Here is a 121,896-nt window from a genome sequence, read left to right on the forward strand (position 1 = left end):
TGACTAAGCATTAAAAACAGACAATGTTCCACCCCTCTGGCAGACAAGGACAGAGAGAGGTGAAGGCGAAGACACTCACCTGTAGACGTCATGCTTGGTTTCTGACACCCTGTCCTTCTCGATGATGCTCTCCGGCGGCAGGTAGGCAATGGTGCCACAGAACCCGTCACGGCTGATTTCATCAACCCTAGAGAGGCCGTTCCATCGTGCCAGACCAAAATCTGATATCTGAAGGGGGAGATGGGAGATACAGAACAGAACACAGCTTGTTAGGACAAGACCAACATCCGATTTCTAAGGGGGGAGATGAGGGTATACAGAACATATCTTATTAAGACAAGAACCCACTGGAACTCTCAGCCTTTCCCATTGTTCTTATGGTCATGGCTACCTATGACTACCGTACCCTCAAGCTGATGGCTGAGCCCTCATTGTATTCTATGCATCCAGAGCCATGATGAGGTCAGAGGCAGTCACGTCCTGTTCTAGCCTGAGGGTGCCTCCCAGCCATGTCCTGTCCTAGCCTGACGGAGCCTCCCAGCCATGTCCTGTCCTAGCCTGACGGTGCCTCCCAGCCATGTCCTGTCCTAGACTGAGGGTGCCTCCCAGCCATGTCCTGTCCTAGCCTGACGGTGCCTCCCAGCCATGTCCTGTCCTAGACTGAAGGTGCCTCCCAGCCATGTCCTGTCCTAGCCTGACGGAGCCTCCCAGCCATGTCCTGTCCTAGCCTGACGGTGCCTCCCAGCCATGTCCTGTCCTAGCCTGACGGTGCCTCCCAGACATGTCCTGTCCTAGCCTGACCGTGCCTCCCAGCCATGTCCTGTCCTAGCCTAACGGTGCCTCCCAGCCATGTCCTGTCCTAGCCTGAGGGTGCTTCCCAGCCATGTCCTGTCCTAGCCTGAGGGTGCCTCCCAGCCATGTCCTGTCCTAGCCTGAGGGTGCCTCGCAGCCATGTCCTGTCCTAGCCTGACGGAGCCTCCCAGCCATGTCCTGTCCTAGCCTGACGGAGCCTCCCAGCCATGTCCTGTCCTAGCCTGAGGGTGCCTCCCAGCCATGTCCTGTCCTAGCCTGAGGGTGCCTCCCAGCCATGTCCTGTCCTAGCCTGAGGGTGCCTCCCAGCCATGGCCTGTCCTAGCCTGAGGGTGCCTCCCAGCCATGTCCTGTCCTAGCCATGTCCTGTCCTAGCCTCAGGGTGCTTTCCTTACCCCTTGTGTCAGAAGTTGAGACCCTGTTTGACTGTTTGAGTTACATGTGTGGGCGAGTAGCCGAACACAAACTCAGTCAGTGTTGGCAGAGTACCTCAGCCTGTTAAGACAGGCCCAGGCTACGTGTTTACATGGAGGTATTAAAACAGACAGGTTGAAGGAAGGTTCCCACCCATTTCTCCTCCACCTCCAACCATTAGTCATGCAGGGGGAGGTTGGAGATCAGGTGGGATGAAGGCTGGGCGGGAGACACCTTTCTGCCCGTAGCATATGTGTCCAACAGGACAGCCATTTAAAGCAAAATTCAAGTGAATAACAGATTCCCTCCATACCTGTCAGCTGAAATTCATCCTTGAGCAAATCCTATTAAAATATTGTGTTTGGGCTGTTGTTTTAAAGAGTCATGATACATCATTTGGGCTAAGGTTTAGTAAATACTCACTATAAGGTCAAATCTGACTTTTCTAACATTAGACAGTGTATTGATTTGATATACTTGGGTTGTTCCATGAAATAAGTGCCTTTTGTGTCTCTGATATATTAAGTAGAAATTGTGCACCAATATTGAAATGTAAAATCCTGTTATATTAAATGAAGTGCCCTTTAGTATAGATCACATGGAAAATTCAATAAATCAGATGTTTAATATACAGTAAAGACTTGCTGAAGTGCCTAAATTCAGACGTTTAAACCCAACAAGTTTTCACCGTCATTGTAAAGCCCTAGTTACTTTGTTGCTTTGACAAAGTCATTTCTGAAGATTAAAAAATAACAATGTGATTAGTGATTCATTTTAAAGGTACATTTTTTTTCATAAAAACTGTCACACATTTTAAGGTACTGTAAATCCTGTTACTTGACCTAAACTGTCATTTTAATATGGTGAAACTATTCCTTTTAAAATATTTTTTCTAGAAAAACATTGAACATCTAATAGTCAAATCATAGTTTAGAAGCAGATGAGCTGGTTCTACTGTTTTTGGCAATTTTCTGTGTACCACCAATCTTCTGAACCTGTAGCAGTAGTAACAGTAACAGAAGCAGTAGCAATACTGTAGGAGTGTTTGGTTGAGTTTGCCCGCCGCACCAGGGAGGCAGAATCCCAATTTAGAACCAATGCAATGTGTATTTCAGAAACAAATTGTTTCAAATGTGCAAGCTCTTCCCACACAGCGCCCTGTGCGAACTCAAATGAACAAACCAAGTAAGTCGTCTCTCACCTTGACGTGGTAGTGTGCGTCCAGTAGGATGTTGGCAGGTTTTAGGTCCAGGTGCAGGAGGGGTGGGCTCATGCAGTGCAGGAAGTTCATGCCCACCGCCGTCTCGTGGATGATCCTGAAGCGCAGCTCCCAGGGCAGAGGCTCAGCAGCCAGCAGGGTCTCCAGGGAGCCTGTCTCCATGTACTCCATCACCAGGCCCTGGGGGTCCCCACAGATCCCATACACTGGCAGGATGTAGCGAAACTTAGCCGCCTCCATCTTCTTAGCCTCTTCCAGCAGCTCTGCTCGCTCCCTACAGAGGACATAGCGGTCTGTTAACTTACTTACCTACTTACTTATCCTTCATTACGCCAAGTGGTGCAGAAAGGCCTTGAATACCTGTCTGTTCAGATTGAACTACATACTGTAACTCATACTGTACAGAGTAAAGGGAATTTAGGTTTAGCTGTCCTATAAACCTGCCCATCCATCTACATCCCTCGATTCACACCAAATTCATAAAATGCTGTTCTCTTATCTTACTAAGACAGGTATTCTAAGCCTTGTTAAAACAGCACCATCTGGAATGCCTTTTACCATTGGCCCAAATTCAAACTTTGTTACACAGTAGAATACAAGGAGACAACAAACTGAGATGCATGATTTTCCCCATGCATTAACCGGTCTCTCTGACATGCTAGGCCTTAATGACATTCCTCAGAGAGAGCCAGGCCAAAGCAGAGGTCTGTGTGGAGTTGTGAACACAACAAACCTCTTGTTCTCTGTGCACGTTGTTCAACCTTTGCACAATTTCCTATTACCTTTATCAGTGTTAGCCTGGCTAGGCTAGCAGATGCAAACAGAGCAGTGTAGCCTATCACTACTGACCTCAATAGAGAGATCTCAAGGAAAGGTCCCTTTGAAAACAAACTCAGATAAACTGCTTAATCATCATGAATAATGAGTGTGTACGGGAATGTCTTCACTACAAATGAGCAATGACTTGGGTTTACAAAGGATTCATTAATGTCAAAACAGCATGCTGATGAGAACACCTTAAAAAGTAGTAGAAGCAGATCAAATTATGAAGTATAGTCTGTCTCTAAGGCAGCCATTTCTTCATGTTTGGAGGTGTCAATTATGAAATCATTCAAGTTCAATAAAAGTGCAAGCTTTCTCATCAAATAAATCTGACAAGAATTAAAAATCAGTGCAAATGTGTGGATTTAGGAGATTTGGGGGGAAAGAGAGGGGCTGACAGTCATAATCACCTGGCATTACCCAGAAAACTCCTCAGCTCAGAAACCTTTCAAAACCAAACAATGACCCTTTTTATAAGGGAGAGGAGCCCAGCAAGACCGGTTCTGCAACTTCTCTTATTGTTTCCACCAAACATCGTCTGCATAGAAGGGAGTTGGGACCCAGTCAGACAAAGCTGGCTTTGAGTCAGAGGAGTGTGTGGATGCAGGGTGAAGGCAGGCAAATTACAGTTCATGTACTTTTCAGATGTTCAGAGCAGATAGCATCTTTAGTTCAGGTTTAGTGGGTGCCATGAGTCTAGCTACCACGGATTGGAGATGGATGTCAATGCTTGTCATTGGTAAAGCTGAAGAACTTCCTCCTTGTGCTGTGTATCTGACATTTTCCTTTGTAAATGTTTTGCAAAAACAGTAGGGTAGAAGTGAAATAAATGGTCATAGGAAGTAACATAATAAAACAATTTAAAGGAGGCAACAAATTCATGTGTGTGAGTGTCTGCTAAAGGGTGATTCAGTACAAGTTAACCTGAGCATTCACACTTAAAAGGTTAGTCATTTCCAAATGAAATCACATTCATAATTATCCTTTAGGTCTACATGTTGGAGTTCAGGCATTATATGACAAGTTTACGGAGGTGAAAGCATGAATTTTCACCATTGAAGAGTAGAAAAATGGTCTAATTCACGCATTTATCAAGAGAACATCCCTGGTCATCCCTACTGCCTCTGATCTGGAGGACTCACTAAACACAAATGCTTTGTTTGTAAATTATGCCTGCACGTTGTAGTGTGCCCCTGGCTATCCATAAATTAAAAAACAAGAAACTTGTGCCGTCTGGTTTGCTTAATATAAGCAATTTGAAATGATTTATACTTCTACTTTTGATACTTAAGTATATTTCTGCAATTACATTTACTTTTGATACCTAAGTATAAATCCAAATACTTTTAGACTTTTACTCAAGTGGTATTTTATGGGGTGACTTTCACTTCATTTTCTTGGTATCTTTACTCATACTCAAGTATGAAAATTGGGTAATTTTCCACCAATGGATGTATCATACCATAGCTTCAGAAGCTTGTGCATTCAACACATTTTGTTTGCTTTTTCTGGGATGTATTCTTCAGACTTTTACTGAAACAATTGTTGATATATTCTTGAAAATGATGTGTTGGAAAATATATGCTGAAATGCATTTCTCATACATGGCAGTACTGTTTTTGTTGTGATGATTGGCAGTATATGGACATGTACATTGTTTTATTTGACATTTTGCTGCAATATATATATATTTTTTAATGGCAATTCAACCAGTACCATTCAAAAGTTTGTGGAAAAACAAGCTTTGTGAGCCCCTTCTAAAAGCCATGAAATATGAGACTTGGCCATCTACTCTTCAATGGTAAAAATTCATGCTTTCACCTCCGTAAGAAGGACAGTTTTATGCTTCTTTTTCAGCTGTGCTAACATAACTGAAAAAGGGATTTTCTAATGATCAATTAGCCTTTTAAAATGATAAACTTTGATTACCTAACACAGGAGTGATGGTTGCTGATAATGGGCCTCTGTACCCCTATGTAGATATTCCATGAGAAATCTGCCATTTCTAGCTGTCGGAAGTCGGAAGTTTACGTACACCTTAGCCAAATATATTTAAACTCAGTTTTTCACAATTCCTGACATTTAATCAAAGTAAAAACTCCTTATCTTAGGTCAGTTAGGATCACCACTTTATTTTAAGAATGTGAAATGTCAGAATAATAGTAGAGAGAATGATTTATTTCAGCTTTTATTTCTTTCATCACATTCCCAGTGGGTCAGAAGTTTACATACACTCAATTAGTATTTGGTAGCATTGCCTTTAAATTGTTTAACTTGGCTCAAACGGGTCGGGTTGCCTTCCACGAGCTTCCCACAATAAGTTGGGTGAATTTTGGCCCATTCCTCCTGTAAGAGCTGGTGTAACTGAGTCAGGTTTGTAGGCCTCCTTGCTCACACACGCTTTTTCAGTTCTGCCCACAAATTTTTGGCAGGTCAATACCTTGACTTTTTTGTCCTTAAGCCATTTTGCCACAACTTTGGGAGCATGCTTGGGGTCATTGTCCATTTGGAAGATAGACTTTTGAACAAGCTTTAATTTCCTGACATGTTGCTTCAATACATCCACTTCATTTTCGTTCCTCATGATGCCATCTATTTTGTGAAGTGCACCAGTCCCTCCTGCAGCAAAGCACCCCCACAACATGATGCTGCCACGCCGTTCTTCACGGGTGGGTTGGTGTTCTTCAGCTTGCAAGCCTCCCCCTTTTTCCTCCAAACATAACGATGGTCATTATGGCCAAACAGTTTCATCAGACCAGAGGACAATTCCCCAAAAAGTACGATCTTTGTCCCAATTTGCAGTTGCAAACCGTAGTCTGGCTTTATTTATGGCGGTTTTGGAGCAGTGACTTCTTCCTTGCTGAGCGGCCTTTCGGGTTATGTCGATATAGGACTTGTTGTACTGTGGATATAGATACTTTTGTACCTGTTTCCTCCAGCATCTTCACAGGGTCCTTTGTTGTTGTTCTGGGATTGATCTGCACTTTTCACACCAAAGTACATTCATTTCTAGGAGACAGAACGTGGTGGTATGACGGCTGCGTTGTCCCATGGTGTTTATACTTGCGTACTATTGTTTGTATAGATGAACGTGGTACCTTCAGGCGTTTGGAAATTCCTCCCAAGGATGAACCAGACTTTTGGAGGTCTACAAAAAAAAATCTGAGGTCTTGGCTGATTTCTTTTGATTTCCCCATGATGTCAAGCAAAGAGGCACTGAGTTTGAAGGTAGGCCTTGAAATACATCCACAGGTACACCTCCAATTGATTCAAATGATGTCAATTAGCCTATCAGAAGCTTCTAAAGCCATGACATAATTTTATGGAATTTTCCAAGCTGTTTAAAGGCACAGTCAACTTAGTGTATGTAAACTTCTGACCCACTGGAATTGTGATACAGTGAATTATAAGTTAAATAATCTGTCTGTAAACAATTGTTGGAAAAATTACTTGTTTCATGCACAAAGTAGATGTCCTAACTGACTTGCCAAAACTAGTTTGTTAGAAAGCACCCCCAGAAATTTGGAGTGGTTGAAAAACGAGTTTATGACTCCAACCTAAGTGTATGTAAACTTCCGACTTCAACTGTATGTGTATGACAAAAAAATGACATATTAGGGTATGGTGCATGGCTTGTATACTATTCAGGCTACGTGTAATTATGCAATCCTAAGGTACTATGCCTTTTGCTGACATTTTAAAAACATTCTAAATGGCATGTGTTTATGATAGACATTTATCAAGAAATCTAAGATTTGAATGTGTATTTCAGACTAATATCTATAACAGTTGTTTTTACACTAAAAAGTAATAATGTACATATCAATATGTTTTAAAGTTTTAGTATGTGTTCAGCCATGCCTTTCCTTCAAAAAAGCAGTCCATGTTTTGACCTAAGACTTACAAACGCAGACTTTTGCTAATACAGTACGTTCAGTCTCCCCAAAAAGCTTGTCCATTTCACGTAACATTCATAACGCTTCTTATTTGCTTTACTTTGCCAAAATGTACATATTTACAAGTCTGATTTTTGGGGTATACACTCCCCCCAAGGAGTACTGTAGACACACATTAACATTTGTATTTATATTTATTCCATTCTGTGAGACATTTAAGTTCTGATTCTGTGTGCAAATGTAATGCCAATAACACTGTAATCACCTTCAATTATTAAAATGTCATTTAAAAGTGCCTGTGACAGTGAACGAATCCTTCAACAAGTTCTCAACGGCAGAAAGTTCAGCATTCGGTCTGTGGATATATAGCCTCAAGTGAAATTAAGTTTAGCCGCAACCTGATCCAATCATTGTCTTCAAAGCTGTAAAAGCTCTCAAATGACAGATGGTCATTATGGTTAAAGTGTTCTACATTATAAGCCTATTGAACAATCTTCCCAACCTCTTACACCTTTAGAAACATTAACTTGATATGACACCAAAAATGTACAAATGCACTAACATTCTCCACTGCTGATGAATGTAAAGCCACCATTTCATAAGCAACAACTTTTGTGCCAAAGGAATGAAAGAACATTGTACAGATTTTTTAAACACATCCACTCCGGTTAATTTTTAAATCAAGTAGAAAGTAGGAAACTAATAATGAGAGTAAAAGAATAGCTGATAGTCCTCTGAGGCTCCAGGGGGGGCTCAGGTGTATACTACATCCAAGATGGTGGAGTGGAAACATCCGTTAAGAAGAGGGTAGGGTGACAGGATGGGGACAGGATGTTCTTCTGACGGGGACAGCTGAGCTAGGCCTCTCGTGTTTCCTCCTGCTGTTGGCATACATGTGAAAGGTCATTGGTCACCCACGCAAGAGGGCATGCCTTCAAAGCAGTCTCAATTCGTTTGGGGCATGGATTACATGGTGTTGAAAGCATTCTCCAGGGATGCTGGCCCATGTTGACTCCAATGCTTCCCACAGTTTGTTGTTTTATTTAAATTTAGCTTTTTTTTTACATTATTGAAAAATTCTGTATTTCTGGCCTTCTAAACCACGACAAAACTACTGGCGGCCAATCTGGACCCTCGTCTATTCAGAGGGTAGCAAGGGCAACCTGATGGGGTCTGATGGAAGGTGGACCAAAGGAGAGAAGTGTGGTGTTGACATAATTTGCACATCTCTAAATACATTTTCTAGGTTGTACACTCAAGTTTTTTAAGTGCAATGACAAGAACTGCTCGTGAGAGACGTTAGCTACGCTTAGTATACCAAACATTAATTACACCTTCCTAATATTGAGTTGCCCCCCCCCCCCCCCCCCCCCCCCCCCCCCCCCCTCCTTGCCTCAGAACAGCCTCAATTCGTTGGGACATGGACTCTACAAGGTGTCAAAAGCGTTCCACAGGGATGCTGGCCCATGTTGACTCCAATGCTTCCCACAGTTGTCAAGTTGGCTGGATGTCCTTTGTGTGGTGGACCATTTTTGATACAAACGTGAAACTGTTGAGTGTGAAAAACCCAGCAGCGTCACAGTTCTTGACACAAACCGGTGCCTGGCACCTACCACAATACTCTGTTTAAAGGCACTTCAAACTTTTGTTTTTCCCATTAACTCTCTGAATGGCACACATACACAATCCATGTCTATTGTTTCAAGACTTAAAAATCCTTCTTTAACCTGTCTCCTCCCCTTCATCTTCACTGATTTTAAGTGGATTTAACAAGTGACATCAATAAGGGATCATAGCTTTCACCTCGTCAGTCTGTAATGGAAGGAGCAGGTGTTCTTAATGTTTTGTACACTCAGTGTATGTCCACTCAGTGTACACTCAGTGTATGTCCACTCAATGTACACTCAGTGTATGTCCATGTACACTCAGTGTATGTCCATGAGTCCGTGACATAAGGCTGAATAAGCATGCTGCCCAGTTCACAGTGTACCTCACACCCTTAGATAGAGGATCAAACTCATAATCACATAGAAGTACAACTTCTTACTCTGAAGCCCACAGATGATATCAACCAGATATCATGGAGTCTAGGCTTAAATACTTGAAACAACATTCTTCATACCCCCACACACAATGAATCCCAGAATAACAGCTGTCCCACTCACTTGTCATCTACATGAAGGCAGGGAGGGCACTTGATAGCCAGCCATGTTTTCCACTGTACATGCCGGACTTTGTATACTTGTCCAAATCCGCCCGAGCCTATCTTCTCCCAGCTCCCAAACTCAGAGGAGTCAAAGGTTCTCAGTAGCCCCATATTCCCATGGGAAGGGTCCGGAACATCCATATCCATCTTTAGAAAGGCTTTAATAGTGTTGAAATCCCCAAATCCTTATTTTTTCCTCTAACAAACATTCAGAAGAACTAAACATACACACACATGCCAACTGAGAGCTTCCTTCCTTGTTTTTTTCCACCCTCTTGCCTGACTCAGTCTGGCCCCTCCTTCTTTTCAGGTGAAAGCAGGGGAAGGGCCAGTAGATGTGACATCATTTCCTGGGTCTGGCCAGACAGACCAAACACCAGCCTTTCCAGGGAGCATTCAACACTGAACCAGTTTGTCAAAGAGCTCAAGTCCCAACTCTCCTATTTCTGCCCAGAAAAACAATAAGCATATTTGTAAATTAGATGGAATTCAAGAACAGTGGAATGTTGGCATATCACCCAACACCTTTCTCCCTCTGATAACCATAACACTAGCAAAGACCCTGTAAATATCCTGAGGAGACATGGGATATATCCTTAAAAAATTGTGTTACATGACATCGCCCATATGGCTCTGGTTTGGAATGTGTGGGTTCATATGAGAAGTATACTAACCTATTCATGAGGTATCCAAAACCACAAGCCTTGTCATAAACCTGCCTGATTCCTTTCCTGTCCACACTGTGTGAGACATGCCAATGATTCAGCAGGTGTCATATACAGTACCAGTCAAACATTTGGACACCCCTACTCATTGTAAGGTTCTTCTTTATTTTTCTTTATCTTCTATATTGTAAAATAATAGTGAAGACATCAAAACTAGTAAATTACACATATGGAATCATGTAATAACCAAGTTTATTTTAATTTTGTATATTTTATATTATTCAAAGTAGCTACCCTTTGCTTTGATGACACCTTTGCACACTCTTGGCATTCTCTCAACCAGCTTCATCTGGAATGCTTTCCAACAGTCTTGAAGTAGTTCCCACATGTGCTGATCACTTGTTGGCTGCTTTTCCTTCAATCTGCGGTCCAACTCATCCCAAACAATCTCAAATAGGTTGAGGTCGGGTGATTGTGGAGGCCAGGTCATCTGATGCAGCACTCCAATACTCTTCTTCTTGGTCAAATAGCCCTTACACAACCTGGAGGTGTGTTGGGTCATTGCCCTGTTGAAAAATATATAGTTCCACTATGCCCAAACCAAATTGGATGACGTATCGCTGCAGAATGCTGTGATATCCAGGCTGGTTGAATTCTAAATAAATCACTGACAGTGTCACCAGCAAAGCACCCCCACACCTCCTTCTCCATGCTTCACGGTGGGAACCACACACACGGAGATTATCCGTTCACCTACTCTGCGTCTCACAAATACATGGCAGTTGGAACCAAAAATCACAAATTTGACTCATCAGACCAAAGGACAGATTTCCGCCGGTCTAAGGTCCATTGCCCGTGTTTCTCGGCCCAAGCAAGTCACTTCTTATTATTGGTGTCCTTAAGTAGTGGTTTCTTCGCACCAATTCGACCATGAAGGCATGCTTCACGCAGTCTCCTCTGAACAGTTGATGTTGAGATGTGTCTGTTACTGAACTCGGTGAAGCATTTATTTGGGCTGCAATTTCTGAGGCTGGTAACTCCAACGAATGTATCCTCTGCAGCAAAGGTAACTCTGGGTCTTCCTATCCTGTGGCGGTCCTCAGGAGAGCCAGTTTCATCATACCGCTTGATGGCTTTTGCGACTGCACTTGAAGAAACTTTCAAAGTTCTTCAAATTTTCCATTTTGACTGACCTTCATGTCTTTAAGTAATGATGGACTGCCATTTCTCTTTTCTTATTTGAGCTGTTCTTGCCATAATATGGACTTGGTATTTTACCAAATAGGGCTATATTCTGTATACCACCCCTACCTTGTCACAACACAACTGACTGGCTCAAATGCATTAAAGGAAAGAAATTCAACAAATTAACTTTTAACAAGGCACACCTGTTAATTTAAATGCATTCCAGGTGACTACCTAATGAAACTGGTTGAGAGAATGCCAAGTGTGTGCAGAGGTCATCAAGGCAAAGGGCGGCTACTTTGAAGAATCTAAAATCTATTTTGATTTGTTGAACACTTTTTTGTTTACTACGTGATTCCTTATGTGTTATTTACTAGTTTTGATGTCTTCACTATTATTCTACAATGTAGAAAATAGTAAAAAATAAAGAAAAAAAACCCTGGAATGAGTAGGTGTGTCCAAACTGTTGACTGGTACTGTATATCAGCAAACTTGATGAACAATAACAATTTTAGTAGAGAAGAATTGTTTCTCAAAAGTATCACGTTTATAGAAGCTCCTCCATGAATATAAAATTATTATCTATCATGGGAATGGGTTAAAAATGTTTTATTTTATTCTGGGGGAAATCCCCAAAACATCTATGATTTTTCTTACAATATTATCCCTTTTCAATCCGAGTTTCCACAGACCCGCCTCGATCGACAGAACAACTTCTTATCCTGATTTATATTAACATAGAGGGGTGACCAGATGTAAATGGGCCATGTGGGAAATAATAATGAGATCTTAGTCGTTTATGAGGGACCCTACTTCACACCATAGTGATGCACATCACCACTGAGACAGAGCTAATTGTTTAATGCCTGGGGCTAATAGACAACAAACACTTCACATATCTCATAGGTACATCAACAACATTTGAAGGTGTGAACCCTGAGAATGAGGGTCGTTTCAGATGATGGTCTATCTAGTCCACACCTCATGTTAACCCACCTTATTGTGGGTTTTGACACACCTTGTTCCATGACTGTGGAAAGAGACAATAGCTAGATCCATACAGACTGAAGCCCTATGATCCTTTAAACACCTTTCTTAGACAGAATATTTTTGCATAATCTAATGCTGATGTCAAGCGCTCTGTTCGGGGTCTCTCAGACAAATCACATTTGTGAAGATAGCACTCCCTTCTGGTTGATCCAGGTTCTGACTCCTGGTGGGAAGCTATAGGTGTAAAACAGGTGGAAAGACTGACTGGTTCTTTTGATAAACATACAGTTCCAGTCAAAAGTTTGGACACACCAACTCATTCAAGTGTTTTTCTTAATTTTTTGCAAATGTTCTACATTGTAGAACAGTAGTGAATACACCAAAACAATGAAATAACACATGTGGTAACCAAAAAAGTGTTAAACAAATGAAAATATATTTTAGATTCTTCAAAGTAGCCACCCTTTGCCTTGATGACAGCTTTGCACACTCTTGGAATTCTCTCAACTATCTTCACCTGGAATGCTTTTCCAACAGTCTTGAAGGAGTTCCCGCATATGCTGAGCACTTGTTGGCTGCTTTTCCTTCAATCTGCGGTCCAACTCATCCCAAACCATCTCAATTGGGTTGAGGTCAGGTGATTGTGGATGCCAGGTCATCTGATGCAGCACTCCATTACTCTCCTTTTTGGTCAAATAGCCCTTACACAGCCTGGAGGTGTGTTTTAGGTCATTGTCCTGTTGAAAAACAAATGATATCCCATCTGTTTTTTGCATAGTGGGACTGGTGTATCGCTGCAGAATGCTGTGGTAGACATTCTGGTTAAGTGTGCCTTGAATTCTAAATAAATCACGACAGTGTCACCAGCAAAGCACCCCCAAACCATCACACCTCCTCCATGGTGGGAACCACACACGCGGAGATCATCCGTTCACCTATTCTGTGTCTCACAAAGACACGGTGGTTGGAACCAAAATAAATCTCCAATTTGGACTCAACAGATCAAAGGACAGATTTCCACCGGTCTAATGTCCATTGCTCATGTTTCTTGGCCCAAGCAAGTCTCTTCTTATTGGTGTCTTTTAGTAGTGGTTTCTTTGCAGCAATTCAACCATGAAAGCCTGATTCACGCAGTCTCCTCTGAACAGTTGATGTTGAGATGTGTCTGTTACTTGAACACTGTGAAGCATTTATTTGGGCTGCAATTTCTGAGGCTGGTAACTCTAATGACCTTATCCTCTGCAGCAGAGGTACCTCTGGGTTTTCCTATCCTGTGGCGGTCCTCATGGGAGCCAGTCATCATAGAGCTTGATGGTTTTTGCGACTGCACTTGAAGAAACTTTAAAAGTTATCATCAACATTTTCCGGATTGACTGACCTTCATGTCATAAAGTAATGATGGACTGTCGTTTCTGCCTTGTAACAAGACACACCTGTTAATTGAAATGCTTTCCAGGCAGTGGTGGAAAAAGTACTCAATTGTCATACTTGAGTAAAAGTAAAAATACCTTAATAGAAAATGACTCAAGTAAAAGTGAAAATCACCCAGTAAAATACAAGTAAAAGTCTAAAAGTATTTGGTTTTAAATATACTTAATTATTAAAAGTAAATGGTATTGCTAAAATGTACTTAAGTATCAAAAGTAAAAGTATAAACCATTTCAAATTCCTTATATTAAGCAAACCAGACAGCACCATTTTTTTTTTTTTTTGACGGATAGCCAGGGGTACACTTCAACACTCAGACATAATTTACAAACAAATAATTTGTGTTTAGTGAGTCCGCCAGATCAGAGGCAATAGGGATGACCAGGGATGTTCTCTTGATAGGTGTGTGAATTGGTCCATTTTCCTGTCAAAATGTAATGAGTACTTTTGGGTGTCAGAGAAAATGTATGGAGTAAAAAGTACATTATTTTCTTTAGGAATGTAGTGAAGTAAAAGTTGGAAAAATATATAAATAGTAAAGTACAGAAACCCCAAAAAACTACTTATGTAGTATTTTATACAACTGATTCCAGGTGACCTCATGGAGCTGGTTGAGAAAATGCCAAGAGTGTGCAAAGCTGTCATCAAGACAAAGGGTGGCTACTTCAAAGAATTTCAAATACAAAATATCTTTTGATTTGTTTAATACTTTCTTGGTTACTACATGATTCCATATGGGTTATTTAATAGTTTTCATGTCTTCACTATTATTCTACAATGTAGAAAAAAGAAAAACCCTTGAATGAGTAGGTGTCCAAACTTTTTACTGGTACTGTACATTACAGACATTTGAGATGAAGGGAGTTATTGGAGCCTTGGGCAGTGCTGTGGGAAGATGACCCCCATTCAGTAAGTGGATTAACACATCAATCTGATTACAATGATACCAGCCAGCCAGCCGAGTTTGCCAGTTGGGTAAATCAGAACCCAGGCTAGAAATAGTCTAGAAAACAAGTACATTTGCAGTGCACTATATTTTCACATTTATACTCCATCTAATAAACATTGATATTTAGACACGAACAGAAATGAGCTAAACACATTTCTTTTTTGAGACACAGTGCCACGTCACTGAGCTCTTTAGTAAAGCCATTCTACTGCCAATGTTTGTCTATGGAGATTGCATGGCGGTGTGCTCAATTTTATACACCTGTCAGCAAAGGGTGTGACTGAAATAGCTGAATCCACCAATTTGAAGTGGTGTCCACATACTTTTGTATATATAGTATGTAAATATTGTGAGACATGCATGTTTAAAATTCACAAATGATTCAATAGCATACTTTTGTTTATGTTGATAAGTCAACCTGTGCAGTTTTGACCAAAGAAACAATGCAGCAAAATAATTTTAACTGTACATCCATTTCTGTAAACAGCTTCCTCTATGTTTTGTTTTTTTACAATAAAAGAAAGGAACAACTAATGTTGACGTAAGACAAAGTGGCTCTTGGTTCTTGTAAATGCTATCATCCTCCATCAATGTGCTCTTGTTCCAGGGATGTATTTTGGGGGGGAATGTAACATAGGCATTTCGGTGACAGCGTTCAAGGTCTCTAGTCCACATAGGCCTTCATAATAAGAATCGGCATACCATGTGTGTAGACTATCCACTATTCTTCACCTTCACCAGGACTGTGAGGTGACCAGCACCTCCCCTCTCCAGTCTAGTAGCTGAACATATGCTGTGTTGTGTTGGCCTGCTGCTGCGCTGCATGGGATTGTCTAGCCTGCACTGGGGTTTGGGTCTCAGAGTCCTGGGCATCACCTGGAGCCCTCTCCACCACAGGGGTGACCTGGAACCCCTCAGCCTGCGTGACGGGCCTCCAGGCCAAGGTGGGGGCCTCCAGGAGTTGGCCCTGGATTGGGTTGACGAAGGTGGTCAGGTTGATGAAGTGGGCGACAGACTGTAGCCCAGTTCCGTCACCACCTGGCTCCACCGTCTCGGCTGTGAGCTCGGTGGGCCGGTTGTGTAGCATTGTTGAGCCAGTGACTGCGTCAAAGGTGACAGTGAGGATGGAGCTGTCTAGGGTGAGGGGCCGGTGGTCACTTGCCGTCAGGTGGCCCACGGCTACGGGCTAGAGGCTGGTGAACTGGGAAGGGGCATGGGAGGTGATGAGGGTCACTGTGATGTTGGTACAGGAGGCTGAGGACGCGTGGGGGTTGGCTTGCAGCACCACCTATAACAACAGCACCAGTCACATTGGGTCAGATCATACACTACTAACAGTATGATAGGCTCACACAATCTACACATGATGTTATTGATAACATGGAAAATTCAAAAACTCCACTTATCCACGACCAAAATACTATTTAAAGACATCACAGACAGGTGGACCCAATTGTAATGAGTAGAATCTCTGACCTCATATAACTGCTAACATTGATGATCAGAATAACACATGTCCAGTGTGGCCCACCCACCTGTTGGATACTCCGCACAGCAGAGCTGGTCTCATCTCCAACTATGGTGGTGGTGTACTCTACTCTTTTGCCTGTGAAGTCAGCGTACTCGTCAGAATCAGGCAGCTCCGGGTCCTCCAGCTGTTTCTGCGTCTTCCTGGGCAGTCTGCTGGGGCCTCTCCCCAGAAAGTGCCTCCTTCTCTAGGGTTAGAGTGGGCTGCAAAGGAGGGTATGAGAACCAAAAGTATTGAAGGTTCAATGCAGCCGTTTGTATCGCAATGTCAAATCATTACTGGGTAACAATGAAGTACCTTACTGTGATTGTTTTCAACTAAAAGTGTCAAAAGGGGTAGATCAGCTTTAATAGTGCAGATAGATTGTAGTTTCCGTCAATATAATTGTCTGCATCAATATATATATACAGTGCCTTGCGAAAGTATTCGGCCCCCATGAACTTTGTGACCTTTTGCCACATTTCAGGCTTCAAACATAAAGATATAAAACTGTATTTTTTTGTGAAGAATCAACAACAAGTGGGACACAATCATGAAGTGGAACGACATTTATTGGATATTTCAAACTTTTTTAACAAATCAAAAACTGAAGAATTGGGCGTGCAAAATTATTCAGCCCCCTTAAATTAATACTTTGTAGCGCCACCTTTTGCTGCGATTACAGCTGTAAGTCGCTTGGGGTATGTCTCTATCAGTTTTGCACATCGAGAGACTGACATTTTTTCCCATTCCTCCTTGCAAAACAGCTCGAGCTCAGTGAGGTTGGATGGAGAGCATTTGTGAACAGCAGTTTTCAGTTCTTTCCACAGATTCTCGATTGGATTCAGGTCTGGACTTTGACTTGGCCATTCTAACACCTGGATATGTTTATTTTTGAACCATTCCATTGTAGATTTTGCTTTATGTTTTGGATCATTGTCTTGTTGGAAGACAAATCTCCGTCCCAGTCTCAGGTCTTTTGCAGACTCCATCAGGTTTTCTTCCAGAATGGTCCTGTATTTGGCTCCATCCATCTTCCCATCAATTTGAACCATCTTCCCTGTCCCCGCTGAAGAAAAGCAGGCCCAAACCATGATGCTGCCACCACCATGTTTGACAGTGGGGATGGTGTGTTCAGCTGTGTTGCTTTTACGCCAAACATAACGTTTTGCATTGTTGCCAAAAAGTTCAATTTTGGTTTCATCTGACCAGAGCACCTTCTTCCACATGTTTGGTGTGTCTCCCAGGTGGCTTGTGGCAAACTTTAAACAACACTTTTTATGGATATCTTTAAGAAATGGCTTTCTTCTTGCCACTCTTCCATAAAGGCCAGATTTGTGCAATATACGACTGATTGTTGTCCTATGGACAGAGTCTCCCACCTCAGCTGTAGATCTCTGCAGTTCATCCAGAGTGATCATGGGCCTCTTGGCTGCATCTCTGATCAGTCTTCTCCTTGTATGAGCTGAAAGTTTAGAGGGACGGCCAGGTCTTGGTAGATTTGCAGTGGTCTGATACTCCTTCCATTTCAATATTATCGCTTGCACAGTGCTCCTTGGGATGTTTAAAGCTTGGGAAATCTTTTTGTATCCAAATCCGTCTTTAAACTTCTTCACAACAGTATCTCGGACCTGCCTGGTGTGTTCCTTGTTCTTCATGATGCTCTCTGCGCTTTTAACGGACCTCTGAGACTATCACAGTGCAGGTGCATTTATACGGAGACTTGATTACACACAGGTGGATTGTATTTATCATCATTAGTCATTTAGGTCAACATTGGATCATTCAGAGATCCTCACTGAACTTCTGGAGAGAGTATGCTGCACTGAGGGTAAAGGGGCTGAATTTTTGCACGCCCAATTTTTTAATTTTTGATTTGTTAAAAAAGTTTGAAATATCCAATAAATGTCGTTCCACTTCATGATTGTGTCCCACTTGTTGTTGATTCTTCACAAAAAAATAGTTTTATATCTTTATGTTTGAAGCCTGAAATGTGGCAAAAGGTCGCAAAGTTCAAGGGGGCCGAATACTTTCGCAAGGCACTGTACATATATATATATATATTACACACTGCTCAAAAAAATAAAGGGAACACTAAAATAACACATCCTAGATCTGAATGAATGAAATATTCTTATTAAATACTTTTTTCTTTACATAGTTGAATGTGCTGACAACAAAAATCACACAAATTATCAATGGAAATCAAATATCAACCCATGGAGGTCTGGAATTGGAGTCACACTCAAAAAAATACCTAATGGCAGTCGGGCTACCTCTGGCGAGCACATGGAGGAATGCCACCCCACACCATGACTGACCCACCGCCAAACCGGTCATGCTGGAGGATGTTGCAGGCAGCAGAACGTTCTCCACGGCGTCTCCAGACTGTCACGTCTGTCACATGTGCTCAGTGTGAACCTGCTTTCATCTGTGAAGAGCACAGGGCGCCTGTGGCGAATTTGACAATCTTGGTGTTCTCTGGCAAATGAAAAACGTCCTGCACCGTGTTGGGCTGTAAGCCCAACCCCCACCTGTGGACGTTGGGCCCTCATGGAGTCTGTTTCTGGGTTGTAGACTCCGTCTCATGCTACCACTAGAGTGAAAGCACCGGCAGCATTCTAAAGTGACCAAAACATCAGCCGGGAAGCATAGGAACTGAGAAGTGGTCTGTGGTCACCACCTGCAGAACCACTCCTTTATTGGGGGTGTCTTGCTAATTGCAAATAATTTCCACCTGTTGTCTATTCCATTTACACAACAGCATGTGAAATGTATTGTCAATCAGTGTTTCTTCCTAAGTGGACAGTTTGATTTAACAGAAGTGTGATTGACTTGGAGTTACATTGTGTTGTTTAAGTGTTCCCTTTATTTTTTTGAGTAATATATATATATATATATATATATATATATATACATACATACATACATACACACACACACACACACACACAGTTGAAGTCATACGTTTACAAACACTTAGGTTGGTGTCATTAAAACTCATTTTTCAACCACTCCACAAATTTCTTGTTATCAAATTATAGTTTTGGCAAGTCGGTTAGAACATCTACTTTGTGCACAAGACACAAGTAATTTTTCCAACAATTGTTTATAGACAGATTATTTCACTGATAATTCACTGTATCACAATTCCAATGGGTCAGAGGTTTACATACACTAAGTTGACTGTGCCTTTAAACAGCTTGGAAATTCCAGAAAATGATGTCATGGCTTTAGAAGCTTGTGATAGGCTAATTGACATAATTTGAGTCAATTGGAGGTGTACCTGTGAATATATTTCAAGGCCTACCTTCAAACTCAGTGCCTCTTTGCTTGACATCATGGGAAAATCGAAAGAAATCAGCCAAGACCTCAGATTTTTTTTGTAGACCTCCACAAGTCTGGTTCAACCTTGGGAGCAATTTCGAAACGCCTGATGGTACCACGTTCATCTGTACAAACAATAGTACGCAAGTATAAACACCATGGGACCACGCAGCCGTCATACCGCTCAGGAAGGAGACGCATTCTGTCTCCTAGAGATGAACGTACTTTGGTGCGAAAAGTGCAATTCAATCCCAGAACAAGAGCAAAGGACCTTGTGAAGATGCTGGAGGAAACAGGTACAAAAGTATCTATATCCACAGTAAAAACGAGTCCTATATCGACATAACCTGAAAGGCCGCTCAGCAAGGAAGAAGCCACTGCTCCAAAACTGCCATAAAAAAGCCAGATTACGGTTTGCAACTGCACATGGGGACAAAGATCGTACTTTTTGGAGAAATGTCCTCTGGTCTGATGAAACAAAAATAGAACTGTTTGGCCATAATGACCATCGTTATGTTTGGAGGAAAAGGGGGAGACTTGCAAGCCGAAGAACACCATCCCACCCGTGAAGAACGGGGTGGCAGCATCATGTTGTGGGGGTGCTTTGCTGCAGGAGGGACTGGTGCACTTCAAAAAATAGATGGCAACATGAGGAATGAAAATGACGTGGATATATTGAAGCAACACCTCAAGACATCAGTCTTAAAGTTTGGTCTCAAGTGGGTCTTCCAAATGGACAATGACCCCAAGCATACTTCCAAAGTTGTGGCAAAATGGCTTAAGTACAACAAAGTCAAGGTATTGGAGTGGCCATCACAAAGCCCTAACCTCAATCCTATAGAACATTTGTGGGCAGAACTGAAAAAGCGTGTGCGAGCAAGGAGGCCTACAAACCTGACTCAGTTACTCCAGCTCTGTCATGAGGAAGGACCAAAATTCACCCAACTTATTGTGGGAAGCTCGTGGAAGGCTACCCAAAACGTTTGACCCAAGTTAAACAATTTAAAGGCAATGCTACCAAATACTAATTGAGTGTATGTACACTTCTGACCCACTGGGAATGTGATGAAAGAAATAAAAGCTGAAAGAAATAATTCTCTCTACTATTATCCTGACATTTCACATTCTTAAAATAAACTGACCTAAGACAGGGAATTGTTACTAGGATTAAATGTCAGGAATTGTGAAAAACTGAGTTTAAATGTAGTTGGCTAAGGTGTATGTAAACTTCGACTTCAACTGTAGATGTGATCTCCATATAAAACACTGCATTACATTAATATTTAATTGCATAAAATAGGTGTGGCCTCAACTTTAATACATAGCCATATTAAATCAGAAAAGGTTAACAAGCATTTTTTCACAGATTGAAAGAGAACAGCACACTTCGGTGGTTATTCAGACAATATTTATTGCTCAAGATGATAAACCTGATATGTCAATAATTAATTAGTCATAATCCCTGCATGGCATTGACTGACATTCAATATAAGCAGTCAACCAGGTTCTGTGCATTTCACAGAGCCAATGCCAATATTAAATGGCAGGAAGCAGTTTGATCAAACACAGGCCCACTGCCTAGTGAAATGCATAATCTTGCACTTGTCAGTAGCCATGTTATAGGCTGAGAAACAAGTTAGCATGGTTAAAACTTCCCACATTCTTTTTTACATGGTTTTTAGATTACTTCGGGCATCAGCAAATGCCTCAATCTGCAAGATCGCTCTAAAAGGGCTCTTATTTACTAAAACAGGGAGCAGTCAGGCCATTGGAAACTCTACCAGCAGCCCATGTCAATATTTGACCCACAACTTTTCAAACAGCAAGAGATTGGTACCAGACATCAGCCTAGGCATTTAACACACCTGCCCATTTGGTTCAATGCCCATGCTGGGCAATTTCTTTCCTCAAGGCCCTCATTACTAGCTAACTAACAATTTTGCACTACATTTTGACAGGCCCAATTGGCAAAAAAACAGACCAGGCCATCTGGCATTTGCCCAAACTGCCCACCACTTCAAATATAACCCATACAGTACATGCAGGAGATAACTTCATTAATGTGGTTGTTCTAGATCAACATAAATGGCATGCATTTTTTTCCAGCAACCAGATGCCCCAGTGTAATCAGTCAGTCATACCTGGATATGATTATTTTTAAATCAGGGCTCCTTGATTATTCCGTTTTCATATGGGTTGTTGAGAGGGAGAAATCGAACTGGCCCCTCTCTCATCTCAAAGCCTTTCAAGCCATATAGCAACATTCACAAGTCCTCTGAAAACACCAGCTGATAGGCATAGAAAGCACAGCCAGGGACAGCAAGGCCAGGGTCACACAGGCCCCATGTCATTTTAAGACTGTTCATACCTGAAAAATTTACAATTTCCAAGAGGTAAACCCTACCACTACAATTTGTCACTACTACACTAGTAGAGGAACTGTTCTCCTGTCTTTTCAAAAGTATTTTAAACAGTAGGGCATCTGACTACTACGTCCATCTTGAGTACTGCCATCATGTCGGGAAGAGTATAGCAGTCCTCTCATGAGGTTCATTTGCTGAGAAGAAAAACAGTAGTTAACACAAAGGGAATTCATCTCAAAAGACAACATTCATTTAATTTACCTGTTTAAGAAAAATAACAGTACAATCATTAGCTAAGTAAAAGCCCAAAGCAGTGAAACCATTCAGATTTCCCAAACTTTCCTCATCACCCTTTCAGTTAAGATAATGTTTAAAGCTCCGATACATGTCATTTTTAAAACAAAAAACAGCAAAAACACAAGTAATTCAGTGGAAATGCATGTGTGCATCAACACTGCATTTTAGTGAACACTGCAATAAGTATGCCTTGGGGTAGTATCACTTTCTTTCCCTCGCTCAGCATATGAGATCATTGGGGTTCTAGTTACCACTTCACCAACCCCAGACAGAGTTGTAGTGTAAAGAGGGCATCTTTAGGTCAGAAGACCACAGGAAACGGCATATCATTTTAAAAACACTGCAATAGCTTATAAAAGAAAAGTGATAATACAAAAAATTCAAAAATGTTAATATATAAAAAATAAATTCATCTTATCCATGATGTCGCTGCACTGTTTTGAAATAGTGTTTATAGTGGACAATACAAAACTCAATGAATTATATATTAAAAACTACTTTTGGTCTTCCCAAAATTGTTTCAGTGTCAGATAACGGATGAATGACATTTACCTCTTTCGATGTGTTATTTACAGAACTGTCATAACTGTTATGTCTGAAATATTTAGTCTAGCATATGATTTTCACAGTAGCTCTGAGGTTTGTATGTGAATTTATTTTAGATAAGATGTATTACAATGTTAGGCTTTATCATCTCCCACTAGTATCAACCTTACAGTGGAACAGACTGGTTCCCTTGACAACACAACCAAACACCTATCTCAATCACATAGGGCCTACAGTACACAAGCTGCTTCTATACACTGACTGAAGAAACAATAGGAATATGCTCTTTCCATGACAGACTGACCAGTTGAAAAGCTATGAAGTTGAAAGCTATGAACCCTTATTTCTATCACTTGTTAAATCTAATTCAATCAGTTAAGACGAAGAAGCAGAGACCAGTTAAATAATGATTTTTAAGCTTTGAGACATGCATTGTGTATGTGTGCCATTCAGAAGGTGAATGGGCAAGACGAAACACTTAAGTGCCTTTGAACGGGGTTTTGTAGTAGGTGCCATACGCACCGGTTTGTGTCTGGAACTGCAACGCTGCTGGGTGTTTCTTGTTCAAAAGTTTCCTGTGTGTATCAAGAATGCTCAACCACCCAAAGAACATCCAGCCAACTTGACAACTGTGGGAAGCAATGGAGTAAACACGGGCCAGCATCCCTGTGGAACGCTTTCGACACCTTGCAGAGTCCATGTCCCGATGAATTGAGGCTGTTCCGAGGGCAAAAAATATGATATTGGTGGAGTTGTCAACACCATTCACTCCTTTGGTCCACCTTCCATTAGATCCCATCAGGTTGCCCTTACTACCCTCTGATTGGACAAGGGTCCAGGTTGGCCACCAGTAGTTCTTCTCATGGTTTAGAAGGCCATACATACAGAATGTTTCAATAATGATGCAAAAAAACTGTAAACTTAAATCAAACAAAAAAATGATCTCATGAAATGGCATGAAGGTGAAAGTTATTCAAATTAGCTCCACCCAAACAGATATACTCCCTGTCAAATATTTCTGCTTCAAAAAAAGGTGAGGGTGAAGGAAGAGCAGGAGGAAGGGAGATAAAGACAAAGTTTTCCCAACCAGTAGTGTATGATTCACGGATCGGGAAGTGGGATCTCTCAGTCAGTGCAAGGTGGTAGGGGTGGAGGCGGCATGGGGAGCTGGAGGACTAGAGGGGAAGAAGCGAGTGGTAGGGGTGGTGGAGTGGGGGGCTGGAGGACTAGAGGAGGGGAAGAAGCGAGTGGTAGGGGTGGTGGAGTGGGGAGTTGGAGGACTAGAGGGGAAGAAGCGAGTGGTAGGGGTGGTGAAGTGGGGAGCTGGAGGACTAGAGGGGAAGAAGCGAGTGGTAGGGGTGGTGAAGTGGGGGGCTGGAGGACTAGAGGGGAAGAAGCGAGTGGTAGGGGTGGTGGAGTGGGGGGCTGGAGGACTAGAGGAGGGGAAGAAGTGAGTGGTAGGGGTGGTGGAGTGGGGGGCTGGAGGACTAGAGGAGGGGAAGAAGTGAGTGGTAGGGGTGGTGGAGTGGGGGGCTGGAGGACTAGAGGAGGGGAAGAAGTGAGTGGTAGGGGTGTTGGAGTGGGGGGCTGGAGGACTAGAGGAGGGGAAGAAGCGGGTGGTAGGGGTGGTGGAGTGGGGGGCTGGAGGACTAGAGGAGGGGAAGAAGCGGGTGGTTGGGATGGTGGAGTGGGGGGCTGGAGGACTAGAGGAGGGGAAGAAGCAGGTGGATGGGATGGTGGAGTGGGGGGCTGGAGGACTAGAGGAGAGGAAGAAGCAGGTGGATGGGATGGTGGAGTGGGGGGCTGGAGGACTAGAGGAGGGGAAGAAGCGGGTGGTAAGGGTGTTGGAGTGGGGGGCTGGAGGACTAGAGGAGGGAAAGAAGCGGGTGGTAGGGGTGGTGGAGTGGGGGGCTGGAGGACTAGAGGAGGAGAAGAAGCAGGTTGTAGGGGTGGTGGAGTGGGGTGCTGGAGGACTAGAGGAGGGGAAGAAGCAGGTGGTAAGGGTGGTGGAGTGGGGGACTGGAGGACTAGAGGAGGGGAAGAAGCAGGTGGTAAGGGTGGTGGAGTGGCGGACTGGAGGACTAGAGGAGGGGAAGAAGCAGGTGGTAGGGGTGGTGGAGTGGGGGGCTGGAAGACTAGAGGAGGGGAAGAAGCGGGTGGTCGGGGTGGTGGAGTGGGGGGCTGGAGGACTAAAGAAGGGGTTAGAGGTGGTAGGAGTGGTGGCGTGGGGGGCTGGAGGACTAAAGAAGGGGTTAGAGGTGGTAGGAGTGGCGGCGTGGGGGGCTGGAGGACTAAAGAAGGGGTTAGAGGTGGTAGGAGTGGCGGCGTAGGGGGCTCCAGAACTATTGGAGGGAGAGTCAGGCTGCGTGTTGTTCCTCCAGGGTGGGAGTGGATGTCTGGGTTGTGGAGCCGTTGGCTTTGCTCTTGCTCTTGGGCAGCAGCTTGCGGTTCAACATCCGGCTGAAAGTGGCTGTGCGTTTCTCTCGGTCCACCGTCACAGGTTGCTCCAAGTACACCAGGTCGTTGTGCGACTGGCTCATACCCGGGTCCTTGCACTGGCGGCGCCGGCGGAAGAACAGCTTGGCACTCTTTTGCAGGAAGCCGCCTCCTGGTGGGAGGAAGAGGATAAAACAAGACGAGGTTGTCGTAAATTAATATAATTCAACAATAACTGAAATTGTGTCATCTACATAGCCGCAGGAAGTAGTTTGGTGATGGGGTTGCTGTGTTTTGGGGGTGGCAGTGGTGTCAGTTCGGCTAAACCTTGGGTATGGCAAAGTGGGGTGTAGAAATACATCCACCAGTTGAAGCTCATTTACTGTACTTCACCAAATAGCATTTTAGAGTTTTAAATTGTGTAGAAGAGCAAAAACAAAATGTCTCTCAGACATTACCACCCCTATATGAGCTTTATATTTGGTTTCAAGGTCTGCGGAATAGCCTGTACAACGTCCTACTCAAACTCATCATACATACTGTAGGCTACATTGACTCATTTATCCTACTTGTGGAGCAGTGCATTCACTGCAGAATGACAGATGCAAAATACACGCTATCAATGCCCACTAAATACCGACATCAATGTGAAAGTAACCAGAGCATAAAACAGCTGACGCGAATGCAAACTATGCCAGATAAATTCTATACATGCACTGAAATAAAAGGCACACATAGGAATGACTTAGCCTACAACCGGGAAGGACACACAGACAAACAAATTCGACCAAGGAATGAAGAAAAATCTACACATTAAGGACGTGCCTGTGATTCAGCACCGCTTAATGGACAGCGCCTCGGTACAGATAGGCATAGTGGAGATCCATGGGGTGTGGCTGAACGGACAGCGTCTCTGTCTAGTAGCCAGCTAGAATAAGGCTATTCAGTTTGTGGGCAGTTAGACATTAACTGGGCACAGTCGAGTAGCCTACAATGCTTATATGAAAACCATCAGAGTGACAGGTGGAAATGCATTATACCAGAGGCAGGCAGGCTAAAGGTAGGGATGCAGGCAGAGGATGATGATGTTGGTCTACATCAAGAAGTTAAAAAAGCCCAACTAGGTAATCATTAATTATTTACAATTCCTCAATTATCGTTCTGTCACTGCAAGACAATGCACATTTGTTATAGCCTACAAGTGTTAATGTCTTTGAAGCCAAAAAGACATATACAGTGCATTCGGAAAGTATTCAGACCGCTTGACTTTTTACACATTTTGTTATGTTACAACCTTCTTCTAAAATGTATTAAAACGGTTGATTCCCCCTTCATAAATCTACAAACAATACCCCATAATTACAAAGCAAAAACTGGTATAAACATTTTTGGAAATGTATTAATAAAAAATTTAAATATCACATTTACATAAGTATTCAGACCCTTTACTCAGTACTTTGTTGAAGCACCTTTGGAGGCAATTACCGCCTCTATTCTTCTTGGGTATAACTCTACAAGCTTGGCACACCTGTATTTGGAGAATTTCTCCCAATCTTCTCTGCAGATCCTCTCAAGCTCTGTCAGGTTGGATGGGGAGCATCGCTTCACAGCTATTTCCAGGTCTCTCCAGAGATGTTTGATCAGGTTCAAGTCCGGGCTCTGGCTGGGCCACTCATGGACATTCAGAGACTTGTCCCGAATCCACTCCTGCACGGTCTTGGCTGTGTGCTTAGGGTTGTTGTCTTTTTGGAAGGCGAACCTTCGTCTCAGTCTGAGGTCCTGAGCAGGTTTCCAAGGATTTCTTTGTACTTTGCTCTGTTCATCTTTCGCTCGATCCTGACTCGTCTCCCAGTCCTTGAAAAACATCCCCACAGCAAGTTGCTGCCACCATCATGCTTCACCGTAGGGATGGTGCCACATTTCCTCCAGACGTGCCGCTTAGCATTCAGGACAAAGAGTTCAATCTTGGTTTCATCAGACCAGAGAATCTTGTTTTCATGGTCTGAGAGTCTTTAGGTGACTTTTGGCAAACTCCAAGCAGGCGGTCACGGGCCTTTTCCTGAGTAGTTGCTTCCGTCTGGCCACTCTACCATAAAGGCCTGATTGGTGGAGTGCTGCAGAGATGGGAGAACCTTCCAGAAGGACAACTATCTCCACAGAGGAACTCTGGAGCTCTGTCAGAGGGACCATCTGATTCTTGGCCACCTCCCTGACCAAGGCCCTTGTCCCCCGATTGCTCAGTTTGGCCGGGTGGCCAGCTCTAGGAAGAGTCTCATCGTCACTCAATGCCCAAGTTAACCTCCACTGTACTCACATCCTACCATACCCTTGTCTGTATATTAGGACTTGAATCTATTCTTCCACGCCCAGAAACCTTCTCCTTTTACTCTCTGTTCCGAACGCACTAGACGACCAGTTCTTATAGCATTTAGCCTTCAGCCGTACCCGTATCCTACTCTGTTCCTCTGGTTATGTAGAGGTTAACCCAGGCCCTGCAGCACCTAGCTCCACTCCCATTCCCCAGGTGATCTCATTTGTTGACTTCTGTAACCGTAAAAGCATTAGTATCATGCATGTTAACACTATAAGCCTCCTCCCTAAGTTTGTTTTATTCACTGCTTTAGCACTCTCTGCCAACCCAGATGTCCTAGGCATGCTTGAATCCTGGCTTAGGAAGGCCACGAAAAATCCTGACATTTCCATTCCCAACAATAACATTTTCCAACAAGATAGAACTGCCAAATGGGGCGGAGTTGCAATCTACTGCAGAGATAGCTTGCAGAGTTCTGTCATACTATCCAGGTCTATGCCCAAACAATTCGAGCTTCTACTTTAAAAAAATTCACCTTTCCAGAAACAAATCTCTCACCGTTGCCGCTTGTTATAGACCACCTTCAGCCCTCAGCTTTGCCCTGGACACCATATGTGAATTGACTGCCCCCCATCCATCTTCAGAGTTCGTACTGTGATGAGACCTAAACTGGGACATGCTTAACACCCCGGCCGACCTACAATCTAAGCTAGATGCCCTCATTCTCACACACATTATCAAGGAACCTACCAGGTACAACCTTAAATCCGTAACCATGGGCACCCTGTTTGATATCATCCTGACCAACTTGCCTTCTAAATACACCTCTGCTGTCTTCAACCAGGATCTTAGTGATCACTGCCTCATTGCCTGTGTGTGTAATGGGTCCGCGGTCAAACAACCACCCCTCATCACTGTCAAACACTCCCTAAAACACTTCAGCAAACAGGCCTTTCTAATCGACCTGGCCTATGTATCCTGGAAGGATACTGACCTCATCCTGTCAGTAGAGGATGCCTGGTTGCTTTTTAAAAGTGATTTCCTCTCCATCTTAAATAAGCATGCCCCATTCAAAAAATGTAGAACTAACAGATATAGCCCTTGGTTCACCCCAGACTTGACAGCCCTTGACCAGCACAATATCATCCTGTGGTGTTCTGCATTAGCATCGAATAGCACACGCAATATGCAACTTTTCAGGGAAGTCAGGAACCAGTATACTCAGTCAGTTAGGAAAGCTAAGGCTAGCTTTTTCTAACAGAAATATTCATCCTGTAGCACAAATTTCAAAAGGTTTTGGGACACTAAAGTCCATGGAGAATAAGAGCACCTCCTCCCAGCTGCCCACTGCACTGAGGATAGGAAACATTGTCACCACCAATAAATCTACAATAATTGATAATTTCAATAAGCATTTTTCTACGTATGGCTACCCATACCTCGGCCAACATCTCAGCACCCCCTGTAGCAACTTGCACACTAAAGTTGTTACTAAAGCCCCATATACTACCCACCACTGCGACCTGTACGCTCTCGTTGGCTGGCCCTCACTACATATTCGTCGCAAAACTCACTGGCTCCAGGCCATCTATAGGTCTATGCTAGGTAATGCCCCGCCTTATCTCAGCTCACTGGTCACCATAGCAACACCCACCCGTAGTACGAGCTCCAGCAGGTATATTTCACTGGTCATCCCCAAAGCCAACACTTCCTTTGGCCGCCTTTCCTTCCAGTTCTCTGCTGCCAATGACTGGAACAAATTGCAAAAATCACTGAAGCAGGAGTCTTATATCTCCCTTTCTAACTTTAAGCATCAGCTGTCAGCTTACTGATCACTGTACACAGCCAATCTGTAATTAGCACACCCAACTACCTCATCCCCATATTATTACTCACCCTGTTGTGGGGGAGGAGCCGTAAGTTACTGTGAGCGAGTGAAACGGGAAGCAGTGAGGAGGGAGAGACAGCAACCAACCAAGCAAGCCAACTTGTGTTATTGTAGACTAATTGCTACCATAGCGAGGTTATTTATCATAAAATATGATTACATAGTACCCGTCTTGACTGCATCATACCGGGAGATGCTAATTAAGCTCCCTCTCTCTCCTTTTTCAACATTTTGTTACGATACAGACTTATTCTAAAATTGATTAAAAAAAAATGTAAAAAATGGTCATCAATCTACACACAATATCCCATAATGACAAAGTGAAAAAAGGTTTAGTAATGTTGCTAATTGATTAAAAAATAAAAATACCTTATGAAAATAAGTATTTAGACCCTTTGCTATGAGAGTCTAAATTGAGCTCAGGTGCATCCTATTTCCATTAATCATCCTTGAGATGTTTCTACAACTTGATTGGAGTCCACCTGTGGTACAATCAATTGATTGGACATGATATGGAAAGGCACACACCGGTCTATATAAGTCCCACATGCATGTCAGAGCGAAAACCAAGCAATGAGGCCGAAGGAATTGTCTGTTGAGCTCCGAGACAGGATTGTGTCAAGGCACAGATCTGGAGAAGGGTATCCAAAATGTCTGCAGCATTGAAGGTCCCCAAGAATACAGTGGCCTCCATCATTCTTAAATGGAAGTTTGGAACCACCAAGACTCTTCCTAGAGCTGGCCACCCAGCAAAACTGAGCAATCAGGGAAGAAGGGCCTTGGTCAGGTCAGGGAGGTGACCAAGAACCTGATGGTCACTCTGACAGAGCGCCAGAGTTCCTCTGTAGATATGGGAGAACCTTCCAGAAGGACAACCATCTCTGCATCACTCCACCAAACAGCCATTTATTGTATAGTGGCCAGACAGAAGCCACTCCTCAGGAAAAGGCACATGACAGCCCACTTGGAGTTTGCCAAAAGGCACCTAAAGGACTCTCAGACCATGAGAAATAAGATTCTCTGGTCTGATGAAACCAAGGTTGAACTCTTTGGCCTGAATGCCAAGTGTCACATCTGGAGGAAACCTGGCACCCTCCCTACAGTAAAGCATGGTGGTGGCAGCATCAAACTGTGGAGATCTTTTTCCGTGGCAAGAACTGGAAGACTAGTCAGGATCGAGGGAAAGATGAACAAAGCAAAGTACAGAGAGATCCTTGATGAAAACCTTAGACTGGGGTGAAGTTTCACCTTCCAACAGGACAGCAATCCTAACCACATAGCCAAGACAACGCAGGAGTGGCTTTGGGACAAGTCTCTGAATGTCCATGAGTGGCCCAGCCAGAGCACGGACTTGAACCTGATCTAATATCTCTGGAGTGACCTGAAAATAGTTGTGCAGCGATGCTCCCCATCAAACCTGACAGTTTGAGAGGATCTGCAGAGAATGGGAGTAACTTCCCAAATACAGGTTTGCCAAGCTTGTAGTGTCATACCCAAGAAGAATCGAGGCTATATTGCTACCAAAAGGTCTGAGTAAAGGGTCTGAATACTTACACAAATGTGATATTTTATTTATTTACTTTGTATTTATTTACTTTTGTATGCTTTGTCATTATGGGTATTGTGTGTAGATTTATGAAAGAAAAAACTTTTTATGGCTGCAGGGGCAGTATTGAGTAGCTTGGATGAAAAGGTGCCCATTGTAAACGGCCAGCTCCTCAGTCTCAGTTGCTAATATATGCATATTATTATTAGTATTGGATAGAAAACACTGAAGTTTCTAAAACTGAATTATGTCTGAGTATAACATAACTCATATTGCAGGCAAAAACCTGAGAAATTCCACTTCCTGTTTGTATTTTTTCTGGGGGTGGCAGATTTTCTACCAAGCTCTCATTGAAATTACAGCGAGATATTGATGAGTTTTCACTTCCTACGCCTTCCACTAGATGTCAACAGTCAATAGAACTTTGTCTGATGACTAATGTGAAGGGGGGGGGGGTCGAATGAGACAGGAAATAGTCACCACTGCCACGAGTTGACCAAGCTTTCACCATGCGCGTTCACAGGGAAAGGACCTGCGTTCCACCGGTCATCTGAAGTCATTCTAACTCTCCGGTTGGAATGTTATTCAAGATATATGTAAACAACATTCTAAAGATTGATTCAGTACACCGTTTGACATGTTTCTACTGACTGTTACGGAACTTTTGGACATGGTATTTTCTGGTTTCTGTTGACTCCAACATGGCGGCTAATTTGGCTGTTCTGAGCTCCGTCTCAGATTATTGCATGGGTTGCTTTTTCCATAAACCTTTTTTGAAATCTGACACAGCAGTTGCATTAAGGAGAGGTATATCTATAATTTCATGTTTCTAACTTGTATTATCATCTACATTTATGATGAGTATTTCTGTTGAAACGATGTGGCTATGCAAAATCACTTGACGTTTTTGGAACTAGTGAATCTAATACACCAATGTAAACTCAGATTTTTCGATATAAATATTAACTTTATCAAACAAAACATGCATGTATTGTGTAACATGAAGTCCTATGAGTGTCATTTGATGAAGATAATTCAAGTTCAGTGATTCATTTTCTCTCTATTTCTGCTTTTTGTGAATGCTATATTTCGCTGGAAAATGGCTGTGCTTATTGTGGTTTGGTGGAGACCTAACATAATCGTTTGTAGTGCTTTTGCTGAAAAGCATATTTGAAATCAGACACTTTGGTGGGATTAACAACAAGATGAACTTTAAAATGATATAAGACACATGTATGTTTTAGGAATTGTAATTATGAGATTTCTGTGGTTTGAATTTGGCGCCCTCTATTTTCACTGGTAGTTGTCATATCGATCCCGTTAGCGGGATTGCAGCCATAACAAGTTAATACATTTTTAAATAAAGCTGTAACGTAACAAAATGTGGAAAAGGTCAAGGGGTCTGAATACTTTCCGAATGCACTGTAGTTCCAAGTTGGCTAGACTTGAAATATAAATATGAGCGGGCTACTCACCAGCATGTGGACTTGCTTGAAAGATTGTTTATGAAACCTGTGTTAATTTTCTGTTATGCCTGCTACAAGAAGTTAGTCATTATTAGTGAATGTGCATTATGCACGGTTCTAGTTAAATTTGTAACAAAAAACACATTTTAATAGACAGACTTGAAAGCCAGATCAGTGATTATTGCAAAAAAGGATATCATTTCACAAACCGGAAATTCTTTAGATCATTGAAAATGCAGTGTATTTGACCTTTAATTGTACAACAAAGCTTATTTAGAGAAAACATTATTTTTTTAAGTGTGATATTGTGATTCGTTAAGATATGAATTTTAGTCCATATTGCCCAGCCCCAACTCTGGTCTTGACAAATAGCACCGACCTTGATAGAAGTGCACCTAAAACTGCTCCTACAACGCAGCTTGGAGCTTTTGCAGCCTAAAAGATGTTATACCATCTGGAGGAAAATGTGAATGTCACATTTCATAGATGGATAGCATGCTAGTCTAGTCACTACTGTACCAAGCTACTAACAGCTGCTTGTGAGGTAACTTACTCTTCAGGAAAACATTTCTGGTTAGCAATGGTATCCTCTTTAAGATGGCAAAGAATAAAGAGACAAGGGAAGGGTGGAGATAGGAGGAAGGAAAAATGAGAAGACTGGAGTGGTGACCAGGATCATAAGGACTTGAGTTGAGTAAGAGCGTTACCAAAGTGATATGCCCGGTAGAATATTGTAGGAGAGAATAAGGCTAAAAATAGACAACAATAAGATCTTAAAGATTTGCCACAGTGCCGGCATAGGGCACCATCCCATAAACTCTCACCCCTGCTCTTTTTGGAGCCCGACTCTGAGATGCAGAGGGACATGGAGGTTTTATCTGCATTTCTGTCTGGGTCCTCTTCTGCTTGGCTTGCCTGCTGGGCTTGAGCCTGGACAACTCCACTGGGGCCCTCCTGGGGTTCTGACCACGCCTCCGGGAGGTTGCTACTGGCTCCTACTACTGAAGCAGTCGCCAGAGAAATCTCCTGAGAACCCTGCTCCGACATGGAGGCATCCATCGCAGCAGCGTAGCCCACCATCAATGCCATCTCATCATCCTGAGAAAGAGGGGTCTAAGAAATGGAGTACAGAATAGAAAACCCACTCTTAACATTTAAAAAAGAAGAGCTGAAAAGCCTCTAAGAGGTAGAGAATAGCCTAGCGGTTAGAAAAAAAAACTGTTGCTCTGCCCTCGAGCAAGGCACTTAACTCTAATTGCTCCAGGGTCGCCATCAATAATGGCTGATCCCTGATTGTGACCACAATCTTTGTGGGTGTGGATATGCAAAAAACATTTGCATTCCACACTTGTGCAGGTTACCCACTTGCTAATGCAGTGAAAATGGGCAAATATAAGCATCCCCTATTTGACCTTTGGAGTGTACTGCCGAGCTGCTCCATATGGTATGCCTTTGAGTTCAAGTGTCTTTGGGTTTCAGAAAATCCCTAACCAAATCTTACGTATTATTATGGTACCTTGGCCACTCCTGAGATGATGATGGTGCTCTTCTTGACCGGGGACTTGAGCTTCTGCTTGGCTGACTCGTGGAGCTGGCGGATGGCGGCCTCTGCCACAGGATCGGACCCATTGAGCATAAGCAGCTCTGTGTCGGAAGAGGACAGGGCCTTACTCCCCATCGTCCCCAGCATGGATGGCTGCTCTGACACCCTCCGAGACGACAGCTTGGACTTGGTGCCGCTGGGAGGCTTCAAGGGGGTCTCTGAAAACATACAAGATCTCTTGGATAAGATCCTCATCATTTTATTGACATTAATACCGGTAACTGCATTCTATACATTTTATTTAAAATAAGCTGAGCTCATCTCCTGTAAGCAACATCTCATAGTAATGCCTAGACAAGAGGCAGTCGTCATGTGTTGAAAAAAAGTCCAAAAGCCTCAACATCAAAGCCCAAGAGAATAGTTGTCGATAGTATGTGGACAAGGACTATATTACCTCCAAATTATTGCCTTATATTTACATTTTAGTCATTTAGCAGACAGAGCGACTTACAGGAGCAATTCAGGTTAAGTGCCTTGCTCAAGGGCACATTAACATATTTTCCATCTAATTGCCCAGGATTCGAACCAGCGACCTTTCGGTAATTGGCCCAAAGCTCTTAACCTCTAGGCTACCTGCTGTCATACTTTTGGGGTTCCATCTTAAACGTTAATTGTATTGTTAAAGACTCAATACGTACGCTGGGTGGGATTTTTGCTCAGTCCAGGCAGTAGTGGTCGAGCTGGTTTACTCTTCACTGCAGTGATTGTGGTGACCACAGTACCGCAGGGCATGACCGTGCGGTCCATTTCCACTCTCTTAGTGAGGGCTGGAGTAGGGGGCTGCCACGACCGCACCTCGCTAGGTTCCAAGTAGGTAAACTTGGGGACGAGAGAAAGGATGGAATGACATGATTCATTGTGTAAAACGGTAAGGTACTGGATATGAATTTGATATGTATTAAGAAGTTAAAATGTCCAAAGCAGATATTTTTATTTCTATATCAAATCATTTCTGGGTAACAATTAAGTAACTTACTATGAATCTTTTCAATAAAATGGCCAAAAAGAAACAAAAATAGCTTCTTAGCTAAGAACAATTTGACAAGCAAGAATTTTGCTAAGACGGCCTGGGAGTGAGGAGCGGAAAACTAGCTGTTACTGGCAGAGAGGTTTGGAACTCTTTCTTATTGGTCTGTTAACCAACTTACCACCTGGTGATGTCACCAGGCAGGTCAAAACTCCATCCTACCAAAACAGGCTGACATTTCAGGTGGTCTTTTTTCACAGCTCTTACAGTAAAAGGGCATTATCATAATGTTCACAATATTATTCCCACCTCAGAGTGGAAATATATATAAAAAACACACTGGGCCTTAAAAAAGGCAGTTATCTTGCCTCAGCAGTAAGTGACCCAGTCACTTGGTCTTTGTCTTTGGATATGAGGGCAAATGTTTGCTGTCCTTTGGGTTGCTTCTTCACCAGATGAAAAGGCACAGACACTTGACCCATTAAGGAGTCTGTCAGGAAGACAACACATGCCAATCAGTTTGCTATAACAAGACTTCATACATACAGTTGAAGTCGGAAGTTTACATACACTTAGGTTGGAGTCATAAACTCGTTTTTCAACCACTCCAAATTTCTTGTTAACAAACTATAGTTTTGGCAAGTCGTTTAGGACATCTACTTTGTGCATGAAACAAGTAATTTTTCCAACAATTGTTTACAGACAGATTATTTCACTTATAATTCACTGTATCACAATTCCAGTGGGTCAGAAGTTTACATACACTAAGTTGACTGTGCCTTTAAACAGCTTGGAAAATTCCAGAAAATTATGTCATGGCTTTAGAAGCTTCTGATAGGCAAATTGACATCAATTGAGTCATTTGGAGGTGTACCCGTGGATGTATTTCAAGGTCTACCTTCAAACTCAGTGCCTCTTTGTTTGACATCATAGGAAAATCAAAAGAACAGCCAAGACCTCAGAAAAAAAATGGTAGACCTCCACAAGTCTGGTTCATCCTTGGGAGCAATTTCCAAACACCTGAAGGTACCACGTTCATCTGTACAAACAATAGTACGCAAGTATAAACACCATGGGACCACGCAGCTGTCATACCACTCAGGAAGGAGACGCAGTCGGTCTCCTAGAGATGAACATACTTTGGTACGAAAAGTGTAAATCAATCCCAGAACAGCAGTAAAGGACCTTGTGAAGATGCTGGAGGAAACAGGTACAAAAGTATCTATATCCACAGTAAAACGAGTCCTATATCGACATAACCTGAAAGGCCACTAAGCAAGGAAGAAGCCACTGCTCCAAAACGGCCATAAAAAAGCCAGACTACAGTTTGCAACTGCACATGGGGACAAAGACAGTACTTTTTGGAGAAATGTCCTCTGGTCCGATGAAACAAAAATAGAACTGTTTGGCCATAATGACCATCGTTATGTTGGGAGGGAAAAGGGGGAGGCTTGCAAGCTGAAGAACACCATCCGAATCGTGAAGCATGGGGGTGGCAGCATCATGTTGTGGGGGTGCTTTGCTGCAGGAGGGACTAGTGCACTTCACAAAATAGATAGCATACTTCCAAAGTTGTGGCAAAATGGCTTAAGTACAACAAAGTCAAGGTATTGGAGTGGCCATCACAAAGCCCTGACCTCAATTCTATAGAAAATTTGTGGAAGGAACTGAAAATGCTACCAAATATTAATTGAGCGTATGTAAACTTCTGACCCAGTGGGAATGTGATGAAATAAATAAAAACTGAAATAAATAATTCTCTCTACTATTATTCTGACATTTCACATTCTTAAAATAAAGTGGTGATCTAACTGACCTAAGACAGGGAATTTTTACTAGGATTAAATGTCAGTAATTGTGAAAAACAGAGTTTAAATGTATGTAAACTTCCGACTTTAACTGTATAATTTTGCTCACAAACAACAATTAAGTCAGTGTATGAGTAAAATGACAACATTAAGGCTATCAGACATATTTTAAGGGTGATAAAAAGCTTCAATTGTTCTTAAATTCAAATATTGTGGGTGTGCATCAGATATACTATTAGTATCCTTACCTCTCCCTGTGACTAAATTTAGAGATACAAAACAAATATATACTTACTCTCCTGAGGTTTCCCATCATCCAGCAGCTGAATATTGAGCTCTTTTGATCGTCCATTCAGCTCACTTGGTGAGAAAAAGAGGAACATTTACAAAACTGAGGACGAGCAACAGGAAGACTGAGGGAGCGAGAGGGACTGTGGGTTGGATATTATGCGACTGAGTGGCAAGTGTTTACTAAGAGATTGATCTCACATGTCACTATAATGTCTACTAGCTTCATTTTTTATTTCCATATAAAAAGGGCTCTGTAAAGACTCTCTGGCAGCAGCAGTAGCAGTGGATCTCGAGTCTGGACTCACAAGATGAAGGGCTGGTCCCAGGCTGGGCTGGCTGTGTTTTGTAGGACTGAAGTGGAGAGTTTCTGTGGAGGGTCGTCTAGCTGCAGCACACACAGGGGATTCATTCTGCCTGCGAAGTGCAAACAACAGAAGAGGAGTTCAACAGAAATGCACAGCCCCATACAAATCAAACATTGGGGTTGATTGGTACAGTACACTGACAACCCAAGTCATGAGCATTATAATGTTTGAACATTAGATTAAGTCGACGTTCAAGTAATTGTTGGAAAACTAAATAAAATGGTTTATTTTACCTTTATTTAACTAGGCAAGTCAGTTAAGAACAAATTCTTATTTTCAATGACGGCCTGGGAACAGTGGGTGAACGGCCTTGTTCAGGGGGAGAACGACAGATTTGTACGTTGTCAGCTAGGGTATTTGAACTTGCAACCTTTCGATTACTAGTCCAACACTAACACTCTAACCACTAGGCAATGCTGCCGCCTCGTTGTAATTGACGTTGGATGTCTGAACCTACAGTATTAGAATGAGTTCATTCTATTTCTATGGTCTGAACACCTTAGTTTAGGCATAAACATTTTTTGGGGCATTACTGCTATTAGCCTATAGAAATGCATGGAATAAAAGATTCACTACATGGAACATATTTTAGATTCTTCAAAGTAGCCACCTTTTGCCTTGATGACAGCTTTGCACACTCTTGGCATTCTCTAAACCAGCTTCATTAGGAATGCTTTTCCAACAGTCTTGAAGGAGTTCCCACATATGCTGAATACTTGTTGGCTGCTTTTCCTTTACTCCGCGGTCCAACTCATCCCAAATCATCTCAGTTGGGTTGAGGTCGGGGTGATTGTGGAGGTCAGGTCATCTGATGCAGCACTCCATCACTCTCTTCTTGGCCAAATAGCCCTTACACAGCCTGGAGGTGTGTTTTAGGTCATTGTCCTGTTGAAAAACAAATTATATCCCATCTGTTTTTTGCGTAGTGGGACTAGTGTATCGCTGCAGAATGCTGTGGTAGACATTCTGGTTATGTGTGCCTTGAATTCTAAATAAATCACGACAGTGTCACCAGCAAAGCACCCCCAAACCATCACACCTCCTCCATGGTGGGAACCACACACGCGGAGATCATCCGTTCACCTATTCTGTGTCTCACAAAGACACGGTGGTTGGAACCAAAATAAATCTCCAATTTGGACTCATCAGATCAAAGGACAGATTTCCACCACTCTAATGTCCATTGCTCGTGTTTCTTGGCCCAAGCAAGTATCTTCTTACTGGTGTCTTTTAGTAGTGGTTTCTTTGCAGCAATTCAACCATGAAAGCCTGATTCACGCAGTCTCCTCTGAACAGTTGATGTTGAGATGTGTCTGTTACTTGAACACTGTGAAGCATTTATTTGGGCTGCAATTTCTGAGGCTGGTAACTCTAATGACCTTATCCTCTGCAGCAGAGGTACCTCTGGGTTTTCCTATCCTGTGGCGGTCCTCATGGGAGCCAGTCATCATAGAGTTTGATGGTTTTTGCGATTGCACTTGAAGAAACTTTAAAAGTTATCAACATTTTCCGGATTGACTGACCTTCATGTCATAAAGTAATGATGGACTGTCATTTCTCTTTGCTTATTTGCACTGTTCTTGCCATAATATGGACTTGGTCTTTTACCAAATAGGGCTATCTTCTGTATACCACCCATAGAGTACCTTGTCACAACCCAACTGATTGGCTCAAATGCACTGAGGAAAGAAATTCCACCAATTAAGTTAAGGCACACCTGTTAATTGAAATGCCTTCCAGGTCACTACATCATGAAGCGGGTTGAGAGAATGCCAAGACTGTGCAAAGCTGTCATCAAGACAAAGGGTGGCTACTTTGAAGAATCTGTCATATAAAATATATTTTGATTTCTTTAACACTTTTTTGGTTACAACATTATTCCATAGTGTTGAGGTCTTCACTATTATTCTACAATGTAGAAAATTGTACAAATAAAGAAAAACCCTTGAATGAGTAGGTGTGTCCAAACTTTTGACTGGTACTGTATATATTTTGGGACATGTATTCAACCCCATATTTTAGGCACTAAACTATATCCATACATATACACTTCCATTAATTTGTTTAACTGGTCTTGTTCCCAGTCGTGAAAATTTCCAAAGGGTCATAATGGTTTGTAAGCCAAACCGTATGGACGCTACAGATGTTTTCGTGAGAAGACCGATTTTCGGGATGTCTCATGGTCTGAAAAACAGATTTAGCTCTGCCACCTATCACTGCAGATGCGGAAGGGAGATATTGGCGGGTGAGGTAGATTGAGAAGCACCAAAAAACAGATCTCTCTGGCTGAAACAGATGGACTGATGTTTTTTATTGTTATGTAAATTAGATTTTCTCAGGGCTGCCAGAAATTGCAGAAGGGTTAATAGCAAGATAGTTACTTGTAGTGACAGTACATTTACATTGAGTGTACAAAACATTAGGAACACTTTCTCTTTCCATGACAGACTGGCCAGGTGAATCCAGGTGAAAGCTAAGATACCTTATTGATGTCACTTATTAAATTCACTTCAAATCAATCAATTAAAGAGGAGACAAGTTAGAGGGATTTTTAAACCTGGAAACAATTGAAACATGGATTGCGTATATGTGCCATTCAGAGGGTGAATGGGCATGACAAAATATTTAAGTGCCTTTGAACAGGGTATGGTAGTAGGTACCAGGCAGGTTTGAATGCATCAAGAACTGCAACGCTGCTGGGTTTATCCAGCCAACTTGACACAACTGTGGGAAGAATTCAAATCAACATCGGCCAGCATCCACGTGGAACGCTTTTGACACCTTGTAGAGTCCATGCACGAACGAATTGAGGCTGTTCTAAGGAAAAAGGGGGGTGAAACTCAATATTAGAAATATCAGTGTACATGTCAATGGCTGAGATAAAGTCAGTCTGGCTATCAGGCTTGTAACAATGAATAATGTATCAACTGGTGGAGACACAAGTTGCCCTGGCTATTGCATAGCTGCTGCCTCCTTGGCTTTATGCCACACTGCACATTTCAACAATAAACCCTATCAGCATAGTTGTCCTCTTAGCTTTAATGAAAAAGAAGCAACAGGGGAGAGAAGTGCTGAACACTACACATCTAATTATCAACAGTAATGTATACAGGGAGAGATGCTCTTCTCTCTCCCTGCTGTGGATGATGATCTGCAGCTCTGACAGCCCTGCTACTGTAGGCGAGTTTGGAACCACATTGAGTAGGCTTCAATGGGTTCAACTGATGTCAGAAAATAACAAGTCTCAGCAGCTTCTTGGGGTTCATGCTACTGTTATCTCTGCTGGCAGCCACCTCAACATGAGGCACATGTGGCGCTGTAGCAACACTTCATTGTTTTGCCCATGTTTTCATGGTTGAACCAGGTTATGATCCAGTTACCTGCAGCACCGTCCTCCTGCTCCTTACATGTCACTCGGATATTCTTCACCAGCAGCTTCCAGTCGTGAGCGCGGGGGGGCTTGGGTGGTGATGTCACCTGCTTACAGGCCTCCTAGAGAAGCGGACAGAGAACATGCCGATATTAGGTACTACCATATATTATATAGTGGAGAGAAGTGTAGAGCTACAGGGTGTGCATGCTTTTGTTCCAGCCCAGCATTAACACACCTGACTCAGGAACGCGTGGTGTGGAGACTAAGCAACCTAACTATGTTGATATACAGCACTGCTGCATATCAGGCAATCTATCAATAGAGAGGTATAGAAATGGCCAACAGGTGACAGGAGCACAATGTGCTGACAGGGTGCATTTGTTGTTGTATGTCTTCGACAGGTTGACACAGGAGGGAAAATGTATTCATGTCCAGTCTTGTCAAAATATTCCCGTACTGTCCTGATTCTGCAAAAGTTCTATAAACCCGGAACTTTCCTGTCCCGTCCCGATAAAATCCCTCCCGTCCCGAACTTGTTCTCAACTGGCCTACCTGGTTAAATAAAGGTGAAATAAAAAAAAGGGTCTTCCAAATGGACGATGACCCCAAGCATACTTCCAATGCTGTGGCAAAATGGCATAAGGACAACAAAGTCAAGGTATTGGAGTGGCAATCACAAAGCCCTGACCTCAATCCCATAGAAAATGTGTGGTTTGCGAGCAAGGAGGCATACAAACCTGACTCCGAAACACCAGCTCTGTCAGAAGGAATGGGCCAAAATTCACCCAACTTATTGTGGGAAGCTTGTGGAAGGCTACCTGAAACATTTGACCCAAGTTAAACAATTTAAAGGCCATGCTTCCATACACTAATTTAGTGTATGTAAACTTCTGACCCACTGGGAATGTGATGAAAGAAATAAAAGCTTAAATAAATCACTCTCTACTATTATTGACATTTCACATTCTTAAAAGAAAGTGCTGATCCTGCCTGACTGACCCAAAACAGAGAATTTTTACTAGAACTAAATGTCAAGAATTGTGAAAAACTGTGTGTAAACTTTCGACTTCAACTGTACATAGACATGGAACATTAGTCACTTTAATAATGTTTACTCATTTCATATGTATATACTGTATTATATTCTACTGTATTTTAGTCAATGCCACTCCGACATTGCTGGCTACAACTGGAATGGGTTGATGGAAGGGGAAAATGACCATATATTTTACATTTCATTTTTATTAAGTAAACTATAATCGTTTTTTTTTTCCATTTTCACACATTGCATATTTCTATCTCCCCCCAAAAAAACAGTTTATAACTATTCCTGTACTGCCTGTTCCTTTGGTCTGTCGATCCTGTCCTGACCCACGGGAGTCCTGTTCCAGTGTCAAACTGTAATGTCTTCCTCTCACCTTGACCTCTGTGGCCTGAGCAGGCCTGCAACTCAGCATCACGGAGGGACGCGCCGCACACAGCAGCTGTCTCAGCACGTCCTTTACTGCAGCCACACTTGGGCCTGTGGCATTGTCCTGACAGACAAATGGATCAACACTCCACCATCACATCACTAGCAATCATCTCCATTACAGTTTGACTTGTCAGGACTGATGATTTTTGGAAACATCATAAAAAAATAAAACATGTTGAGGTTTGCAGTTTACCCTCAGGAAGTATTGAAGAACTTAGTTTTTCAAATGTTTGCCTTATATATATTTTATACCACAGACTGTGGGTTATGGGCCATACCTGTGTGAAGCTGGGGCTGAGCTGCAGGTCCCATGTCTCCAGATGGGACACCCCCCAGCCCACCCAGACCTCTCCTTCAGCCTCCCTTATCTGCAAGTCCAACTGGGGAACAGAGGGCAACAGAAAGGCCATGAGCAACAACACAGTTGTTATATTATCCCAAATACAAGCTTCACCCCTGCAGAGTGCAAGCCAACACAATGAGCTGTAATTGAGCAGTCCACCATAGAGAGAAAAAGAGCGTAAGTGAGAGAGAAGGAGAGTGAACGAGTGTGGGAGAGAGACAGACAGAGGGCTATGTGCTAGTGGGAGAGAGGACTGTGTGCTAGTGACTGGGCCATCCTGTCCCAGCATGCGTAGAATCCACTCTGACTGTACAGCCAACTATGTCATACTGGAAAAAGTGTAGGCCTTAGTGTTACATAAAGCACAGTACAAATGGAGTCAAGTAATGGTGAGTAAAGTACAGCAACCATATTTTGCCAGAAGCACTACTATTTCCATGGGAGACGTATCATCCATGTGTGGGAAAATGTTAACAAACACGGTATCATTATAGTCATGGGGAATGAATATAGCCTAGTGTCTTATGGTTTAGGAAAAAATACCTGAGAACAAAAGGATTCCATTTATAGTAGCCCATCACGTCAGTCACATGAAATGCCCCACTGCAATGATACTACAGTTGTGTTACAACTGTGTGGTTACACATGGCCAAAGTACACTAAGCTGCAAAAACCACAGAGCGTGTGAGTGAGGCAGAAAGAGAAACACACTGGCTCAATATACTGTTCAAATACATCTTTCACAATCACTCATAACAAGAACCATTCTAGTGTCAGTCAGTCGCAATGTGAAAAAGGATGAACATATTTCAAAAGGCCTGCCCCCAGGACTTTTCCAGAACAAACTGAAGGAGGGGAGGGAGTATGAAAAAAAAATAACAATAGCCTCCTTCTACCCCTCCCAAATACAACAACCAATCCAAAACCCTAACAAAAGGTGTCCTGACCAAACCAAACCTAGTCCTGGCTTTAGATTTTTTTTTACCTCTCACCGGACTTGTATTTATGACAGGATCAGGCCCACAACGAGGCCACCAGATTTATTTTAAAAAATAGCTTTAATTTAATTGGGTTAACTTCAACAGCCACTTACTAGCCGTGCATTTGCAACCGCTTAACAACTAGCTCAATAACTTAGACGGGATGGAAGCTTACAGAGCTTTATGTAATATACCCACAACACACACTCCGGCTGTCTTTCTCACTTTCATGATGTTCAATATGAAACCACAAGTAGTACTAGGCCACAGCAAGCAACCTAGAGGGAAAAACCAGCAGAGGGAAAGGCTAAATTGCTAAACATTACGGTTGAGCCCGAGTCAGAGATTTGACTTTAAATGGTGCCCAGTTACGGGCGATGCTAATAAAATGGATGTATCAAGCCATTTCTACCTTGTTTAACATGAAAGAGGGAACATTTCTCAACATCACTTTTTAGGTGAGAAATTATTCTTACTTTCTCTCTTCTCCAATGACAAAAGTGGAGGTAGTAGGAAAAATGGGGCACCTTTACCAAGAAGGGGCTCCTATACCTCCTCCGGTATTTTACATTAGACAGACAGTGATTTAAATAAGATTTCCAGGACATCTTCCAACCTCTAGGCCCTCGCCTTTTAATCCGATTCTCATAGCAGGAGCAAAGCTACGCTGAAGTGTGTCATGTTCAATAAATCACAGAGCTTCCTCCATTAAGACAACACAGGGAGAGAACCAGGAGCCCCCCCTCTCTCTTCCTCACTCTACCTTTGTTTGTCTAAAGCATCGCTCCAATAGAGATGGGATGGGAAAGATGTTAGCTGCAGATGTAGTGAACATAACTGTTGTGTTCCTTTACCTGCACTTCAAGTGGCGATATCTTCATGCTGTACCTACAGGGCTCTCCTGGAGACATAGCTGATGGTGATGCACTGAGGGAGAACTGAAGCCTGTCCCCGACAACCTTGCATTGTGCCACCTTGGGGAAGACAAGACAGCATACAGTTACAATAGTACCGTACAATAATCAAGGTTACACAAAAAAAATACTATTTGAGGTAAAAAGGTGCTTGATGCTAAACATGCCCAACCATAATTGTGGTATTCTTGCAAAGTACATACATGGTTCACATTCAGACTTGTTTACCTGGTTTTCCTCAATGTGTGTGTGTTAATGTTGTATTACTAGTTCAGTGTGTGACAACAATCAACTTGAAAGCTCCAAACATGAAGTATGTCATCATACTGCCCATTTCTCCTAGCAGGACCATCCTCATCATCACTTCCCTCATCTCCTTAGTGTTGATTAGTACTGGGCTGGCTATAAGGAGACAGCAACTAAGCTTCTTACTGCACACTCACTAATGCAGGCAGGTCAAGGATAAGCCTTTGTTTACCAAAGTCTCTAAAAACAAAGAAGCAGCATCTGGATCTTGCATATTACAGAAAATCCTAAACAAAAAAAATTGAGCAGGCATTTAAAAGGTGCAATGTGTAGAACTCACTTCAACATTTCCTGGTTGCTAAAATTCTAATAGCTCTCCGAATTTCAGTTTTTGACAAAACAAACAAGTGCAGAGAATGATTGTACCATCTAAACCGCTGTGAAATGTGTTTTCAATAACCAAAAATATTGTATTTTCAGTCGTTTGATACTGGTGTACAAAACCGAAAATGTAAAAGATGCAAAAACAAAACTTAACAATGGTAATCATAGAAATAGCACACACAGAACAGATATACTGCATTTTAGACTTGCTTTCAATGAAAAGGACAGATCTATAACTCACGTCTAGGTGAATTTGGTCAGGTCGCCAAAAAAGTTACATATTGCAGCTTAAATAACAGACTAGTCCATCTGAAAAACCCTGCTTTGCTTTTCTTTCCATACAAAATCTGCTAATGCTATTGGTGAAAATATTATTGATTTACTGAGAATGTATAAAAACAGTGAGAATTCTCTTCACCTTTTTAGAAGAGGCGCTGGTTATATGAGGATCCCATAAACTTGGAGCTGGAGAGGAGGTCGTAAAAATGTGCTATTGGCTCTGGCCAGACAATTTAAGGCGAGGAGGAAAATGTTTGGAAGTGCCAGTGAAGCTAATGGACATTGTGTGAATCAGAATATTGGCCACTGCGGACCTGAAATTAAGTTAAAAGGCTGCAGCACCAATAGAGCACTGCCATTGACATTGAATTACAGTGGAAGATTCGATTGACTATAGAGGCTGGTTATGACATTAGGGCACATTGATTAGGAAATGGCAACAGCATAAATGCTTTCTTTACTAACTGTAGTTAGTGTTTAAGAGGCCTCCACTGTCAAACTAAAAACAACTGCAAAACTATTTCAGTGGCTGTAGGCGGAGGACGACGCTGCACTGGGTTCAACAATGACCCAATTGATCCAGATTCCTCCTCTTACCTCAAACTTGATTTTAATCAGGAAAATAAGCATTTAGAAACAACAATGAACATATCTGAACTATACGGAATCATGTACTGAGCTTTTCATTCTGTGTGCAATTTGTTGCTAGCCATTCGATGAGAGCCAGTCTGAGACATGGATTTTATCTTACCTTCTGACCAGCAGATTTTTTAAAGCTGGACACTTGGCCAACCACCAGCTCTGATGACTGAAGGCTCTCCTCTTCAAATGTTAGTTGCACTGGGCTCTGTGTGAGTTAGGAGTACCTGGGTCAGGTGGTGGTCAGCAAAAAGCTATACCCCAACAACTGACATTATCTCAACATTAAAAGAGTCACAGAACAGGTTACAAATGGATCATGTTTACAATTTGGTATGAGATGAAAAGGTTACAAGGAACAGTAGCAAGGTACAGGAATCAAGATTGTTGACACTGGATTCTGTGAAGGTGATTTCTTCTACTACGAGGCTCATCTGTGTGCTCAGGTCTTGTTTCATTTAATACAGATCCTGTATTCATATGTTGTTTGTTCTGGTATAGAGGATTCTTTCTAACGTCTGTCACTGCCTTTCTTATTCATTTATTTAGCTACAGGCAACTTGTGTAAATCCATAGTAATTTGGAAAGTTAAATAAACTAGTGTATGGGTCATGGGACTCACCCCAGACTTCCTCGATTCGTCATTCAACGCTCTGCACCAAGCAACTCTCCATTGACTTTTCCAGCTTTTCAGTGACAGCGCCCATCCCAACAGAGCGTCCGCTTCCTCCGAAACCGCATTGTTTTGCTCAGGCTTCTGTATCCGTAGATCGTCGTAAAAATACTGTATTAGATACAGTATCAATGTAATGCTGGATGCAATGAACAGTGTTACCATGCAAAGCCACTGCAAGTCTCCCAAAACAGAATTTGAAAGGGGACTTTCTGGGTCAGTCATCCTCAGCAACTGACTTAAATAGCTGGCTAGCTATTTATTTAACTAATGACAATTGTCTCTTGACAGTAAGACCAGCACAAAAACATGGTCTGATGCGCTTTTGAATTAAGTCCCCGTCATTCAAGACAATGAAGTTAGCTAACGTTTGCCATCTAACTGAGTTATGGATCCAGCTATATTAGCAATGAGAGCAAGTCTTGTCAACAAGTTCAACCACTGAACAAGTAACTCTATGCAATGTTAGCCTTTTATCTGGTCAATAATATCGTGGTTACTGATGGAGGCTCAACATCCAACTAAAATATCCCAAGATAAGTAACTATAGACTTAAAGGAAGTCTATAAAACTGCAGTAGAAAGCTAGGTAGCTAACAAGCAAGCAATATAAATGGTTTCCTTAAAGTTAATGCAAGTAACTTAGCTACCTACTAAATAACGGAGCATTGAGTAAGTTAGACCAAGCAAGTTCGAGCAAGCTCCACTCATCTCTAACGTTAGCTGCACACCATTGTATGTCTGTGTTTGCTAGCTAGCCCCTAGCATTGCTAGCCAACAACAGTAAGTCAGCTAACTACACATAACGACGAGCTTTTCATAAAAATTGGCTAGGTAGGATCAGACCTTTCTCTCATTTAGATTACAAGTCAACGGTAGCTAATTTAGCAAGTTATCTAGCTAGCTAATATCACGTAGTCCAAAATGTAATGTCAATGAATCGTTTTTGCCGTCCATGGCGTAAAGCCAAGTGAAAGTTATTCGTGGCTTCAAACGACGAAACAAATGTATTATTTTGTGAAGTCCTTATCTATAAAGCCCCATCACACGCTTGAAGACCATCTCCGATACCGTCGATGACCGAAATCGAAAAATTGCAAATGTCATGTGATGTGGCATGAACTGCTATTCCCAGAGTGCATAGCGATACCTTAAAGTGTCCATGTGCGCATTGCTTTCATCTATACTCTAGTGGGTTTTACCAAACTTTAAATTCTATCTTCAAATACATTTTAATTTCTAAGAAAAATCAGCGTTTTTGTGTAGAAAAATTGCAAATGTCATGTGATGTGGCATGAACTGCTATTCCCAGAGTGCATAGCGATACCTTAAAGTGTCCATGTGTGCATTGCTTTCATCTATACTCTAGTGGGTTTTCCCAAACTTTCAATTCTATCTTCAAATACATTTTAATTTCTAAGAAAAATCAGCGTTTTTGTGTAGAAATAACTGCAATTACATAGCTTTTATTGATAGTTTCTGACTTATAGCTACTTGTATCTTATACACGTGTTGTTACATTGCTGGGGTATAAGAAGGGATACACGGTTCGGATTGGTCCACAGTTTTCCCAAGGTGTTTACAGAAGTAGTTCCTCCCCTTTTTAGTAGGACAACGAAATTGCAGTTTGTGTGTCAGCATGTTGTTATTAATAAATACTTATAAAGAACATAGCTAGCAACAACACATTTTCTACACATGTTGCAATATTCAACAAGTCAGTCTAAAAGTAACGTGTTCTCTTGATCACCATCGAGCTTGCCACAGGAAACTAACGTTTGCTGCGTTAGTAGCTAGTTAGCTACTTACAATAACTAGCACTAACGTTAGCTAGCTAGCTTGTGTTGATGTTTAGCCCAGTTTTATGGAACGTGAACAGTTGAAGGGTGTGCTGGAATAGCGAATTCCCCCATATATTCCATCTGCCTCTGTGGGGAAGCAGATCACCATGAACTGCCGTTCGGAGGCTCTAGAAGTGTCGGTGGAGGGAAGACAGGTGGACGAGGCCATGTTGGCTCTGTTGCACACTATCTTACTGCATCGCAGCACTGGGAAATTTCACTACAAGAAAGAGGGCACCTACTCCATTGGTACTGTTGGCACACAGGACATTGACTGCGATTTTATTGATTTCAGTTTTGTTCGTGTTTCTTCCGATGAGCTTGACAGGGCCATCAGGAAAGCAGTAGGAGAATTCAAGGTAGGCCTATATGATGACGGATTGTTTGTTGAAATGTATAGATATTATCCACTAAAACGTATAGCTAGATATTATATGAGTTATGTTATGTATAACTATACTTGTAATTTATTGGCATTCATTGACCTCTGGAATCTATATTATGCTTTACAGGATGCCATGGGCAATGGGACAGATGGAATGGGACAAATCTCACTGGAGTTCTACCAGAAAAAAAAGTCCCGCTGGCCTTTCTCTGATGAGTGTATTCCCTGGGAGGTCTGGAGCATCAAGGTCAATGTCGTCAACCTGGCCAACGAGCAGGAGAGACAGATCTGCCGGGAGAAAGTGGGTGAGAAGCTGGGTGAGAAGGTGATCAACATCGTGGAGGTGATCAACCGGCATGAGTACCTACCCAAGATGCCCACCCAGTCGGAAGCTGACAATGTGTTTGACACCAGCCTCAAAGATGTCCAGCCTTACCTGTACAAAATCACTTTTCAGATCACTGATACGCTGGGCACCTCAGTGAGCACCACCATGAGAAGGCTAATAAAAGACACCTTAGCACTGTGAAGTCACCTCAAAATGATGTGCATCTTAAAACATGGCTGTGGGTAGCCTGGTTCCAAATCGTTTGGGCTGCCGTGTCAACTCTTATGGTTGTGACCATAGGATGACCATAGAAGTTGGCAAGAAAACACAAACAGATCTGGGACCAGGCTAAATTGTGGGCTTTATTGACTATGGGATGTAATTGCTTCATTGACATGGGCATTTGCAGGCCCGTGGGTCTTAACTATTAGTTAGTACGCTAGAAGTACAACCACCCAATGTCTAATCAGAAAGTAAAATCAGTTTATTTTTTATTATTTTTTTATTTGACCTTTATTTAACCAGGTAGGCTAGTTGAGAACAAATTCTCATTTACAACTGTGACCTGGCCAAGATAAAGCAAAGCAGTGCGACAGAAACAACACAGAGTTACACATGGAATAAACAAACACAGTCAATAACACAATAGAAAAAGTATATATACAGTGTGTGCAAATGAGGTAAGCAGTGTGTGCACATTTGTAAGCAGTCATTTTACAATCCTGGTTATCAATGCCTACCCTTTCTCTAAATGCCTTTGTCAACACTGAAACATGACCTTTCACATCTGATAGTACAGAGTATAACATTGTCAAGTACCATTTTTGCTTTTAGGTTTTTTGTATGAACAAAGTGCTACAAGTAACATGTCTGTCTGAAACAGGTTTTCATTTAATAACTGCTTCATGGAAGTTTTAATTATCTTTTCAAGTAATTGTAAAGTAATTTTCTGATTTATGTTTGACATTTGCTCCTAAGAAAATGATGTGAAGAAAGATGTTTCACTTTTGAAAATAAAATGTATCACCTGAATTAATTTCACATTCTTAATTGTTATTTTAGAAAACCACCTGCTACTGTGCTTGCTGATGTTAAGGACAAGACAGACCAACACGAACATCGGTCGTTCGTGGTGGGTTGCCATCCTATTGCCTCTGACCACAGAACCTCGTTAATCATTTGATGTAAATTTCCTGACTACACGTTGAATCGCCACACTTTATTGACACCCAGCAGGTGATTTTAAACACATACCAACTTCTCCTGAAAACCTTCACATGATTCAAGGGTGTTAGTTTCTTATTAACGCAATCCAAACAGTATACACACTCAATACCAAGGCAGCTACCGCAATATCACTCTTTATTACAGAAAGAATTCAAGCACAAAAACTGTAGAAAAAACACAAAATGGCTGCCTTTTATGTAAAGCAACAATAATGCAACCCATACAAATATGCATTATTGCAGAAATAGCAGAATAATACTAAAGATATGTATTTTTATAAACAAACTAATTATAGAAACAAAATTAAAGGTTATACAAACACTGCCATATACACAAAATTATATTCAATTTCTTTGAACTCAATTTCTTTAAGATCTTCCAGAAAAATTCAGAGCACAAATATAAATAGATTGTTTTAACCTAACCACAGAAGTTAAACATCAAAAAGTTACATCTTTCAAATCTGAATATCAATATCTGTGGTTATTACAGTATCAGTGTACAACTGATAAAAACATTTATCATCAATAATTAAATCCTCTTTTCCAGATGTACTGTAATTAACAAGCCATCACGATCACAGCAACCCAAAAACATTGGACTGTTATAAAGGAACTATTTTCCAAATCCCACTTTTCCCCTAGGGCAAGTCTTGCTTTCACGTTCTTACATTTTTTAAACCTTTATTGGCTCTTGGTTGTAAATCATTCAAAATATCCATGTAAAAAAAAGTAGTTAATCTGCAACGATTTATTGTGCTTAGTTTTAACAGAACATTTGTCAATTGTCTCAGGATGCATATGCTAAGACCATGCTATCAATTCACACGATTACTTATGTAATTATCATACAAACTATTTCACACTTCATCATACTGGTATTGAGCTGTCACAGAGCAGTGATACAATACCCATGTCTTTGGTCATTCAAATTCATTCTTCTGTATGTATTACTATACAAGTTTCTTTTGTATTTTTGTACCAAATTAATCATGAAAAAAACGACAACAAAATCTATCATACACCACGCCCAGAAGGTAAACAAAACTCCTTTCCCAATAAAGTACATATTTTCCTTGTTTTTTATACAATAATCCATTCATGATGATCTGTAATTTATTGTGTGATATCTAAAATTAAAATAGAAATAAAGATTATTTATTTTCTCAGAATCTACAAAAAGTGTCAGTTAAAATACTGCACGTTTTTCCAGTTCTTATCCCCTTGCTAATCTATCTCCTCTTTGGTTTTGTTTACTTGTATAATCTACACAAAATATCACCAAGGCAATGACAAAATCTGAATAAAGAAGAATTCATATGAATAGTCAATATGAAAACCATAATTTTATGGTACAAAACAGATTATAGCTGAAATGTTAATGGGATGCAGAGGATCTAAAATAAAGATTCATATAACAATAATTAATCAATGTAATTTGACCAATATGTGCAACGTTAATAGTGAACAGAATTGCAAAGTGCATATCAATAAACATGATGCCTGAGGCCACTAATATCATATTCATATATCACGCATCAATCAACACAAATTCACAATTTAAGCGAAAGCACTTAACTGATCTTTAATTGTATAGTACAGCAATTCCTAAATCAAAAGAGTTTTAATAGGTAAGGATGAGTCAAAGGTGGTTATCTGAAATATATTTACGCAGTACTAACGATGTCAAAAGCCAAGTAACATTTGTAAGGAGCTGATGACGAGGCAAATAGCAATTCATTGCACACATTCACTTTCACACCAACACACATGGCCACTGGAAAATATAACATGAAGGAAAGCAAACTACCAACAGCAATAGATACATTCAAAATCTTTCTTGCGTAGACAGAGTTGTATTTGATATTTTACGATGCTGTGAGCATAAAGTATCATCTCAGAGGCTCAAAACAGCACAGATGTCCGAGTGAGACACATTCAAATGTGGCTATGGCTCTGCTCATGGCTCCAAAGACTAAAGGCAGTTTTGAATGTCCTGTGGCAGAGCTTACACATGTACTGCCTCTTAAACGTGAGGGCAGAGAGAGTGGGAGCATGGTAAAAAAAGGTTTCTGATTCCTGAGGGGTGAGAGGATTATCCACACTATCCGTCTTGGGTAGGGGGCTACTGTATGATCTGTCCATCTCCGGCCTCTTGGTCCTGGGCATTGACGACGAGCTTACAGGCTTCTCCTCCTCCTTAGTTACCACAGATTTTGTTACCACAGATTTAGCTACCACTGGCTCTGCCTCCATTGGTTTAGGTGGAGAAACTTGTGGGGCAGGACGTCCAGTTGCTTGTGTGACCGCAAGTGGTGGTGAGGGGGAGGGAGACGAAGGGCGCCTATCATCGACCTCTCTCACTCCAGGTTCATCGGAGGTGGACATGTGGGACTGGAAGTGGCTCCAAAGACGAAAGTTGGTCCTGAAAGCCTTATTGCAGATGTGACAGATGAAGGGTTTGATGTGGCACAGCAGCTCCTGGTGGCGCTCCAGATCTTTGTGGCCACCGAAGAGCTTGCCACATTTTTCACATGGCCAAACACCTGGCTCCTCGGGCTCAATGGAGGCCCCAGATGTCATGTCCTCCCTCTCGCTCACAGCCTCCTCAATGGGCTCCTCCTTCACTGTCAGCTCGCCATGATGGTCGTTCTTATGCTGGCTAACACTCAAGTCCTCTGGCACGAATGATGAAGAATCCTCTGAGTCGAACATAGGCGGACCTGAAGAGTCACTGTAGATGATGTCCTCTCTGAAGCTCCCCGCTCCCACAGACTCCTGTGTATGGAGCGGCCTTCCGAGGTGGTCAGATACTTCCCCATTGATCTCCTCCTGATGGCTCAGCTGTTCCTTAACAGTCATAATGTTGTGGTTGTGAACCTCCACCTGGTGTCTCCATATGCTAAAGGAGGACTTGAAGGTCCGCATGCACTCCAGGCAGGTCAGTTTCTTGTACTTGCAGTGTGCTTCGTGCTCTTTTTTAACCGCTGGGCTGGAGAATCGGAGGCCACAGTAAGGGCACACGGTTGCATGTCGACAGCCCCTCTCATGGTCTCCCTGCTCAAAGTGAGAGGACAGCTTCTCATTGCAGAGCCTGCAGGAGTAAACCTCTGTGTCTGTGTTCTCTCTCTGACCGGGCTGGTCCTGGTCCTTTTGGCAGAGACCGCTCTCTCTCTCAGTCTCTTGGTTGGCTCTCTCTGCAGGGTGTGTCTTCAAATGCTGCTTGAACTGAGACAGAAACAAAAATGTTTTCCCACAGTAAGGGCATATCAAATTTGACCTGGACCTAAGGCCACCTTTTTTGGCAAACACCTGAGACTGCGAACCCTGCTTATTCCTCCTCAGCTTCATGAGCAAGGCTTTCTTTATTTCTCTCTCTCGCACAATATCAATCAGCTTCCTCTGAAACTTTTCATCCAGCTGGAATGAGCTGGAGGATGAAGCAGGGTTTTGTACCACTCCGTGCTGGGTTTGGCAGTGGGTCCAGACTTTGAAGTTGGTGTGGAAGCGTTTGTGGCAGATGTCACAAGCATATGGCTTATCTGGGTTGTGATACATGTTAACATGGCGGTGCAGTCCAGCTTTGGATCTGAACACTTTTAAACAGTTCCAGCATTTAAACATCTTGCTCTGCCTGGGCTCATCAGTCCAGTCTCCATCATTGTCGTCCATGTTGGAGTTGTGAGGTACAGATTCTGACATGTTATTTTCATCTTCACGTGGTAAATCATGTTTGTTCACACCTTTGGACTTTTTGAATGGGTACCTTCTGTTGTCTCTTCTCACCTTTCTCTTTCCAGGGAGATTATAACATGGTTTAGTAGAGCCTTGGTCAAAATTCATTTCAATGTCTTTTAGGTTTACTGGTAGAGAATCCCCTACTGTGATTCTAATGATCTCTGAGGGGTCAGACAATGGGCTGCTAGGTTCTGTCTTCACATGGAACACCTCTCCCTGAGTTTCTTCTTCATCATCATACCTACTGTGGTGCCTTGACCTGAGAAGAAGTGGCGGAACCACTTTCACACTGTGTTTGTGCTCAATCTGAGTCCCTTCCTCTGTCTTTGCCACCATCTTAACAACAGACTGTTCTCGACCTTGCAGCTTATTGAGCTCCAGTGTTGGGGAGAAGACTGGGACGGGACTGTCCATGGATAATGACCTGCGCAGCAGGCTTTTTATGAGTGGGCCACTCCTGTCAATGGTCTGGCTAGGCTCCCCTGCCGAGCCCTGAAATGTTGATTTGGGTCTGTAGAGCCTCTGCTCCTCCTCCTCTTCTTTAGTGCTTAGATCAGACTCAGTCTGTAACATGACTGTTGGAGATTCACTGAAGGAGACTGAGGAGGTGAGCTGGGGCCTTACTGATGACCCTGTGCGTGATGATGTCTTCCCCTTTAAGATGGAGGCATATGAACTGATGGACTTGCTATCAGAACCCTCACTAGTTGCTTCAGCTGATTTTCTGGGATTGGATGCAGTGTTCCTGGCTAATTCATTTGGATTCCTCTGTCCTGAGGGCTCTCCTTGATAATTTGAACTGTAGCGACTGGGGCCGGGAGAATCACCACCTCGGTTCTGGCGCATAATGACACTCCTCGGCTGGCTGTCGTTGTCATCTTCCTCTGAGAAGGACAACCTTTTTCTGGAGACGCAGTAGGACACATGCGGCCTTGTTGACATGATGTTGGTTAGAAAGGGGATTCCTAGACTGTATCCCATCTCCTGGATGGCTGCCAGGCTGCCTCTGTCCACGAAGAGGGAGGATGAGTATATGTAATTCAGCACTACCTCAAAGGCCTCAGGCTCACAGAAGTCCAACTGTATCACTTTGTGGGTGTCAGACAGCCTCCGTGTGAACAGGGATTGGAAATACTCACTGCTGGCAGCAAGCACACTCCTGTGGGCTTGGTACCTCTGATCCCCGACAACCAAGACTGTGTCACAGAGCTGCCCCTTCAGGCGCTGCTCATTAAGCATCCCCAGGACCGAGAGGCCATGGGAGGGATTACTATAGTGCACCAGACTCTCCATTCTGACTGAAAGGCAAGAAAAAAATGAGGATTTTAATTTTAAAGACCCTTAGTTTGACTAACATTTTTCAGGAAAAAAAATTAAGGAAGGAGTTACCTAAACATTTAGGAAATACATAAAATCAAACACACCATGTGTCAAATAAATCTACCTAAAGAAGTAAATAACAGTAGAAAAGTTGCAAAAAGTATAAGAATCTAATAACATTATGCCCATTTCTTATGACATACAGGTGTGACAATGTTTCAGAAACTTGCACACGTGCGTGGCAAATTTTCTGAAAACTAAATGTTGTGCCACAAAATGTTGCCAGTGGTTTGCAAATGTTTGCACCTAATGGTGAATCTGTGGCAAAACTTTGGCAGCATTAATATTTATTGCCACAAGTGGTAAAGAGTTCGCCCAAAAAAAATTTCTGGTAGACAATTCTCTCAAGATTCAATTTGAATCTGTGGCATAACTTGTTGCAAAAAAAGTTCCAAGACCAGTAATCAACGGGATTAGAAACATCTGTTGAAAAATGGAAACCAAGCTATCTTAGCTAGCTACCAAAGTTGTCCTGTGAGTGTCTAACTTATTAATTAAACTTCCTAGTAAATAAACGTCAACATTTTATTTGGTAAAATGACACCTACTTAGCAATGTCATGTTTTATGGGATAGAGTGAAACACATTTTGTTGATACGAGTTTCAATCTCAGTGCCACTGACTGGCTAGTGCTGAGCTAGCTAACGTTAGCTTTCCTATTTTTGCACAATTAATGTGATAGGTAGCTAAACTATCTAACTAATGATTTGCCTAAACATTTATATTTTTGCGTGTCTTAATACCAATATGCATGCCAATATGCTAGTGTCACAGTTCAGTAGCATGTTAGTTAGCACAACTGCTAAGGTGGCAACAATACGAGTCGATTTGACAATAATGCAACATTTACTTTTGCAGATGGATACCCTTCCCTGACCAGTGGTGTTGAAGAGGCAGAGAGGAGGATGCATCAACACCCTGGAAATATGTTTGCGATGCAATCACTCATAACACTTTTTTTGAGTGATAAATTAGTATTGTCTTTAAGATTGATAAGGTAAGCAAATGCATGTATTCTCAAATGTAGCCCATACATTCATTCTTTGTAACAATCAGATGTTTCATTGCTTCAAACTAGCTGAAGCTAACTCATCTTGATCATGCCGTTCCTTCTCTTGTTCTAGAAACAATAAGTTACAAGGCAAAAATACAGATTGAGGCCTTCAATCAAACTGAGGACAGAGAAATATTTGTGCACCAGACAGGCTAAGACTTCTTGCATGCATGACTTTGAGATGTTAGTTACACTTTACAAAATGCTGGGTTGTTTGGATAACCCAATTGCTGGGTTGCAGGCATTGGGTCAATAGTTGGGTTGTTTTCTGTAAAAACAGCAAGGTTGGGTCGTTGGTACTGGGTTATTAAGGTTGGGTTATGGCAGTGCTGATTTTAGCATGTAAATCTTGGTGGGGTAAACTCAACCAATTTTTTAGATGCATGTCAGCAAAGCCCCTGCGCAATGCAACACTAAAAAATACATTATAGATATTTGACCCAGCCAGTGGGATAAGTCCAGCATAATGTGAGCAAGTGTCAAGACGTGGCAACTAACAAGTCCTCTAGTGCGACTTAGTGAGTGGAAAACGGCTAATGTTATTTAGACAAACTAAGGGTGTTTTGGCAGAGTGAAAACTGTGAAAACGATTAGGTAACAAGCATTACAAATTATAAATTTGATGTTTAAATTTGAGTGTTGTCGCAGAATATAGCTAAATGTGCGTTCATTGAATCAGATTCATCACAAAACCCTCTGAAAATTCCAACAACCTTAATGATGAATGATTGTTTGTTTGGTGTTTTCTGATTGGTTCAGTACATGCATTCAAGCTTTGGACGAAGGACTTCCACAAAGCCGCCATCTCCAAAGTTCACTCAAAAAGGCAATAGTCCTGAACAGGGTATGATTTAGTTTGGTTTTAATTATTTAGATTTTGTTAATGATTTTTGAAACTTCCATTGGTTGAAATCTATTGCTCAGTTATCACTTGGCTCATGTAAATAATTCTGTAGTTGCCCCTTTAAACATCCTCCAAGGTCAACATCCTCACCCATAGTGTTCACATTTCTCTCCATGTATGTGTTGTAGCTACATAAAATATTAAATAAACAATTTATTTGGGAAATTATCTAATTTGCATATTCATACTGAGTTTGCAGCAATCAGAAAGTTCATCACAAGTTTCACAGAATTGATCGCCAGAAGTTCACAAATTGCCGCAAATTTACCGCAACAGTCTGCCACAAAACCCATATGCATGTGAAAATATGAGATTGCTGCAAATTTGCGACAAATTGGCCAAAGACTTGACACAACTGTTTGCCAGAAGCCTGATTTTTTTTTTTTTCGGTAAGAGGTATTTTGCTATGCAGTCTGTGCCAACAATTTATTAGTGAAAATTTGCCTAGTTTGTAAATCCTTCGTTTTCAATTTTAGAATACCAAAACACGTATTCTGTAAATCATGAAGAGTACTGAATTAGACTATCCAATCTTTTTTAGATCAGCAACTGGTAGGTTAGTGTATCTTTCTGTGCTATGAGCGCAAATAACATGACGCATGCGCATTTATAGGTTCTATTTAGATTACATCATGTCTTTAATCAGAAGACATGGCGGGGGGCATATTTAGAAGAAACGCAGCCAGCGTTCATTCCATTGCACACAGCTATCAATTCCATATGATTACACAAACATGTTTGGTACATTCCATGCCAGAAAAGTTTAGAACGCTGCGCCCATAGAATGTGTCTGAGGAAAAGCCAGGGGGAGCAAGCATTAGATAATAAGCGAGACGTGGCTAAAATTCCTGATGACACAAATATTCAGCCGAAACTGGTTTAAGAACTCTGCCAAGTATCCTCTCCGTGATGGACTAAATAGGTTAATTACATCTAAAACAATGACGCGGTATATGGTCTGTTTGTTACCGTTGCTGGTGGTGAAATCACGTAATCACTTTGTGTTAATGTTTCCGAAAGGGAAACGTAAAGAAACAGAATAAAACCACAGTGCTCGAGAAACGAGTGTGTGGTCACTGTGTGCGCACACACCCACTACTGTATTTTCTCCCTGGTTAGTTAAAGCGCAGACGCAGCATCTACAGGAGCAGACACAGAGCAGTTACTCGTGGGGTTTAGAAAAGACGAAGAAACCACCTCAGAGTTACGTCAGGAAAAAAAGCTTTTCTCCAAACAAGAGTCCAATGTGGTGCACTAGCGCAAGACAATCTCAACCAAAGTAGTTTCATGGCTTTCTAAACTTACCCCTATGTATTCGTTCTGTTTCCACGCAGCACACTAAAGACTTTATATCAGAATTATGTTGAGTGTGTGGTAGTCGTGATTCCATCCATCTTGAATTTGACGTCATCCCACTCCAGGGATGAGGTCATCGCATAGAACGCTCGTCACGTGCGCTGTGAGCTGATAGGCTGCTTTATACCATGTAGGCGGGAGTGTAGGACATGACAGGCAGATTTAACCATCTTAAAGTGACAGGCCATATTTTCGTTCTTTGCTATATGAACATGCCCTTGGGAAGCAACACCAATTCACATTCAATAAAAAAAACATTCATATTGCTATCAGGTCAACATCGTTGTCTCAGTTGCAAAATATCAATATTCTGTTCTTTAAAACATAGGTGGATACTGTTAAATTACATAATTAAATGCAGAATGTATTTTTCTCTTATTGTTAGTGTTATTTTTATGTTGTATCTAAATGACGACAATCAAAGCACGGGATAATATCTGCATTTGACATTGGTGGATGAATGCGTTTCTCTGAAACCAGATCCACTGTCCCACTGAAACTAATTAAAGATATGTGATTAAAAATGTAATTATGGCACCTTTGCTCTCTCTCATTACAGATACCCAGAGGACGCCTGTTGCTCTGTTTGTCCGACCACATCCTGGAAAGTCTTCATGTAGTACCGTACCTCACAAGCGGATAATCCAAGGAAGGTGTGGCACTGCTATTGCCTCATTTTAACATGCATGTACAATCTGTGTGTATATGCAAAGACTTTAAGGTGTGCAAATAAACTGGATAGAACAAGCTGCACCTGAGTGGGGGGACACTATGATTGTGGTTCTGCAGTTAGGGCCAGTCCCATAATCTGTGGAACTAAGTGATGTGATGACACCTGTTAATGGTTGTTGTGTCACTCAAGTTGAGCCACCCCTCTTCTCTGAGAGCACCCTCCCTCCCTCACCTCCCTCCAGCACAGCCTGTATGAAAAGCAGAGTTACTGGGTGAAATTGGATCTGTTATATTCCTGTGAAATTTGAGGTGCATGGTGTTGGGTGGGAATTTCCCAATGCTAGTGTGCAGACTCCTGTAGAGATCCACACATCCCAGAACACTTGCGTGATACAGGAATTTCTGGGATAGTAAAATCCCAATTATGCATTAGTACAGTTCAGGAAATTTCCTGATGGTGCACATCACGTAAATTCTCAAATGCCACAGCCTTTCTACCTCATGTATCCCAGAAATTCCTGTATCACGCAAGTGTTCTGGGATGTGTGGATCTCTACAGGAGTCTGCACACTAGCATTGGGAAATTCCCACCCAACACCATGCACCTCAAATTTCACAGGAATATAACAGATCCAATTTCACCCAGTAACTCTGCTTTTCATACAGGCTGTGCTGGAGGGAGGTGAGGGAGGGAGGGTGCTCTCAGAGAAGAGCCCAGTGAAAAGAAGCCATATCTCTGTGTCTACTTATTTATCCTGTTTTCAGGTTTGTAACAATTATAAGCATGGTTTCTATAGATAGCATGTTTATCTAAACTGATGAGTTTTTCTGGTTATTTTGATGTATAATTTAAGTGTTTTGACCAAGTGAAAAACAAGTGAGATTTTCTCATTCATATGAGTGTAGCCAAGCTAGCTAACTTTGTCTATAAATCAGTGAGAACAAGATGCTGTCTCAGATGATTTTTATTTCTGTTGGAACGTTTGTACATATGATCAACACTAATGATATGTACAGTTGAAGTTTACATACACTTAGGATGCACATACACATACACACATAGGATGGAGTCATTAAAACTCGTTTTTCAACCACTCCACAAATTTCTTGTTAACAAACTATAGTTTTGGCGAGTTGGTTAGGACATCTACTTTGTGCATGACACAAGTCATTTTTCCAACAATTGTTTACAGGAAGATTATTTCACTTATAATTCACTGTATCACAATTCCATTGGGTCAGAAGTTTACATATACTAAGTTGACTGTGCCTTTAAACAGCTTAGAAAGTTCCATAAAATTGGAGGTGTACCTGTGGATGTATTTCAAGGTCTACCTTCAAACTCAGTGCCTCTGCTTGACATCATGGGAAAATCTCCTAATTAACACACTCTTATTAAATGCGTGAAACACAAAAATTGGGCACAACCTCACCGAGCTACATCACAAAATAAAACAATCCTGCACAAACCTAGGCAGGCAACAGGGTAAATATAGACACACAGAAATTAAGGCAATTGAAACCAGGTGTGGAAGAACCAAAAACAAAACAAACAAAAGGAAACATGGATCGGTGATGGCTAGTAGGCCTGCGACGCCCGAGCGCCTCCTGAACAGGGAGAGGAATGACCTTCGGTGGAAGTCGTGACACACACAAAGAAGTATTTTTGGAGAAGTGGTTTCTGTGTAACACTAGGTTTATTACTCCTGGTCCTTGGAAAACAAAGTGCATATATGGCCCTATTACATGTTTCAAGTTATATATTTGAGTCTAGAAAAGTAGAATGAAAACAGACATTGAATTCCACCCACCTGGTCTAGAGTGGCTGCTATAGCCCTCGTAGTTCCGTTAATCACTGATTGCTGTACTTTGTTGGAACAGTAATTGTCTCTGCGGTTGACTGTTTTATTGAAAATAACAGTAACCATGAGCTTGGTTATTCACTGTTTTGACTATTGACTGTTTTACTGAAAATGACAGTAACCATGAGCTTGGTACACACTTTGGCAAACATTCTGTTTCCTACTTTAGTCCTCATGCCTGTAGCTACAGTGGGTGAACAGGGAGTACAGGAGAGGGCTCAGAACGCACCAGTGTTGAGGATCAGCGGGGTGCAGATGTTGTTATCTACCCTCACCACCTGGGGGCGGCCCGTCAGGAAGTCCAGTACCCAGTTGCACAGGGCGGGGTCGAAACCCAGGGTCTCGAGCTTGATGACGAGTTTGGAGGGTACTATGGTGTTAAATGCTGAGCTGTAGTTGATGAACAGCATTCTCACATAGGTATTCCTCTTGTCCAGATGGGTTAGGGCAGTGTGCAGTGTGGTTGCGATTGCGTCGTCTGTGGACCTATTGGGGCGGTAAGCAAATTGGAATGGGTCTAGGGTGTCAGGTAGGGTGGAGGTGATATGGTCCTTGACTAGTCTCTCAAAGCACTTCATGATGATGGAAGTGAGTGCTACGGGGCAGTAGTGGTTTAGCTCAGTTACCTTATCTTTCTTGGGAACAGGGACAATGGTGGCCCTCTTGAAGCATGTGGGAACAGCAGACTGGGATAAGGATTGATTGAATATGTCCATAAACACACCAGCCAGCTGGTCTGCGCATGCTCTAAGGACGCGGCTGGAGATGCCGTCTGGGCCTGCAGCCTTGCGAAGGTTAACACGTTTAAATGTTTTACTCACGTCGGCTGCAGTGAAGGAGAGTCCGCAGGTTTTGGTAGCGGGCCATGTAAGTGGCACCCTATTGTCCTCAAAGCGAGCAAAAAAGTTAGTTAGTCTGTCTGGGAGCAAGACATTCTGGTCCGCGACGGGGCTAGTTTTCGCTTTGTAATCCGTGATTGACTGTAGACCCTGCCACATACCTCTTGTGTCTGAGCCGTTGAATTGCGACTCTACTTTGTCTCTATACTGATGCTTAGCTTGTTTGATTGCCTTGCAGAGGGAATAGCTACACTGTTTGTATTCGGTCATGTTTCCGGTCACCTTGCCCTGGTTAAAAGCAGTGGTTCGCGCTTTCAGTTTCGCCAGAATGCTGCCATCAATCCACGGTTTCTGGTTTGGGAATGTTTTAATTGTTGCTGTGGGTATAACATCGCCGATGCACTTTCTAATGAACTCGCTCACCGAATCAGCATATTCGTCAATGTTGTTGTTGGACGCAATGCGGAACATATCCCAATCCACGTGATCGAATCAGTCTTGAAGCGTCGAATCAAATTGGTCGGACCAGCGTTGAACAGACCTGAGCGCGGGAGCTTCTTGTTTTAGTCTCTGTCTGTAGGCTGGAAGCAACAAAATGGAGTCGTGGTCAGCTTTTCCGGAAGGAGGGCGGGGGAGGGCCTTAGATGCGTTGCAGAAGTTAGAATAACAATCATCCAGGGTTTTACCAGCCCTGGTTGCTCAATCGATATGCTGATACAATTTAGGGAGTCTTGTTTTCAGATTAGCCTTGTTAAAATCCCCAGCTACACTGAATGCAGCCTCAGGATATGTGGTTTCCAGTTTACATAGAGTAAACATATACGGCTGTGATTATAATCGAAGAGAATTCCCTTGGTAGATAATGGGGTCAACATTTGATTGTGAAGAATTCAGGTGAACAGAAGGACTTGAGTTCCTGTATGTTGTTATGATCACACCACGTCTCGTTAATCATAAGGCATACCCCCCCCCCCCCCCCCCCCCCCCGCCCCTCTTCTTACCAGAAATATGCTTTTTCTGTCGGCGCGATGCGTGAAGAAACCAGCTGGCTGCACCGACTCCGATAGAGTCTCTCAAGTGAGCCATGTTTCCGTGAAGCAAAGAACGTTGCAGTCTCTGTCTCTCTGGAATGCTACCCTTGCTCGGATTTCATCAACCTTGTTGTCAAGAGACTGGACATTGGCGAGTAGTATGCTAGGGAGTGGTGTGTGATGTGCCGGTCTCCGGAGCCTGACCAGAAGACCGCTTTGTTTGCCCCTTTTACAGCGTAGTTGTTTTGGGTCGCTGGCTGGGATCCGATCCATTGTCCTGGGTGGAAGGCATAACACGGGATCCGCTTCGGGAAAGTCATATTCCTGGTCGTAATGATGGTGAGTTGATGTTGCTCTTATATTCAGTAGTTCCTCCCGACTGTATGTAATGAAACCTAAGATTACCTGGGGTACCAATGTAAGAAATAACACGTAAAAAAACTAAATACTGCATAGTTTCCTAGGAACGCGAAGCGAGGCGGCCATCTCTGTCGGCGCCGGAAGTTAGCAAGTGCACGGCCATTTACTGACATTCATGGGAGAGACGTGGGCGGATGTGGAAGGAGATGTGTTGCAACTGACGTCAAAGGAATGCACTGGAATTTCAAGATGTGTCCTGATCCGTGCATGTCTGCGCACAAAAGTGGTCCGTTATTTGAGATTTACGGGATGTGTGCAGGGCCAAACACAGCTGGACAAGTCCACACAAACATTTTCAGTAACTATACCTTTTCGGACTTGTGCACTGGAGCGTACGGCCTGTAAATGTGCCTTTGATGCAGTGATATGCCCCAGTGCCTCAGAGTATCATAATGGATTCAGTCATATTACTGAGGCTAGGTTTAATTGCTTAATATGTTTAATAGTTCATTTTCACATCGCATTAGAATTAGTTGTGATGAGTGAACCTTTAAAATTCCAGAGGTTATAGAGATATTTTTATGCAAGGATGGCACATGTATTTTTTGTTCCAGTCTTTGAGGGAAAAGTGACACAATTTCTAAAGTAACTACTTTTCCTAGAGAGCTTAGTTATCAAATTAGCATTAGAACCAGCAGAAGATATTCATATTTTATGAATAGCTGCTACTCTTTGTTTATCATATATGCATAGTAACTTTAACTATACATTCATGTACATACTACCTCAATTGGGCCGACCAACCAGTGCTCCCGCATGTTGGCTAACCGGGCTATCTGCATCGTGTCCCACCCACCACCCGCCAACCCCTCTTTTACGCTACTGCTACTCTCTGTTCTAGAGGTCGACCCATTCTGATTTTTCAATACCGATTATTGGAGGACCAAAAAAGCTGATACCGATTAATCGGCCAATTTTATTTATTTATTTGTAATAATGACAATTACAACAATACTGAATGAACACTTATTTTAACTTAATATAATACATCATTAAAATCAATTTAGCCTCAAATAAATAATGAAACATGTTCAATTTGGTTTAAATAATGCAAAAACAAAGTGTTGGAGAAGTAAAAGTGCAATATGTGCCATGTAAGAAAGCTAACATTTCAGTTCCTTGCTCAGAGCATGAGAACATATGAAAGCTGATGGTTCCTTTTAACACGAGTCTTCAATATTCCCAGGTAAGAAGTTTTAGGTTGTAGTTATTATAGGAATTATAGGACTATTTCCCTCTATACCATTTGTATTCCATTAAACTTTGACTATTGGATGTTCTTATAGGCACTTTAGTATAGCCAGTGTAACAGTATATCTTCCGTCCCTCTCCTCCCTGGGCTCGAACCAGGAAGACAACGACAACAGCCACCCTCGAAGCAGCGTTACCCATGCAGAGCAAGTGGCGTTTGAAACGCTATTTGCGCGCGCTAACTAGCTAGCCTTTTCACTTCGGTTACACCAGCCTCATCTCGGGAGATGATAGGCTTGAAGTCATAAACAGCTCAATGCTTGACGCACAACGAAGAGCTGCTGGCAAAACGCACGAAAGTGCTGTTTGAATGCATGTTTACACGCCTGCTTCTGCCTACCACTGCTCAGTCAGATACTTAGATACTTGTATGTATGTATGTATGTATGTATGTATGTATGTATGTATGTATGTATGTATGCTCAGTCAGATTATATGCAACGCAGGACACGCTAGATAATATCTAGTAATAACATCAACCATGTGTAGTTAATTTTATCTAGTGATTATGATTGATTGTTTTTTATAAGATAAGCTTAATGCTGGCTAGCAACTTACCTTGGCTTACTGCATTCGCGTAACAGTCTCCTTGTGGAGTGCACAAGGACTTGTTAACTGTAAGGTTGCAAGATTGGATCCCCCGAGCTGACAATGTGAAAATCTGTCGTTCTGCCCCTGAACGAGGCAGTTAACCCACCGCTCCTAGGCCGCAGTTCACCCACCGTTTCTAGGCTGTCATTGAAAATAAGAACGTGTTCTTAACTGACTTGCCTAGTTAAATTAAGATTTAAGATTTTTTTTAAAGAAGAAAAAAAAAACAGGCAAAATCGGTGTCCAAAAATACCGATATCCGATTGCTATGAAAACTTGAAATCGGCCCTAATTAATCGTCCATTCCGATTAATCGGTCGACCTCTACTCTGTTCATCATTTATGCATAGTCACTTTAACCATATCTACATTTACATACTACCTCAATCAGCCTGACTAACCGGTGTCTGTATGTAGCCTCGCTACTTTTATAACCTCGCTACTGTACATAGCTATCTTTTCACTGTTGTTTTATTTCTTTACCTACCTTTTGTTCACCTAATACCTTTTTTGCACTATTGGTTAGAGCCTGTAAGTAAGCACTTCACTGTAAGGTACCTGTTGTATTCGGCACACATGAAAAATAAACTTTGATTTGAGTCTGTTGCCCTAGGCAAGACTAGTGAAACACTAGGTAGCACAGTATTTTAGTGACTGCATTTTTACATCACCTCTCCTGATTCTCCAGCCTGCCTGCCTGCCTGCCGGAGGCAGTAGGTAAGGAAATGAGTGAGAGCAAACACTGCCATGGTTACTTGAGTGGAAACCAAGTCACCTGGGACAGTCACTGCTGTTCTCTTTTCATAGCCACCATCTCTTCCCCTCTAGCATCACAAACATGTTGTTTGCCATGGCAGGTCATAACATATACTATATATACAAAAGTATGTGGTCAATCCTACAAATTAGTGGATTCGCACAGCCATGCAATCTCCATAGACAAACATTGACAGTAAAATGACCTTACTGAAGCGCTCAGTGACTTTCAACATGGCACTGTCGTAGGATGCCATCTTTCCAACAAGTCAGTTCGTCAAATGTATGCCCTACTAGAGCTGCCCCGGTCAACTCTAAGTGCTGTTATTGTGAAGTGGAAATGTCTTGGAACAACAACGGCTCAGTCGCGAAGTTGGTAGGCCACACAAGCTCACAGAACGGGAACGCATAGTGCCAACTGCAAAGTTTGGTGAAGGAGGAATAATGGTCTGCGGCTGTATTTCATGGTTCTGGCTAGGCCCCTTAGTTCCAGTAAAGGGAAATCTTGATTCTGTGCTTCCAACTTTGTGACAACAGTTTGGGGAAGGCCCTTTCCTGTTTCAGCATGACAATGCCTCTGTGCACAAAGCGAGGTCCATACAGAAATGGTTTGTCGAGATCAGTGTGGAAGAACTTTACTGGCCGGCAAAGAGCCCTGACCTCAACCCCATCGGACACCTTTGGGATGAATTGGAACGCCGACTTCGAGCCAGGCCTAATCGCCCAACATCAGTGCCCGACCTCACTAATGCTCTTGTGCGTAACTGGAAGCATGTCCCCATAGCAATGTTCCAACTAGTGGAAAGCCTTCCCAGAAGAGTGGAGGCTGTTATACCAGCAAAGGGGGGACCAACTCCATATTAACGCCCATGATTTTGGAATGAGATGTTCGACGAGCAGGTGTCCACATAGTTTTGTTTGTGTAGTGTATGTGCAAAGCCTTATGTTTTTCCCGGCCACGCATAACTGGTTGGGATGATAAGCACACACTCAACAGTTAGGGATGAACAGTACTTTTAAATACAGGAAACATACAGGAACATAGGAACAAACAAAGGGATCAATTTGATTCCAGAAATGTCACTTCAACCAAATGTGAATGGATACACCATCTCCATATAGCTGTATGCACTCTCCATCTAGATATTGCCATGCAGTATGTTACACTGGGGACTGTGGGAGCAAGGGTGGAGGATATCAGGGTGTGTGGACGACGAGGGAAAAGAAACTCCGTTACCAAAAGCTCATCTCTGAAAATGGTAGTGCAGCATGGTCCTTGAATACGTGGCGTATTTCATTTATTCAAGATGAGTTGGATGTACTCTCTCAGTCTGGCCGTGGCTCTTCTGGACCTCTGTAGGGGACACAGCACGTTGTTTAAAGGTAGGACAATAAGTTATGACACAATCAATAATATGATCATGTGTATGCTTTACTGTTTATTGCCATGTTCCATGATATCTTTGTTAATATGTTTTCTTTGTACAGGTTGAGACAGGTGGCTTATATCTGCTAATCAGTTTTGATTCCATTTCTGAAACCAGGTGTAACCATAAAATGTTGCATACTGTACGTGTGTTTATATTGTGGGCACTCCTTGGCCCTATATAAATGCTGGCTGTTGTGGAAATTAAAACCTTTTGTTATGTGTTTGTGTTCATATATCCTGTTATTTATGCAACATTGATCTGCAAATACTTATTTTGCAATATTATGTATTTGTAGCTGTTGTTTGGAATTCCCTTCCCATTTGTCTTACATTCTGCAAACATGAAGAACAGCATTGTCTCCATTAGATACTATATAACTTAAGTATTTCTTTATTTCAGGATATGACCTGTCTATGTCCAGCTACCACCTGTGTACTGGACATGAGAGCACGGTGGTGAGTAAAATGTGGTCCTATAAGACCTCCTACAGGGACCGGAGGTCGTGTGGCGGATGGCTACCCTGGAAGACGTGTGTGGTCACTCTTTACAAAACAGCCTATTGGACTGAGTACATGAATGTCACCGAGGAGGTTATGAGGTGCTGTGACGGCTATGAACAAGTGGGCAGCTACTGTGCTTTACGTGAGTGTTCCAGCTTAAATTTTAGGACTTGTTCATCATGAAAACAAAGTATATTTAAAAGCACACAGAAGTATCTATGTGTAAAGAACATATTTAACCGTTTACTAATTTTCACAATTTACATCAGCACCCTGCCCTACAACAATCAGGACCTGTAGTCACGGAGACCCCTTTTTATGAAGTATCTAACAAAGATCAATAGATGGGGCTGTCGACCAAGAATACAGTTCGTAGTTTGCTATTTCCAGTGCTCTTTGTAAACATTTGATATGAAACTCTATCTATTTCTGTTTCTCTCATTGATTAAGCTATGAACAGAAGTGGAGAGTTCACTGCCAAACCAGGCTCCTGCCCCAAGGGTGTAGTGGACGCACCCAGGAATACAGGGTGTGAATGGGACTCAGACTGTCCAGGGTGGCAAAAGTGCTGCCAGAGAGAGGGCCTCTCTTTTTGCACCAACCCTCAACATACAGGTGAGAACAGATCCTAGATCAACTTTATTGTTGAAGTGATTCAAGATGTATGTTTTAAATGGTATAATAACTGCAATTGTGTAAACATCACGGCACATAAAATCATATTGCAAACCGTTATTCATTATTATTTCACTCAGGCAATAGAGGCTGTTGCTTCAACGTCACTGTGACCGTGAAGACAGATTACCAGCAGCTGATATCCATGGACGGGGGAATCATGAACCACACAAGGCTTTTGCACTCTGTGGTAGGCTACTGTATCTCTCCCTATGTTTTTCTCATGATGGTCCATTATATTGTCCCTACATTTCTCACTGTGTGTGCCCAGTATAGGCCTTGACCATTCTGTATTGGCTTATAGGTGACCGGAGCCCTGGACTCCCCTGACATCTCTGTATACTACATCAGCTCGTGGCCTATAGGGCCATTCAGAACCGCTTCATCTATGCTGATTGGTTCCCCTGAAACTCTGTCCTTGTCCAACATGACCACAAAACTGCACCTTCTTCTCAAACACATTGAAGAAGTCACCTCTGTGTCAGTTGAAGGTAAGAGGATACAGTACTGCACTGTGGGGTGTAAATACACAGGCTTTTGTAGTGTGTAACATCCAGGGCCATAAATATCTCTAGATAATGTAAGTGAGCACCATATACCAGAAATACTGTAACATCTGTCTATCGACTTTGTTGTTGGCTATGATTATGTAGTCTGTGTTGGAGTTATACTCGTGTTACTGAGATCACTGTGCTGACTCAGTAACACCACGGTGTCCCACTCTGCTTCCATTTCCCCTTCACAATCATCTGTGACATGTTTCCTCTGGAAATTAAAAACATGTGTCATTGACACACACTCAGAAAAACACACACCACAACAGTGCAAACAAACAATCATACACTCACAAAAACACACACAGATGTGCACAGAAGCACACATACTCGTACACATGAACACACACATGAACACGTATATGCACAATCATGTACATGTACCTACGTACACACATTCATTCAAGGGAATATATTATATATCCTGTAGATATACACAGTGTCTACATAAACTCAGCAAAAAAAGAAACGTCCCTTTTTCAGGACCCTGTCTTTCAAAGATAATTCGTAAAAATCCAAAGAACTTCACATGTCTTAATTGTAAAGGGTTTAAACACTGTTTTCCATGCTTGTTCAATGAACCATAAACAATTACAGTTTAACAATCACTTTGGCACTTTTTCAAAACTCTAGACACAAAACTCAAAACGGTCATCAGTTGTAACACAGGCTGTCCAAAGTTCAAAACATTGCATTGTGCGTTCATATCTTTAAAGAAACATTGCACTCGCAGAATCATTGGTTCAAATAACTCATTTATCATGAAATGCCATAGGAACATTCATTTAGATCACCCACACACGAGATACCGATAGTTTCACTGTGTAGTTGTTCATACAATCATTAAATATTGTAGTACAAAATATGTGATACATGTTTCATTATGCTACTACACGTAAATACATCACTGTAAAAGGACTAGTAGAGAGAATACTACAGACACAGTGGAATCAGTGAACAAAATATGAAATTTATTGATGAAATACAATAAAATCACAACATAGGTTTCTTTGAATCAAAGCAAAAATAATTAGCTACAAAAAAAGACAAAACAGTTAAAGGTCAACTGCAGTGTTCCTCACCTGGCTTACTGTAAAACATCACTGCAGTGTTCCTCACCTGGCTTACTGTAAAACATCACTGCAGTGTTCCTCTCCTGGCTTACTGTAAAACATCACTTCAGTGTTCCTCTCCTGGCTTACTGTAAAACATCACTGCAGTGTTCCTCTCCTGGCTTACTGTAAAACATCACTTCAGTGTTCCTCTCCTGGCTTACTGTAAAACATCACTGCAGTGTTCCTCACCTGGTTTACTGTAAAAAGCAAAACAAAATATTGATTACTGTACTTCTATATTTCCATCAACCCTGTCTTGGGGATTTGGCCACAGGTTCTCATCCACATCACAATGGATGTTTTCATTAGCCAAACATATTGGGAAGAATCTTCGGGCATGGCGAATCCAGGCCTGACACTGGTCTGCCGTGATGTCATTGCATGCGTCATTTATGGCCTGGAGAAGGGCGGCTTGTTCGTGAGGGCGCCTATCATATACCTCCCACCTCCATGTGGAGAAAAATTCCTCAATCGGGTTAAGGAAAGGAGAGTATGGGGTAAGCACAGGGTGGTAAATTGTGGACGGGCCTGAAACCATGCTTGCACCATTTGAGCATGGTGGAACCTGACAGTATCCCACACAATGACATGGGTCATGCCATCAGCTCTACAGACCTGATTTAGCTCATCAAGGACAGTTAGAGTCGAACAGCAAATCATGTGGCTGCCTGCAACTCAATATATAGAGTATATAGAGTAGAGAGCTTATGATGTTGTTAGACCAAATATTAGAATGGGCAAGATGCGTAATCTAAGCAACTTTGACCGTGGTATGATTGTTGATGCCACACATGGTGATTCCAGCATCTCAGAAACAGCTGCCTTCCATGGATTTTTAAAGTCTCTAGAGTTTACAGAGAATGGTGCGATAAACAAAAAACATTCAGTGAGTTGCAGCTCTGTGGGCAAAACCACCTTACAAATGAGAGAAAAGGATGTCCAGACTCATTCAAGCTAACAGAAAGGCCACAAATGCTCAAATAACAGCTGTTTAAAACAGTGGTGTGCAGAAGGGCATCTCTTAACGTACAACACCGTGAATAATTCAGGCTGTTGTGGAGGCAAAAGAGGGTCATACCCAGTCCTAGATAGGTGCACCTAATAAAGTGTAGTGAGTGTACAGTAATGTCAAATCTGAAAACATGGTCTGGAAAATTGATACATGGGACCATAGAAACAGTGTCTGATAAAGAATGATGATGAAATATTACATCCATAGATAATGTCGTCCAATTGGTTCATGTTCCACGGTAATTGGTGTCAATGGATCTCGTCATCCTGAAACTTTCATGATCTAAACATGGAAAATTGTTTGTCAGTTTCCATAAAACTATGCATTAAGAGTAACGCAACAGTTACTTATCATTTTGAGCAGTTGTATCAATTGACAGTTAGATCATTGTAATGAAATTAATAGAAAGTCAACTCAGATATAATGTGTGAATTGCATTTTGAAATGGTAATACTTTGTTGTTAGGTTGTGTCATTTTGAACAGGTGATTTTAGTTCAATGAACAAACGATCTTAGCTGTATGTGTATTGTATCCAAGCAATTGGAAAAAGTGTTAGAGTTTTGAAAAATTTGCATTTTGATCATTGGTTGTGAGTTTTGTGTCTAGAGTTTTGAAAAATGACATCAAGGTTCCAAAATTAGTGCCAAAGTGATTGTAAAAAACTGTAATGAACATGCACCTGTGGAACGGTCGTTAAGACACTAACAGCTTACAGGCGGTAGGCAATTAAGGTCACAGTTATGAAAACTTAGAACACTAAAGAGGCCTTTCTACTGATTCTGAAAAACACCAAAAGAAAGATGCCAAGGGTCCCTGCTCATCTGCGTGAATGTGCCTTAGGCATGCCGCAAGGAGGCATGAGGACTGCAGATGTGGTCAGGGCAATAAATTGTAATGTCTGTACTGTAAGACAGTGCTACAGGGAGACAGGATGGACAGCTGATTGTCCTCGCAGTGGCAGACCATGTGTAGCAATACCTGCACAGGATTGGTACATCCGAACATCACACCTGCGGGACACGTCAGGATGGCAACAACAACTGCCCGAGTTACACCAGGAACGCACAATCCCTCCATCAGTGCTCAGACTGTCCGCAATAGGCTGAGAGAGGTTGGACTGAGGGCTCGTAGGCCTGTTGTAAGGCAGGTCCTCACCAGACATCACGAGCAACAACGTCGCCTATGGGCACAAACCCACCGTCGCTGGACCAGCCAGGACTGACAAAAAGTGCTCTTCACTGACGAGTCGCGGTTTTGTCTCACCAGGGGTGATGGTCGGATTCGCGTTTATCGTCGAAGGAATGAGGGTTACACCGATGCCTGTACTCTGGAGTGGGATTGATTGGTCTGGGGCTGTGTGTCACAGCATCATCGGAATGAGCTTGTTGTCATTGCAGGCAATCTCAACACTGTGCGTTACAGGGAAGATATCCTCCTCCCTCATGTGGTACCCTTCCTGCAGGCTCATCCTGACATGACCCTCCAGCATGACAATGCCACCAGCCATACTGCTCGTTCTGTGCGTGATTTCCTGCAAGACAGGTATATCAGTGTTCTGCCATGGCCAGCGAAGAGCCCGGATCTCAATCCCATTGACCACGTCTGGGGCCTGTTGGATTGGAGGGTGAGGGCTAGGGCCATTCCCCCAAGAAATGTCTGGGAACTTGCAGGTGCCTTGGTGGAAGAGTGAGGTAACATCTCACAGCAAGAACTGGCAAATCTGGTACAGTCCATGAGGAGGAGATTCACTGCAGTACTTAATGCAGCTGGTGGCCACACCAGATACTGAATGGTACTTTTGATTTTGACCCCCCTTTGTTCAGGGACACATTATTCAATTTCTGTTAGTCACATGTCTGTGGAACTTGTTCAGTTTATGTCTCAGTTGTTGCATCTTATGTTCATACAAATATTTACACATATTAAGTTTGCTGAAAATAAACGCAGTTGACAGCGAGAGGACGTTTATTTTTTTGCTGAGTTTATAACACACATTATGATGCTGTCCTTTCAGATATAGATGAGTGTACCTATGCCGCTCTCAGCAGCTGCTCACGTCAGGCAGACTGTGCCAACACAGAGGGCTCCTACAGCTGCACCTGTCATCCTGGATTCACTGATCTGAACCCCAACAACACTGGGGTAGACTGCCAAGGTAAGAACAGAGAGTGGTGTATACTAACTCTGGGTTATATTAAATGAATGTCAAAATCTAAATGTTTAACTCAAACTCTCAACCTATTTGTTCTCCTTTCAGCTTCTGACCTTGTGACCTCAGCCCTGCCCAGTAATGCCACTCATATGTTTTGGTGGGCCAATGCAACAGAGTTGCCACCCAGCAGCACCAGTTATCAGTCCTGGGACTCCAGCTTTATTGATAACCCAGCAGCCGTAGCTACAACCACAGACAGGGGCATGATGCTGAGCTCCACCCATATGCCTGTTACCACACATGACCTAGCTATAGCCAGCTCCAACAGGTCTGAGACCAGACCAGCTCTCACATCCTGGAGTAGTCCCACCTCACTGCAGCATACCACTAACACTAACACTCCTACCCTGCCCCTCTCCACCTCTATGCCCCAAACCAGCATGGGACCTACTGTGGAGGACATGTACCTGAGTGTATCCTCACTATCACCATCCACATGCCGTATGTAAATCAATAAAACTCTCTTTATACAGTGTATAACAGTGACAATTTTTTGTCTCCGATATCAGTTTCCCCCAATGACTCCCCTGCTGTTTCTCGAAGCCCTTGAGGCTGTTTGGATAATATTTTCCAAAGTGCTCCACTTTAATGTAATAGTTTTAAGAAATTGAACACTTAACAAAATCACAACTAATTTCAAAGCAGCTCAGATGCTGTAATATTTCATAGAAGGTGAGATTGACTACTGATTCCCTTCTCCCCTCTCCCCCAGACCCAACCCCCACCACCAACTTGCAGGCCTCCAACGTTACTGGCTTCTCTTTCTGCCTGTCCTGGACTGGCCAATCCCAGAGCGGGCTCAGCTTCCTCGTGGTGTTGAAGGAGGGGTCAGAGGTCAAGGGACGCTGGGAGACAAAGCTGTCAGTCTGGGAGGTGACAGGGCTGCAACCTGGGGTTCTCTACAACGTCACTGTCACTCCTTGTGCCTGTGGGAACCATTGGGCCAGCCTGCTGGTGCTGGTTAAGACTGGTTAGTACCATGTGCAGGATGTTCGACAGATCAACTAACTGTAATGTGCTCAAACTTTAATTGTTATGAGGGTTGTGTTCTCCTAACTGATGCTGTGCACTTTATTCATTACACACTGGCACAGCAAAAATGCTGACTCCTATAGCAGATATTAAACTTTTCTACAGTGGTGGAAAAACTACCCAAATGTCATACTTGAGTAAAAGTAAAGAAACCTTAATAGAAAATGACTCAAGTAAGAGTGAAAGTCCCCCAGTAAAATACTCGTGTTGAGTAAGAGTCTAAAGTTATTTGGTTTTAAATATACTTGAGTATCAAAAGTACATGTAATTGCTAAAACATACTTAAGTATCAAAAGTAAAAGTATAAATTATTTCAAATTCCTTATATTAAGCAAACCAGACGGCACCATTGTCTTGTTTTTTTATTTACGGATATCCAGCGGAACACTTCAACATTCAGACAGTTCGCCAGATCGTAGGCAGTAGGGATGATCAGGGATGCTGTCACGCCCTGACCTGAGTATTCTTTGTTTTCTTTATATATTTTGGTTAGGTCAGGGTGTGACATGGGTGATGTATGTGTTTTTGTACTGTCTATGGGTTTTTGTAGGTTTATGGGGTTGTTTACCATCTAGGTCTTTATGTATGTCTATGGTTGCCTAGATTGGTTCTCAATTAGAGGCAGCTGTTTATCGTTGTCTCTGATTGGGAACCATATTTAGGCAGCCATCTGCTTTGGGTATTTCGTGGGTTATTGTCTATGTGTAGTTGCCCGTGTCTGCATTTGTTGTCATAGCGTCACGGTCGTTGATTTTGTTTACGTGTTCTTCATTCATTAAAATAAGAATGTACTCTAATCACGCTGCGCTTTGGTCTCCTCTTTATGATGATCGTGACAGATGCTCTCTTGATAGGTGTGTGAATTGGACCCTGTCCTGCTAAGCATTCAAAATGTAATGGGTACTTTTGGGTGTCAGGGAAAATGTATGGAGTAAAAAGTACATTTTCTTTTGGAATGTAGTGAAGTAAAAATAAAAACCAAAAAAAAACTACTTAATAGTACTTTAAAGTATTTTTATTTAAGTATTTTACACCATGGATGAATGTATCCCATCCACAGCGGCACAGACACTTCGAGCAACAGTTCGCCTGACCAACGTGCAGTTCACTGATGCCTTGCTGTACCCCACTAGCCAGGAGTATCAGAATCTCAGTCGTAGTATTGAGGAAGAGGTACAAGGCAACGGATGCTTTGATAAATGTTTTTTGAATGTTGTCATTGTCCTCACTAATAGTAGAAGCATGGAATACATTAATGATGTAAAGACACCTACACATGTTTTGTAGTTCCTACATGTTGTTGTTGTAGTTCATACATGTTTTAATGTTGTAGTTTCTATCAAACAACGCTGACACAAACACCCTGTCTCTGCTAACTTTCTCATAGATCCTCCAGTCTCTCCCTCCTTATATCCTGGCCCTGGTGAACTCAGGAGATGTGAGGCTTCAGATCAGAGGCCTGACTCCTGGCAGTGTAGTAGTGAACTTCATCATCATCTTCACACCCAGTCAGTCCCAGGACATCCTGAAGGTGTCCTCTGCTCTGATGCAGGCCCTACAGAACAGCTCCATATACACTGTTGACAGCAACAACACCCGTATAGATGGTAACTCTGTCTTAACCTTTTACATTTGTAAGAATACTTTGCTTTTGATAAAGGGAATGTGCACAAGATAATGTGCTAGGTCTTAAATTGGCCTTCTTGAAAACTATTATTTGTATCAATAGAACTTCCTGATTAAATATACTGTAGGTTAAATATGAAAGAAGGTAATTCTCTGTGAGTATTAGATCGAGGGCACATTTTGTGATACAAATCTGCATCAACTGTTAACATGATTTTCAGTGCCAGTTCTATTGTTGTTTTTGTCTCTAACAGATGATGATGAGTGCAGTACAGGGGACATGGACTGCTCCCCATGGGCCCAGTGCACTAACACCTGGGGCTCCTACAGCTGTCTCTGTCTGGACGGATTCACTGACTCCAACCCCTCCAGGCCAGGACGGGGCTGTTCAGGTAGACAATAGAGAATCCTTTCTTTCACTTTAGTTTGATAGTCTTAATTCATAGGTATTTGGAGATACTAGAGTACTTTGGGCTTCATTGCCTAATCAGTTCACTACAGTTCAACCAGTAATTTTCATGTTTTTGCCTTGCAGCACCTTTGACCACAACCATACCTACAATGCCCATCACGACACCTGTACAGACGACCACAGCTCCAGCTACAATCACAACCACAACCAACACTCTGGTTACAACCAACAATACAGTTTCAACCACTACAACCTACAATCCAACCTCAATCACATCCAACAATAAAACTACAACTACAATCAACACACAAGTTACAACCAACAATGCCGTTAGAATCAACAACACTGTTTCAACCGCTACTCCAATTCTAATCACAACCATGACCCCAGTTCCAACCACAACCACCACTGACGTTCCTACAGCAATGACCACCACTGTGACCAGCGGTCTCATCACAACGAGTCTGCAGCCTAAGACTCTTACATCTCCGGCTATTCTGGTTTCTTATATGAGGGGCATCTCTGTGGAGTGCAGGGCCAGCTATATCATCGTGACAGTTGCGAGGGACTTCCTGGAGGCGAGGCACATTGGGGACTCTTCCCTCTACCTGGGGAGACAGGAGTGTGGCGTGAACGAAGCGAACAGCAGCCATGTCCAGCTGACGGTGGCTTGGGACCAGTGTAACACACAGCTCTTATATGTGAGTCAGTACATTTGTGAGTCAGTGGCTAGAGGATGCTAACTGTTGCCCCTTTGTGTCACAACGAGCATAGTCTCTGGTGTGTTTTGGGTAAATTAAAGGCTATTCTGTAATGTACAGTACATAACAGACCTGTATTTTACAGGTTTAAATGTCCTTATTTAGTCTAAACATGCAACAACAACAAAAAATATGCCTGTGAACAGCCTATGAACATGGTCTCTTGTAGGTGCAGATGTTTGATGACCAAACTAGATTGAACTGTCCTCATGGTCTGTTAGAAAGTAAAATAACTTTCCCATACCCATGTTAACTTTTGTATTACAGAATAGCACTCATTACACTGCTCAGACGACTCTATTCAATTCCATGGATCTCCAGAGCCTGCCCGACAGCAAAACGAGAGTTCCTACAGTACGACTGGAGATCCCCATCATGTGTACCTTTGGGAGGAGCATCCTCATCTCTGCGGGTTATGACCCCACAGGGTACGCTGTGCCAGGCGCCATGGTGACTTTATCTACCGTCACTATGGTCACCACCATTTTACACCCACAAGTCACTGCTCAGCTAGACTGAAACTGATTACACTTAACTCTACTCAATAAAGACTTGAAATGCCTCTCTGATTGACATATAGTAATGCAGTATCTATGAACTATGACATATTCAGCATGCTGTTACAAAATATCTTATTCATGATATATTTTGTTGACAGGTATGACATGATTAAAGATGTCGTCATGGGCTCAGGGACTTTCCATGTGACGGTTCAGCTCCTGAATGGAATGTCCCCTCTCCCTCAGAACTACAGCCTATCTCCCGAGGAGGAAGTTGTGGTCGAGGTCAGCGTCAACTCCACAGTTGACCAGATCAAAGTGGTCATCAACAAGTGCTGGGCCACCCAGAGCAACAACCCTTTGGAACCAACAATTTACTTGTTCCTGGAAAACAGGTCTGTTCTACAATTTATTTTTATGTTGCCCTATCATAGTTAGTTTAGATGCTAGGTTTTCATTAAGTGGCATGGAATAGAACAGAATAGAATGGAAATGTTCCTGAAGATTCAGATGTGTTTAGGTACTATCTAAGCTTTCTGCCAGTAATCTGTCTCTCTTTTCTCATCAGCTGTCCCCTCCTCAACACATACACCACAGTCTTGGAGAACGGCAACTCCAGCAAGTCTCGCCTGTCCCTTCGCATCTTCTCCTACGTCAACCTCAATGTCATCTACTTGCACTGCCAGATTCATATCTGTATTGAGACTGGCTCAGCCACCTGCCAGCCTGTGAGTATCTGTCCATCTTTATTCATACTGTACTATTCAAGTATACAGTATGTATATTGATGTCTAGATTTACTGTTCAACCAGGGGTTCAATTGGGAACTGGGGAAGTCCTGGCGGGTTGGATGTAAGGGTTCTGCCAAAATTAGGGTTAGAGTTAGGCTTACTGCTGTGAGTACAATGTATTACTATTCTAGGGTTAGGATTAATACACTGCTCAAAAAAATTAAGGGAACACTAAAATAACACATCCTAGATCTGAATGAATGAAATCTTCTTATTAAATACTTTTTTCTTTACATAGTTGAATGTGCTGACAACAAAATCACACAAAAATTATCAATTCAAATCAAATTTATCAACCCATGGAGGTCTGGATTTGGAGTCACACTCAAAATTAAAGTGGAAAACCACACTACAGGCTGATCCAACTTCGATGTAATGTCCTTAAAACAAGTCAAAATGAGGCTCAGTAGTGTGTGTGGCCTCCACGTGCCTGTATGACCTCCCTATAATCCCTGGGCATGCTCCTGATGAGGTGGCGGATGGTCTCCTGAGGGATCTCCTCCCAGACCTGGACTAAAGCATCCGCCAACTCCTGGACAGTCTGTGGTGCAACGTGGCATTGGTGGATGGAGTGAGACATGATGTCCCAGATGTGCTCAATTGGATTCAGGTCTGGGGAACGGGCGGGCCAGTCCATAGCATCAATGCCTTCCTCTTGCAAGAACTGCTGACACGCTCCAGCCACATGAGGTCTAGCATTGTCTTGCATTAGGAGGAACCCAGGGCCTACCGCACCAGCATATGGTCTCACAAGGGGTCTGAGGATCTCATCTCGGTACCTAATGGCAGTCAGGCTACCTCTGGCGAGCACATGGAGGGCAGTGCGGCCCCCCAAAGAAATGCCACCCCACACCATGACTGACCCACCGCCAAACCGGTCATGCTGGAGGATGTTGCAGGCAGCAGAACGTTCTCCACGGCGTCAATAGACTGTCACGTCTGTCACATGTGCTCAGTGTGAACCTGCTTTCATCTGTGAAGAGCACAGGGCGCCAGTGGCGAATTTGCCAAACGTCCTTATTTTTTTGAGCAGTGTATTTTATCCTACTCTTTTTTGAACCCGTATGGTGCTGGAGCTCAGCTCTGCATGACTCTCCCTTTAACCCAAGGTGCTGGAGCTCTGCTCTACCTGGCTCTACCTGGCTCTACCCAACCATTTTTTCAAACTTTTATTTAACTAGGCAAGTGAGTTAAGAACAAATTCTTATTTTCTATGACGGCCTGGGAACAGTGGGTTAACTGCCTTCTTCAGGGGCAGAATGACAGATTTTAACCTTGTCAGCTCAGGGATTTGATCTTGCAACCTCCCGGTTGGGGATTCGAGCTCGGGGATTCGATTTTTGCAACCTTTCGGTTGGGGATTCGAGCTCGGGATTCGATTTTGCAACCTTTCGGTTACTAGTCCAACGCTCTAACCACTAGGCTACCTGCCACCCCTAATAGGTGCTGGAGTCCGGCTCCGGGTATTTCCAGTTTAATTTCAGCCACTGTGTTCAACCATACCCTAGAGGCTTTTGAAAACTTCTCTACTAGGAGAAGAAGTTTAACTAGTTCAATGCTGTTCTCTTTCCATATATTAATTTTTGTTAGGATTGTATTGAACGGACAGAAAGATTCTCTAATCTAATCGGAATGGGAAAAGCAACCTGTGGACCATTCCTTCGATCACACAAAGGTAAATGCTCTTCAAAGTGTGACTGCATTAAATAATGACTAGGCTACTGATAATATCCTAAATATCCAGAATGTCCTACTTAAAGCCCATGACATACAGTATATGATGATGATCAGATGTACATATTGGGGAGTTAATGTATTCTGACATGTTTTCTGGCAGTTCCCATCAAAGAGAGTTATGTTACTCTTCGTCTGGTGGACTACGTCTTACTGGGAATAGGACTGTTCCTCCTCTTCGTCGGTAGTCTCTCGTCCTTGTTCTTCTGCTACAGGAAGCGAATTGGAACCTACAGCTTCAGCCTTAAACCCAAGCAAGAGAACTTTACCTATCATGTTTTTGATGCTTAGCACTGGAATGCTTTTAGGGTAGTTTTAGAGAACTTAAAGAGATATTAAAGTTGGGATTCAAGCTGCAATGCCTGTTGTGTAGTAGTCAGTGTAATGAAAGTTATTAATATACTGTAGATAGTTTAATTGAAATAAAGATATATTATTAGAAAAGTGTATCAAAAGCCACAACTCATTATTCATTTGAATAACATCAACGTCACTTCAATTATTTCAACATTGATACATTTAAACACGTACATACCGTATACAAGGCACCATTTGCCAGATTTGTAACAGTCTATTTGTATAGGAAATTGTATTTACCAAATATATATACTACAATCACTTTATTTTATTTTTCACAGATGTTTTTCTATAACTGAGAAAATCTACCGTTTTTAATTATGGAAATTGCATTTATTTTATCAGCATATCCTGAAGTCTTATTAAATCAATAGCTATCACGTCCTGGAATATTGACCTGATGAAATGTGAAATATATTAATAAAAACCATAGTAATAAAAAGGAATGAATTGTATACTGGATCATTTGTAGCAGAGGAAGAGAGTATTTCCCCAGTCGCTATTTATGAGGTGAAATACAATAAGTACTTACGTTGAATTTGTGATCCAATCTTAGAAGTACTGTAATGATCCATACACTAGAGGACACTGTTGGGTCATTTCATGAAACCACTGTAAAAAAAAAATATAAAAAAAATAAAATAAAAAAACATGACCCCTTTACATATAGGTAGGACACAGATGTGATTTCACAGTGTTATGACAATATTAATTACATATGGTTACATTCATAAATCACCACTTTAATCTATCAAATCCCTTTTAGTTCAGTTCAAACAGCTGAGCCTTCTGCTAATGAGTGCTGATAATCCTGGTAGGTAGGTCGTTTGTGACACACGTCTTTCTCTCTCTGAGAGGCGAGCCCGGTGGAGGGATACATGGTAACCAAGAGGCTGGCTTCTTTGAGAGGCGTACCCTGGAGACCTGGGGGGTGGGTGGGGGTTAACATCTGTGTTGAGGTGGGCTCTTATAAACCCCACCCCCAATTAATCCATACAGCCGCCCCCCGTTACTGGCAATCCGTTTCCATGGAAACACCTCTGGCACAGCCTCAGTGTGCACGGGGGTGTTTGTTACAGTTATACCCACATTGTAAGCTGAGTGAACTGTAGATTCAGTACCCACCAGAATAACATCCTCCTTCAATCAAATTCATTGGATGATTGTCAGTGCCATAGGTTTGATTCCCAATGATCCACCTCTGCAATTTTGTTATATGCATTCTTCCCCTGATCTAATGACCTAATTAGAGATTCCTTTAGCAATTACTCTGGCTTTAAACACATTCGATTACCTTGTTAGGGATATCAGGACAGTTTTTTTATGGTGGGCAGATGTGTTGGTTCATCCATAACATTCAGAGTGAATAAGAAAACACAGAAAGCTGTACTGAATTTCCAAAGAACCCCCATTGTTAAGTACCGTCTCTGTGGCAGATAGGACAGGCACAGACAGCATTTATCGCCCTAGCAGTCGGTCTGTCTGTCTATGTGTTCAGTCATCTCCCTGGGCTTTCAGACCAGTCCCTTCTCAGTGCTCAGAACTCACACAGATCATTACTAATTAATTTTCTCTCTTCCTCTTACTTTTAGCCTATTGTCCATTTATGTACCATAATCAGCCAGGGCATGCTCTTTGCACCTCAACTACATCATTATCGCTGAAGGTGAGGACATTCACTACTTTAAGAGGTCGTATTACTGCATGGTCCTGTATGGCTCAGTTGGTCTAGCAGAGGCTTGCACTGCCAGGGTTGTGGGATTGATTCCCGGGGCCATCCATATTTAAAATGTATGCACGCATGAATGTAAGTTGCTTTGGATAAAAGAGTCTGCTAAAATGGCATATACAGTATACACTGAGTGCACCAAATATTAGGAACACCTTCCTAATATTGAGTTGCCCCCCCCCCCCCCGCCCCCTTGCCTCAGAACAGCCTCAATTCGTTGGGACATGGACTCTACAAGGTGTCAAAAGCGTTCCACAGGGATGCTGGCCCATGTTGACTCCAATGCTTCCCACAGTTGTGTCAAGTTGACTGGATGTTCTTTGGGTGGTGGACCATTCTTGATACACACAGGAAACTGTTGGGCATGAAAAACGCAGCAGCGTTGCCATTCTTGACACACTCAACCCTGTGCGCCGTGCACCTTGTCAAAGATACTTAAATATTGTTTCTCATCCATTCACCCTCTGATTGGCACACATACACAATCCATGTCTTAATTGTCTCAAGGCTTATAAATCCTTCTCTAACCTGTCTCCTCCCCTTCATCTACACCGATTGAAGTGACATCAATAAGGGATTCACCTCGTCAGTCTGTCATGGAAAGAGCAAGTGTTCGTTATGTTTTGTACAGCCAGTGTATATATAGGGCCTTCAGAAAGTATTCACACCCTTTTACATTTTCCACATTTTGTTGTGTTAAAGCCTGATTTTAAAATCTATTAAATTCAGATGTTTTTGTCACTGGCCTACACACAATAACCCATAATGTCAAAGTGGAAATATTATTTTCAAAATTTGTACAAATTAATAAAAAATGAAAAGCTGAAATGTCTGGAGTCAAGAACTATTCAATCCCTTTGTTATGGCAAGTCTAAATACGTTCACGAGTAAACATTGGCTTAACAAGTCAAAATAATTTGCATGGACTCACTGTGTGCAATAATAGTGTTTAACATGTTTTTTGAATGACTACCTCATCTCTGTACCCCACACATACAATTATCTGTAAAGGTCCCTAAGTTGAGCAGTGAATTTCAAACACAGATTCTACCACAAAGACCAGGGAGGGTTTCCAATGCCTCGCAAAGAAGGGCACCTATGTGTAGATGTGTAACAATAAAAAAAACTAACATTGAATATTATTTTCCGGATGGTGAAGTTATTAATTACACTTTGGATGGTGTATCAGTACATCCAGTCACTACAAAGAGACAGGCGTCCTTCCTAACTCAGTTGCCGGAGAGGAAGGCAACCGGTCAGAGTTTTCATCATGAAGCCAGTGTTAGAGTTTAATAGCTGTGATAACTGAAGATGGATCAACAAGATTGTAGTTACTCGACAATACTAACCTAATTGACAGAGTGAAAACAAGGAAGCCTGTAGAGAATAGAAATATTCCAAAACATGCATCCTGTTTGCAACAAGGCACTACAGTAATACTGCAAAAAATATAGCAAAACAATTACATTTTTGTTCTGAATACAAAGTGTTGCACTATTTATACAAAAGTATGTGGACACCCCTTCAAATTTGTGGATTTGGCAATTTCAGCCACACCCGTTGCTGGCAGATGTAAAAATGGAACACACGGCAATGCAATCTCCATAGACAAACATTGGCAGTAGAATGGCCTTACTGAAGAGCTGGCACCGTCATAGGATGCCACCTTTCCAACATGTCAGTTTGTCAAATGTATGCAACTGTAAGTGCTGTTATTTTGAAGTGGAAATGTCTAGGAGCAACAACGGGTCAGCTGTGAAGTGGTAGGCCACACAAGCTCACAGAACGGGACCGCCGAGTGCTGAAGCTCGTAGTGGGTAAAAATCGTCTGTCCCCAGTTGCAACACTCACTACCGATTTCTAAACTGCCTCTGGAAGCAACATCAGCACAAGAGCTGTTCATCGGGAGCTTCATGAAATGGGAGTCCGTGGCCGAGCAGCCACACACAAGCTTAAAACCATCATGCACAATGCCAAGTGTCGGCTGGAGTGGTGTGAAGCTTGCTGCCACTGGAGCAGTGGAAACGCTTTCTCTGGATTGATGAATCACACTTCACCATCTTGCAATCTGACGGACAAATCTGGGTTTAGCGGATGGCAGGACAACGCTATCAGCCACAATGCCTAGTTCCAACTGTAAAGTTGGGTGGAGGAGGAATAATGGTCTGGGACTGTTTTCCATGGTTCAGGCTCAGACCCTTAGTTCCAGTGAAGGGAAATATTAATGCTACAGCATACAATTACATTCCAAATGATTCTATGCTTCCAACTTTGTGGTAAGAGTTTGAGGAAGGCCCTTTCCTGTTTCAGCATGACAATGCCGCCGTGCACAAAGCGAGGTCCATACAGAAACCGTTTATCAAGATTGGTGTGGAAGAAATTGACTGGCCTGCACAGATCCCTGACCTCAACCCCAATGAACTGCTTTGTGATGAATTGGAACACTGACTCCGAGCCGGGCCTAATCACCCAACATCACTGCCCAACCTCACTAATGCTCTTGTGGCTGAATGGAAGCAAGTCCCCGCAGCGTTTCAGCATCTAGTGGAAAGCCTTTCCAGAAGAGTGGAAGCTGTTCTAGCAGCAAAGGGGGAACTGACTCCATATTAATGCCCATGATTTTGGAATGAGACTTTCAACGAGAAGGTGTCCACATACTTTTGGTTATGTTGTGTATGTTGGAGCTAAGCACAGCCAAAGTCCTAGAGGAAAACCTGGTTCAGTCTACTTTCCAACAAACACTGGGAGATGAATTCACGTTTCAGCAGGACAATAACCTAAAACACAAGGCCAAATCTACACTGGAGTTTCTTACCAAGAAGAGTGAATGTCTCCCTGTGGCTGAGTTACAGTTTTGACTTAACTCTACTTGAAAATATATGGCAAGACCTGAAAAGGATTGTCTAGCAAAGATCAACAACCAATTTGACAGAGTTTGAAGAATTTTGAAAATAATAATGGGCAAATGTTGCACAATCCCGGTGTGGAAAGCTCTTAGATACTTACCCAGAAAGACTCACAGCTGTAATCACTGCCAAAGGTGTTTCTACAAATGATTGACTCAGGGGTGTGAATAGTTATGTAAATGAGATATTTCTGTATTTAATTTTCAATACATTTTAACATTTCTAAAAATAGTTTTTCACTTTGTCATTAAGGGCTATTGTGTGTAGATGGGTGAGAAAAAACCCAACATATCTCTCCTCTGTCCATGTCCCTGTTATAGACAACAGCTTTATATGGAAAATTACTGAAATATCCTCTAATCGTTATAACCGACAATAACGTTGCAATAGATTCTAGTTGGACTGTTTGTAGGCTATGATTTCCTATTAAATGTAATAGCTATGCTTACTGGTAGTAGGATGAGACTTGTGTGTGATGAGACACAGTCTATAGGAGAAGAATCATCATCAGAGATACGAGTCCTCCAATCCTGATGAGCAACTAAAGTCCTTGTAGCATCATGTGAAGATGTGAAGGCTTCACATCAAAGTCTTGTGTGCATGCATGTGTGTTTACTCCTCTGGGGCGGCACATTGAGGAAGAGGCAGCAGAGCACATCTGTACAGTTCGATGTCTCGGTGCCTACACTGATTATTCTTATTATTTAATACTCACTCTTTCCTCATCTTTTACTGCATAATCAAAGAAAGGAGAGAGGGGTACTTAATGAAGAATATTATGAAGAGTGACAGAGAAACAGCTGCTCCAGCCAATAACTAAAACCCCCTTTAAAAGCATAATCACAGAAATATTCACTAGACTAAAATGAAACTCATACATTAAATAAAAAATTAATGTGTCCTAAAGCATTTCTGCTTCACAAAAGGGTGGCCCGAGAACCTTGATATTAATTTTGAAGTGCGTTGACACACTTCACACACCAGTAAAAATGCAACACAGATTAGCAAATCCACAAGTTATATATATTTATTTGCATTTTAATTGATCAATATATAGTACAGTACCGTTTCATTTTTTCAATAAGCACTTTATGGTTTGGCATTTCTAATATCATTACCAATGAAACAACATTATTTTCAGACATGAGCATGTCACGGAATTCTATTTATAGCACCTTTTGCATGACCATTACACTGTTTCAAACACACTACGTGTATGTGGGTTTACCTCACTCAGAGGAGTTCTTAATGGGGTATTTCTCTTCATGAATAGAACTCAGTTGAAAATACTAGATATGTACAGTACAGAACAGATCAGAACAATAGTCCCTCCCTGTATACCACAGGCCTACAGTGTAGATCTAGTGGATCTACTTCTACTTTACATCTGGAGAAAAGCGCACGACTCCGCCGCTCCTCCGTGGTTCAGGTCTTTCCTCCAGTGGTTCTGGTTCTCCTCCAACGGCACCCTGGGAATGATGATCACCGGGTCGGAGAACCTCGCCATTAGGCTCTCTAGGAGGTGAGGCAGCACATAGTTGAAATACAAATAAAAAGGCACAAACAAAGAGACACAAGATGAGGCATTTCTCAAAGGCCAATCAAAAAGCATTTTGTTGAGTTGAGCACCCTGTGGCTACTCATATCAGTGTACAACATCAGACTGATACTGTGGGGGCATGAAGCTCAGTCTCAGGCAAAGCTACTCTTGGTTTCTTGTCACTAATCTAATGTTGCTCAAAAAGACTGTTGGTGGACTTAAACAATTCATATTTTCTTCCCTAATCTTCATTCTGGAACAGACTGTTGGCAGTTATAAAGAAAACACATACCTTCCCCAAATCCAAACAAAAGTTGGCATTGTTCTTCAATCAGAGTGAGGATTTGATCAATTTCTGTTGAGGGTTTTTTGTTACTAAGTTCATGTCAATAAATAGCCACTGCTCTCCAATCCAATCTGTCACCTGAAACCTTTTCAGACTAAAAGCTAGAGCACACTAATGGGAATAATGAGAGTCTAATGAGAGGCCCAGGGTGTTCAAGGATACACAGCCACAGGACATTCAGAAATAATCTAACCTAAAATGAGCTAGAAACTTGAGGAGACTAAAACATGCACTTACAATCTTCTCCAGTAGCAGAATTTTCTCTCTTTACAGCTTGAGTTTCAGTACACCCACCCTATTCAAACCCATCCCAATACCCATTCAATATACATTTAAGAAAATAAATCGTTATGTTATATTTAGTATCACATTTGTTACTACAGTATAACATTTGGATTGCCGATCTAACTCAAACAACATAACATCATTACATCAAATGATCAACAATGATACAACAAAAAAGTTCAGATGTATAACTATGTGTTAATATAAACATCTGTAAGGTGTGTTATCCAACATGTTTATTAAGGCACCATACCTACAGTATAGGAAGTGACAGCCAACTTTCAAGCACTCACTCACTCACTGACAGACTGACTGACTGACTGACTGACTGAATCCCCTACTCGTTTCCATATGGAAGAGGAATCTGACCTGGTGGGAACTGTAACCTAGTACAGAGAGATTCATGGTGGAACTGTAACCTAGTACAGAGAGATTCATGGGGGGTCACTTTCAAAACTAAACTGTGCCACTATCAAATATCGAAGAAATCATGACTTTGAATGACATTTTATGAGCACATATGCATGATAATGAGAGATTTATGGCTTGTGGCGGCTGTGTGTGTTTCTAGGTTACCTTGGAATGGGTAGTGCACAGCCCCACAGGTGTTGCTTTAGCGTCTGCACCCAGCCTGTATCACGGATTGGCTGACAGAGCTGTATGTAGTGGTACTGTTTTAGCACAACCCTTCAAATGAATCAGAATGTTACTTGTTAGATTTTCTAGACGTAGGATTTCACATCCTCAAAAAGCTACTCATGATACCAGATAAAGCTGAGAAATATAGTAATTACATGATTAAAATGGTTTCAGAAAATATATCCAAATGTCTCACACATTCTCACAGCCAAACAAAAGGACCTTTCATAAATCATTACATTGTGTAAACTTGTACAGTTTGTTGGCCCAGTGTATTTACATGACATCCAATTCTGTAATAATGTTCCACCCATCCTTAAATTGTACATTGCTGTATAATTTAGGCTTTGAATATATTGGGACACATTATGCAAAATAACATACTGTAGCAGCAATATTCAAGCTCTTGAAAGGATGTCAGAACTCATGCCAGAATGTCTTTGATGAGCTTTGATAAGCGCTAAAGAAAATCTGAAGAGAAATGTTTTTTTCTTCCATGTGGACTCACTCTCTCAAAATCATCTCATGTCTCACAAAGACAAAGACACAAAAACATTTAAACAAATACCTGCAACCACTGTTCTTTCACCGTCCTCCATACGTTTCAACACAAAGAACCAAGAGGACACTGCTTTTTCTGCTTTTGCATTTATTCATATTTCAGTAAATAGGAGCAAGCAGAGAGAAACACAAGCACTTCACAGTAAAATATATTGGCCCAACATTTCTTTGTTCCATTATTACTTTCAATTTGTAGCTTTTGTTTCTAATGCTTGGATTCAAAATCGATATCACTGGGTGGGTTGTGTCAGCACTTTACATGTATGACCCCCCGCCCCCCCCCCCCCCCCCCTTCCTGTGTTACAAGAGAAAGCATCCCCCTTCCTGTGTTACGAGAGAAAGCATCCCCCTTCCTGTGTTACGAGAGAAAGCATCCCCCTTCATGTGTTACGAGAGAAAGCATCCCCCTTCCCCAACCAAAGGCTGCAAAATGCTAATAAGATGCCCCTCGCTCTCTGCTCCGTGGGCGCATGCTAAGTCTGAGTGGAATACGGTGTGGTGATTCATTGTGACATACTAACCAAGACACCACCATGGCAAATGGAGAGACAACACACTCCATTTCTCAAAACTGAGGGGAGGGAGGGAGTCAGGGGACACTGACTAGCACAATAGATTACAACAACACAAGAAAGAGACTGGGGAGTGTGAGGAGGTGGGGGTTGACCCACGACAAGACAAGTGCTGCACAACGCACTGCTCTGTTGAGGCCTATCCTATCCCAGGAGTCTGAGACGCTCTTCTGGTCTTTACTACTGTCAGCTAAGACATAAGCAGACGTCTAGTAACATACTATTACTTACAGCAAATAGAGCTCCACTGGCACTATACAGCCAATACAAAGGGGAGGTCTAACTTGATTAATTTTGACATAATTAGGTTTTCATTTGTAAAACAGATCATTTTCCTTGCTCACTCATTTTTATCCCATTCAAGAAACTGCAAACACATGCAGAAGTATAACACAAATGTAAACCAAATATAGAATCGAGTTTCGCTGCTTATCCTAATTCAATGAAATCACAGGGGAGAAATATCAAGTTGCTCTACATTGTTAGCCTATGCCTACAATATTTAGATTGCCATGGAAGGCAGCAGAGAGAGATTGATATGAAGTTGAATGTGTTGAATATAATCTTGACATCTACACGTAATCTTGTCAACCTAATCAAATCCACACACTTAAACACACACCTGGTTGTGGAAGAGGCCAGTTCTTTGAGGCCTGTGTTAGACAGACACATACAGATAATAATTTGAGAAAAAGAAGCATTCCAAACAGCCAGCATTCAACTTACCATCACATCACAGTTGCATTATTATTCAATAAAGAGAGGTATTAGCAGAGGTGGTAATCAGTGTTTCATACCCAAACAAATAGATTAATAAATAAAACATAATAAATGACATATAATTCCAAAACCTTAACCATGAGTCTGCTCCTACTAGTGTGGACTAATATCACATCCAGCCAGGCACCTCTTTAGACCTCTGGGATGTGATAGTGTTGCTGGGGTCCCATCTGCTAGTCCCATGGGGGCCTAATCACGTCGGTTACAGTCAACCATGGCTCTGTGTGTGTGTGTCTGAGAGGAGGGGAGGGGCTGTAGGCGGGGGTGTGTGAGGTTATAGGTTAGGCTGCTCTATGTAGGATTAGAAAGTGATCCTGCCACTCCACTGGGCTTTATCTATACAGAGTCTGCATGGTCTGGGTGAAAGCATAGCTAATGACCACAGAGCTACAATATCAATTTCCTATCGTGACTCAGTGACATGTAATGTAGTTATGCAAATGGATAATGTAATTATAATTTCATGATAGTAACATTTAATTTATCTGCTGTGCAAATAACTGGTCTAGTAATGCATCATCATGTTACTGTAACCCAGATGGCTCCTGGTTTGGCAACAAAGTTGATGAAATAGGATATCCTTGTCTGACCTTTAAAATAACTTGATTAACTCACTTTCCTGTGAATAGAGAGAACACTTTGAATGAGACAGTATGAGGTTTTAAATGTTTACCTGACAATTCATTGCTCAAAACCATTCCCACATCATCCACAATCAACAGTTATTCGGTTTACAAAATAAGATTTCATTCAGGAATGATGGCAAAGTTTAACAAAGCATCTTAGTAATGGCAATCTGATTATAGACAGACTTGGAGGCCCGGGTGCACTGGAAGACAGCATTCAGGACCTACAGAGCAGGCACACACTCAGCCATGGACCAATACACTCTAGAAATACCAAGCTGCACATTTATCAAAGATTTTCAGACCATAATTCTAGATGAGTATCTATCTTTGGATACATTTAGCAAGTTACAGCTATAAAGATCAAGTCCATTCAGTGAGCCAATTTACATGGTTTTCTCTTTCCCAAAAATCCTTGATAAACTCAACAAAGCAATCTGTTCAGTTGGAAGCCAACCTACACAGGATTGTTATTCGGTGAGCTCATGCAACAATAGCACACGCCATTCATTGGTAGCCATGGCAATCTTGAGATGGAGACGGAGAGAGGGGGGTGGTCGGTGGCATCAGGAAGCAGAGGAAGCGGATGCACACATCCCCTCGTTAGTACGGTGATCTAATGTAATGTGAGGCAGGGAAGAAACGACATGTCATGTCCCAACTCTGACATTTACTGTAACTACTACTAACTTAGCCAATTGGCAGAGAGAAGAGAGTGAAAGAGAGAGAGAGAGCAGAAATAGGAGAGATAGAAAAGAGAGACACAACTTAAAAAGGGGATGAGAACCTCTAATTATGCAGCCTTTGTGTTCTTTCCCTCAAAGAAGAATAAAAGGTAGAATTGATGATTTTTACTCTTTTGCCTCAGCCAGTTTGTTGTTCATCTCTTTACTTTTCTCCTTGTCCATCTCCGCAGGCCTGGACTCAGTGGGCTGGTTCTCCAAGGTCTTCTTCTTGGTGCCCCGCAGTGCTGTGCTGCCCTGCAGCTTCTGCTCTTTTGCCTTCTTCACAGGTTTGTCCCCTTGGCTCGCTAACCTGGTGCCCGCCTTTTTGGGTTTGGATCGGGGAGCACTGTTAGACCTCTCAACCTAGGCACAGGTGATGGGGAAGATTGGGATTCTTTATATAGCCTATCACCCAAGAAATTAGCAACAGGAGTAAATTACTGTGAAAAAAAGCTGCAGCAGTCCTCGGTTTGATGTTGTGTTTGTTTCATTATTACAATTAGATGTGTTTTGCCATCACAAAATACACAGTAAACAGAACAGCAAGAGAAATATTCTGTCATTCACAAAGACAGTGGGTTTGAAAATGTACTCTAGCAGGCTGTGGTTCTGAATAGGAGATTATCTCCCTAGTCAAAAAATCCTATAGGATTAGTGATTTTCCCAATAGAATCCTAGAGGATTCTCACCAACCTATGGGATTATGTGTCACCTCTATCAGAATCATATTGGACTACTTGTTTTGCTATTGGAAATGAAAAGTAATCCTATTGGTTCTAATAGGATTCTCACAGTCCTATAGGGTTTTGTGTCACCTGTATCCTATTGGAATTATATTGGACTATTTCTTTCCTATTGGACCCTATATGATTCTCACAATTCTATCAAACTCCTATTGGAATTCTATTGGACTAGTTTTTACTTATTGGAAATCAAGTAATCTGATTGGATCTTATACGTTTTTGATAAACCTTTTTTTGTCACCCCAATCCGAATCTGAAAGTGAAGGTGGAGGTAGGGGATGATTATGGCCAAGGAGGTGCGTGTGCATGGACGTCGGAGGATCTGGCTGAGGAGACCACCAGGGCATCGGAGCACAGAGGCCGCTTGATGGAGACCGCTAGAATGATGGTGGCTGAAGCGGGCATGAGTGCTTCATCATTCTAATGGGCGGACCGAAGGGGTGACGTCAACGCTGCGGGACGAGGAATCTGAGGCTCAGGATGTAAACGAACATGGCGGCGTCCAGTTCCCGATTGCGTCCGTATCTGCTAAGACTCCGAAGTATTCCGGTTAGGCGGATTGGGAAGCTTGTCATGCTCAGGTAGAATTGTTAGCTCATTTTGGGGGGTGGTCGAATGAAGTTGTAGGGAGACAGACCCACTGTCTGAGCTGGTGGGCAGAGCAGCCCAGAGCCGGAAAAGCCTGCATGGGTGGCTGAAATGACTGAACTCATTCGTGCTGTGTCGCTACAGGCAGCACGAAACACACGCCCTGGTCCCAGGGTCTGCTGGGGGTGTGGCCAGCCAGGCCATCTGCGCAAGGATTGCCCTATGACTCCCAGAGCTCAGGGAAACGGCTTGTGGTCCGCATAGACGGGGTAGTGCGGATCCCTGGCTCTCTTTCCCAACCCCCACCATCTTCAGGAGGAGCCCACCGACGAGGATGGGGGAGTAAGGCTCCATGTCCCCCAGAAGCAGACGAGGGTGCTCCCCTGAACCACCTGCTGCCGAAGGACAAGGCCTTCACTTGGATAGTGGAGTGCGAGGAGGCCTTCAGCACCCTCAAACGTGCACTGATCAAGGCCCCTGTGCTTGCCCCTCCCTGACCTCACATTTCCCTTTATCCTGGACACAGACACAAGCAATATGGGCATGGGTGGGGTGCTGGCCCAGGTGGGGCCAGAGGGGGAGAGAGTGGAGGCGTACTTCAGCAAAACATTCAGCCAACATGAGCGCCGCTAATGTGTCACCCGGCGTGACCTCCTTGCTGTTGTGGCTTCCATCAAACTCTTCAAGTATTACCTGGGTGGCCTGCCCTTTACTGTAAGGACTGACCACTCTGCTCTACAGTGGCTCATGTCTTTCAGAGAGGCAGGTGGGCAGGTGGCATGCTGGTTGGAGGAGCTTCAGCCGTACGACTTCACAATGGTGCACAGGGCAGGGACACGCCACTCCAACGCCGACGCCATGTCCCATCAGCCCTGTACTGCAGACGGCTGCTGCCACTGTGAGCGGAGAGAGGGCTGTGAGAGAGAGCTGTGTCTCCAGAGCACTCATGGGGTGGTGGAGACTGGGCACTTTGGGGTCACACTCTGCGGCCTCCATCAAGCCTTTTATTGGGGGCAGCACAAGAGGGATGTGGAGGACTTTTGCCGGCCTCCAGGCCTCTCTCATGCTCAGCTCCAACAGTTCCCAGTTGGGGCTCCCATGGAGAGGGTGGGAGTGGATGTAGTTGGGCCGTTCCCCACCACAAACAGCGGAAACCGCTGGGTGCTCACGGCCATGGACTATTTCACAAAATGGCCCGAGGCCTATGCTCTGCCTGACCAGGAGGCAGAGACCATTGTCGACGCCCTGACAGCGGGGATGTTCAGCAGGTTTGGAGCTGCGGAGTCCATCCACAATGACCAAGGCGGTTCACCATCATGTGTGAGAGGCTGGGTATGCACAAGTCCCGCACTACTCCTCTCTATCCTCAAAGTGATGGCCTTGTGGAGCGCTTCAACAAAACGCTTGGACAGCAGCTGGGAATCGTCTCTGCCAAACACCAGCATGACTGGGACAAGCACCTGCCTATGGTCCTCATGGCATGCGCTCCACTGTCCAAGCCTTCACTTCCTGCACGCCTGCCCTCCTCATGATGGAGAGAGATCCGCACCCCTGCAGAGATGGCGTTTGGTGTGCCCCTGGATAGCCCTCCTGTTACCCCGGGGCTGGAGTATGCCCGGAGACTCCAGGACCGCCTGGAGACAGCCCACACCTTCGCCAGAGAGCAGCTGGTGAATGCAGGTGTGAGGCAGATGAGGAACTATGATGTGCACACCTGGGGAAGGCACTTTGTGGTTGGGGAGCTAGTCTGGGTCTATAGCCCCCTGAGAAAGAAAGGTGGATGCCCCAAGTTGGACAGGCACTGGGTGGAGCCCTGCAGAGGGTAGGGGAGGTTGTTTCCCAGGTGCAGCTTTTTTTGTTGTTATGGGACAAGTTAACCCCACACAGAGGGGCCTCTTCTCCCCAAACCCCAGGGACCCCCACAATTCTCCTCTATGGCAATGACATTCACCAGCCTCCCCCCGGCACCGCAGACAAGGCTCCAGACAGCCCACTCCTCCAGTCTCCAACCCTGTTTCACCGCGTGGTTCCCCGGAGCTACGGACTTTATTCCCCGTTCCCTCATCCTTGTCCCCCATATCCCTGCCTTCATCCCATGGGCCCCAGATGGGCAGCCCCCTGCCACGTAATGAGCTCCCTGTTTCAAATCTGGACACTCTGCAACCATCACGGCCACGCAGGCAAAGGAGACCTCTGGGACGCTTCAGAGACTTTGTTTGTTCCGTCGGGGACGAGGGACTTTATGGTTGGGGGGCTGTGTAGCGACCCGCACAGACAGCTGTGTGTTATATGTTATGCTGTTAGTTGGTTGTGTTGTACTTACCAGTACCAGTGTTCGCGGGGTCTGACATGGCAATCAACCTGCTATCTGCCAATCACGGGAATGCCTGGAATGTTCTGGTTGGTGGAGTGACAGGGGTTGGCAGGGGGTGGAGCATTGCATGTTTAAGCCCATGTTTTAGCCAATGTTCTCTCGCTTATGTCTGGTCTTTACAAGAGAAGGTCATGGTTGTTTTATACGGGTATCTTTCATTTATTTGGCGTGGGCTACGGCCAAACAGTAGCCTGTGCAGAGTTGGGAATAAACCGTGAATTTGTAAACTCATTCCTCTGTCTGGACAATTGTTCCTTTATGATCTAGCCAGGTCATTACATATACGATTGAAAATTGATATTCAAATTTCCATTTATATTCCTAAAACATACATTGAAAATGATGCTGTTGCTGCTTCCCATTGACAATAACTTTTGATAAATAGCCCAATGTCAAAACACTGTTTTGAAGTGTCCAAATCAATAATTAATAAACCGTTTGTGATATAGTGAAAACCTAAACATAAAATGCACTACCTACACATGCATGTACCATAATAGCGATCATATTACTTATAAACTTTTGACAAGTGGCAATTGATCACTCATATTGATTAGGGGAGAAATCAAAACGTGCAGAAAATTAGCGCAATATAAAATAATTGAGGATATAAAAATAAATCAACATTTCAATTTCTCCCTAGCTTAACAATTTACAGAGTAAAAAAATGCTCTTCTGCACAATTGAACAGGCCTGCTCTGGAAAGAGCTCCCATAGTGACTGTGCAGTTCATTCGCCCTGCATACTTATTATAACCTGTCAAGCCATAATATTGATATTATTCTATTCATTTTTATTTCAGATCACATTGTATGGACACTAGAATTACATAAATACAGCTTTATTGGAAAATCTGGGTGGCAGCAACCGAAAGGTCGCTGGCTTGAATCCCGGAGACGACTAGGTGAGGAGAATTGTTTTTTGTCTGTGTGCCTTTGAGCAAGGCACTTAACCCTAATTGATCCTGTAAGTCACTCTGGATAAGAACGTCTGCTAAAATGTAAATCTCACAGCTAAATATGGAACAGAAACCTGAACATTTATGTTTACCTGCAATCAAGATTAAAGACCAGTAAACTGAGGAACATCATCTCTCCCGTGTCTCTGGAGCACAATCTCCATATCTTTGCCTATTCATACCACTGAAAAAATCCTGAGGTTCTTAACCTCTTCATCACATCATCACAAAATGGGATAAAATCATATAGGATAGGTTCCAAAGTCTGATTGCAATTTCTATTGGAATTTGTTTTTGGGAATCGTATCAGATTTTTTTTTGCTAGGGCTGCATTATTGCTGTACCATTGGTGTAGTCAATAGGACATGGCCTGCATGGTTTAAAGGAGCTTAAACATTCTCACCTTGGTCTCTTGTAGCCCTTTGTAGGGCTCATTGTACAGGCTACGTATCCTCCTCCTGTCCACAGCCTTGTTGTCATTGGGCTGCTTCTTGGCCTGCTCTCCCCTGTAGGTGGCACTATAGCTGGTCTCCAGGCTGGTCTTCTCATCAGGGGGAAGGAACTGGGACTTGGCTCGGATCAGCTTCACTGGCTTCACATCCCTGTGGGCCTTGAACTCAGTCCTACGAGAAGAATCAAATGCAGTCACGGAAGAAACTGTGATACAGTAGTGTGATGAAAAAAGCTCTCTTCACATTTCACCTACAATCTATTTAGGGACATTAAAGAAGACTAGATCTGTATTGTCCCAATTTGTGTTTCAGCATGTAGGCATTTAAATACTCATGAACAATGAAGCAGTCACATACCAATAAGTACATTGACATAGAGCAGGTACTCAAAGTGGTACTCAAAGTAGCCTACTGTCTCATAGAGAGGGTTCTGTACAGGATGAGCCAACCTCCAGATTATCGTCAAATTGAGATCTGTTCACTATCAACTCTTTTTTAGCAGGTCTATGAACGAACATGTTGCTAATCATTTGAGTTTTAGATTGAACTGCCTTTCATAGATCAAGTTGATTTCAAGAGTTGTAATGGATTTTGAACTCATAAAAGCGGACCTAGTTTTTCAGAAATGACTACATGATGGCCTTCTCAGTGATGAGCAGCTTGAGGCTGGGACATGACATATTAACTCTAGTATTGGGAGGTCAGGTGGAAACATATTCATTAATTAATTATCCATAACTTCAATATTCCTCTCCCACTGCTCCTTCGTATTATCTAACCAAATTCCATTGTTCATGCAACTAAGGTGTCAAACACCAAATGAAAACAGAGGACTCCCTCCCTGGTCCCTGGACATGAAAAAACTACCCTTCAAGGCTCCCCAGTGACCTCACTCTGTGCAGCAGCAGACCCCAAGCCTCAAACCCTCCCCCAACAACAGCACAATGCACACGCCTTCCCTTATAGCCACACTGAAAAACCCAGCATAGACCCGACACAGAGAAAAATATCACAGTGAAAAACTCAATGTTCCCGATGTGCACTACAGCAGTGAAGGGAAGGAGGGAGGGAGTGTTTATTGATTAGGTAACACTATTACTAGCTAACGCTATTACTAGCCTGGATGTAGAAGGCAGCCCTGACAGGCCAGGCAGCCCAAGCAGGCTCAAGTACTCCAGGCCCATTATAACAATTAGGCTGCTGCTGAAGATCACATAAAAATACCTGATATCAATCACACTACAGCTCAACCCATGGAAACCAAGGCAGCTACTGTAGCATGGCCATGGACTGATGACGAGAAGGCTTAAGTAACTGCCATCCATTAAGTAATACACTGTCCTATGTGTGGTAGGACAGTTCAGTAGATGTTCAATAACTGTCAACAACATTTCAACTAACTATCCTCTAATCCTAACCCTAACCCTAAACTTAACCCTAATCCTAACCCTTATGCTCACCCTAACCCATATTCTACACATAACCCTAAACTTAACCTTAGCAAGCAGTTTCTTATCAACATATCATTTGTTGATAGTATGACCATCTGTAGATCATCTACAGGTAACTGCCAAAATAATGGAAACACTTGAGTAAATGAGGGACACAAAGTATATTGAAAGCAGGTGGTTCCACACAGGTGTGAGTCCTGAGTTAATTAAGCAATTAACATCCAATCATTAGGGTCATGTGCTGTATAAAAATGCTGGACAGGCCATTATTTTGGCTACCATGCCTATGACTCCACAGGATGACAATGTCCCCATCCACAGGGCATGAGTGGTCACTGAGTGGTTTGATGAGTATAAAAACGGTGCAAACCAAATGCCATTGCTGTCTCATTCACCAGATCTCAACCCAATTGAACACTTATGGGAGATTATGGAGCCGAGCCTGAGACAGCGTTTTCCACCACCATCAACACAACATCAAATGATGGAATTTCACAACACTTGTAGAATCTATGACAAGGTGCATTGTTGCTGATCTGGCTCGTGGTGGCCCAGCACCCCATTAAGACACTTTATGTTGGTGTTTCTTTACGTAGGCAGTTACCTGTATATGGCACTATCCAAATAAAGTGTGACCTAATAGTTTCAGAATTCCCCAGATCTGTGCCTCGACACAATCCTGTCTCTGAGCTCTACGGACAATTCCTTCGACCTCATGGCTTTTTTTTTGCTCTGACATGCACTGTCAACTGTTGGACCTTATATAGACAGGTGTATGCCTTTCCATATCATGTCCAATAAATTTAATTTAACACTGGTGGACTCCAACCAAATTGTAGAAACATCTCAAGGATAATCAATGGAAACAGGATGCAGTCTCATGGGCCTCCCGAGTGGCGCAGTGGTCTAAGGCTGTGCCACTAGAGATTAGAGATTCTGGGTTCGAGTCCAGGCACTGTCACAGCCTTCTGTGACCGGAAGGCCCATGGGGTGGCGCACGATTGGCCCGGCGTCGTCCGGGTTAGGGAGGATTTGGCCTCATACTTTGTGTCCCTCATTCGCGAACTAGTGGCTCCTGTGGCGGGCTGGGTGCAGTGCACACTGACACGGTTGCCAGGTGTACAGTGTTTCCTCCGACACATTGGTGCGGCTGGCTTCCGGGTTGGATGGGCATTGCGTCAAGAAGCGGCTTGGTTGTGTTTTGGAGGAAGCTCTTGACCTTCGCCTCTCCCGAGTCCGTACGGGAGTTGCAGCGATGAGACAAGACTGTAACTACTACCAGTTGGATATCACGAAATTAGGGGTAAAAAAATGTAAAGGAATTTGAGTCTCATAGCAAACGGTTTGAATATTTATATAAATAAGGTATTTCTGTTTTTTTTTTTTTTATACATTTGCAAAATTTCAAAAAAACTGTTTTACTTTGTCATTATGGGGTATTGTGTAGAAATCTATAATTTAATAAATTTTAGTTAAAAGTCACTGTATGTAAGAATGCTGTTCATTGACTACAGCTCAGTGTTCAACACCATAGTGCCCTTCAAGCTCATCACTAAGCTCAGGACCCTGGGACTGAACACCTCTCTCTGCAACTACGATCCTGGACTTTCTGACGGGCCACCCCCAGGTGGTGAGAGTAGGCAACAACACATCCACCACACTGACCCTCAACACGGAGGCCCCTCAGGGATGTGTGCTTAGTCCCCTCCTGTACTCCCTGTTCACCCACGACTGCGCGCACAACTCCAACACCATCATTATGTTTGCTGATGACACGACAGTGGTAGACCGGATTACCGACGACGATGAGACAGGCTTTAGGGAGGTCAGTGACCTGGCAGTGTGGTGCCAGGATAACAACCTATCCCTCAACGTCAGTATGACAAAAGAGCTGAACGTGGATTACAGGAAACAGAGGGCCGAGCACGTCGCCATCCACATCGACGGGGTCGAGAGCTTCAAGTTCCTTGGTGTCCACATCACTAAGGAATTAACATGGTCCACACACACCAACAAAGTCGTGAAGAAAGCACGACAATACCTCTTCCCCCTCAGGAGGCTGAAAAGATTTGGCATGTGCCCTTAGATCCTCAAAAAGTTCTGCAGCTGCACCATTGAGAGCATCTTGACTGGCTACATCACGGCTTGGTATGGAAACTGCTTGGCATCCGACTGCAAGGCGCTACAGTGAGTGGTGCGGACAGCCCAGTACCTCACTGGGGCTGAGCTCACTGCCATCCAGGACCTTTTCTGTTCTAACTATGCACACTCACTGGACTCTACCCACACACACACACACACACACACACACACACACACACACACACACACACACACACACACACACACACACACACACACACACACACACTACATATACGCTCACACACACAAAACACACACACACACACACACTCGCTTTTACCCCTACCTATATGTACATATTACCTCAATTACCTCGTACCCCTGTGTATTGACTCGGTAACTGTACTCCTTGTATACCCTCGTTATTGATATCTATCTACTACTTTCTTTTTGCAATTTTTTTTACTTACTCGTAAGTAAGCATTTCACGGTAGTCTACACCTGTTGTATTTGGCACGTGACAAACAACATTTGATTTGATTTAAATTGACCCACAACATTTGATTTTCTCATGAAGTAAACTGCCCATGATCTCTATGATGTGACATGGTGAGTAGAGTGGTGGTTAAAATAAGTACAAAGCAGATTACACAAAGACAGATTATACAATGTCCAAGGCCAAGGGCACAGAGTGCTACCCGCAACAGGGCACTAGTGATGGAGGGTAGTGGTAGGACTGGCAGAGAGAGAGAGAGAGTCAAACACAAGTCTATACTGTACATAACTTGCTGGACAACGTCATGCTCATATGACTGGTAACAATGAAGCTAGTGTCTTTCAGGTCAGTGTGTGCTTGGTACCTATTCTCCTTCCAGCTGATCAGTGTACATTTCTTTTAAAACATTTCTTTGACAGGATTAGGTACGTATGACAGGATTAGGTACATTTCTTCAAAATTCCTGCACACCTGTTACACACACTTCTAACTCTACAACTGAACACATCTAATTTCCCTTTACTCCCTCTATTATGTGGTACTACAAATGAAACTTCCCTCCCCAAAAACAAGCCATTATTTGATGAGGTAAAGCTAACATATGTATATCTTACTGTGTGGCCATGTAGAAAAGCAGGTGTTGCCAAGCTAACAAACTGGCTAATGGTTCTTCCTGCTTCTTGGAGCTGACCCTGCTGACCCTGCGGGAGAGATGGGATGTCTTGTGAAAAGCTCTGTCACTATGACGATATGACACTGGCACTGACAAGGGGTGTATATGTGTGTGTGTGTGTGTGGGGGGGGGGGGGGGGGGGGGGACTTATAGCTTTATGGCTAGTCTAACTCTAAACAAATGTATTCCCAAGTAAAATCGTGCACTCTCCTTAAACATGTCATGTCAGTTAGACTACATCCATTCATGAGAGAAAATGAAAGAAATCCAATTGATTGCAGCATTTACATTGGACTGTGTTTCATACAGTGTTTTATATTAAAAATTATTATCATCAGTTTGACTGGACAGTCAGTCTATTTGACTGTAAGTTTACCTTCCTATATCAAATCAAATTCTATTGGTTGCTTACCCATATTTTGCAGATGTTATCGCAGGTGCAACAAATTGCTTATATTCCCAGATCCAACAGTGTAGTAATACCTAACAATACACACAAATCCCCAAAATAAAAAGATAAAAACATCCCACTTTGACAGTAAAAGAGCTCAGCACAGAATTTCTAATCTGAAGCCCATCCAACTGTCCCAGAGTTTCAAATAAGAAACCATACACATCTGAAATGATTGCACGATTTACTACCAGGCAGAATCAATGTTAATTCGATAGCATACACAATACATAACAGAGGACGTTCTCTCACATTTGATTCAAAGTAAGGTGAATCAATCAACCCCAGTGTACAGTAAATCAGTCCGCATGCTTCCCATCCGAAACAGTTCTGAACAGTTCATGCATAGGACTATATTATGATTACATTTTGTGATGTTTTTGTTCATTTTGGCCTTCGGCAAGGTTTTTGTCAGCTGCTCATGCACACAAAATGGTTTCTTGAGGCAAGACGAAGTTTGGTAGATGAAGTCTACGCCCTTTCGTCCGTGATTGGTCAAAGGTAGGGATTCCTGATTCCTGTTCCTGATCAATACCCTCTCCTCCCTCAGGGATGAGCTTGCCTCTGGCTGTTATGGTAGCTGTAGCTGAATCTGTAGCCTTTCAAGACAGCCCATGCAGTCAGATGGCTATTGGCTACAGTGTGACATAGTGCAACTCAGTGAAATCCCCACAGAGGGTATTGTACCTTCTGATGCATGGCTAAACCTTGGACATATCCACACCTTTAATAAAGTTTGATGCGTCAAGTATTTCAAACAATATATGTCATTTAGCAGAAACTTTTATCAAGCGACTAACAGTCACACGTGCATACATTTTACGTATGGGTAGCTCCGTGAATCAGAACACACAATCCTGGCTTTGCAAGCGCCATGCTCATCATGGTACACACAAGAATTTGACACAAAATAAATCACTATTGAGTTAACATTTTGTGTGACATGAGAAAGAGCGGCGTAATCAAGAAACAAATGTTTTGGCTTTATATAGTACATTATGTTGTGCATAGACACACTAACTGAATACTGAAGGACAATTAAGCACCATAATCCAAAAATTAATGTTTAACACTTCAATTCAACAATCCTCTCTTCAGACTATGCTGTAATGCCACACTGCTGATCCTAACCGGCCTGCATCTGAAGGGAGTTACTGGAAGCTAAGCTTTGTATGAGAAGGAGAGACTGAGCAGCATGTCCTGCCCTCCCGCTCTCTCTCCATCCATCCCTCTCTTTATCTCTCCTCAGTCAGAGCCCGTGTGGTTAGATTCAGTGATTCAACACGCACTGCCTGCCTGTCGATAGAAACACCAGGCTTTACAGGCCTTCTAAGAGGATCACTTTTAAATCCACCAAAATCTGTTGGCCTCTTTACAATATTTCAGCCACTACTGCTGCTCGGCTCGTATGGATGGCACACCAACAGTCCAGTGCAACATTCATTCATTCATTCACATTCATTCACTGCAGGCAGGGCAGGGGTGAACTTAGGATAAAACTAGTCACTTTCATCTGCAATGATTTGAGAATACCCTGTGCAGAGCAGAGGTCCCTATGGCCAGTGAATGACTAGACAGCTGTCCATCTAACCATGATGAGAGTAATGTGGGTATAAAATGAGTCAATGGAATTAAAGAAATTCCAGTATAAATAAATGACTGAAATACATTAATCAATGTTGGATTTAGCAGCAAAGGCCAGATTCCACACTCTGCTGGCATGAAAATGTGCTGTGATGCAACCTGAGACGATCTGAAAAAACAAATAATGCGCTCCCTTTCCCCCTCTGGGCTGAAGTAAACAAAACTCAACTACCTCTCATTCTTAAAGCAGTGCAACATGCTACTTATTCATCATCCACATGGTATGAGGTTATTACACATAATGCAATAGAGGAAGAACAAATAATTGCCTCAAACTGAAACTGTTTTCTAATTAGATTTCAACAATGGAAAAGAAGCCTATTTAATGAGATGAAAAGAAGAGCTGTCTGTGCTGTGGCTCATTGTGTTCATCACCTTGGTCTGATTTCACCATCAGGAAACGGCTGGTGGTCGGTGGGGATAATGTGGAGTAAACAATGCCTAATAACAGCAGGTGAGGCCTGACCATAGGGGTATTCTCATGTTATTCTCATGTAAAAGTGACATTCAAAGCGTAAACATGGCACAAAGTAGGGAGGCAGCTGAGCTGAGGGATCTTAACCCCTGCTCTGTCTGAAGTGGCAGCAGGTTCCCTAGTCAGAGAATAGAGCTCAGGGATAGAGCTCTGCTACCCGACATGAACCCGACGATACATCAATAACTAGGGTACGGGTAGGACTCGGGTATCACTAAATTGATATCCCTCTAGTGGTGTGGGGAATGTGCTTTGGCAAAGTGGGTGGGGTTATATCCTTCCTGTTTGGCCCTGTCCGGGGGTCTCATCGGATGGGGCCACAGTGTCTCCTGACCCCTCCTGTCTCAGCCTCCAGTATTTATGCTGCAGTAGTTCATGTGTCGGGGGGCTAGGGTCAGTTTGTTATATCTGGAGTACTTCTCCTGTCTTATCCGGTGTCCTGTGTGAATTTAAGTATGCTCTCTCTAATTCTCTCTTTCTTTCTCTCTCTCGGAGGACCTGAGCCCTAGGACCATGCCTCAGGACTACCTGGCATGATGACTCCTTGCTGTCCCCAGTCCACCTGGCCGTGCTGCTGCTCCAGTTTCAACTGTTCTGCCTGCGGCTATGGAACCATGACCTGTTCACCGGACGTGCTACCTGTCCCAGACCTGCTGTTTTCAACTCTCTAGAGACAGCAGGAGCGGTAGAGATACTCTTAATGATCGGCTATGAAAAGCCAACTGACATTTACTCCTGAGGTGCTGACTTGCTGCACCCTCGACAACTACTGTGATTATTATTATTTGACCATGCTGGTCATTTATGAACATTGGAACATCTTGGCCATGTTCTGTTATAATCTCCACCCAGCACAGCCAGAAGAGGACTGGCCACCTTTCATAGCCTGGTTCCTCCCTAGGTTTCTTCCTAGGTTTTGGCCTTTCTAGGGAGTTTTTCCTAGCCACCGTGCTTCTACCCCTGCATTGCTTGCTTGAGGCGGCACTACAGACACAGGATCCATCTCGGGCTGTGTCACAGCCGGCTGTGTTTCCTCTGACACATTGGTGCGGCTGGCTTCCGGGTTAAGTGAGCAGTGTGTCAAGAAGCCGTGCGGCTTGGCAAGGTCATGTTTCGGAGGATGCATGGTTCTCGACCTTCGCCTCTCCGGAGTTTCAGCGATGGGACAAGACTAAGTACCAATTGGATATTAAAAATGTAAATATTCATAATAATGAAAAAATAATAATGTTCCTTCAGTTTGGCGGAGTTAAGAGTGACGAAAAGTAGGTAACAACTCTCATGTCTAGTCATTGAGCAGAGCAGCCCGAGCCAAGCAGAGCTGTTGTTATGGATACTCACCGAGTGCATGCAGAGCGAGCTGTCTGTGCAGCTCCCTTAAGTTAATACTTTGTAGCGCCACTTTTTGCTGCGATTACAGCTGTAAGTCGCTTGGGGTATGTCTCTATCAGTTTTGCACATCGAGAGACTGAATTTTTTTCTCCCATTCCTCCTTGCAAAACAGCTCGAGCTCAGTGAGGTTGGATGGAGAGCATTTGTGAACAGCAGTTTTCAGTTCTTTCCACAGATTCTCGATTGGATTCAGGTCTGGACTTTGACTTGGCCATCCTAACACCTGGATATGTTTATTTTTGAACCATTCCATTGTAGATTTTGCTTTATGTTTTGGATCATTGTCTTGTTTGAAGACAAATCTCCATCCCAGTCTCAGGTCTTTTGCAGACTCCATCAGGTTTTCTTCCAGAATGGTCCTGTATTTGGCTCCATCCATCTTCCCATCAATTTTAACCATCTTCCCTGTCCCTGCTGAAGAAAATCAGGCCCAAACCATGATGCTGCCACCACCATGTTTGACAGTGGGGATGGTGTGTTCTGCTGTGTTGCTTTTACGTCAAACATAACATTTTGCATTGTTGCCAAAAAGTTCCATTTTGGTTTTATCTGACCAGAGCACCTTCTTCCACGTTTGGTGTGTCTCCCAGGTGGCTTGTGGCAAACTTTAAACAATACTTTTTATGGATATCTTTAAGAAATGGCTTTCTTCTTGCCACTCCTCCATAAAGGCCAGATTTGTGCAATATACGACTGATTGTTGTCCTATGGACAGAGTCTCCCACCTCAGCTGTAGATCTCTGCAGTTCATCCAGAGTGATCATGGGCCTCTTGGCTGCATCTCTGATCAGTCTTCTCCTTGTATGAGCTGAAAGTTTAGAGGGACGGCAAGGTCTTGGTAGATTTGCAGTGGTCTGATACTCCTTCCATTTCAATATTATCGCTTGCACAGTGCTCCTTGGGATGTTTAAAGCTTGGGAAATCTTTTTGTATCCAAATCCGGCTTTAAACTTCTTCACAACAGTATCTCGGACCTGCCTGGTGTGTTCCTTGTTCTTCATGATGCTCTCTGCGCTTTTAACGGACCTCTGAGACTATCACAGTGCAGGTGCATTTATACGGAGACTTGATTACACACAGGTGGATTGTATTTATCATCATTAGTCATTTAGGTCAACATTGGATCATTCAGAGATCCTCACTGAACTTCTGGAGAGAGTTTGCTGCACTGAAAGTAAAGGGGCTGAATAATTTTGCACGCCCAATTTTTCAGTTTTTGATTTGTTAAAAAAGTTTGAAATATCCAATAAATGTCGTTCCACTTCATGATTGTGTCCCACTTGTTGTTGATTCTTCACAAAAAAATACAGTTTTATATCTTTATGTTTGAAGCCTGAAATGTGGCAAAAGGTCACAAAGTTCAAGGGGGCCGAATACTTTCGCAAGGCAATGTATATTATTCAAAGTCATCTATTTACCACCACAAACCGATGCTGGCAATAAGACTGCACTCAACGAGCTGTATAAGGCCATAAGCAAACAAGAAAATGTGCATCAAGAAGCGGCGATCCTAATGGCCGGGGACTTCAATGCAGGCAAACTTAAATCTGTTTTACCTAATTTCTACCAGCATGTCACGTGCAACCAGAGGAAAAACACTCTAGATCACCTTTACTCCACACACAGAGACGCATACAAAGCTCTCCCTCGCCCTCCATTTGGCAAATCTGACCATAATTCTATCCTCCAGTTTCCTGCTTACAAGCATAAACTAAGCAGGAAGTACCAGTGACTCGCTTCATACGGAAGTGGTCAGATGACGTGGATGCTAAAGGATTATTTTGCTAGCACAGACTGGAATATGTTCCCGGGATTCATCCAAAGGCATTAAGGAGTATATCACCTCAGTCACAGGCTTCAATAAATAAATGCATCAATGATGTCGTCCCCACAGTGACCGTACATACATATCCCAACCAGAAGCGATGGATTCCAGGCAACATCCGCACCAAGCTAATGGCTAGAGCTACCGCTTTCAAGAAATCACAATATGCCCTCAGACGAAACATCAAACAGGCAAAGCGTCAATACAGGACTAAGATTGAATCCTACTATACCGGCTCTGACACTCATCGGATGTGGCAGGGTTTGAAAACTATTAAGGACTACAAAGGGAAACCCAGCCGCAAGCTAAATGCCTCAAGCCTACCAGCTAAATGATGCAAGCCTACCAGACAAGCTAAATGCCTTTTATGCTCGCTTTTAGGCAAGCAACATTGAAGCATGCATGAGCGACCAGCTGTTCCGGACGACTGTTTGATCACACCCTCCGTAGCCAATGTGAGCAAGTCTTTTAAACAGGTCAACATTCACAAAGCCGCGGGGCTAGACGGATTACCAGGATGTGTACTCAAAGCATGCATGGACCGACTGGCAAGTTTCTTCACTAACATTTTCAGTGTCTCCCTGACTGAGTCTATAATACCAACATGTTTATAACATACCACCATAGTCCCTGTGCCCAAGAAAGCAAAGGTAATCTGCCTAAATGATTACCACCCCATAGCACTCACACTGGTAACTATGAAGTGCTTTGAAATTCTGCTTTTTTGGCTGACATCAACACCATCATGCCAGAAACACTAGACCCACTCCAATTCGCATACCACACAATCTTAATTGCACTCCACACTACCCTTTCCCACCTGGACAAAAGGAACACCTGTGTGAGAATGCTGTTCATTGACTACAGGACATCGTTCAACACCATATCACCCACAAAGCTCATCATTAAGCTAAGGACCCTAGGACTAAACACCTCCCTCTGCAACTGGATCCTGGACTTCCTGACGGACCAAACCCAGGTGGTAAGGGTAGGTAACAACACATCTGCCACGCTAATCCTCAGGGGTGTGTATTTAGTCCCCTCATGTACTCCCTGTTCACCCACGACTGCGTGGCCAAGCACGACTCTAACACCATCATTAAGTTTGCTGACGACAGTGGTAGACGTGATCACTGACAATGACGAGACATCCTATAGGGAGGAGGTCAGAGATCTGGCATTGTGGTACCAGGACAACAACCTCTCCCTTAATGTGAAAAAGACAAAGGAGCTGAACATGGACCACAGGAAAAGGAGGGCTGAACAGGCCCCCATTAACATCGACGGGGCTGAAGTCGAGAGCGGGTCCAGAGTTTCAAGTGTCCACAAGGACACCAAGGAATTATTAGGTTATTTTGTAAATATTTTCTTAAACCTATTTATTGAACATCATTGTTGTTAAAGGGCTTGTAAGTAAGCATTTCATACAATCTTAATTGCACTCCACACTGCCCTTTCCCACCTGGACATCAAATTGTGTTCTGAGGTAGGATGAACGTCCCTGTTAAAATAAATCTACACCTGTTGTATTTGGCACATGCGACAAATAACATTTGATTTGATTTTTTCATCTTTGGGGTGCATTGTTGGGACATGCAGGCTGCACAGAATAATTTCACATTGTCTAGATTTTAAAAGGACTGCTACAGTCTAAGCAAAGCTCTTGGTTCAGCTTCAGTACTTTTGTTTTTGTACCGTGAGGGCAGTTCTATGTACTTTACGGTGTCTTAAAAAATATCCTCTGACAGTCACTGGCTGAACACAAATAATGATGTGGTCCAGCTATCCAGTCAGGTTCCATCTGTAATTTGTATTCAAGAAGCTTCATATCGTATTTCTAGGAGAGCATGGATAAAAATACTGTTTTTCTGAATAGGCTTCATTTACATATTGTACATAGGTCCAGGAGGATAATTGCATTAACTGAAGCAAATAGTTGTTACTTGGCTGAATTGGGAGAACCAACTACACTGCAAATCTCATTCACATCCTTCATTCTAATGAATAACACTTCCCTCTCCAACCATGCAGGCATTCAGAGACAAGGTTTTGTCATGACTGTCCTGACCAGGTCAGGTTACAGGAGACCACAACCCTACAGATTATCTCTCAACCCCAACAGAGGAGGAGAGATCTGGGGGTCTCAAGATGTGGGGTGATTTATGACCCCTCACGCCCCTGGTAAATCTCAGGCCACAGACAAGACACAGACAATAGATGGAATATGAAAATGAATGTCATTTTTGTTTTGTTATTAAAGGTTAATAGATTACATTATTACAAAAACATTGTAACGTGAAGAGTTTTCCTAGTAGATGTTTGATGATTATACATTGTACGTTGTATGGAACATATCAAAATCAAAGACAATGTTTTGGGGAAGGTGAAATGTTAAGTTAGTTGTCTAAAATTGGATTTGAATAAAATCTAGACCTTGCCTCATTAACTTGGTACGTCCAGAGAATTGCCCTAAAGGCGGTTACGCCCACTTCTGACCCAAGGGTATAAAACCTGTGAGTATAGTATTTACAGGAAGACTATGTGATCCAAGCTGCAGCAAGGTCTAAAAAGTTAACGAACCCAGAACGCAATGCAAGTTTGAAGACAAAGAAATCCTTTTCTACCCAAGCTATGGATGAGTAGCTGTGTCTAAGCGGGTGACTTCAAGTCGAACCACCTCCATCTCCCATCGAATCGTGGTATCTAAAGGGTTTCATTCCTATGCTGTGAGCTCTGAGCTACAGAGCTGTCTGTCCTCAGAAGATCCCTTCCAGAGCAAAGGGTGAGAGAACAGACTCCTAAGCCAAAAGGACACTGACATCGGGAGGACGGTCAGAGAGATGCGCCGGAGTACTGTGTCATCGAGCAGCCTGGACGGTCCACACAGAGAATCCTCTGAGATCATCCCCACGTAATTACATCATTATATTCTGACCCCTAAGAGCGGCAGTTTGGGGCAAGGCTAGGGTTAGAATAGCATAGCTGACAAATTCACCCAAATGTATATTTCTCTCGTGTACTTTCTTTTTTCTCTCTCTTTGAAATGCCCATTTTGGGTAACATGCGCCATAGTGTGTTGGCCCATTATACTAAGTTCTAATCAATAGCCTATAATGTGTGTTGTCTATGTATATCTTTTATCGTAATTTCAGCTTTTTAGTAAATAAATATTCAACTAAGATTGGTGTGGTACGAACTCATTGGTGAGACCCGGGTCCGTGCAGATTCACGGGCTATACGACGTTCAGAACGAGATTGGTAGAGGCAACTGGTTAATTAGCGGCTGTTGTAAAATCGATATTCTGATATTCTTGAGTTAATTTTGGAAATAGAAACTCAATAAAAACAAGTTTTCCCATGGTGCCCCAGGTTAATGAGTTAATAATTGCCTGATTCAGTTAATCACGCAATTAGAAACTTTAATCATTCGATGAACAACAGTCATCACATTAACTAATACAACGTCACGACAGTTTCGTCATACACAAATTAGAGACAGACCAGAGGCTTTAGCATCACATGAAAGCAGGCTGAATTAAGCCGCTTTGAGCAGTTCACCTTCAGCACAGTCAGATCAGGATGTCTCTCTGTCACTCCTCAGACACCCAGCCTGGTCCCCAACAGCAAGGTCCACAATAGTGTGTGTGTGTGTGTGTGTGTGCGTGCGTGCGTGTGTGTGTGTGTGTGTGTGTGTGTATGTGTATGTGTATGTGTATGTGTGTGTGTGTGTGTGCAAGTATGTGTGTGTTGGAGATGAACCCAAAGCTGACCTGCTTCTTTCTATCTCAGGCCTGCTTGTCACAGTGCAGCCATTTCATGCCATGTAAGGAGGACTGAGGAGGTCTCTCTCTGCCCTGAGCTGGTCCCTAATGGCTGCAGAACAATACTAACACAGCACAGCAGCAGTCTGACCAGCTGCCAGACGTGTTGCTCTCTTCTCACACCACCTCCTCCTATCAGGTGATGTTCAGAGAGTCTATTCTCAGCCCTAAGGGTTACTCATGTCTGCTTTGTTAGTAACTTCAGTAAGGATGTAATTCTAATATTATTCACAGCTGTCTGATCATTTTTTTTGTCGTGTCACCGGGTGATTTTCTCTTCTTCTATTTACCAGACCAGAGGTACTGTGTTTTGCAGTAAGGCTTGGTCATAACAACAATGGAGTGTGATCTGTTAGTCATGGGATGGTACTTTTTCTGAATTCAGCAGTGTGATGTTGCAGAGAGGACTGAAAACAGACAAGCAATAACAGTGGTACTGATGCATCTGAAACAACAAAGGCAAAACACCCTCAAGGTGTAATTCAAACACTCAAATTATCTGTGGCACTCACTCCGTAAAGAACTCTAATGGGATGTGGCAAATGACTAAACAAGCTACCCACCATCTTTGTTCACATGGCATAACTATTGAATAAACCCCCCAAAAACATTGCACTGCCTCTGCCCCAAGCCGTGTCTGTGTAAACGGCATGTCTCTGGCAGGGGCCTCCTTAGTGCTCGGCCCACTGAGCCAGACAGAGATAAGGCAGGTCTCCAGCATTACTCATGCACAGGTCATAACACTGGGACAGAGTAACAGATTTATTTTAACAAGGACGTTCATCCTACCTCAGAACACATTTTTATATTGAAAATTATGTATAAGTGTAACATTATTTCTGTGCTCAGTGCTGTTATAGCCATGGTACTTTATTGAGGCACATGATTCAAAGTTTTGAATAGAAAACAGTGGTTAGAATTCCTTGGTAAGAATATATTTGATGTCTGATGATGCTGAATGATAGCCTACATCAAGAATATTTTACTTACTTCTCTCATCAATATACAACTACCTTCTTACTACTACCTCCTCACAGGATTAAGAAATAAACGGCACCGGGGCATTGTTTTTTTGTTTAAAAAATCCAAGCATAAAGATGCAATTCGGTGCATGGTAAATTTACATTATTTTATAATAAAGCCATAACATGTATTATGTGGTATAGACTACAGTTGAGCAGTGTCGTTTTTAGGATTTCCACACGTCATAAATCCACACTGCAGAGTGTGTCCACACTCTCCCTGTCCTCTGTCTAGCCTTGATTGTATTGCTGTTGATGATATCTGGAAATGTGCATGTACACCCTAGCCCATCTACAGTTGCAAGCCCCAAATCTGACTTGTGCTCTGATATCTGTTTCTGTCACGCCCTGACCATAGAGAGCCCTCAGGTTCTCTATGGTGCTTTAGGTCAGGGCGTGACTCGGGGGTGTTCTAGTCGTTATATTTCTATGTTGGTGTTTTAGTATGGTTCCCAATTAGAGGCAGCTGATTATCGTTGTCTCTAATTGGGGATCATACTTAAGTTGTCCATTGTTCCCACCTGCATTGTGGGATATTGTTTTCAGTTAGTACCTAAGTGTGCTCTGTACTGGACGTTCGTTTATTCTTTGTTGTTTTTGTGAAGTTTCACTTTGTAATAAAGTATGTGGAACTCTACGCATGCTGCGCCTTGGTCCGCTCCTTTCGACGAACGTGACAGAATATCCCACCATGCAAGGACCAAGCAGCGTGTCTGGGAGATAAAGAAGAGTTGGACATGGGAGGAAATCCTAGGAGGATGCAAGACCCTTCCTTGGATGGAGTCGCCAAGGAATATAGAAGGAAAGCAACGATGCCGGGGTCCGCGGCCACAGAAACCCCAAGATTTGTTTTGGGGGGGGGACACATGGGGCTGTCGGTCAAGCCGAGGAGAGAGCCAGAGACTGTCGGGGAGTCGATGGAGCTGTTGGAGGAGAGAGAACGGAGATATATGTTGGTTAGGTGTATTCTGCACGGCATTCGCCCTGAAGAGCGTGTCATCAGTCTGGTGAAACCTGTGCCGGCTCCACGCACCAGGCCTCCAGTGCGCCTCCTCAGCCCGGTACATCCTGTGCCGGCTCCCTGTACTCGCCCTGAAGAGCATGTCACCAGTCCGGTGCAACCTGTGCCGGCTCCACGCACCAGGCCTCCAATGCGCCTTCCCAGCCCGGTACGTCCTGTGCTGGCTCCACGCACCAGGCTTCCAGTGTGCCTCCCCAGCTTGGAGCGTCCTGTGCCGGCTCCACATACTCGCCCTGAGGAGCGTGTCATCAGTCCGGTGCAACCTGCGCCGATGCCCAGTCCAGGCACGGAGTCCAGTCCCGCTCCAAGGCTGGAGCCTTCCTCTGCGCCGGTGCCCAGTCCAGGCAAGGTGTCCAGTCTCGCTCCATGGCAGGAGCCTTCCTCTGCACCGATGCCCAGTCCAGGCACTGTGTCCAGTCCCGCTCCAAAGCCGGAGCCTTCTTCTGCGGCGGTGCCCAGTCCTGGCACAGTGTCCAACCCAGCTCCATGGCCAGAGCGTTCCTCTGCGCCGATGCCCAGTCCAGGCACGGCGCCCAGTCCAACTCCAAGGCAGGAGCCTTCCTCTGCACCGGTGCCCAGTCCAGGCACGGCGTCCAACCCAGCTCCATGGCGGGAGCCTTCCTCTGCGCCGATGCCGATATCCAGGCATGGTGTCCAGTCCCGCTCCATGGCAGGAGCCTTCCTCTGTGCCGATGCCCAGTCCAGGCACGGTGTCCAGTCCCGCTCCATGGCAGGAGCCTTCCTCTGCGCCGGTGCCCAGTCCTGGCATGGCGTCCAGTCCTGCTTCATGGCAGGAGCCAACCTCTGCTCCGGTGCCGAGTTAGGGCACGGCATTCAGCCCGGCTCCATGGCCGAAGTCTTCCTATGCTCCGGTGCCCATTTGGCGAAAGGCTCGGCACAGGCAATGAGGCTCTCGTTCAGGCAAATGAGAAATAAGTGCACTCAAGCTATCCGAAAGGCCAAAGTTAGTTACTTTAAGGAGCAGTTCCCTCTCTGTGGGTCTAACCCCAAGAAGTTTTGGAAAACGGTTAAAGACCTGGAGAATAAACCCTCCTCCTCACAGCTGCCCGTCCCTTAAAGTTGATGTGGTTGTTACTGACAAGAAGCACATGGCTGAGCTTTTTACATTTTTTATATATATATATATATATATATTTTTTTTTTACCCCCTTTTTCTCCCCAATTTTGTAGTGTCCAATTGTTGTAGTAGCTACTATCTTGTCTCATCGCTACAACTCCCGTACGGGCTCGGGAGAGACGAAGGTTGAAAGTCATGCGTCCTCCGATACACAACCCAACCTAGCCGCACTGCTTCTTAACACAGCGCACATCCAACCCGGAAGCCAGCCGCACCAATGTGTCGGAGGAAACACCGTGCACCTGGCAACCTTGGTTAGTGCGCACTGCGCCCGGCCCGCCACAGGAGTCGCTGGTGTGCGATGAGACAAGGACATCCCTACCGACCAAACCCTCCCTAACCGGACGACGCTAGGCCAATTGTGCGTTGCCCAACGGACCTCCCGGTCGCGGCCGGTTACGACAGAGCCTGGGCGCGAACCCAGGGTCTCTGATGGGACAGCTGGCGCTGCAGTACATCGCCCTTAACCACTGCGCCACCCAGGAGGCCCCTTGGCTTTTTAATCACCTCCTTGCCCGTCCAACATTTCCTCATCTCCCACCCCGTCTAATGCGACTATCCCCGATGCTCCTTCATTTTTCCCTGTCCCGTTACAAAGTTTCTCCCTGCAGGCAGTCACTGAGTCCGAGGTGCTAAAGGATCTCCTTAAACTTGACCCCAAAAAACATTGGGGTCAGATGGTTTAGACCTTTTCTTCTTTAAGGTTGCTGCCCCTATAATCGCCAAGCCTATCTCTGACATTTTTAACCTGTCTCTCATCTCTGGGGAGATTCCCATTGCTTGGAAGGCAGCCATGGTTCATCCTTCATTTAAAGGGGGAGATCAAGCTGATCCTAACTGTTATATGACTATTTCTATTTTGCCCTGTTTAACAAAAGTGGTGGAAAAACTGGTCAATAATCAACTGACTGGCTTTCTTGATGTCTATAGTATTCTCTTCGGTAAGGAATCCTCAATGATGCCACCATTGCCCTTAATTCTAAGCAATATTGTGCTGCTATTTTTATTGACTTGACCAAAGCTTTTGGTACTGTAGACCATTCCATTCTTGCTAAGGAGTATTGGTGTCTCTGAGGGGTCTTTGGCCTGGTTTGCTAACTACCTCTCTCAAAGAGTGCAGTGTATAAAATCAGAACATCGGCCATCTCAGCCACTGCCTGTCACCAAGGGTGTACCCCAAGGCTCGATCCTAGGCCACACGCTCTTCTCAATTTACATCAATAACATAGCTCAGGCAGTAGGATACAGAGAATAAGTTCATATTCATTTTTAAACAACACAATAGTAATGTTTTAACTTAGGAAGAGTTCAGAAATCAATATTTGGAGGAACAACCCTGATTTTCAATCACAGCTTAAATCCGTCTTGGCATGCCCTCCACCAGTCTTTCACATTGATGTTGGGTGACTTTATGCCACTCCTGGAGCAAAAATGTAAGCAGCTCGGCTTTGTTTGATGGCTTGTGACCATCCATCTTCCTCTTGATCACATTCCAAAGGTTTTCAATGGGTCTGGAATTGGGCTGGCCATGACAGGGTCTTGATCTGGTGGTCCTCCATCCACACCTTGATTGACCTGGCTGTGTGGCATGGAGCATTGTCCTACTGGAAAAACCAATCCTCGTAGTTGGGGAACATTGTCAGAGCAGAAGGAAGCAAGTTTTCTTCCAGGACAACCTTGTACGTGGCTTGATTCATGCGTCCTTCACAAAGACAAATCTGCCCAATTCCAGCCTTGCTGAAGCACCCCCAGATCATCACCGATCCTCCACCAAATTTCACAGTGGGTGCGAGACACGGTGGCTTGTAGGCCTCTCCAATTTGGTGGAGGATCGCATGAAAGCTGTGATTGAAAATCAGGGTTATTCCACCAAATATTGATTTTTGAACTCTTCCTAAGTTAAAACATTAGTATTGTGTTGTTCAAAGATGTATATGAACTTATTTTCTGTGCATTATTCGAGGTCTGACAACACTGCATCTATTTTGTTATTTTGACCAGTTGTCACTTTCTGCAAATAAATGCTCTAAATGACAATATTTTTATTTGGAATTTGGGAGACATGTTGTCAGTAGTTTATAGAATAAAACAAAAATGTTCATTTTACCCAAACACATACCTATAAATAGTAAAACCAGAGAAACTGATAATTTTGTAGTGGTCTCTTAAATTTTTTTCAGAGCTGTATATACAGTACCAGTCAAAGGTTTGGACACTCCTACTCATTCCATGGTTTTTCTTAGTTTTTTCTATTTTCTACATTGTAGAATAATAGTGAAGACATCAACACTATGAAATAACACATATGGAATCATGTAGTAACCAAAAATGTGTTAAACAAATCAAGTCTTAAAGTAATGATGGACTGTTGATTCTCTTTGCTTATTTGAGCTGTTATTGCCATAATATGGACTTGTTATTTTACCAAATAGGGATATCTTCTGTATACCAACCTTGTAACAACACACCTGATTGGCTCAAACGCATTAAGAAGGAAAGTAAATCCACAAATGAACTTTTAACAAGGCACACCTGTTAATTTAAATGGATTCCACGTGACTACCTCATGAAGCTGGTTGAGAGAATGTCAGGAGTGTGCATAGCTGTGATCAAGGCAAAGAGTGGCTACTTTGAAGAATCTCAAATATAAAATATATTTTGATATGTTACACACATTTTTGGTTCTTACATGATTCCATATGTTATTTCACAGTTGTGATGTCTTCGCTATTATTCTACAATGTAGAAAATAGTACAAATAAAGAAAAACCCTTGAATGAGTAGGTGTGTCCAAACTTTTGACTGGTACTGATATATATATATATATATTATAGGCTACAGTAGGCTACTACAATAAATAAACTGTCCAGTGACACACTGACTCACCAAATGATGATGATGAAGCCATGGGCTACTCACCGGTGATGGCTGATGTGCTCGTCGTTGATAATCTCAAGATTAGCTTTGTAAAACAGTGCTGCTGCTGTTCACTAAAAATTGGGAGTTGTTGAGAATGTATTTCTCCATTGGTTCTCTGTTTTCAGCAGTAGGCATTTGCTTTCCAAACTATATGTTTTTATTCACAATTGTATTTAGAAATTTGAAAAAGGCAAACTGACAGCCGCAACCAACTAAAGTAAAATAATCCATAGTTCCCATTCAAGTCAGGACTGGCAGCCATCCCTAGTGTACCCATTAACAGTCAAATTGACATTAAGAGGATCCAAAAACCATTCTATGGAATGAGGGATACAAATGATATATTTTGGTGTGGAGTAAATTTTCCTGGCATTGTTTAGGTCCACTTGTAGAATCTATGACAAGGCACATTGAAGCTGTTCTGGCAGCTTGGTGGCCCAACAACCTTTAAGACACTTTATGTTAGTGTTTTCTTTATTTTGGTAGTTAGGCCTACTTGTATGTGCTTGTGATAAAACAGACTCTGTGGCTAAATTATGCTCTCTGGTGTACTTTGAACACTGAGAGTGGGCCCTAGTGCCTCATCATCTTAAAATTGATCTTACTAAGTGGGTACATGATACCAGTGGTGTAAAGTACTTGTAAAGTAAAAATACTTTAAAGTACTACTTAAGTAGTTTTGGGGGGTATCTGTACTTCACTATTTACATTTTTGACAACTTTTACTTTTACTCCACTACATTCCTAAAGAAAATAATATACTTTTTACATCGTACATTTTCCCTGACACACAAAAGTACACGTTACATTTCGAATGCTTAGCAGGACAGGATATGGTCCAATTCACACACCTATCAAGAGAGCATCCCTGGTCATCCATAATGTCTTGGTCATCCCTACTGCCTTGGTCATCCCTACTTCCCCTGATCTGGCGGACTCACTAAACACAAATGCTTTGTTTGTAAATGATGTCTTTGTAGTGTGCCCCTGGCTGGCAGTAAAAAAAAATGTAATGCCTTTGTGCCATCTGGTTTGCTTAAAATAAGGAATGTGAAATGATGTATACTTTTACTTTTGATACTAAGTATATTTTAGCAATAACATTTACTTTTAATAATTAAGTATATTTAAAACCAAATACTTTTAGACTTTTACTCAAGTAGTATTTTACTGGGTGACTTTCACTTTTACTTGAGTCATTTTATATTAAGGTATCTTTACTTTCACTCAAGTATGACAATTGGGTACTTTTTCCTCCACTGCATGATACAATGGAATGTATGGTTCCGTGTTTCATCTGTCAATAGAATTTACAACTTACTTGTATGAGCTGCCAATTGTAACTTCCTGTTTTAACTGCCTGTTTAGCGCATCTAACGCCGCCCTGCTTCTGGCCCCTGCCGCGTCTTCTCGCTCCACTTTGATGCTAACTTTCTTTTCACCATCCTTCTCTGCAGTTTGATTATTTTTACTCCCTCCCATAATTTCTTTCTCTTGCACTTTGTCAGCAATTTCGCTTTTCTCCACCCCACTGTCAACTTCCGCGTGTGCATGGTAGTGTTTGGACCTATCCTGGACACAGTCACCGCCGATGGAGATGGAGGGATTGGGCCTGGCAATCCAAGGATGGTCGTCCCTTTTCGGAATGGGCCATGGCTTGAAATCCTTCTGATATTGTGTCTTGTTGTTAAAAGGGGTCTCGGGAGTGTGATATTCATTCTTAGGTTTACAGCTTGGCTCAGGGCGCACTTTCCAGTGCTTAAAGTCTTGGCGCATTACAGAACCACATGCGCGCTCCTCAGACACAGCGGTTGCCGTTGCGGGGTGCTCACAAGCCGCTACCGCCTTGTCCTCGTGAGCGGGTAGAGTTTCTATGTCGACCGCGCTTGCCTGTGCCTGGTGACGCGGCTGTTTTTGTTGGTGCTGCAGTTGAAGATGCTGCATCTCCGAGACGTCGTATCTGGTGAAAACCAATGGCACCGAAATGTCCTCCTTGTCCAGCTGGTTCCAGAAGCGGGCCATACAACACGCCCTGGTGATGCAGGGCCACGCCATGATGTCGGCTTTAGCTTAGTTCCTGCGCGCGATACAATGGCACTCTCTGTCTCTCCTAGGCTCTTGATGGGCACCAGTGTTCTGTTAAAGGAACAAAATGAGGAACAAAATGTCCGAGTTGTTGAATGGTGCAAGATACGATGTTTAGCGAAAATAGAGGAATTATACATCCATGATGCAAATATTACGAATACAGAGATTGGATGCTTAATTAGCGTTATTACAACCTCCCCTCTCGCTGATGTTTTCCCTTTGCCCTGCTCTCAGCTCTGCTCGTTCTGTCCTGTCATGCACATTGCTCTATGATAGTGCACTGCAAGGAAAATCGGTCCCGCCTGCGCGCTCAGCATCCCCCCATGAGACGATGATTAGAATTGGAGCAGAGAAATATCACCTGGCATCGTCATCATCCATCATGCAATGTCTGCAGTGGGAGGAGAGACGTTTTGATGCCTCAACCTATTCCATTATAGTTTTATGTCGCCATACTTCTATGCGATCCCGTGTTTATGTATTGCTAGCATTTAATAAAACATGAGAGGTTGATGGTTTGCTTACTAGCATATCAAATAGGAAATCAATTGAACATTGGCCAATACTGCAACTGGATCTAGAAAGGTTTAGAGCAGAAATCAGAAATGCAGACATATTTCATGTGTGTATGTGTCATTGTATGGAGGCTTTGGAGTAAGTGATAGCAGAGAAGTTGGCTTTGTGATCAGGGGTCTTACCTCTGTTTAACAACAGAGGACAGATGGTGATTTCTGCTCTGAAGTAGACAATGCCTACTCATTATACACAATCAAGAGTAGCACCACACTGGGCATCTGAAAACATTTGCACGTGAATGATGGGAAACGCTAATTACTAATTCCGTATTAGTTTTCACTCTGTTATTACTGTAATTCTAGATGCATAAAACAAGTTATTTTAAGGTAAAGCTGCAAGATCATTCATTCATTGCCCAGCAAAAATCCTGGAATCATTGATTAAGACTCCGTTTATATTCCCCATTGATCTTATAAATATCTGGGCATCTGGAATGACGATCTTTTAAAAAGCATGTTGACGAGTTAGTAAAAAAAATAATAATTAAGTTTGGCTTCTTCTGTAGGAATAGGGCTTGCCTTTCATGAAATAGTAGAAAACAGATCATTCAGTCTACATTTTTTCCTGATATAGATTATGGAGATATTATATACATGAATGCAGCTACCAGTGTTTTGAAGCCTTTGGACATAATTTATCATAGCGCACTTCGTTTACAGTTTTTTTTGGATTGCTTACACACTAAAATTAAAAGTAGTACACTATTATCAAAACCTTACACTCAAGAAGCAAAACATCAGCCCATATTTGCACAACTATAAGCACATTGTCAACCTCACACTTGTTGCAAAACTCTACACACAGTGATTTGCAAAACACTAAACACACTTAACATACATTACACACAAAAATCTATCATGAAGTCACGTCCTTGCAATACCAAAGCACTGACTGTCAAATTACCACACCGTCCAACCAATTGGTTCAACACAGTCATCAGGTGTGCAAACACTCGTTTGCTCAATTGGAGACACACCAATCAGGTGTATAAGCACTATAAAAAGCAGCAGGTGAGTTCATCGGTCTTCCAGCACAATGGAAAGAGTCAGAGAAAGAGTAAGACGAGGAGGAGGAAGACAAGAAGGTGCTCAAAGAGGACCGAATCTGACAAATGAGATCCACGCAACACTGGTTGACCACGTTGTCAACCACGGCCTGACGCTGAGGGAAGCTGGACTGTGAGTACAGCCAAATCTAAGCCGATATACAGTGGCAAGTGTGATGAGAACATTTAGACTGGAAAATAGGTATTGTAAAAATATCAAATCAAAAACATCTGCACGGTTTCAGTAACTGCTTACAGTACTGTATTCTATGGACTATCAGCACTTCTGTTACCTTTTCCTGTGAAATTACTGTACTATTGTATACTGTTTTTTTTCTACATAGGATTGAGGGTCAGGGACGACAAGGGGGAAGGCCTCCTATGTTCACAGAACAGCAAGAGAGGGAGATAGTAAACATGGTTTTGGCCAACAATGCTATAACACTCAAGCAGCTCCAAGCTAACATTGTCAATAACCACGCCATTTTCAACGATATCCATCAGGTCTCAACATCAACACTGGCACGCATCCTAAAAAAAAACATTCAAATGAAGTAAATTTATCGAGTGGCTTTCGAGCGCAATTCCGAAAGGTTGAAACGACTGCGGCATGATTATGCAGAGGTATGTATTCACTTTAGCAGTGTGATCTTGCATACTGTCTCATAATCTTTTACTTTACTGTAATATGTATACTAGATCTACACTGAACTACACAATTTCGCCTGACACTGTTTTTCAGAGTTTTACGAATGGATGGAGAGGAGATCCAGCATGAGTTCATTTACATAGATGAGGCTGGGTTCAACCTGACGAGAACACAAAGGAGGGGAAGAAGCATCATTGGCCACAGGGCTATAGTCAATGTCCCAGGGCAACGTGGGGGTAATATAACACTCTGTGCAGCCATTACACAGAATGGGGTCCTCCACCGCCATGCCCATATGGCCCCTTACAACACAGCACTCATACTTACATTCTTGGACCAATTGCAC

General features: G+C 42.8%; 6 protein-coding genes and 1 long non-coding RNA gene across 11 annotated transcripts in view; 3 read left to right on the forward strand and 4 right to left on the reverse strand.

Annotated features, from left to right (window-relative positions):
* LOC110533655 (receptor-interacting serine/threonine-protein kinase 4) overlaps positions 1 to 9,672 on the reverse strand; it is a 14,605-nt gene extending 4,933 nt beyond the window's left edge. Inside the window, exons 1-3 of the mRNA XM_036990075.1 lie at positions 9,327 to 9,672; positions 2,426 to 2,717; positions 80 to 228 (exon numbers count right to left, since the gene is read on the reverse strand). Coding sequence (XP_036845970.1) covers positions 80 to 228; positions 2,426 to 2,717; positions 9,327 to 9,514 — 629 coding nt within the window. The 5' untranslated portion in view covers positions 9,515 to 9,672. The remainder of the gene's footprint in view (positions 1 to 79; positions 229 to 2,425; positions 2,718 to 9,326) is intronic.
* Positions 9,673 to 24,740: 15,068 nt separating this feature from the next.
* LOC110533657 (C2 domain-containing protein 2) lies at positions 24,741 to 47,743 on the reverse strand. Its single transcript, XM_021618086.2, has 13 exons — positions 46,560 to 47,743; positions 46,050 to 46,145; positions 44,330 to 44,449; positions 42,431 to 42,532; positions 42,097 to 42,213; positions 40,686 to 40,797; positions 37,246 to 37,354; positions 36,945 to 37,009; positions 35,210 to 35,331; positions 34,513 to 34,693; positions 33,788 to 34,032; positions 33,096 to 33,384; positions 24,741 to 25,232 (listed from the first exon to the last, which is right to left on the reverse strand). Exons 1-13 carry the CDS (start codon positions 46,833 to 46,835, stop codon positions 24,982 to 24,984), a joined length of 2,085 nt encoding a protein of 694 aa, XP_021473761.2. The 5' UTR covers positions 46,836 to 47,743; the 3' UTR covers positions 24,741 to 24,981.
* A 446-nt stretch (positions 47,744 to 48,189) lies between these two features.
* LOC110533658 (autophagy-related protein 101) lies at positions 48,190 to 50,195 on the forward strand. The gene is made up of 2 exons (XM_021618087.2): positions 48,190 to 48,809; positions 48,963 to 50,195. The coding sequence occupies exons 1-2, from the start codon at positions 48,558 to 48,560 to the stop codon at positions 49,362 to 49,364; spliced, it is 654 nt and encodes a 217-aa protein (XP_021473762.1). The 5' UTR covers positions 48,190 to 48,557; the 3' UTR covers positions 49,365 to 50,195.
* Positions 50,196 to 50,508: 313 nt separating this feature from the next.
* LOC110533656 (zinc finger and BTB domain-containing protein 21) lies at positions 50,509 to 58,921 on the reverse strand. Of its 2 annotated transcripts, none has more exons than XM_021618085.2 (2): positions 58,771 to 58,921; positions 50,509 to 55,425 (listed from the first exon to the last, which is right to left on the reverse strand). In XM_021618085.2, exons 1-2 carry the CDS (start codon positions 58,874 to 58,876, stop codon positions 52,328 to 52,330), a joined length of 3,204 nt encoding a protein of 1,067 aa, XP_021473760.2. In that variant the 5' UTR covers positions 58,877 to 58,921; the 3' UTR covers positions 50,509 to 52,327. The 2 variants fall into 2 exon arrangements, with proteins under 2 accessions (XP_021473760.2, XP_036845971.1); XM_036990076.1 differs by lacking the exon at positions 58,771 to 58,921 and adding an exon at positions 55,517 to 55,806.
* On the forward strand, positions 55,899 to 59,568 carry LOC110533659. 2 transcript variants are annotated; one of them, XR_002475008.2, is made up of 3 exons: positions 55,899 to 55,981; positions 56,366 to 56,504; positions 59,381 to 59,568. It is a non-coding gene; the product is annotated as an uncharacterized LOC110533659 (long non-coding RNA). The 2 variants fall into 2 exon arrangements; XR_005053619.1 differs by lacking the exon at positions 55,899 to 55,981 and adding an exon at positions 56,050 to 56,189.
* A 7,982-nt stretch (positions 59,569 to 67,550) lies between these two features.
* Positions 67,551 to 81,569, forward strand: LOC110534887 (uromodulin-like 1). Its single transcript, XM_021619809.2, has 17 exons — positions 67,551 to 67,626; positions 68,073 to 68,315; positions 68,624 to 68,788; positions 68,929 to 69,038; positions 69,153 to 69,339; positions 73,545 to 73,685; positions 73,788 to 74,183; positions 74,455 to 74,712; positions 75,835 to 75,947; positions 76,162 to 76,381; positions 76,655 to 76,792; positions 76,936 to 77,513; positions 77,841 to 78,001; positions 78,232 to 78,468; positions 78,642 to 78,801; positions 80,455 to 80,539; positions 80,702 to 81,569. The coding sequence occupies exons 1-17, from the start codon at positions 67,551 to 67,553 to the stop codon at positions 80,887 to 80,889; spliced, it is 3,456 nt and encodes a 1,151-aa protein (XP_021475484.2). The 3' UTR covers positions 80,890 to 81,569.
* A 5,038-nt stretch (positions 81,570 to 86,607) lies between these two features.
* On the reverse strand, positions 86,608 to 119,574 carry LOC110533661 (microtubule-associated protein 6). 3 transcript variants are annotated; one of them, XM_036990077.1, is made up of 5 exons: positions 118,514 to 119,574; positions 96,731 to 96,950; positions 91,795 to 92,027; positions 88,338 to 88,448; positions 86,608 to 87,105 (listed from the first exon to the last, which is right to left on the reverse strand). In XM_036990077.1, the coding sequence occupies exons 1-5, from the start codon at positions 119,245 to 119,247 to the stop codon at positions 86,967 to 86,969; spliced, it is 1,437 nt and encodes a 478-aa protein (XP_036845972.1). In that variant the 5' UTR covers positions 119,248 to 119,574; the 3' UTR covers positions 86,608 to 86,966. The 3 variants fall into 3 exon arrangements, 2 of the variants coding, with proteins under 2 accessions (XP_036845972.1, XP_021473764.2); XR_002475011.2 differs by lacking the exons at positions 86,608 to 87,105; positions 88,338 to 88,448 and adding an exon at positions 89,030 to 91,555 and having other exon boundaries at positions 91,727 to 92,027; positions 118,514 to 119,571; XM_021618089.2 differs by lacking the exons at positions 86,608 to 87,105; positions 88,338 to 88,448 and adding an exon at positions 89,030 to 91,555 and having other exon boundaries at positions 118,514 to 119,572.
* Positions 119,575 to 121,896: the final 2,322 nt, after the last annotated feature.

The sequence above is a fragment of the Oncorhynchus mykiss genome, chromosome 10 (genome assembly GCF_013265735.2).
Source record: "Oncorhynchus mykiss isolate Arlee chromosome 10, USDA_OmykA_1.1, whole genome shotgun sequence".
Classification (NCBI taxonomy): domain Eukaryota; kingdom Metazoa; phylum Chordata; class Actinopteri; order Salmoniformes; family Salmonidae; genus Oncorhynchus; species Oncorhynchus mykiss.

Excerpts from the sequence above, each read along its gene's own strand:
- LOC110533658 (XM_021618087.2), top strand. The coding sequence starts at position 48,558 with ATGAACTGCCGTTCGGAGGCTCTAGAAGTGTCGGTGGAGGGAAGACAG. Across the intron at positions 48,810-48,962 it reads AAGCAGTAGGAGAATTCAAG|GATGCCATGGGCAATGGGAC; the intron begins GTAGGCCTATAT and ends TATGCTTTACAG.
- LOC110533656 (XM_021618085.2), bottom strand. The coding sequence starts at position 58,876 with ATGACGTCAAATTCAAGATGGATGGAATCACGACTACCACACACTCAA. Across the intron at positions 55,426-58,770 it reads AACAGAACGAATACATAGGG|TCAGAATGGAGAGTCTGGTG; the intron begins GTAAGTTTAGAA and ends CTTGCCTTTCAG.
- LOC110533661 (XM_036990077.1), bottom strand. The coding sequence starts at position 119,247 with ATGGCGTGGCCCTGCATCACCAGGGCGTGTTGTATGGCCCGCTTCTGG. Across the intron at positions 96,951-118,513 it reads ACAATTGGCAGCTCATACAA|GACTGAGTTCAAGGCCCACA; the intron begins GTAAGTTGTAAA and ends TTCTTCTCGTAG. Across the intron at positions 92,028-96,730 it reads AAGGGCTACAAGAGACCAAG|GTTGAGAGGTCTAACAGTGC; the intron begins GTGAGAATGTTT and ends ACCTGTGCCTAG.
- LOC110534887 (XM_021619809.2), top strand. The coding sequence starts at position 67,551 with ATGAGTTGGATGTACTCTCTCAGTCTGGCCGTGGCTCTTCTGGACCTC. Across the intron at positions 73,686-73,787 it reads CACTGGGGTAGACTGCCAAG|CTTCTGACCTTGTGACCTCA; the intron begins GTAAGAACAGAG and ends TTCTCCTTTCAG. Across the intron at positions 75,948-76,161 it reads GTCGTAGTATTGAGGAAGAG|ATCCTCCAGTCTCTCCCTCC; the intron begins GTACAAGGCAAC and ends ACTTTCTCATAG.
- LOC110533657 (XM_021618086.2), bottom strand. The coding sequence starts at position 46,835 with ATGACTGACCCAGAAAGTCCCCTTTCAAATTCTGTTTTGGGAGACTTG. Across the intron at positions 42,533-44,329 it reads TATCGCCACTTGAAGTGCAG|TTGGACTTGCAGATAAGGGA; the intron begins GTAAAGGAACAC and ends TCTGTTCCCCAG. Across the intron at positions 40,798-42,096 it reads CTCAGGCCACAGAGGTCAAG|GAGGCCTGTAAGCAGGTGAC; the intron begins GTGAGAGGAAGA and ends CCGCTTCTCTAG.